Genomic DNA, 137,500 nt, shown 5'->3' with positions numbered 1-137,500 from the left:
CCTGATCAAATTATCAAAGCTCAAAATACTGTACTTCTCCAGTATACTACAGTGGTGGTGCCGTCTAGGTTTTTTGTCTAGGATTTTCAAAGCTTGATTATGTGAAGATCTAAGAGGATTTAAAACAGTTGGTTTGGCTTGAGACCATGATGACATACAATACAATATATATATATATATATATATATATATATATATATATATATATATATATATCCAAAAAAAAAAAACCCCGACCACTCCTCCCTTATCTAGACTGGATTTGATCACCTGAAGGAAATAACAAGCCGTGCCGGTGGAGTGTTTAGATCGGAAGCCAAATTGCATGGGGTGTAACATATTTCCATAGTTAAGGTGCTCAATCAGCTTTTCGGCAACAATTTTTTCAATTACTTTAGAGACTACAGGAAGTATACTTATGGGTCTATAATTTGTAATGTCTTTTATGTTTCCTGATTTAAAAATGGGCGTAACAATTGCCATCTTACAGGAAGAAGGGAAAGCACATTCTCTAAATGATTGATTAACTATGTGCACAATTGGTTCAGCAAATACCTCTTTATATTTTTTTAATAACTGCAAATCAAATCCCCATGAGTCCTTTGCTCTCGAGATCGAGAGTGATGTAATAACTGCGTTGACCTTGCCTTCATTTACACATTCGAAGTCCAGTACTTCCACGACGGTGGATTGTGATCCTCCTGTGGTACCACCAGCCGTGGCCCCAACAATGGCTGCATGGGGCGTTAAAAGCAGCTCAGAGGGGTTACTTAATTCCAGTATTGAGGAAATGAAGTAATCATTAAACATATTGGCAACCATTAAGCTGTCATTTACAGTGACTTGCGTTTCAGGTGTAAGTGTTTCATTATTGTCAATGTTTATGTAAAGTTCGATCGGTCCTCTTTTAATCTGCTCTTTCCCTGAAAGATTATTAATACACTTCCAAATCATTTTACTATTCCCTTTAGCCTGGTTAATTATATCTAAAAAGAAGTCTGCTTTAGCTCTTCTGAGCTGTCCTATGACTTTATTTCTCAGATTTTTAAAAATCAACTGGTCAGTCCCCAACCTAGACTTGAGATACTTTTTTAAGGAAGCATCTCTTTCTTTCATTAAAAGCCATAACCTCTCACTAAGCCATGGTAAGGTTTTTTTACTTTTAAATTTTCGCGGCTTCCTTTTTGTGTATTTAGAGAGAATTTGGGTAATTGCATTTTTAAGAGTGCTAGAGGCCTGCTCATAGTCCTGACCACCGACTAAACCATTTCGAACAGTAGTATTTATTTCAGTATCCAAGAGCTCCATGTCACGCTTAGGAATAAGTGAGATATAGGTCTTTTCTCTATTTTGATTTCTATAATGGGTTTTGGGGAGTTTTCTTGAGACCAGTGTTAGATTATGGTCTGATAAACCGGTTATTAAATTATAGATTTTATTGACACAATCTGACTTATTAGTAAATATCAGATCTAGTAGTGTTTTAGTGGAGCTAGTTATTCTAGTTGGATTCCTTATCATTTGAGTCAGATTAAACTGTTTAGCCAGGTGCCTTAATCTATTAGAACGCGTTTTATCCAACCAATTTAAGTTAAAATCACCCATGAAAATAGTTTCCTTGTTGTTACAGACTTTAAATACATCTTTTAACATATCAAAAAAAGTATCCTTCTCACTATTTAGCAGAGCCACCGTCACTGCGTCCGGAGCTCAGCTCCGCCCCCAAGACGATTGTGATTGGTTTAAAGTCCTCATATTATGCTTATTTTCAGGTTCATAACTGTATTTAGAGGTTATATCAGAATAGGTTTACGTGGTTTAATTTTCAAAAAACACCATATTTTTGTCGTACTGCACATTGCTGCAGCTCCTCTTTTCGCCCTGTGTGTTGAGCTCTCTGTTTTAGCTACAGAGTGAGACATCTCACTTCTGCTCCATCTTTATTGGGAGTCGCACATGCTCAGTAGCTAGGTAAGGACTACTAGCCAGTCAGGAGCAGAGTATGAGGGCGTGCCCTGACAGTACCTAGGTAAGGACTACTAGCCAGTCAGAAGCAGAGTATGAGGGCGTGCCCTGACAGTACCTAGGTAAGGACTACTAGCCAGTCAGGAGCAGAGTATGAGGGTGTGCCCTGACAGTACCTAGGTAAGGACTACTAGCCAGTCAGGAGCAGAGTATGAGGGCGTGCCCTGACAGTAGCTAGGTAAGGACTACTAGCCAGTCAGAAGCAGAGTATGAGGGTGTGCCCTGACAGTAGCTAGGTAAGGACTACTAGCCAGTCAGGAGCAGAGTATGAGGGCGTGCCCTGACAGTACCTAGGTAAGGACTACTAGCCAGTCAGAAGCAGAGTATGAGGGTGTACCATGCTAGCAGCTAGGTGAGCATTATAACGTGTGTTCCAAAGTGACCACGTTGGTCTCTGAAGTAAAGGCTGGACTACAATAGAGCTGTTTGGAGCAGTTTGTGGACAGTGTTTTCTGTTGGAGATGGTAAGTCCCTTTGGGGGGGGACTTTGGGCTTTTTCACTTTATAAACCTATAACATGCACAAAAAAGATATATAACACAAAAAAGGAAAGGAGAAAAAGCCAAAAAGCGTGATATGAGCACTTGAAATAAATGCAACAGATATACAGTATAGATAGATAGATAGATAGATAGATAGATAGATAGATAGATAGATAGATAGATAGATAGATAGATAGATAGATAGATAGATAGATAGATAGATAGATAGAGCTGGCAATGCGAGATGAGCAACCAATTGTGTTCTTTTATTTTTATTTGCATAATTGTATTTACCTCAAACAGTCGGAGGATGTTGGCCACCATGATGGACACGGAGCTGGCCGACGCGCCGATCACTCCCACCACCCTCTCTGGTTTTCGGATGATGGGCGGCTCCCCGTTGGAGCAGCGGATGTCGGACGTGTCTTTCTGGATCACCGCCTGGACGAAGGTGAGCGACTGCTCCAGGGCGTATGTGTCCCGCGAGCAGGTGTCCAGGATGCGGGCGCCCAGCGTGATGTTGGGCAGCAGCTCCGGGTCGCTGTTGATCTGGTCCAGAGCGTACAGCATGGCCTCCATGCGGTGCACGCCCTTCTCCTTCTTCAGCTCGCCGCAGGGAAGGCCGTGGGGGCCGCGCGAGTGGATGGGGAACAGCCCCCCCAGGGTGATGTCACCGACCAGCTTTATGGAGTGGGGGTGGAAGTGCTGGTGGGAGGCGGCGCTCACCTGGACCGGCGGTCCTCCAATCCAGAGCCAGAGAGACAGCAGGAGGCGGGGCCACAGGGAGGACGGACCAATCCAGAACGAGACGTGATGATGACAGCGGTGGGGGGAGGGAGGAGGAGGAGGAGGAGGGGCCTGATGATGTCATGCTGAGGGGACGTTTAGGGGAGACTGTTCATCCTGCCGCGGACACCTGGGGAGACATTAATCAATCAATCAATCAATTAATTAATCAATCAATCAATCAATCAACCAATCAATAAATTAATCAACCAATCAATAAATTAATCAACCAATCAACCAATCAGCTAATCAGTCAATTAATCAACCAATCGGTCAACCAATCAATCAATGAATCAATTAATCAACCAATCAGTCAACCAATCAACCAATCAATTAATCAATCAACCAATGGCTTCAGGAGAGGAACAGATTCTTTGAATTGGATTTAGTTTTTAAACATATATAGATAAGATTAAAAAGGTTTCTTCTGATTAATATATCAGTTTTCTTTCTTATATATATATATATATATACACAAAACATTCCCTGACATTGGACCTGAAAAATAAAAACTAAATAAATAAAAATAGATATTTTGAAAACAAAATAGAGAAAATTACAATAAGAAATGTGAAATATACAACATGACATGCATACTCAGTTATAAAAAGGCACATTAAATTAATTTAAATTTAGCAATACAATTTAGAATACACCCAAAAGTTGGCCTTGGCAGTGGAGCAGATTCATAAGAAACATGTGACCTTTTCCGTGAATTTCATAATTTAATTTGTTACAATACAACATTGCATCTTATTAGACACCCACATATTGTGTGACACATGTCCATCTTTGCTTGGAACAGGAGAAAGAGAGAGCAGATGGTTCTTTCTCATAGTTTGGGTGTTTTTAGTTACAATGTGGGAGTACATATTAATTTTGAAAAGACAAAAAAAGGGCATACTGCATAATATGTGACCTTATGGTGTGTTTATCTGCTCACTTCTTTATTTAATCAAATGTCTATTTATTCAAAAATGCTGGAAAAAGACAATATCACACACATTATACATGTCTTATAATCTAACAATACACATAATTATGATGTTATTATTAACAGTTATGTAGTCTTATTAACACATAATTAGACAGACAGACATAGACAGACAGACAGACAGACAGACAGAGCGAGAGAGAGAGAGAGAGAGAGATAGACAGACAGACAGACAGACAGACAGACAGACAGACAGATAGATAGATAGATAGATAGATAGATAGATAGATAGATAGATAGATAGATAGATAGATAGATAGATAGATAGATAGATAGATAATTTGGATTTTTGACACATTTCCTGCTTAAATAAAAGTTGTATTGAAAGAATAACCAATAATAAGTTGAGTGATTATTGAAAAATCCTAAATTTTGGAACAGCTGCATCAGTTTTCTGTCCCGGCTGCTCTCGTTATAAAGTCACAGTGCGTCTGACTGACTAAATCAAATATAGGACTTTAAAACAGCCTATAGAGCTGCAACTATACTGACTATTTTCACTATTGATTAATCTGCAGGTTATTTTATCGGTTGATCAATTCATTACGTGACCTATAAAACATGTTATAATAATGAAAAATGCCGAAAGTGACACGTGTCTTTTGTTTTCTCTGACCCACTGCAGACATGCAGCAGAGGATGGAGGATATTATTTTAGTGATTAATAAATCTAAACACAGTTGAGGTGATTTAAGGTGATTCATTTCAAAATTAATTCCAGCAAAGAAAATAGCCTAATCATAAATAAGAAAATACCTACTTAACCCTTGTGTTGTCCTCGAGTCAAATATGACCCGTTTTCAAAGTATTTTCTTTTTTATATATCAGAAATATGGCTTTTCTTACAACCTAAATAACTTGGGTGCACCATGCTTTGCAGGTAAAATGAATGATTACTTTCATAGAACTTTTGTTCTATGAAAATGTTGAAATGGTTTTAAAACAGTATTTTTAGTAAACTTGGACATATAGCCACCAGTCTGTGCTTCACTCAGCATCCTCTGATCTTAACTATTAGTCGAAATCATTCATAATTTCAGCTTTTTTTCAAACTCAAAAATTAGGTATAATGTCGACAAAAAAATAAAGCGACAAAAACGACAGAAAAAGCACCAAAAAAAGTTCATTTTCAATTTTTACAACAAGGTAGCTTAATGGTCGGCGGGAAGACAGCACACGGGTTGCTGTCTAAAATCCTATAATTGTTCAATATGTGGGCCTAATTAATCCTCAGGAATAAATGTCACGTTAACTATTTCTGTCAGATTGAACGTCACCGGTTTGACTCACTGGTTGAGTTGGGATCGCCGGACTGGTTGAACTGGTTTCATCCTCTGGTTTTTATTTCATCACCTGGTTTGCTTCAGAGAGAATCAGAGGGGAACTCACTGGAGCGGATTCCCGTCTCCTCCCGGTCTGATGTCAGTTCGGATCCCGCTCAAACTCCTCGAACCCGCCGGTCTGCTCCGGTAAACTCACCGCCGCTCCCGGTGTGTCCCTCGGATGTGAAACTGCGGTTCGGCTCCTCCAGTCAGTCAGTGAAAGACTGACCTGTCTGTCTGCCTGTCTGACTGCCTGTCTATCTGTCTGTCTGTCTGTCTCTCTCTCTGTGTAATTAAAACATGCACATGGACACGACACACACTCTCAGCTCTCTGTCGGGGATTTAAGTTCTGCGGATTTCAGTCGGAGTGGATCATCTGTGTCAGAGAACATCTCCGACCGTCGATTAATAGCTTTAGTCGACAGTGACCTCTGCTGCTCGGTATATCTAAATGTTAACTTTGAGTGAATTTATAGGAGAACTCTATACAGACACAAATAGTCAAACAGACGTCAAAACTAAAATACAAAAAAAAATGTCATCCCCTCTGCAATAACCACTCTGAACATCAAATAGACATCGGACTGCTCCGAATGTCTGTCACTGCTTGGGACAGACAATCTATCTATCTATCTATCTATCTATCTATCTATCTATCTATCTATCTATCTATCTATCTATCTATCTATCTATCTATCTATCTGTCTGTCTGTCTGTCTATCTATCTATCTATCTATCTATCTGTCTGTCTGTCTGTCTATCTATCTATCTGTCTGTCTGTCTATCTATCTATCTGTCTATCTGTCTATCTAAAATACATGTTTTCTGACATGTTATGGAAATGAACAGCCCCATATCTATAAAGTAAATGCTGTTTTTGCCTGTATTGTCTCCCACTGTCTCACTCACTGTTTACCTGCAGGCGTCAGACAGGTGTTCACTGTTTACCTCCTGCTGTTTAAATTCACTTTGATCTTCGCACACACACACACACACACACACACACACACACACACACACACACACACACACACACACACACACACAGGAACAGAGGCATGTAAATATTTACTTACATGTTTCTACAAAGACGAAAAGAAAACTTAACAGTTAAGAATTGAAATCAGTTTTTGAGTCAACAAGTCAGAGGCATAGACTGAATTTATTTTGTGTTGTGGTCTATTTGTTGTGTGTTGTGGTCTATTTGTTGTGTGTTGTGGTCTATTTGTAGCGTGTTGTGGTCTATTTCTTGCGTGTTGTGGTCTATTTGTGTGTGTTGTGGTCTATTTGTTGTGTTTTGTGGTCTATTTGTGTGCGTTGTGGTCTATTTGTTGCGTGTTGTGGTCTATTTGTTGCGTGTTGTGGTCTATTTGTTGTGTTTTGTGGTCTATTTGTGTGCGTTGTGACATATTTGTGTGCATTGTGGTCTATTTGTTGTGTGTTGTGGTCTATTTGTTGCGTGTTGTGGTCTATTTGTTGTGTTTTGTGGTCTATTTGTGTGCGTTGTGGTCTATTTGTTGCGTGTTGTGGTTTATTTGTTGCGTGTTGTGGTCAATTTGTTGCGTGTTGTTGTTGCGTGTTGTGGTCTATTTGTTGTGTGTTGTGGTGTATTTGTTGCGTGTTGTGGTCTATTTGTTGTGTGTTGTGGTGTATTTGTTGCGTGTTGTGGTCTATTTGTGTGCATTGTGAAATATTTGTGTGCATTGTGGTCTATTTGTTGTGTGTTGTGGTCTATTTGTTGCGTGTTGTGGTCTATTTGTTGTGTGTTGTGGTCTATTTGTTGTGTTTTGTGGTGTATTTGTTGTGTTGTGGTCTATTTGTTGTGTGTTGTGGTCTATTTGTGTGCGTTGTGGTCTATTTGTTGCGTGTTGTGGTTTATTTGTTGCGTGTTGTGGTCAATTTGTTGCGTGTTGTTGTTGCGTGTTGTGGTCTATTTGTTGTGTGTTGTGGTGTATTTGTTGTGTGTTGTGGTCTATTTGTGTGCGTTGTGGTCTATTTGTTGTGTTTTGTGGTCTATTTGTGTGCGTTGTGGTCTATTTGTTGCATGTTGTGGTTTATTTGTTGCGTTGTGGTCAATTTGTTGCGCGTGTTGTTGCGTGTTGTGGTCTATTTGTTGTGTGTTGTGGTGTATTTGTTGCGTGTTGTGGTCTATTTGTTGTGTGTTGTGGTGTATTTGTTGTGTGTTGTGGTCTATTTGTGTGCGTTGTGGTCTATTTGTTGCGTGTTGTGGTTTATTTGTGTACGTTGTGGTCTATTTGTGTGCGTTGTGGTCTATTTGTTGCGTGTTGTGGTCAATTTGTTGCGTGTTGTTGTTGCGTGTTGTGATCTATTTGTTGCGTGTTGTGGTCTATTTGTAGCGTGTTGTGGTCTATTTCTTGCGTGTTGTGGTCTATTTGTGTGTGTTGTGGTCTATTTGTTGCGTGTTGTGGTCTATTTGTAGCGTGTTGTGGTCTATTTCTTGCGTGTTGTGGTCTATTTGTGTGTGTTGTGGTCTATTTGTTGTGTTTTGTGGTCTATTTGTGTGCGTTGTGGTCTATTTGTTGTGTGTTGTGGTCTATTTGTAGTGTGTTGTGGTCTATTTCTTGCGTGTTGTGGTCTATTTGTGTGTGTTGTGGTCTATTTGTTGTGTTTTGTGGTCTATTTGTGTGCGTTGTGGTCTATTTGTTGCGTGTTGTGGTCTATTTGTTGCGTGTTGTGGTCTATTTGTTGTGTTTTGTGGTCTATTTGTGTGCGTTGTGACATATTTGTGTGCATTGTGGTCTATTTGTTGTGTGTTGTGGTCTATTTGTTGCGTGTTGTGGTCTATTTGTTGTGTTTTGTGGTCTATTTGTGTGCGTTGTGGTCTATTTGTTGCGTGTTGTGGTTTATTTGTTGCGTGTTGTGGTCAATTTGTTGCGTGTTGTTGTTGCGTGTTGTGGTCTATTTGTTGTGTGTTGTGGTGTATTTGTTGCGTGTTGTGGTCTATTTGTTGTGTGTTGTGGTGTATTTGTTGCGTGTTGTGGTCTATTTGTGTGCATTGTGAAATATTTGTGTGCATTGTGGTCTATTTGTTGTGTGTTGTGGTCTATTTGTTGCGTGTTGTGGTCTATTTGTTGTGTGTTGTGGTCTATTTGTTGTGTTTTGTGGTGTATTTGTTGCGTGTTGTGGTCTATTTGTTATGTGTTGTGGTCTATTTGTGTGCGTTGTGGTCTATTTGTTGCGTGTTGTGGTTTATTTGTTGCGTGTTGTGGTCAATTTGTTGCGTGTTGTTGTTGCGTGTTGTGGTCTATTTGTTGTGTGTTGTGGTGTATTTGTTGTGTGTTGTGGTCTATTTGTGTGCGTTGTGGTCTATTTGTTGTGTTTTGTGGTCTATTTGTGTGCGTTGTGGTCTATTTGTTGCATGTTGTGGTTTATTTGTTGCGTGTTGTGGTCAATTTGTTGCGTGTTGTTGCGTGTTGTGGTCTATTTGTTGTGTGTTGTGGTGTATTTGTTGCGTGTTGTGGTCTATTTGTTGTGTGTTGTGGTGTATTTGTTGTGTGTTGTGGTCTATTTGTGTGCGTTGTGGTCTATTTGTTGCGTGTTGTGGTTTATTTGTGTACGTTGTGGTCTATTTGTGTGCGTTGTGGTCTATTTGTTGCGTGTTGTGGTCAATTTGTTGCGTGTTGTTGTTGCGTGTTGTGGTCTATTTGTTGCGTGTTGTGGTCTATTTGTAGCGTGTTGTGGTCTATTTCTTGCGTGTTGTGGTCTATTTGTGTGTGTTGTGGTCTATTTGTTGCGTGTTGTGGTCTATTTGTTGCGTGTTGTGGTCTATTTGTTGTGTTTTGTGGTGTATTTGTTGCGTGTTGTGGTCTATTTGTTGTGTGTTGTGGTCTATTTGTGTGCGTTGTGGTCTATTTGTTGCGTGTTGTGGTTTATTTGTTGCGTGTTGTGGTCTATTTGTTGCGTGTTGTGGTCTATTTGTTGCGTGTTGTGGTCTATTTGTTGCGTTTTGTGGTGTATTTGTTGCGTGTTGTGGTCTATTTGTTGTGTGTTGTGGTCTATTTGTGTGCGTTGTGGTCTATTTGTTGCGTGTTGTGGTTTATTTGTTGCGTGTTGTGGTCAATTTGTTGCGTGTTGTTGTTGCGTGTTGTGGTCTATTTGTTGCGTGTTGTGGTCTATTTGTAGCGTGTTGTGGTCTATTTCTTGCGTGTTGTGGTCTATTTGTTGCGTGTTGTGGTCTATTTGTGTGCGTTGCGACATATTTGTGTGCATTGTGGTCTATTTGTTGTGTGTTGTGGTCTATTTGTTGCGTGTTGTGGTCTATTTGTTGTGTTTTGTGGTGTATTTGTTGCGTGTTGTGGTCTATTTGTTGTGCGTTGTGGTCTATTTGTTGCGTGTTGTGGTTTATTTGTTGCGTGTTGTGGTCAATTTGTTGCGTGTTGTTGTTGCGTGTTGTGGTCTATTTGTTGTGTGTTGTGGTGTATTTGTTGCGTGTTGTGGTCTATTTGTTGTGTGTTGTGGTGTATTTGTTGTGTGTTGTGGTCTATTTGTGTGCGTTGTGGTCTATTTGTTGCGTGTTGTGGTTTATTTGTGTACGTTGTGGTCTATTTGTGTGCGTTGTGGTCTATTTGTTGCGTGTTGTGGTCAATTTGTTGCGTGTTGTTGTTGCGTGTTGTGGTCTATTTGTTGCGTGTTGTGGTCTATTTGTTGCGTGTTGTGGTCTATTTTTGCGCGTTGTGGTCTATTTGTTGCGTGTTGTGGTCTATTTGTGTGCGTGTTGTGGTCTATTTTTGCGCGTTGTGGTCTATTTGTTGCGCGTTGTGGTCTATTTGTTGCGTGTTGTGGTCTATTTGTTGCGTGTTGTGGTCTATTTGTTGTGCGTTGTGGTCTATTTGTTGCGTGTTGTGGTCTATTTGTTGCGTGTTGTGGTCTATTTGTTGTGCGTTGTGGTCTATTTGTTGCGTGTTGTGGTCTATTTGTGTGCGTTTTCTTAATGTTGGGTGTTGTGGCCTCTCAGGGCCACCATATATTACCATCTCAAACACCATCAATGTTTCTATCAAGCACTACATTTGCGCCCCACAGCCCTATGTGATGAGGAGCGATTTGATTTTTCTGTCAAGGAAAAAAGGAAATATATGTATGTATGAATTAACACAGTAAAATAATGTGTCTTCTTTGCTGACATGAACAAGCATCACACACAACTACAATAGTCTTGTCAGCAAAGCCAAAGAGATACTCAAAGATGTAGATGAACAAGGTGGGAGTGAACTGTTGGTCAACTTAAGTTCTAAGTGAGTGTAGGTTTCTAACTCCAACTTGATCTGCTTTATGACAGTGGAACACGACTTTATGACATCATGTTCTACAATGCTTTATGACACACGACACAGGCACTGAGTTCCATCAAATATGTCTAACAGAACACAGACAATTACGCATGAGAATAAGACAATTACTACTGTTATTAAATAAAGGTCTTGAACAGTAAACCAAGCTGTATCTGAAAAAAATAGAAAGTCAGCCTAGTGCAGACATTTTAAATCTATGCTCATTTGGGTATATTTGTCTTTTGTTAGCTCCTGTGAAAATGTCCCTACCCCACACGTACCCTATGGTATGACGTTTATTATATTTTTCAGCATAAACTCAGTCTAACTTTTTTGCTTTATTGTCAATTTCACACAGTGTAAAGCTTCCAGGAAGCCAACACACAATCAAAATGACACACAGCTTTAACAATATACAAATAATAATTTGAATAATATTCATGACTCAAAACCATAAAACGGTACAGGAGCTGTCAAAGAAACACAATAGGTGATCAGGGAGGAAAAAATACAAGTGCAAGAAGTAAGCTGGAGATAGACAGAGAATAGCCGAAGTTTTGACATACCTTACCATTTCTGCTCAGGTTTTAGATCAGGTCTGTCGGACTTTTTTCATACCAGGGAGTAAAAATCTTTGGACATTATGTCATTTAATATAAGTGCAGTCAGTCCGCTTGCAGTGTATGCTCAAATCCTTATATTTCCGATAAATATTCCATATTGGGGATACCTTTTTCAATGCTACAACAGACAAGGCCCCACACTTGTTGGACAAGTTATTCATCTTAACTGTGTAGGCATACAGACTTTCTAAACTGCGTTATGAACACTCTATTTACTGATGACACAAACCTCTACAGATGCACGTGTTGACAATAAGGCTGCTTTTGTACAAGGTCTGTCTTCTTATTTGTGACTCATTGGTGTGCATCGTGTGATGAGCATTGTTGTGCATCGTAGGCAGAGGCATAGACTGTCAATATCAACAGTTTATGGGCAGAGGTCGAGTCAGGTTGATCTGGCCAGTATCAGAGACCTGGAGTCTCATTTATAAACGTGGCGTACGCACAAAACGGGACTGAAAATGTGCGTACGCCACTTCCCACGCAAAGGTTGTGATTTATAAATAATAAACTTGACGGGAGAATGTGCGGTCCTCCACGCAAACCTCCAACTCAAATCTTCAATAAAAATGTGTTTTTAATGTTTAATCGCCGCTGTCTCGCCGTCACATTGTCCGCCACGGAGCGCAGGAGGAGGAGATGGCCGGTTCCATGGAATACAGGATAGCATCAAATACCCTAGCATTAGATAACTGCAGAACAATAAATAAATAACTGTCTTTTCTTTTTGTGCATATCTCATCAAATGTCAAAGTCTGGAAATCCAGCCGTTAAGCTCTCTCTCGCGCAATCGTTACACTTACTGTCCTCGTAATCGGTCCGAACTTTAATACTGTTCCTGACAAAACCTGCATGAAGGAAAGTGTTTGTGTAACAGAGTTAAAAATCTAATTTATCTAAATGAAACAGCTTTGTTAGTTGTGAATGGGAGCCACCCTTGGCCATGTGGTGTACTGCAGATCTGCTGCATGTGGTCTCGCGGTTTTCTAAAGGTAAATTGATGTTTAAGTTGATAACTTTGATGTATCTCATGTGTTATATTATTTCCATACACTGTACTGCGTTTTGCATGTTCTGACAGAAAGTTGTCAATGTTTTCCTTTTGACCGTGACTTTCTGCATACTAAGGGGTCACGTGGCTAGTTGTAAACTCCGCTAGTCACCTCCATGCATTGGAAGTAATATTACTCTGTGTCAATCATGTGTGTACTGTACGTTTAATCTCAGTATAGCTTCGATATATGCATGAGACAACAGCGTATGTTAATTAAAGGGCTGATAGAATGATTATATAGGGTATTTCACAATGTTTATTAAGGTCTCCTAAAAGGGTATGTAACATTGGTTGGGCTAAAAATGTCCTAGGTGCTATTTTTTTGGCCCTTATGCATCTCTGTGTAATGGCTCTATTTAGAACAACCTTTTCTTCCAAATATGGTATGCTCATGAATATTTAGATGAGCTGCGCGCTGACTGGTTGAGGAACGACATACACATACATTGGAGACGATACAGCAAGTCTCATATTTCTCACACACACACACACACACACACACACACACACACACACACACACACACACACACACACACACACACACACACACACACACACACACACACACACACACACACACACACACACACACACACACACACACACACACACACACACACACACACACACACACACACACACACACCACACACACACGCCTTCTGTCCTGGCAGATTGTGGAGCTCTTGAAGTCCGAAAATGTCTTACCAAATTTGCACTTAGCTATCAATTTTCGTAAAACAGCCCATATTTGAGCTTTACATAGTGGATTTCTCGCATCAAAAAGTCATTAAGTGCTCTCAAACTGTAACTACGGAGTTATTTCTACACATTTGACATGTTGCAAAGCTGTCTGTCATCGCGTGGACTTCCTGTTTGTGCTCACATGGCTCTGTTTGGGTGAAGGAAGAAAGGGGACACAGAGGTAAAAGAGGTTGGTTTGAAGGACAGGTGGAGACACAAAAGCAGGTTATGGAGTTATATAACTTCTGTTACATGAATTTAGATTTATTTACAACATTTTATACAGAGAGATATAAAAGGTGTGGTGACAGAATAACCACCTGATGATCAGTAGATGATAAATCCACAGAGTTGAAAAGGTAAAACAAGAGACTTAATAAGCTCGTTAAGTGGGGTACAGAAGACTTCACGAGTAGGGGTGTCACAATTCTCCAAAACCACGATTCGATTTTCGGGTCACGATCCGATTCAAGTCTCGATTTAAACTTTCTTTTCAGCAGTGACGGCAATGGCACAAATAAAGCCACTAGATGGCACAAAGGTTCTTTACAACAACAGTTTGAGTTCCTCAGAGTTTAAAGGTGCAGTAGGTAAGACTTATAAAATATACTTTCTGTCATTTTAGCTGAAACTGACCCAATGTTCCAGTAGAACTACATGAAGCAGGTCATTTAAAATAAATCCAGCTCCTCTGGCTCCACCTACAGCCTGTAATGAGATTTGCAAAAATCCACTTCTCCCTGTTCAGATGCACCAATCAGGGCCAGGGGGTGGTGTCTAACTGCGTGTCAATCACTGCTCATGCACACGCATTCATTCTCCCTCGTGTGGGGAGGGGCTTAGGAGACCGTTTTGGAGGGGAGGGACTGAGAAGTTGTTGATGTTCAAATTTTTTGGCTAAATCCTGGATCTTCGCAATCCTACCTACAGCACCTTTAAGATGCGCAACTAAATGCACCATTAGTTTAACAAGGTGCACATGAACGCATCATGGAGTCCCGTCGGAGCCCACATGCTTTACCTTCGTTGTTCGTTTATAACTCTCTCACGGGGAAAGCTAAATGTTGCCATGCGGTGACTTCAGGGAAGTGGGAGGATTTTACAGTTCTGCTGTTTCTCCGTCATCTCTGACTCCGGCAGTGGCCACGGAGATTGGAAACGATTAAAGGTAAAAAGGTAAAGGTACTTTATTTGTCACATACAAATTAAGCTAAGGTTACCCTGTGTCTTTAGCTGCAGGCTACCTCTAACATAACGTTACCCTGTGTCTTTGGCTGTAGACTACCAGCTGGTAAATTAACATTACCCCTGTGTCTTTAGCTGTATGCTACCAGCAGCTAAGCTAAGGTTGTCCCGTGTCTTTAGCTGCATGCTACCAGCCACTAAGCTAAGATTACCCCGTATCTTTAGCTGCATGTTATTGACCGGTTTTTTTCCTTCGCATGTGCACAAGTAGGCGAGGCTGGAGAGAGAGAGAGAGAGAGAGAGAGAAAATACTGGGGTGATCGCCGACATTACTTTTGATTTAGATAGTCAAAATCGAAAGCTCATTTTGAAAGATTTTCGATTTAATATCGAAATCGTGACACCCGATAACGATTTTGTCAAGGCAGGAACAGAAAACTTAAGCTCGTTGAGTGGGTTACAGAAGACTTAATGCGGCAAAAACAAAACACCAGAATTTGAAGTAAAGTGGCCAGAGTCTCCCGTCAAAGGACAGTTTATCTAAAGACTAAAAACAGAGCCAAGAGGAGGTGCAGAAGTGTAGTTTTCTCTCAGAACACTTCAATTACAAGATGCTGAAAAGTTATTATTGAATTATTGCGGAACAACTGCAAAAACGAACTGCCTACCACGGCTTTAACGAGCTTGTTAAGGCTGGAATAGAAGACTAAACTAACTCAAATGGAGAATCAAAATTCTGATGGCTCCGCCCCCTGCTCAGACTGGCCTGTGATTGGTTGGTAAAGGGTTATAGCATGTCTGCACCAGTTCATCACAATCTGCTCCCTGTTTCCATCGAAACCATCGTGTCCAACAGCCAATCGGCTGTCTCTCTGCTGTCACTCTGATTGTTTGGAGTTGAAAATCTTGGCAAGCAGCGAGACGTTTGATTGGCTCTTCTGCTGAATGAGGCGGGCCTTGCTCAGGTGCTTCTGGGTAACGGAGTCTCTCTTCTTCTTTTTCTTCGTCTGGATCTCCTCCTCTGTCTGACGCTGCGTGAAGTCCCACGTCCGCTCGTCCACCTGACGACCACAAATAAAGTTTAAGAACAAACACGAGACTCAACCCAGAGTAACCTACCGCCGCGCCTCTTTAGGAGACTAGCGGGACGTCCTGAGTGTGTTGATCCCAATGGGAGAAGTGAACGTGAACACAGATTATGAGCGATTCTTTCCCCCCCGTAGTCACCAAAGTAAATATTGGAGCCATTCTTCAACAAGCCACGTATCTCCAGAACATTCAGACACTAAAATGTTATGTTTCAGACGGACACATCAGGAGAAAATTTACTTTGTTTGAGACCCGTTTCTGTCTCAGGAACCGAACTCTCGCGAGATCTGGCGACACAGAGAAGCTAACGTCAGCTAACGTTCACCCAAGGGGGGGGGTAAGCGTCGCTTCAGAACTCGAACCTCCTACGGCGCCATTTTGATGCTACCTAGCTCTCACCCGCCGTTAGCATCCCATTGACTCCCATTCATGTTGACGTCACTTTGACAGCGAATAACTTCACATCTGAAGCGTTTAAAGACTCTATTTGTCTGTTGTTTATTTCTAAAGAAACACGACAATGTATAAAAGGCTCCATCACCTTGTAGCTCACGTTATGGCTCCGTAGCAGACACTTTTATAAAAAATAGGCTAACGATTGGGTCATAACCACGAGACTTACTGTCACACAGTAGAGGAATTACCGTATAGTACAGGAGAAGCTCACAGGCAGTTTGGACTTCCAATGTCTGTTTAGGTTTAATTACTAATGTTAACTAGCATGTTAGTGATCAGTAATTAGCCTGTGTCTATGTTATCTCCTTACATATACCTCCACTCTCCGTCTCTGTGAGATTGTGAATGATTGAGATTTCTCTCGGCACAGCTACCAGAAGACTTCACACTTTCAGACACGTTGCTCACTTCACATCTACGTCTTCAAGCTCAGTTGGAGGCTGCTCAGTAACACTCAGCCAGCACCGGGAAAGAGACTTCTGATATCCTCCACTGGTCTCAGACCAGAGACACGGGGGCTTCTGGTCCAGATCCCGTGTATATATATACTAATAGTATATATACTGTCTATGCGTTCACCAAAATCCTAACATAGATAATCTCCATGATGCTAAATGTCTTTTAGCTTTGTGAATATCTAATGTTAGCAAAAGAAAATAACAATAAATTACACAAATAAAACTTTTCATCCACCCACACAACGTTCACTACGCTTTCAAACGGGGACACGTCCGTTTAAGAGACAGGAAGTGAAGACCACTTCACAGTGTTGGTGGGCTTCCTCTGGCTATAGAGGACCTTTGACCGTGTATAGTTCAAAGTTCACCTGTTGTCCGTCTCTCTGTCTCTTCCTCCTCACATTGTCCATGTGAGCGCTCTTGTCCACGTTGTTGAGGTAGAAGTTGGTCTCTCTCTTGGCCTGAGACACTTCGGTCCTGAGTCTCTGCTGCAGGACTGTCTGCTCGTAGGCCAAGCGCTCGCTCAGGTGAGTCCACTGGAACCTGTGCAGGTACTACAGACAGACAGGTAGAGAGACAGACAGACAGACAGACAGACAGACAGGCAGACAGATAGATAGAGAGACAGACAGACAGGTGAGCCCCAGGACAGCTTGTTCTGGCATGTTGCTGTCACTTCACAATAATCCACAATTATTTTTATTGTTCCTATAATTAGCTTGTACGCTAGTATTCGGGGCACAGGGAAAGTAATAACAAATCGCTATTTCTATACCATTAAAAAGGCTCAAAATATCACCACACTTCAACAGTAGTACAATTAGGGTCCCTTACGTGTGAACCGAAGCATTTAGAACTTTGTAAGTGTATAGACAGTTTATTAAAAAGATAGTTTATAAAGACAGTAGCTCCCAAGACGGCGCTTGCTTGTGTACGAGAATGTGTCTTTCTAATCTAACTTTTTAATAAACTGTCTGTACACTTACAAAGTTTACAGGTTTACACGTAGGGACCCTCATTATGCTACCGTAGAAGTGTGGTGATATTTTGAGCCTTTTTAGTGGTATAAATAGCGATCTGTTTTTACTTTCCCTGTGCCCTGAATACTAGCGTTGTAAGCTAATCAGCGGTCCGCGCTAGCTTCTTTCAAGCTACAAACACATTCAATTAGCATGAAAACATGTCCCAGAGAACGGCAGAGTGGGTACACACATCTGTTATTAACCCCTAGGGTCGTTTTGCGCCGGAACTGTCCTTTAACTAAACTGTGCCTCTTCTCTGGTCGTGTCTGCCCCTCCCTCTGATGACATCATATGGATGTAGTTAAGGCTGGGATGTCAACGTGTCCCTGTGATGTCAACGTGTCCCTGTGATGTCAACGTGTCCCTGTGATGTCAGCGTGTGCCTGTGATATCAGCGTGTCCCTGTGATATCAGCGTGTGCCTGTGATGTCAGAGTGTCCCTGTAATGTCAGAGTGTCCCCTGTGATGTCAGCGTGTCCCCTGTGATGTCAGCGTGTCCCTGTGATGTCAGCGTGTGCCTGTGATGTCAGCGTGTGCCTGTGTTGTCAGCGTGTGCCTGTGATGTCAGCGTGTGCCTGTGATGTCAGCGTGTGCCTGTCATGTCAGCGTGTGCCTGTCATGTCAGCGTGTGCCTGTCATGTCAGCGTGTCCCTGTGATGTCAGCGTGTCCCTGTGATGTCAGCGTGTCCCTGTGATGTCAGCGTGTGCCTGTGATGTCAGCGTGTCCCTGTGTTGTCAGCGTGTGCCTGTGTTGTCAGCGTGTGCCTGTGATGTCAGCGTGTCCCTGTGTTGTCAGCGTGTGCCTGTGATGTCAGCGTGTGCCTGTCATGTCAGCGTGTCCCTGTGTTGTCAGCGTGTGCCTGTGATGTCAGCGTGTCCCTGTGATGTCAGCGTGTGCCTGTGATGTCAGCGTGTGCCTGTGATGTCAGCGTGTGCCTGTGATGTCAGCGTGTGCCTGTCATGTCAGCGTGTCCCTGTGATGTCAGCGTGTCCCTGTGATGTCAGCGTGTCCCTGTGATGTCAGCGTGTCCCTGTGATGTCAGCGTGTCCCTGTGATGTCAGCGTGTGCCTGTGATGTCAGCGTGTCCCTGTGTTGTCAGCGTGTGCCTGTGTTGTCAGCGTGTGCCTGTGATGTCAGCGTGTCCCTGTGATGTCAGCGTGTGCCTGTGATGTCAGCGTGTGCCTGTGATGTCAGCGTGTGCCTGTCATGTCAGCGTGTCCCTGTGATGTCAGCGTGTCCCTGTGATGTCAGCGTGTCCCTGTAATGTCAGAGTGTCCCCTGTGATGTCAGCGTGTCCCTGTGATGTCAGCGTGTCCCTGTGATGTCAGCGTGTGCCTGTGATGTCAGCGTGTGCCTGTGTTGTCAGCGTGTGCCTGTGATGTCAGCGTGTGCCTGTGATGTCAGCGTGTGCCTGTGATGTCAGCGTGTGCCTGTGATGTCAGCGTGTCCCTGTGATGTCAGCGTGTCTGTGATATTAGAGTGTCCCTGTGATGTCAGCGTGTCCCTCTGATGTCAGCGTGTCCCTCTGATGTCAGCGTGTCCCTCTGATGTCAGTGTCCCTGTGATGTCAGCGTGTCCCTGTGATGTCAGTGTCCCTGTGATGTCAGCGTGTCCCTGTGATGTCAGCATGTCCCTGTGATGTCAGCGTGTCTGTGATATTAGAGTGTCCCTCTGATGTTAGCGTGTCCCTCTGATGTCAGTGTCCCTGTGATGTCAGCGTGTCCCTGTAATATCAGAGTGTCCCTGTGATGTCAGCGTGTCCCTGTGATGTCAGCGTGTCCCTGTGATGTCAGCATGTCCCTGTGATGTCAGCGTGTGCCTGTGATGTCAGCGTGTGCCTGTCATGTCAGCGTGTCCCTGTGATGTCAGCGTGTCCCTGTGATGTCAGCGTGTCCCTGTAATGTCAGAGTGTCCCCTGTGATGTCAGCGTGTCCCTGTGATGTCAGCGTGTCCCTGTGATGTCAGCGTGTGCCTGTGATGTCAGCGTGTGCCTGTGTTGTCAGCGTGTGCCTGTGATGTCAGCGTGTGCCTGTGATGTCAGCGTGTGCCTGTGATGTCAGCGTGTGCCTGTGATGTCAGCGTGTCCCTGTGATGTCAGCGTGTCTGTGATATTAGAGTGTCCCTGTGATGTCAGCGTGTCCCTCTGATGTCAGCGTGTCCCTCTGATGTCAGCGTGTCCCTCTGATGTCAGTGTCCCTGTGATGTCAGCGTGTCCCTGTGATGTCAGTGTCCCTGTGATGTCAGCGTGTCCCTGTGATGTCAGCATGTCCCTGTGATGTCAGCGTGTCTGTGATATTAGAGTGTCCCTCTGATGTTAGCGTGTCCCTCTGATGTCAGTGTCCCTGTGATGTCAGCGTGTCCCTGTAATATCAGAGTGTCCCTGTGATGTCAGCGTGTCCCTGTGATGTCAGCGTGTCCCTGTGATGTCAGCATGTCCCTGTGATGTCAGCGTGTCCCTGTGATGTCAGCGTGGCCCTGTAATATCAGCGTGTCCCTGTGATGTCAGCGTGTCCCTGTGATGTCAGTGTCCCTGTGATGTCAGCGTGTCCCTGTGATGTCAGCATGTCCCTGTGATGTCAGCGTGTCTGTGATATCAGAGTGTCCCTGTGATGTCAGCGTGGCCCTGTAATATCAGCGTGTCCCTGTGATGTCAGCGTGTCCCTCTGATGTCAGTGTCCCTGTGATGTCAGCGTGTCTCCTGTGATATCAGAGTGTCCCTGTAATATCAGCTTGTCCCTGTGATGTCAGCGTGTCTCCTGTAATATCAGCTTGTCCCTGTGATGTCAGCGTGTCTCCTGTAATATCAGCTTGTCCCTGTGATGTCAGCCGTTACCTTGATGGACCAGAGGTCGGAGGAGAAGCGCTGCCGTTTCCTGGTTCCAATCGGCGTGTTGTTCAGAGACGCCGCCACTCTCTTCGCCACTCGTTTATCTCTGAACTCTACCCATCCTTCGGTGAAGTCACACCTCCTCAACCCCGACTTCTTCTTCCTCCGCCTCACCAGACCGTCTGAGGACAGAGGAGACGAGGAGTCAAGGAGACGAGAGAGGAAGCCGTGGTCAGAAAACACACGGACAATAAATAAATCATAAGCTGTGTTGGAAACAGTGTGTTTGCTGCTTTGTAGTGGTGTTCAGTTACTCACCGGTTGATTTCATTCACTATATAGTCCACTATCAAATACCCACAATGCACAGCTAATTTGAGAAAACATAAGAGCCACGTTCAGCCCCGACAAAACAAAGCAGCAATTTAAAAACAAACTGAAACGGGGGTGTGTTGAATATCCTGTTGTGTGGGGTACTTTCCATTAAAATCATCTCTCAATTAAAAATCAAACCAGCTATTAGGCTAATTGAAATAAAACCCTGCCAATCTCTAGGTATGGTGAAGGGTATGTGATGATGTGGGGGTATGGTGAAGGGTATGTGATGATGTGGGGGTATGGTGAAGGGTATGTGATGATGTGGGGGTATGGTGAAGGGTGTGTGATGATGTGGGGGTATGGTGAAGGGTATGTGATGATGTTGGGGGTATGGTGAAGGGTATGTGATGATGTGGGGGTATGGTGAAGGATATGTGATGATGTGGGGGTATGGTGAAGGGTATGTGATGATGTGGGGGTATGGTGAAGGGTGTGTGATGATGTGGGGGGTATGGTGAAGGGTATGTGATGATGTGGGGGTATGGTGAAGGATATGTGATGATGTGGGGGTATGGTGAAGGGTATGTGATGATGTGGGGGTATGGTGAAGGGTATGTGATGATGTGGGGGTATGGTGAAGGGTATGTGATGATGTTGGGGGTATGGTGAAGGGTATGTGATGATGTGGGGGTATGGTGAAGGGTATGGGATGATGTGGGGGTATGGTGAAGGGTATGTGGTGATGTTGGGGGTATGGTGAAGGGTATGTGATGATGTGGGGGTATGGTGAAGGGTATGTGATGATGTGGGGGTATGGTGAAGGGTATGTGATGATGGGGGGTATGGTGAAGGGTATGTGATGATGTGGGGGTATGGTGAAGGGTATGTGATGATGTGGGGGTATGGTGAAGGGTATGTGATGATGTGGGGGGTATGGTGAAGGGTATGTGATGATGTTGGGGGTATGGTGAAGGGTATGTGATGATGTGGGGGTATGGTGAAGGGTATGTGATGATGTTGGGGGTATGGTGAAGGGTATGTGATGATGTGGGGGGTATGGTGAAGGGTATGGGATGATGTGGGGGTATGGTGAAGGGTATGTGGTGATGTTGGGGGTATGGTGAAGGGTATGTGATGATGTGGGGGTATGGTGAAGGGTATGTGGTGATGTGGGGGTATGGTGAAGGGTATGTAATGATGTGGGGGTATGGTGAAGGGTATGTGATGATGTTGGGGGTATGGTGAAGGGTATGTGATGATGTGGGGGGTATGGTGAAGGGTATGGGATGATGTGGGGGTATGGTGAAGGGTATGTGGTGATATGGGGGTATGGTGAAGGGTATGTGATGATGTGGGGGTATGGTGAAGGGTATGTGATGATGTTGGGGGTATGGTGAAGGGTATGTGATGATGTGGGGGTATGGTGAAGGGTATGTGATGATGTTGGGGGTATGGTGAAGGGTATGTGATGATGTGGGGGGTATGGTGAAGGGTATGGGATGATGTGGGGGTATGGTGAAGGGTATGTGGTGATGTTGGGGGTATGGTGAAGGGTATGTGATGATGTGGGGGTATGGTGAAGGGTATGTGGTGATGTGGGGGTATGGTGAAGGGTATGTAATGATGTGGGGGTATGGTGAAGGGTATGTGATGATGTTGGGGGTATGGTGAAGGGTATGTGATGATGGGGGGTATGGTGAAGGGTATGGGATGATGTGGGGGTATGGTGAAGGGTATGTGGTGATATGGGGGGGTATGGTGAAGGGTATGTGATGATGTTGGGGGTATGGTGAAGGGTATGTGATGATGTGGGGGTATGGTGAAGGGTGTGATGATGTGGGGGTATGGTGAAGGGTATGGGATGATGTGGGGGTATGGTGAAGGGTATGTGATGATGTGGGGGGTATGGTGAAGGGTATGTGATGATGTGGGGGTATGGTGAAGGGTGTGTGATGATGTGGGGGTATGGTGAAGGGTATGTGATGATGTGGGGGTATGGTGAAGGATATGTGATGATGTGGGGTATGGTGAAGGGTATGTGATGATGTGGGGGTATGGTGAAGGATATGTGATGATGTGGGGGTATGGTGAAGGGTATGTGATGATGTGGGGGTATGGTGAAGGATATGTGATGATGTGGGGGTATGGTGAAGGGTATGTGATGATGTGGGGGGCCAAGGGAACTCTATCAGGATGCATAGTATCCTGATCCATGTAATAACTGGCCTTTAAAAACAAACATCTGCCTCTATGGGAATCTAACATAGGGGTGGACTGACTTATGCCCCCTGTATTTTAAGGAAGAACATTTATTTATTTACGATAAATTATTCATTCACAAAGAAAATTGGTGTCCTTAAAGGTTGGATTCTTCCTACTTTTTTAAATTAAGGCATTAAGATCAATTTAAAAAAAGATGGGTTTTTTTATTCCTCCTTTTAGTCAACTTTAGCATGGGTTCATAAATTTATGAGCACCACAGTGTGTGTGTGTGTGTGTGTCTGTCTGTCTGTGTGTGTGTGTGTGCGTGCGTCTGTGTGTGTGCGTGTGTGTATCTGTCTGTCTGTCTGTGTGGGTGTGTGTGTCTGTCTGTTCCTGTGTGTGTGTGTGTGTGTATCTGTCTGTCTGTCTGTGTGTGTGTATACTGTATATGTGTATTCATGTGTGTATCTGTCCGTGTATATATGTATCCGTCTGTATGTGTGTATCTGTCTGTGTGTGTGTGTGTCTGTGTCTGTGTCTGTGTGTGTGTGTGTGTGTGTGTGTGTGTGTGTGCGCGTGCGTGCATGCATGTGTGTGTGTGTCTGTCTGTCTGTCTGTGTGTCTGTGTGTGTGTGTGTGTGTGTGTGTGTGTGTGTGTGTGTGTGTGTGTGTGTGTGTGTCTGTGTGTGTGTGTGCGTGCGTCTGTGTGTGTGCGTGTGTGTATCTGTCTGTCTGTCTGTGTGTGTGTGTGTGTGTGTGTGTGTGTGTGTGTATTCCTGTGTGTATTATCTGTGTATGTGTGTGTGTGTGTGTGTGTGTGTATCTGTCTGTGTGTGTGTGTATTGTCTGTGTGTATATACTGTATATGTGTATTCCTGTGTGTATAGTGTCTGTGTATGTGTGTGTGTGTATATACTGTATACGTGTATTCCTGTGTGTGTACTGTATGTGTGTGTCTGTGTGTATATACTGTATATGTGTATTCCTTTGTGTGTACTGTCTGTGTATGTGTGTGTGTGTATACTGTATATATGTATTCCTGTGTGTATAGTGTCTGTGTATGTGTGTTTCTGTGTGTATATACTGTATAAGTGTATTCCTGTGTGTATAGTGTCTGTGTATGTGTGTGTCTGTGTATATATACTGTATATGTGTATTCCTGTGTGTATAGTGTCTGTGTATGTGTGTGTCTGTGTGTATATACTGTATAAGTGTATTCCTGTGTGTATAGTGTCTGTGTATGTGTGTGTCTGTGTGTATATACTGTATATGTGTATTCCTGTGTTTATACTGTCTGTGTGTTTGTGTGTGTCTGTGTGTATATACTGTATATGTGTATTCCTGTGTGTATACTGTCTGTGTGTGTGTGTGTGTCTGTGTGTATATACTGTAAATGTGTATTCCTGTGTGTATACTGTCTGTGTGTGTGTGTGTGTGTCTGTGTGTATATACTGTAAATGTGTATTCCTGTGTGTATACTGTCTGTGTGTATAAACTGTATATGTGTATTCCTGTGTTTATACTGTCTGTGTGTTTGTGTGTGTCTGTGTGTATATACTGTATATGTGTATTCCTGTGTGTATAGCGTCTGTTTATGTGTGTCTGTGTGTATATACTGTAAATGTGTATTCCTGTGTATAGTGTGTGTATATGTGTGTCTGTGTGTATATACTGTATAAGTGTATTCCTGTGTGTATAGTGTCTGTGTATGTGTGTGTCTGTGTGTATAAACTGTATATGTGTATTCCTGTGTGTATAGTGTCTGTGTGTGTGTCTGTGTGTATGTACTGTATATGTGTATTCCTGTGTTTATACTGTCTGTGTGTTTGTGTGTGTCTGTGTGTATATACTGTATATGTGTATTCCTGTGTGTATACTGTCTGTGTGTGTGTGTGTCTGTGTGTATATACTGTAAATGTGTATTCCTGTGTGTATACTGTCTGTGTGTATAAACTGTATATGTGTATTCCTGTGTGTATAGTGTCTGTGTGTGTGTCTGTGTGTATATACTGTATATGTGTATTCCTGTGTTTATACTGTCTGTGTGTTTGTGTGTGTCTGTGTGTATATACTGTATATGTGTATTCCTGTGTGTATACTGTCTGTGTGTGTGTGTGTCTGTGTGTATATACTGTAAATGTGTATTCCTGTGTGTATACTGTCTGTGTGTATAAACTGTATATGTGTATTCCTGTGTGTATAGTGTCTGTGTGTCTGTGTGTATATACTGTAAATGTGTATTCCTGTGTGTATACTGTCTGTGTGTGTGTGTGTGTCTGTGTGTATATACTGTATATGTGTATTCCTGTGTGTATACTGTCTGTGTGTCTGTGTGTCTGTGTGTATATACTGTAAATGTGTATTCCTGTGTGTATACTGTCTGTGTGTGTGTGTGTGTCTGTGTGTATATACTGTATATGTGTATTCCTGTGTGTATACTGTCTGGGTGTGTGTGTGTCTGTGTGTATATACTGTAAATGTGTATTCCTGTGTGTACTGTGTGTGTATAAAGTACCTTCAGGCTGGAGGAAGATGCGTCCGATCTCTCCGTACGCTGACAGAAGGTTCCTCAGGTGTTTGGGCCGGAACCTCGGAGGAACGTGACCCAGGTACAGGATACCTGGAACACACTTCCTGTCTGCACAGGAAGCCACTCCAACGGCTTTCCGTTTGGCCTTCTTCTCCTTCATCACTGCAGCATCTTGGTAACCATCATCCTCCTCCTCCTCATCCTCCTCCTCCTCCTCCTCCTCCTCCTCCTCCTCCTCATCTCCTCCTCTCTCTGCAGCAGATCCTTCTTCTTCTTCTTCTTCTTCTTCTTCCTCCTCCTTTTCTTCACCTCCCTCTTCCTCTATCACAGCTGTAATCTCCCCCTCCTCTTCCTCTCTTCCCTCCATCTCTCTGCAGACCGACTAAAAACACAGACATCTCTTTTCAGAATCATCAGATTAAGTTTCAACTTTATTTCATTTATTTAGCCCTTTAAAAGTCACAAAGACATTAACATCTGTAAGTACCATCAGGAAAATGTAATCACTACAGTGAGTAACTAAAGTAACTATAACTAAAGTAACTAGTAACTAAAGCTGTAACAGATGAATGTAGCGGAGTAACTAAAGTAACTAGTAACTAAAGCCGTAACAGATGAATGTAGCGGAGTAACTAAAGTAACTAGTAACTAAAGCCGTAACAGATGAATGTAGTGAAGTAACTAAAGTAACTAGTAACTAAAGCTGTAACAGATGAATGTAGTGGAGTAACTAAAGTAACTAGTAACTAAAGCTGTAACAGATGGATGTAGTGGAGTAACTAAAGTAACTAGTAACTAAAGCTGTAACAGATGAATGTGAAGTAACTAAAGTAACTAGTAACTAAAGCTGTAACAAATGAATGTAGCGGAGTAACTAAGGTAACTAGTAACTAAAGTAACTAGTAACTAAAGCTGTAACAGATGAACGTAGCAGAGTAACTAAAGTAACTAGTAACTAAAGCTGAAACAGATGAATGTAGCGGAGTAACTAAAGTAACTAGTAACTAAAGCTGTAACAGATGAATGTAGAGGAGTAACTAAAGTAACTAGTAACTAAAGCTGTAACAAATGTAGCGGAGTAACTAAAGTAACTAGTAACTAAATCTGGAACAGACGAATGTAGCGGAGTAACTAAAGTAACTAGTAACTAAAGCTGTAACAGATGAATGTAGAGGAGTAACTAAAGTAACTAGTAACTAAAGCTGTAACAAATGTAGCGGAGTAACTAAAGTAACTAGTAACTAAATCTGGAACAGACGAATGTAGCGGAGTAACTAAAGTAACTAGTAACTAAAGCTGGAACAGATGAATGTAGCGGAGTAACTAAAGTAACTAGTAACTAAAGCAGGAACAGATGAATGTAGAGGAGTAACTAAAGTAACTAGTAACTAAAGCTGGAACAGATGAATGTAGCGGAGTAACTAAAGTAACTAGTAACTAAAGCTGGAACAGATGAATGTAGCGGAGTAACTAAAGTAACTAGTAACTAAAGCTGGAACAGATGAATGTAACTAAAGTAACTAGTAACTAAAGCTGGAACAGATGAATGTAGCAGAGTAACTAAAGTAACTAGTAACTAAAGCTGGAACAGATGAATGTAGAGGAGTAACTAAAGTAACTAGTAACTAAAGCTGTAAGAGATGAATGTAGCGGAGTAACTAAAGTAACTAGTAACTAAAGCTGGAACAGATGAATGTAGAGGAGTAACTAAAGTAACTAGTAACTAAAGCTGGAACAGATGAATGTAGCGGAGTAACTAAAGTAACTAGTAACTAAAGCTGTAAGAGATGAATGTAGCGGAGTAACTAAAGTAACTAGTAACTAAAGCTGTAACAGATGAATGTAGAGGAGTAACTAAAGTAACTAGTAACTAAAGCTGGAACAGATGAATGTAGAGGAGTAACTAAAGTAACTAGTAACTAAAGCTGTAACAAATGTAGCGGAGTAACTAAAGTAAGTAGTAACTAAAGCTGGAACAGATGAATGTAGCGGAGTAACTAAAGTAACTAGTAACTAAAGCTGGAACAGGTGAATGTAGTGGAGTAACTAAAGTAACTAGTAACTAAAGCTGTAACAAATGTAGCGGAGTAACTAAAGTAACTAGTAACTAAAGCTGGAACAGATGAATGTAGCGGAGTAACTAAAGTAACTAGTAACTAAAGCTGTAACAGATGAATGTAGCGGAGTAACTAAAGTAACTAGTAACTAAAGCTGTAACAGATGAATGTAGCGGAGTAACTAAAGTAACTAGTAACTAAAGCTGTAACAGATGAATGTAGCGGAGTAACTAAAGTAACTAGTAACTAAAGCTGTAACAGATGAATATAGCGGAGTAACTAAAGTAACTAGTAACTAAAACTGTAACAGATGAATGTAGTGAACTAAAGTAACTAGTAACTAAAGCTGCAACAGATGAATGTAGCGGAGTAACTAAAGTAACTAGTAACTAAAGCTGGAACAGATGAATGTAGCGGAGTAACTAAAGTAACTAGTAACTAAAGCTGGAACAGATGAATGTAGCGGAGTAACTAAAGTAACTAGTAACTAAAGCTGGAACAGATGAATGTAGCGGAGTAACTAAAGTAACTAGTAACTAAAGCTGTGACAGATGAATGTAGCGGAGTAACTAAAGTAACTAGTAACTAAAGCTGGAACAGATGAATGTAGCGGAGTAACTAAAGTAACTAGTAACTAAAGCTGTAACAGATGAATGTAGCAGAGTAACTAAAGTAACTAGTAACTAAAGCTGTAACAGATGAATGTAGCGGAGTAACTAAAGTAACTAGTAACTAAAGCTGTAACAGATGAATATAGCGGAGTAACTAAAGTAACTAGTAACTAAAACTGTAACAGATGAATGTAGTGAACTAAAGTAACTAGTAACTAAAGCTGCAACAGATGAATGTAGCGGAGTAACTAAAGTAACTAGTAACTAAAGCTGGAACAGATGAATGTAGCGGAGTAACTAAAGTAACTAGTAACTAAAGCTGGAACAGATGAATGTAGCGGAGTAACTAAAGTAACTAGTAACTAAAGCTGGGACAGATGAATGTAGCGGAGTAACTAAAGTAACTAGTGACTAAAGCTGTAACAGATGAATGTAGCGGAGTAACTAAAGTAACTAGTAACTAAAGCTGTAACAGATGAATGTAGCGGAGTAACTAAAGTAACTAGTAACTAAAGCTGTAACAGATGAATGTAGCGGAGTAACTAAAGTAACTAGTAACTAAAGCTGTAACAAATGTAGCGGAGTAACTAAAGTAACTAGTAACTAAAGCTGTAACATAAATGTAGCGGAGTAACTAAAGTAACTAGTAACTAAAGTAACTAGTAACTAAAGCTGGAACATGTGAATATAGTGGATTAACTAAAGTAACTAGTAACTAAAGCTGTAACAGATGAATATAGCGGAGTAACTAAAGTAACTAGTAACTAAAGCTGCAACAGATGAATGTAGCGGAGTAACTAAAGTAACTAGTAACTAAAGCTGGAACAGATGAATGTAGCGGAGTAACTAAAGTAACTAGTAACTAAAGCTGGGACAGATGAATGTAGCGGAGTAACTAAAGTAACTAGTGACTAAAGCTGTAACAAATGTAGCGGAGTAACTAAAGTAACTAGTAACTAAAGCTGTAACATAAATGTAGCGGAGTAACTAAAGTAACTAGTAACTAAAGTAAGTAGTAACTAAAGCTGGAACATGTGAATATAGTGGATTAACTAAAGTAACTAGTAACTAAAGCTGTAACAGATGAATATAGCGGAGTAACTAAAGTAACTAGTAACTAAAGCTATAACAGATGAATGTAGTGAACTAAAGTAACTAGTAACTAAAGCTGCAACAGATGAATGTAGCGGAGTAACTAAAGTAACTAGTAACTAAAGCTGGAACAGATGAATGTAGCGGAGTAACTAAAGTAACTAGTAACTAAAGCTGGAACAGATGAATGTAGCGGAGTAACTAAAGTAACTAGTAACTAAAGCTGGGACAGATGAATGTAGCGGAGTAACTAAAGTAACTAGTAACTAAAGCTGTGACAGATGAATGTAGCGGAGTAACTAAAGTAACTAGTAACTAAAGCTGTAACAGATGAATGTAGCGGAGTAACTAAAGTAACTAGTAACTAAAGCTGGAACAGATGAATGTAGCGGAGTAACTAAAGTAACTAGTAACTAAAGCTGTAACAGATGAATGTAGCGGAGTAACTAAAGTAACTAGTAACTAAAGCTGTAACAAATGTAGCGGAGTAACTAAAGTAACTAGTAACTAAAGCTGTAACATAAATGTAGCGGAGTAACTAAAGTAACTAGTAACTAAAGTAACTAGTAACTAAAGCTGTAACAGATGAATGTAGCGGAGTAACTAAAGTAACTAGTAACTAAAGTAACTAGTAACTAAAGCTGCAACAGATGAATGTAGCGGAGTAACTAAAGTAACTAGTAACTAAAGCTGTAAGTACTGGAGTAAATGTACTTAGTTACTTTCCACCACTGTGAACGAGTGAGTGACGTCAGCCTGACTTTACTGATATGTTCAATATGTATTTATGATCGATAACTACGTCACTACGTGGCCCAAAGTCTACAACCTGTCCTGTTAAAGCCGATGACGTGATAATTATTGAATAAACTGCAGAGAGCAGACTGCATTAATACCATCAGCTGTTTGTTTATCGAGCCGAATCACTTCCGGATTCTCGTCCTTTCACATTAAAACGTTGGAACGTAACAAACGTCCCTGTGTTAACGTGTTTTTATGAATTAATATTAATAATCTCACCTTCAGTTTGATTTCAGGATCTTCATCAACACACAGCGGTGCTCGCTCTCACGTGCGGAACCTCTGTCGCGTCTTAATGACGACACCGGAGCAGTCAAATGAACGAAGTCAGCGGATTTACAACTTCCGGTTATGCCTTCAAAATAACACGCTTTTTAAAAATGTATTTCAATTTTATTTCTTAAAAATAAATACTGTTTTTTTCAAGACTTTTTTTATTCTTCAAAATAAGACATTTTCTTATTTAAATTATTTTTTTTTGTTAAAAGCCAAAATTCTGGGAGTTATTAAAGTTTATTTGTGTTCTGTTTATCAGCAGCTTCACCGAAGAATTTCTCTGAAAAACAACACCTTAATTCTACACAAATACATATTAATTATGAATGTATGATTGGAAATAGTCTGTAGTCTCTCTCTCTAAAAGGTATTCGGGACCTCTTAAAAAAAAAAAAGCACCACTTGTTTATATTACTGCTCTTTGAACACATTTACATTGTTATCTGTTTGAGTCTTATCAAAACCTCTTCTGTTGTGAATTATAAAATGTTGAGAGGTATAGTCCAGATCCGGGATACATAATAAAAAAAGAAGACAGAGATATATTGTGTTATATGTGTATATGTATGCATGCATGCATGTATGTATGTATGTGTATGTATGTATGTATGTATATTAGGGCTGTCAAAATTAACGTGTTAATTTTTTTATATTTAACTCGTTAAAAAAATTAACGAAATTAACGCAGCTGTGTTTGTTTACTTCATGTGGCGGCTGACAAACGTAATACGTCTCCATAACAGCAGGCGTCGCTACTCTGTATTGTTGCCCCGGTAATGAAAACCGGCAGCTGATTGGACGAACGCGTCACATGGGTTTGTTTTCTCCGGATATTGAGAGCCAGACTGTCATGGCGGCCGTTCAGAATACGATCTCATATTGTACTAAAATAGTTCACTGAAACATGTTTCTGAAAACATTTTAAGCGAGAAATAGGCCGTGATGACGTTGCTGAATCTGTCTTCATTTCAGCTCAACAAAGAGATTTTGAGAGACTAGTCACGTCACCTCATCCTGCTCGCCATTTCCGGGTGAGTCCCGACTGCCCTGCCGGCGACTGAACTCTCGGCTCGTTGGAGATGAACTGAACTCTCGGCTCGTTGGAGATGAACTGAACTCTCGGCTCGTTGGAGATGAACTGAACTCTCGGCTCGTTGGAGATGAACTCCTTCATTTAAATATCCATTATTATAAGCTTCAGTCTCAATTTAAAAAAGCGATTAATCGCGATTAATTACAGCAAATTGTGCAATTAGTTAATTTTTTTTAATCGATTGACAGCCCTAATATATATATATATATATATATATATATATATGTTAAAAAAATCCCCCCCCCAAAAAATCATAAAAGTTTTTCTTAGTTAGAAAAGTTTAAAAGTTGTAGTTTAGGGCAAACACACACACACAAATAAACACCCAACACTCATACTAAATAGAGTTTTAATGTATATTTATATACTGTAAATATATCCAGAAAACATGTAGTAAAGATAATTGTACACAACAACAGGATATACTTTATGTCCCATACTTTATTTCAAGTATGAAGATTAGTTATAGCGTCGGATACGTCGCAGTGCTTTCCTGGCAGATGGAAGAATATTTCAAAGAATAAAACAGCATAGAAGTTATCTGGAAGATTCCCATCATGCAGTGCAGTATATTATATATATATATATATATATATATATATATATATATATATATATATATATATATTGCAGATAACTTTGGTGGTGTCGAGTAAAAACAAAGCGTGTTAGCTCATTTTTTGCTAAAGCAGAGATAACAGCATCTGGATCAACGATGAGAGATTAGAGTTTGATTTCCTCTAAACCAGACAAATATCGGACCGTCTTTTACAAATCTAAACTTAGTGAAGGATTCACATATAATATACTGTATATATATATATAATTAGGCTACAGCCCTGGGTGGAGAGCTCAACCCCCCTCCCCCATGTTGAACCCAAAGTTACGCCTTCGAGTTCATTCGATAATTTAACCCCCCCAAAACTGAAACACATTACATTAGTCCCTAACTTCAAACTTTCAAAGATAGAAAACCATCTTAAATTGTAATTACCATCTCTTAATTAAAAAAAATAAAAAATAAAAATGGGGTGCCAGGGTAGCTCATCTGGTAGAGCGGGCGCCCATATGTAGAGGTTAACTCCTCGACGTACCGGCCGCTGGTTCGACTCCGACCTGCGGCCCTTTGCTGCATGTCCTTCCCCCCCCCCTCTCTCCCTCTCTAAGCTGCCCTATATAATAAAAGGCCTAAAATGCCCCCACCAAAAAATCTTAATAACCAGTTTCATATATTATTCTAATCGCTCTCTTCTGAAGTTTAATTATACAATCTATATTTGTTTTATATGCATATCATAGTGTGTGTGTGTGTGTGTGTTGGGGGGTCTGGGTGTCCTCCCCCAGGGAAGTTTTGAGCATTGACGACTTCATTTCCTGTATTCTGATACACTTTTACGCACCAATTCACCTTTATTTAGCCTATATGTGAAGAAGGAAAACACAGATGACAATTTAAAATATATCAAAATATCAAAAATATAATGGAAGCTGGTTGAAGGAATAAGAGAGGGACGCTGTGTTCACACGGTCCAACAAGTCCGACACCGCTGGTAAACTTTGAATAAAACGTATTTTGCGCGGTGACATGTAAATGGGGAATATTAACTTTCATTAGCCATGGAAACAGCTTAGTAAGGATATCGTCTTTTTCGTAATAAGGGCTAAATCGGAACACTATGTACATGTAAACGTAGTCAGTGATCAGGTTTACGTCAGTTTGAATCTTTGTGCAGATTACGGCCGTGCAATTAGTCAAAATTTTAAATCGCTATTAGGATTTCGGCTCCTAATTTCTTAAATTCAATAAATGCAATCTCTTTCCAAAAGTCAAAAAGTAATCGTGTTAAATAAGCGAGGTTTCATTTAGATAATTAATGATTTTATGATCTTGATATTACGCGCCGCAACTTAATAAAACGCACGCAAATAGACAAAACACGAGCAAATTAAGACCACATCTTCATTAATTTGACACCACATGAGCAGCATTTAGCAAACGCGCCGCAAATACACACAACACAACCAAATACACAAACGCGCTGCAAATACACAAACGATGCAAAAAGAAAAGCACACAATCCCCGAGAACAAATGCAAAAAAAAAAAAAAAAACCCCGCTGCATCCAGAATACACAACAGAAGTTCTCCAGGCCTCTAGGGGGAGCAGCTACGTGGAACAGCTGGTTTTATGACCCCACGCAGAGAGAGAGAACTCTGGCTTTTTATTACCACGAGTTTACAGACACGTCTCTGCAGATTGGGTAACACCTGGGACCTGAGCCAGGTATATATATATATATATATATATATATATATATATATATATATATATATATATATATATATATATATATATATATATATTTAAGATTAATTAATTAAGACTTTAATGCAATTAATTACAAAAAAAATAACATGTTAAACATTTTTTACGCATTTTAATCACACTTATTTTTGCACCGCGGGACGTTTCTCACCGGATGAGTTTCGGCGGACCGATTATACTGGAGCACCAACTAGCGTTCATGACTTCAGACCTTTTATATATGTCAATGCTTCAGACCTTTTATATATGTCAATGCTTCAGACAACAACAAACCACAGTGAACATGAACGAAGAAGCTGACGAGATCGCTTTGGTTGGCCCCGCGGATGGGAAATTTTGTTATAAAAAACGAATGGATGGAAGCGTCGATTAGAGCATGGTTGTGTGCAAGCTATGCAACAAGGAATTCGCATATCACCGCAGCACATCGAGCCTCAAGTATCACCTCAACGCAAAACATTTAGCAGCTAGCGTGGACGATAGCCCGACTCCGAGTACAAGGACCCACACTCCACCTGATGACTGGTTTAAGGACCAGGGTAACTAAGTCTGAATGTACTTGAAAGTATTGTGTTTTACTTAAAAAAATAGTTTACAGAAGGTCTACCTACCTATAGGCTACCTGAATTTCTGAAATTTACTATATTTCTAAATATGCTATTGCTACACTTAATGGCAAAAATTGCACTGGTCTGCTGGACTTGGTTGAACAAAAATAAACTATTTTGTTGCTTAAGCTTATGTATTCAGTCATTATTCAATGGTCATTATTCTCTCTCTGTCTCTCTCTCTCTCTCTGTCTCTCTCTCTCTCTCTCTCTCTCTCTCTGTCTCTCTTGGTCTCTCTCTCTGTCTGTCTGTCTCTCTCTCTCTTGGTCTCTCTCTGTCTGTCTGTCTCTCTCTCTCTGTCTCTCTCTCTGTCTGTCTCTCTTTGTCTCTGTCTCTCTCTCTCTCTCTTGGTCTCTCTCTCTCTCTCTCTCTCTGTCTCTCTCTTGGTCTCTCTCTCTCTGTCTGTCTCTCTCTCTCTCTCTGTCTCTCTTGGTCTCTCTCTGTCTCTCTTGGTCTCTCTCTCTCTCTCTCTCTCTGTCTCTCTTGGTCTCTCTCTGTCTCTCGTGGTCTCTCTTGGTCTCTCTCTGTCTCCTCTCTCTCTCTCTCTCTCTCTCTCTCTCTCTCTCTCTCTCTCTCTGTCTGTCTCTCTCTCTCTGTCTGTCTCTCTCCCTCTGTCTTTCCTTCAGTGGAGTTGAAAATCAAGCCGTTTTTCAATGCCGCGCACGTGTTGTCAAACACGTGCGCGGCATTGAAATTAAGAGGAGTTCTTAATTTGCTTGTGTTTTGTCTATTTGCGTTCCATTAAGTTGCGGTGCGCTTGGCCCTGTAGGCCACCGTATGATAGGCTATTGCCGGCGGTCCGTTACCTAAATTAACACTGACGTTCAAAAAGAAGTTACAATCAGACTCAACGTGAACAGTAATCAGCTGTTGGTGTTTCTCAGGGATGAGCGGAGGTGAGAGTCTCTTTTTCGCGTTTGATAATTCAACTCAGATGCACTTTGACTTTAAAGTTTCTTTTCCAACGAGAATAAAAAAAAAAAAAGTCAAATAAACGATTTCCGCCACAGCTGCCTCTATAAACTGAAGATGTCCCACTGTGGACATTTGTTAGTATCACATTAACGGCTTTTTAAAACTCTTAGTGTCTCTGCACAGTTTGACGATCAGAAACCAGAGAGCTTCGTCTTCACGTAGGACCGAATGAAATCTGTGCTTAGCTAAGTTTCTGTATCTGGTTTTCTTTCAACCAAATTGATTCAACAAAAACATAACGTGGATGGTTCCATACAACCATTACTCTTTACAAGTAAAATAAATGATCCGTTCACTTCTTTCATTGAATTTGGGTGCGTTATTCAATTTTATAGCGTTTTGAAAAAAAAAAGAAGAGCAAAGAACGTTGGAAAAAACAACAAACCAACAAGAACATCGCCAATAACATCAGAAATTTGTGATAAAAAAAAAGTGACCAAAAAGTCGAAAAAGTGACAAGAACATTGGGGGAAAACATCAGAATTAAGTGACGAATTTCTTTTGAAAAAAGTGACAAACGATAGTCTGGCTATCACCAGACTAATGTTCAATCTTTTAAGATTGAACATTAGTCTGGGGATTCTGCTCCGTATTTTATACTGCACAAGAGGCGGGATCAACGGGCATAGTTCAAATGACTCTGTACGCAATTGGATAGTCCTTCAACCAATCAGAGCAAAGATCTGGGTGGCATCAACGGGGTTGCTGTGCTTAGGTGGCCGCCATGTTGAATGTAAACAAGAAGCTGCTCGGTCGCTTCTCTGTCGTCATCGTGTTAAACCAGCCAATAGCGCGCCAGGTGGATTAGCCAGTTTGTGATTGGTTCCCGAAAAAATTGTAACGGAAGCAGGATAGATAAACGTACAGGTTTCCAGCCTGAGCTGCAGGGAGGAATCAAATCCCCGGCAGATCGGGCCGGGGTTACCGAGTCTAGACAAAAACGGCACCAAAAGAATTTTTTAAATTGGAATTTTGACCCAAAAATTTGGGAATTTGGGAAGACAACACATGGGTTAAATTCTCAAATTCATGCACCGCACCCTCTGTAAAAAAATATTCTTTTTGTGGGGGGAACCCCAGGGCGCCCAGAATGTGTGATTGTTCCGGTCGTGGCTTTTGTAATAAAACATCTTAAAGAGCAAAGAGCCAATCAGCAGGGTTCATATGTATTTTAACCCAATACCATTCCATGACTTTTTGGCAAATTTCCATGACTATGTATTCCTGAAAATGTCAGTCGACATTATACAATAAGAATACAAATCTGTGTTAAAGTTCACCCTCAATGTATGTGGTTCATAGTGGGATTCATAAATTAAACGCATATTATTATGCTGTGTTAAAAATTCCATGACTTTTCCAAAACTTTCTGGGTATTTGTATTTTTCCAAAACCTTTCCAGGCCCGTTATGGAATTTGCATTTTTCAAATTCCATAACTTTTCCAGGTTTTTTCAAAATGTATGAACCCTGAATCAGATGGGGGACCCTGGGACGAAATCTTATAAAACTGGAGGTTTAATTCGTGTCAGTTTAGGGTCCTTGGACGTGAAAACGTTTGGGAACCATTGTGCTATGAAACAGGGTTTAACAGAGCCGGGCTTTTTCTGCGTTAGCTGGTAGGGCTGCAAGTAACAATTAGTTTAATCTGTAGATTATTTTCTGAATGAATGGATTAGTTGTTTGGTCTCTAAAATGTCAGAAAAATGGTAAAAAAAAATGTGGATCAGAGTTTCCCAAAAAGCCCAAGAGGACATCTTCACGTCTTGATTTGTCCACAACTCAAAGATATTCAGTTTACGGTCACAGAGGAGAGAAGAAACTAGAACAATATTCACATTTTACAAGCTGGAATCAAAGAAATTTTGACTCAAACCTATTAAAATCGGTTATCAAAACAGTCTGTGATTAATTCAACAGTTGACTACTTCTTGAATAATCTTTCCAGCTCTAGTTTAACAGCAGCTGAGGAACACGACACTGCAGATTAAATCTGTAATAATCAATAACTCTGTACACATTATTGCTGTAAACTACCGCCCACATCAACAGTTTGTAGTTACATTCATCAGCATTAACTCAGCGCTAACGTGGCTAACTTGAAGCTTCACTTTGACTCCGCCCCCGCTGTGACATCACTTCATTCAACAACACGTTTCCGTGGCGGTGGCTTTAAAAGGGAAAAAGCTACGGCGTTTAACTTCGGTTTCACTCACCACTGAGTACGACTTGAAGGACAATTTCGGCACAAAATGAACCTATGGGGTTAATAACGCACTGCTTGAGCTAGATTACTGGTTGCACGGTGTTCGTGGTTCGACTGGTCATGACTGTTTTCCCATATACGTGAACTCAGTCGGTACACGATCCGTTCTGCACATGCGCAAGATATTACTGTTTACGACCTGCACGATCTGTTCCACGCTAGCCTATGGCTAGCCTCCACCAGGAAGCTAACGTTAGTTTAGCTAACAGCTAATTCGGCTAACCGCTAGCTGACAGCTAGATTCAGTCTAAAATGACGTTAAGTCAAACTTAATGGGAGGGGCAGGCTATAGTTACATTAAGACTTTACAGTAATAACAATAAAGACAAGTATTGAGTGATTGTATTTTAAATGAGCACAAGTAGTAAAGTAGAACTAATTTTACAGCTGTTTTATACAGTACAGGCAAAAAGTGTGGACACACCTTCTCATTCAATGTGTTTCCTTTTTATTTTCATGACTATTTAAATTGTAGATTCTCACTGAAGGCATCAAAACTATGAATGAACACATATGGAATTATGTACTTAACAAAAAAGTGTGAAATAACTGAAAACATGTCTTATATTTTAGATTCTTCAAAGTAGCCACCCTTTGCTTTTTTATTAATAAGAGAAATAATTCCACTAATTAACCCTGACAAAGCACACCTGTGAAGGTAAAACCATTTCAGGTGACTACCTCATGAAGCTCATTGAGAGAACACCAAGGGTTTGCAGAGTTATCAAAAAAAGCAAAGGGTGGCTACTTTGAAGAATCTAAAATATAAGACATGTTTTCAGTTATTTCACACTTTTTTGTTAAGTACATAATTCCATATGTGTTCATTCATAGTTTTTATGCCTTCAGTGATAATCTACAATGTAAATAGTCATGAAAATAAAAAGGAAACACATTGAATGAGAAGGTGTGTCCAAACTTTTGGCCTGTACTGTATGTTAACGTTTATTTTTACGTTTTCTTTTGAGGGTTTTTTAAAGTTATTACATGCTGTCTCAGCTAGCGGTTAGCCAAATTAGCGGTTAGCTAAACTAACGTTAGCTTGCCTGTGGAGGCTGTCGACCGGAAGCGTGGAACAGATCACGCAGTGTTGTGAATCCTCGTACAGCAGCGCATGCGCAGAACATTTTGCGCATTTGCAGAACGGATCGCGCAGGCAGAACGGATCGTGTACCGACAAACGCTTCGGCCTTTATAATCTATCTTTTTAATAAACTGTCTGTACACTTACGAAGTTCTCAGGGCTTCTGTTTACATGCAGGGACCCTCATTATGCTACCGTGGAAGTGTGGTGATATTTTGAGCCTTGTTAGTGGTGTAGAAATAGAGATTTTCCCTCTGACCCAACGACTAGCGTTAGCAGCTAATCACCAATTTGCGCTAGGTTGTTTCAAGCTAGAGACGCATTTGATTAGCATGAAAACACATCCCAGAGAACGGTCAACTCGGTACACAAACATTATTAACCCCTAGGTTCATTTTGCGCTACAACACTATCTGACTCTCTGTCACTGAGTTCGGTACCCAACCCTAGTTTTCTGGGTGAAAGTATTACTATTAAATTATTACATTATATTATATTTCGGGTAACTTCCGGCCGTAGCTGTATCCCTTCTAGCCACAACCGCGTTAAACTCACAGAAAAGTATTCTCTGATTTACAGCCTTAAAAGAGGAGAAGTCCCTTTGAGTGTCAGCGGATGGACTCAAGCTGTGCAACAGAAACATATTTTAAAAGTCACACATTACTTAAATATATTTTAAACACTAAATAATTGATTGCAGAGATTTTCACGCTGTTACATTTCCCTTTTGTATTCTTGCTCTCTCTGATTGGTTATTTAAACTGGACACACATTTGGGGCTAAAAAACACTTCTGGAATCAATTATTTAGTATTTTCAGTTTGACATTAAAGAGCTCTGCCGATCAGCAACAAATTAATCCACTTGTAATCACTTAAACACGGAGGAAGTGCATTGTTTGTGTGCGTGCTGTAGATTTCTAACCGGTCACAGAGTTGTACATGTGTCATTTTTACAGCAGCTTAAAGACTTGTTATTCACACTGATCAATCATTATTGTCTTATGATCAATATTTCTCTATTGCTAATATTTCTTCACAGCTAAAAATATAAATTCACATCAACAACACCATCAAACAAAATGTTTAAAAAATAGTAAGGCTCCTAAACCTGAAAACAAATCCTAAAAAAAGAAATCCAAAGAAATCACTTTGTCTGAAGGGACGAGAATCTCAAGACAAACTATCAGAAAGTGACAAACTGCAGGCAAAGCTCCACCCCTGCATCATATAAGCCACGCCCCCTGTATAATATAAGCCCCGCCCCTAGATGTTTCAGATAAGCTCCGCCCACTGACACCAGGACTCTTCATGAAGTTCTCAATCTGTTCAGAATTCTCTATGTTGGCTGGTTGTCAGCTGACTGTCGACTGACACATGGCCGAGGTTCGACAGTCAGCCAAGTGTCGGCAGACTGGCGGCCTAATTTCAGCAGTTTGTCTACCTACTGTCAGCAGATTGTTGGCAGACTCTAGACCGACAGACTGTGTAGTGTCGGCATATTGTCAGCAGATTTTCTGGCCTACAGTCGGCTAAGTGTCGGCATATTGTCAGCAGATTTTCTGGCCTACAGTCGGCTAAGTGTCGGCATATTGTCAGCAGATTTTCTGGCCTACAGTCGGCTAAGTGTCGGCATATTGTCAGCAGATTTTCTGGCCTACAGTCGGCTAAGTGTCGGCATATTGTCAGCAGATTTTCTGGCCTACAGTCGGTTAAATGTCGGCATATTGTCAGCAGATTTTCTGGCCTACAGTCGGCTAAGTGTCGGCATATTGTCAGCAGATTTTCTGGCCTACAGTCGGCTAAATGTCGGCATATTGTCAGCAGATTTTCTGGCCTACAGTCGGCTAAATGTCGGCATATTATCAGCAGATTTTCTGGCCTACAGTCGGCTAAGTGTCGGCATATTATCAGCAGATTTTCTGGCCTACAGTCGGCTAAATGTCGGCATATTGTCAGCAGATTTTCTGGCCTACAGTCGGCTAAGTGTCGGCATATTGTCAGCAGATTTTCTGGCCTACAGTCGGCTAAATGTCGGCATATTGTCAGCAGATTTTCTGGCCTACAGTGTCGGCATATTGTCAGCAGATTTTCTGGCCTACAGTCGGCTAAATGTCGGCATATTGTCAGCAGATTTTCCGGCCTACAGTCGGCTAAGTGTCGGCAGACCGTAAGTCAACTGCAGGCCGAATCAGAAAATTCTAGAGAGATTCAGACGATGTGTCTCAAACCGCCTACTGTCACACTTCAAACACTTAGTTTTAAGCATATAGCGGAGACAACGAAAAAGTCAGAGCACTGAAAGTACCAGGATGACCCCCTAAAAACGGTCAAAAAGTTCAGTGTAGAACGATGGACCCTAACGCGCACTAAACGGGCACCATCTTGACTACGCAGCGCAAAGGGGAGGGGCCAGGGACGTGGACCGGCAGCTGATTGGACGAACGCGTCACGTGGGTCTGGCTTCTCCCGGATTTCACAACAGAGCATAACGGGCGGCTCGTGTTTCTGAAAACATTTTAAGCGAGAAATAGGCCGTGCTGTTGCTGAATCTGTCTTCATCTCAGATCAACAAAAGGTCAGTTTAAGAGATTTTTGTCTGATTTTCAGAGGCGGCGGGGCGAGCCGAGCGCTCGTCATTTCCGGTAAGAGTTTTAACGTAAGTGGTCCGTTTGGGACGACACTAACCATCGAAAGTGGGCACTACGGCAGGAAGTGGTCGGTGCACATTAGCAGTATACTGACAGAAGTGTGTGGTTTGAGACACAGCCAGAGTCTCATGAAGAATTGTTAACCCTTGGCTGAGCCAATCAGAGCCTTCTACCGTCCTCTGACATGTCATGCAGTTTAGGAAGGAGGGGGGGGCGGCGATGTCACTGAGGCTGTGGTGACATCACTTCGTCCTCTCCGGGTTGCCGAAAAATAAAAAAATAAAAACAACTTACTGTCCTCCAGTAAAAACCAAAACAATAAATCCTGTTTAAATAAAATTCTCTGTGATAAACTGCTCACGGCTGTTTACTGCCGACTTACAAGTAGAATTCTATATATTTACAGTATCACTCTACTTTTTACAGTGTTAGTATATATATTACAGTAAACAGTCTTGAGTGTACGACACACACACACACACACACACACACACACACACACGCAGAACAGCAGAAACCAGTTACACACTTTCAAAATAAAACAGTCAGTTTCTTTTCTTTCTGCAGATTTCAGTTTGAACAAACATGGCTTCTCCTGCAGCTGTTTGAGAGTTTCAGTCTGTTTTTATAATAAATAACATCGACGTGTAAATGTAATACTGTTCAATACTTCCAACAGATTAGAAAGACCTTTAAACTTTAAAAATGACGTTCTTCATCAGCTCTCTTCAGTCACCTTCAGTTTATATTCAAGAGTATAAAACAGGTGGTTTTCTGCAGCACTTCCTGTCTGAACTGATGACGAACGTTCACATCTTTCAGCCGTTTTAAATCGAAACTTCAGTGGACGTAGTTTACAGGATCCCGTTAAAAGTCTTACGTGTTTAATCTGAAAATGGAAGACAGAATTCACTCCAACATATGTTCCGTTAAATAAGCTTTAACCCAATCGTCCCTTCTGATTGATCGGATGGCTGCTGTGATTCATTATTGCATCGGTCTGTCCATTTTCTTCTCTCCTTGTCTTGATAAAGCAATCACTTAAGATTTCTCCCTTTGTTTTACTTCCTGTTCCCGTTTAAAAAAAAAAAAAAAGAAAAAAATCATCATCATCACCTTCTTTTCTTTCATATTCCCTTTGTTTGGCAGACTCCCCTTCCCTGTAGGTGTCCGAAAAGCTGACCTCGCCTCCACCAAGATGTCCAAAAAGCAGACTCAGCCTCCACTATGATAACAGAAGAGCAGACTCCGCCTCTACGGTGATGTCAGAAGAGCAGGCTCCGCCTCTACGGTGATGTCAGAAGAGCAGGCTCCGCCTCTACGGTGATGTCAGAAGAGCAGACTCCGCCTCTTGGCCGGACTGTTTGCTGGACGGAGAAAAAAAAAGCTTTTATTTTAAACTAAAGAAATGATTTTAACTAAACAAACAACTCATATGTTTGTGACTTGTATTTTTCCCACCTTTCCTGCTGTGTTGAGAAATTCTATGTACAAATGTGCTTAACTTATTTAAACAATTTAATTATAATGGCTTTAACTGAGCCCACACAGAGTGATACCAGGTACACTTCTCGCTTTTGGAAACATAGGAACAAATGTCTGAATGTGTTTTAATCACTTTGATCTCATGAAATTCAATTTATATAACTTTTTTTGTCTTGTGTTGCTGTGTTTTACTAGACTGGGTAAACCCAGCCCGACCTGCTGGCGATTTGATTTTACCCTGCAGCTTAGGCTGGGAACCTGTACGTAGAGCTGGGCAATATATGGATATTATATCGATATCGTGATAGGAGACTAGATATCGTCTTAGATTTTGGATATTGTGATATGGCATGAGTGTCTTTTCCTGGTTTTAAAGGCTGCATTACAGTAAAGTGATGTCATTTTCTGAACTTACCAGACTAGTAGCTGTTCTATTATTTTCCTTTACCCCACTTAGTTATGATATCAACATTACTGATAATTATTTATAAAAAATCTCATTGTGTAAAGATTTTGTGAAAGCACCAATAGTCAACACTACAATATCGTTAGCGGTATCGATATCAAGGTATTTGGTCAAACATATCGTGATCTTTGATTTTCTCCACATTGCCCAGCCCTAACTGTACGTTTATCTATCCTGCTTCCGTTAAAAATATGTGGGAACCAATCAAACACTGGCTTGTCCACCTGGCACGCTATTGGCGGGTTTAACACGATGGCGATAGAGAAGAAACCAAGCAGCTTTTTCTTTACATTCAACGTGGCGGCCACCGAAGTACCGCATCCCGTTGATGCCGCTGTCGCGGTTACGTCACCCTGATCGTTGCTCTGATTGGTTGAAGGACTATCCAATTGTGTACAGAGTCATTTGAACTATGCCCGTTGATCACGCCTCTTGTGCAGTAGAAAATACAGCGCAGACTCCCCAGACCAAGATTGAGCTTGGTCTGGTGATAGCCAGACAAGTGTTTTACATATTTTTATACTACTATGGACTAGGGGTGGGCGATATATCGATATTATATCGATATTGTGATATGAGACTAGATATCGTCTTAGATTTTGGATATCGTAATATCGTGATATGACATAAATGTCTTCTCCTGGTTTTAAAGGCTGCATTACAGTGAAGTGATGTACTTTTCTGAACTTACCAGACTGTTCTAGCTGTTCTATTATTAATGATTATTTATCTAAAATCTAAAAAGTGTGAAGATATTTTGCGAGAGCACCAACTGTCAACTCTAGAATATATCGCCGCAATATCGATATCGAGGTATTTGGTCAAGAATATCCTGATATCTGATTTTCTCTATATGGCCCAGCCCTATATTAGAAAATATGGGACGTAGAAATAAGCGCTGAAAATGTGTAGAAGAAAAATGTAACAATTTAAAACGATGGAAAAAACTAAAACAAACCTTATGGAGCTTTGATTTCATAAAAGGTACTCCTGTTATTATACAGTATTTATGTTCACATTTTATTGTTATTTGAACAGCTGAGCATTGAACCAGGTGAAGAAACCTGTTTATTATTTATTCATTTGATTTTGCAACTGTTCACTGAAATAGCCGGATTCTATGAAACTACTTGTGACAATGTCATATTTGGCTTTGATTGAACATTTGCTCTCACTTTGCGGAAAAAATATCTGGATATATATCGTATATCGATATTCAGCCAAAATATATCGGGATATGACTTTTGGTCCATATCGCCCAGCCCTACTATGGACCTGTGTGTGTCTGAAATAAAAAGTTTAATTGAAACAGCTTTGTTTTCAGATTGAAACTTTTGTTGCAACAGAACAATCTCACTGTAAGAGCCACGTCGTTGTTGTCTTGGAGCTGTAGACAAAAGCTCCAGAGAGCTACTAAAGTAGTCGAAGCACCAGACTAAATGTTTGGGAGCTCATGTTTTATTTGCTCTGCATACGTCTGGTCCCCCCTCCCGTTTAGTTCAATACTTTATTGCCATGTCAACACAGTTGATTGGAATTTGACTTGGTGCCAATCCGGTTAAAAAAGACAATACATACGTAGGAACATACAGCACATAAAAGATAATCACATAGCCAATCATTCAAACCAGTACAAAGCTGTAAAGACCTTGTGCTATTGCAACTTCCCATAAAAAAGTATTGAGCAGTCTATAAAGTGCATTTGAATAAGGTGCAATTAGTACAAGTTTACTCTGCAAGGTGCCTGAGCACTAAGGAGCCTAATAGTGACAGGGTAAGTACTGTTACTGAGCATTAAGGAGCCTAATAGTGACAGGGTAAGTACTGTTACTGAGCATTAAGGAGCCTAATAGTGACAGGGTAAGTACTGTTACTGAGCATTAAGGAGCCTAATAGTGACAGGGTAAGTACTGTTACTGAGCATTGACAGGGTAAGTAATGTTACTGACAGGGCCTAAGTGACAGGGTTACTGTTACTGATTAAGGAGCCTAATAGTGACAGGGTAAGTACTGTTACTGAGCATTAAGGAGCCTAATAGTGACAGGGTAAGTACTGTTACTGAGTATTAAGGAGCCTAATAGTGACAGGGTAAGTACTGTTACTGAGCATTAAGGAGCCTAATAGTGACAGGGTAAGTACTGTTACTGAGCATTAAGGAGCCTAATAGTGACAGGGTAAGTACTGTTACTGAGTATTAAGGAGCCTAATAGTGACAGGGTAAGTACTGTTACTGAGCATTAAGGAGCCTAATAGTGACAGGGTAAGTACTGTTACTGAGTATTAAGGAGCCTAATAGTGACAGGGTAAGTACTGTTATTGAGCATTAAGGAGCCTAATAGTGACAGGGTAAGTACTGTTACTGAGCATTAAGGAGCCTAATAGTGACAGGGTAAGTACTGTTACTGAGTATTAAGGAGCCTAATAGTGACAGGGTAAGTACTGTTACTGAGCATTAAGGAGCCTAATAGTGACAGGGTAAGTACTGTTATTGAGCATTAAGGACCCTAATAGTGACAGGGTAAGTACTGTTACTGAGCATTAAGGAGCCTAATAGTGACAGGGTAAGTACTGTTACTGAGCATTAAGGAGCCTAATAGTGGCAGGGTAAGTACTGTTACTGAGCATTAAGGAGCCTAATAGTGACAGGGTAAGTACTGTTATTGAGCATTAAGGACCCTAATAGTGACAGGGTAAGTATTGTTACTGAGCATTAAGGAGCCTAATAGTGACAGGGTAAGTACTGTTATTGAGCATTAAGGAGCCTAATAGTGGCAGGGTAAGTACTGTTATTGAGCATTAAGGAGCCTAATAGTGGCAGGGTAAGTACTGTTACTGAGCATTAAGGAGCCTAATAGTGACAGGGTAAGTACTGTTATTGAGCATTAAGGAGCCTAATAGTGACAGGGTAAGTACTGTTACTGAGTATTAAGGAGCCTAATAGTGGCAGGGTAAGTACTGTTATTGAGCATTAAGGAGCCTAATAGTGACAGGGTAAGTACTGTTATTGAGCATTAAGGACCCTAATAGTGACAGGGTAAGTATTGTTACTGAGCATTAAGGAGCCTAATAGTGGCAGGGTAAGTACTGTTACAAAAGCGGGATTTTTTTTGCCCCTGAGACTTTGAACTCTCTTTCCAGAGGGCAGTAGTTGGAAGACGGACCTGGCAAGCTGGGAGGGGTCGTCTAGCACTTTCTGTGCTTTATGGCTGGTCCACGTGGCGTAGATAGAGGCTACAGACCGTAAAACTGTAACATATAGTATTTAAACTGAGTCTGCGGAGTTTGGCGATAGCGATTTTTTTTTTTTTTTCATGTTAAACAAAAAGGATCTTTTTCTTTTAACTAAAAAGGTCTATCTCTGTTTGGATCCTCTCCATTATTTTGTCACTTAGAATAATCACCTGAGCCTGACAGCAACAAAAACAGCACTTTTAAACTTTAAAACTAGCGAGCTACATGCTGAAAATGTCAAGTTTTGAAGAAAATTTGGATGGTGCAACAAGGCAGGACTGCTCGGTTAATTTGAGGAATGATTGTAAAGATTTACAAAGAATATGTTTAGGTCATTTCCTCTCTAAGAGGTTTTGGGACCGATGGGTGGGATTGCTGTGGACGAAGTAAACACGGAGATACACTGGGAAGACGCCCAAGACGAATGTGATTGAGCCTCTTTTCCTCCTTTCTCCACAGCGCTGTGGATATGCTGTAGGTCTGGGAATGCAAGACTGTGTGTGTGTGTGTGTGTGTGTGTGTGTGTGTGTGTGTGTGTGTGTGCCTGTTTTACTATATTTGTGGGGTCCAAAAACCGGAGAATACAGTATCCTTGTGGGGTCTGCACAGCCTTGTGGGGACCAAAATGCTGGACCCCACAAGGTTAAAGGGCTGTTTGATGGTTAAGATTTGGTTTTAGGATTAGGGTTAGAATTAGGTTATGGTGAGGGTAAGGGTTAAGGTTAGGCATTTAGTTGTGATGGTTAAGGTTAGGGTGAGGGTTAAGGTTAGGCATTTAGTTGTGATGGTTAAGGTGAGGGTAAGGGTTAAGGTTAGGCATTTAGTGGTGATGGTTAAGGTTATGGTAAGGGGCTCGGGAATGCATTATGTCAATGGCAAGACCCCACAAAGATAGTGATACAGACTTGTGTGTGTGTGTGTGTGTGTGTGTGTGTGTGTGTGTGTGTTACCTGGATCAGGTGTGACTGCTGGTCTGATCGTTTCTTTTTCCAGTTGAATCTCCGGCAGACTGAAGATGGACGTGGCTGAAACAACATGCGGGGTGACTTTGTGATGTACGCGGCACACAGTGACATCACAGATTAAAAACATGGGTCAAAAAGGTCGAGGTGTTTGAACTCACTGTCAGCTAGCGAGGTCACTTTGTTTCCAAGGTTACTGAAGTAACGATGATTCATCGACTCGGCTGCTGAGATCCTCTTCTTCCCTTCAAACTAAAGTTTGAAATCAAAACGTTATCGGATGCCAGAACGTGATGTCACATCCTGTCCCGATCCCCACAGTCTGACATCGGAGTTCAGCTCGTGAACATTAAATCATTATCTCAGTTCAAAATCTCTGAATACAAACAGTTAATTGGATTAAAAAGACATTCACAGAGTGCTTCACATGAGAAAAATGGTAAAAAAATGGAGACCCAACAACTGTAAAAATTAACAAGCAAAAAGATAAAATCTTAGGATATGTTTAGACGGAAACTATCTGAATAAAATAAAAAAGCAAAAGTGGCGTTCGTTGCGTTCTCACTTTTTATTCCCCTTTAGACGAGCGTTATGGGGGGGGAAATCTGCGTGCATATGGTGACGCAAACGTGTGTGAAATGCGATCCACAAAAAAAAAAAAACAGTGAGATGTTTACTGACCTGCAGGAACTTTGACAACAGGTCCACTCCTTCACTGCTGAGTCTGAAAACACACACACACACACACACACACATACAAACACTTTGTTTTACTATCTTTGTGGGGACCCATCATTGACATAATGCATTCCCTAGCCCCTTACCCATCACAACTAAATGCCTAACCTTAACCATAACCTATTCTAACCCTAATCCTAAAACCAAGTCTTAACCCTCAAACAGCCCTTTAACCTTGTGGGGTCCAGCATTTGGTCCCCACAAGGCTGTGCAGACCCCACAAGGATACTATATTCTCCGGTTTTTCGACCCCACAAATATAGTAAAAGACACACACACACACACACACACACACACACACACACACACACACACACACACACACACACACACACACACACACACACACACACACACACACACACACACACACACACACACACACACACACACACACACACACACACACACACACACACACACACACGCTTCAGTTTCTGCTTCTGGGAGTTTTTTTACACGGACTCATGTCAATGTGTGAAACTAACAACAAGGACTTTACGGTGTGTAGTACGGTTGTGTACTGTGTGTGGTACGGTTGTGTACTCTGTGTGTGGTACGGTTGTGTACTGTGTGTGTGGTACGGTTGTGTACCTGGGAGTGTGGTTACTCAGTCTCTCTGCTCTGTACTGAGGATAGTTGTATGCCACAAATTCGTCATTAGAGCTGACCCCGGGCCAGCTCTGCTCTGTGGGAGTCCCTGCAACACAATCACACACAAAATACATCAAAGACAAAATACATCAAAGACAAAATACATCAAAGACACAGGGCTGTGTCTCAAACCGCCTACTTGCACACTTCAAGCACTTAGTTTTAAAGGAACACGCCGACTTATTGGGACTTTAGCTTATTCACCGTAACCCCCAGAGTAAGACAAGTCAATACATACCCTTCTCATCTCCGTGCGTGGACCAGCAGCTGATTGGACGAACGCGTCACGTGGGTCTGGCTTCTCCCGGATTTTACAACAGAGCATAACGCGCGGCTCGTTCAGAATATACGATCTCGTTTTTTACGAAAACAGTTCACCGAAACGTGTTTCTGAAAACATTTTAAGCGAGAAATAGGCCGCGCTGTTGCTGAATCTGTCTTCATCTCAGATCAACAAAGGTCAGTTTAAGAGATTTTCGTCAGATTTTCAGAGGCGGCGTGGCGAGCCGATCGCTCGTCATTTCCGGTAAGAGTTTTAACGTAAGTGGTCCGTTTGGGACGACACTAACCATCGAAAGTGGGCACTACGGCAGGAAGTGGTCGGTGCACATTAGCAGTATACTGAAGTGTGAGGTTTGAGACACAGCAACAGTTTATTAGTAATAAAAATAACAGAAGCTGATTGGTTCTCACCCAGGAGTTTAAAGATGAAGTGAAGCTCCTCCTCCACCGTGGAACCAGGAAACAAAGGCCGACCTGTCGCCATCTCATAGAAGATACACCCAACACCCCTACAGACAGACAGACAGGTAGAGACGGAGTGACAGACAGACAGACAGGCAGGCAGGCAAACAGACAGGGAAAGACAGACAGGGAGAGAAAGACAGACAGACAGACAGAGAGACAGACAGACAGACAGACAGGCAGAAAGACAGGGAGAGACAGACAGACAGGCAGTCAGACAGGCAGGCAGGCAGAAACAGACATACAGGCACACAGACAGAGAAAGGCAGGCAGGCAGACAGGAAGAAAGAGACAGATTATGATGGAGGATTTGCACCATAATATTTTTATTTGTAATCTTCTGCATGTGTGTGTGTGTGTGTGTGTTGCTGTGTGTCCCTGTGTGTGTAACAAGCATAGTGTACACGCGCTGTGCACGAGCCAATAGGAGCATTTTACTAATGCTCTGTTAAAATAACAATGAAATGCTGCTTTATTGACTTTAGACCAGGTTGTTGTTGGTCAATGGAGCGATCACTTCCCGCTGCCTCAAGATAGCAATACGCCCAGAATGCACCTGAACACACCTCCCTGTAAGACCAGCACGCCCAGAATGCACCTAAACACACCTCCCTGTAAGACCAGCACGCCCAGAATGCACCTGAACACACCTCCCTGTAAGACCAGCACGCCCAGAATGCACCTGAACACACCTCCCTGTAAGACCAGCACGCCCAGAATGCACCTGAACACACCTCCCTGTAAGACCAGCACGCCCAGAATGCACCTGAACACACCTCCCTGTAAGACCAGAACACCCAGAATGCACCTGAACACACCTCCCTGTAAGACCAGCACGCCCCAGAATGCACCTGAACACACCTCCCTGTAAGACCAGCACGCCCAGAATGCACCTGAACACACCTCCCTGTAAGACCAGCACGCCCAGAATGCACCTGAACACACCTCCCTGTAAGACCAGCACGCCCAGAATGCACCTGAACACACCTCCCTGTAAGACCAGCACGCCCAGAATGCACCTGAACACACCTCCCTGTAAGACCAGAACACCCAGAATGCACCTGAACACACCTCCTTGTAAGACCAGCACGCCCAGAATGCACCTGAACACACCTCCCTGTAAGACCAGCACGCCCAGAATGCACCTGAACACACCTCCCTGTAAGACCAGCACGCCCAGAATGCACCTGAACACACCTCCTTGTAAGACCAGCACGCCCAGAATGCACTTGAACACACCTCCCTGTAAGACCAGCACGGCCATGGGCCACAGATGCGCGCAGGTGCTTTTGTTATTTAAACGATGTGGATGCTGGATAGGAAATTGATAACTGCGTCGGTCTTAAACTAGCTAAGACACTTGCGTCGGGGCTTTGCGCTGCGCCAGGTGCAAGATAGGGCCTCACGTCTTCAAGGTGGTCTCGGTACGTTTGTTTGGTCCATTTTTGTTGCGCATCCGAGTGCGACTGCCACGTTTACACCTGCCCAAACGAACTGCACCAAGAGGGGAAAACAAACTCTAGTGCGATTCAAACGAACTAAATGAGGCAGGTGTAAAAGCCCCCGTAAGATTCAGTTCATATCTAACACAGACAAAGAATGTTTGTTGTTTTGACAACAAGGTTTTCTCAGCTGGTCACAGAGTCAACAACTTGTAGTAGTACTACGGTTTACTACAACTAGGGATGCACCGAATCCAGATTTTTGGAGTTTGGCCGAATACCGAATCCACTGCTTAAGATTCTGTCGAATCCGAAAACGAATCCTCCTCCCATCCTCAGTCCATTAACACAGTAAACATATTAATGAAGTAAACAACGTCCACAGCAGTGTAATAAGCTGGTAATGGTTGTCTGGTTAACACCAGTTTTTAGCAGTGACTGTCCTTCCTTTGCTGTACCTGAAGTTGCTGCATTCTGTCTGCTGTCTGGAGATTCCTTCGTGCACAACCCGTATTCTTCCAGATGTTTCAGACCAGATGTTGTAACATCGGCCATGTTGTGTATAGTTTAGGGTCCTCGCCACCACCGGACCAATCAGCATTGAACAGATTGAACATGTAGCTGACTTGAATGGTCTTCTTTTGACTGAAGGTTCTGCCAGACCATGTCCACTTTCTCACCGCCTGCTGCATTGAACGCTCCACCTACGTAAACACCTTCCCGTAACCAACGGCGCCGTCGTTATGGCGACCAGCGTAGCGCGCCGAGTGCATAGCGTAGGTTTCGGTTCGCTGGGAAGAAATTCTAAGGTTCGGCAGAAACCGAATCCCGTCAAAAAGCCCAAAATTCAGCCGAATCTGAAGCCAAATCCTGGATTCGGTGCATCCCTAACTACAACAGGACAGTACTGACCACATGTCGATGTGAGTGGAGTAGTCAGTGCTGCCCAGCAGGATGTCCGGCGGTCGGTACCACAGCGTCACCACCTCATTAGAGTACGTCTTTGTCGGGATTGACTTCGCTCGAGCCAAACCTGAAAAACACACACACACACACACACACACACACACACACACACCAACATTACATCCAAAGCAATTTACAATAAGTCAATTCATCCTCCACAGGAACAAATATAGATGTCTCAAAAACCTGAAGTGCATCTGTCTTAAAGGGTAATTTTTTAATTTTTTTTAACATGGACCCTATTTTCCCATGCATTGGTGTCTAAGTGACTTAATGTGAACAAAAAAAAAATTTGCAATTGGCTGTAATCAGCAGTCGTGAACGGGGCTGCAATGCAATCATACAGGGCAAATGTGGATTGTCAATTTCTGTCCACTAAAAGTTCTGTTTTTGCAGCTGACAGGCTCAGATTATTATTCTAAATGTCTGACAACATTATGGAAAGGATCCCTACAGAGATAGACCTTTTAGTTAAAGAGTAAGATCCTTTTTGTTTAACATGAAACCCCCGAAAATCGCCATCAACACACTCACCAGACCCCATGTAAATAATGAGGGCTTTTAGCGTGTATAGAGCCAGCATATTTCCACATGTAAATGGGTGAATTAAAGGCATTTTTCAACCAAACCACAGTGGTGATTGTTGGAACAGTGGAAATACGACCCAAGACAGCTTTTGATAGTTTTATTTTGTTTCCGTTGACTTTGAATAAAGTGTGTTTAATGATGATAAAATCCCTGTTTATTTACATGGAGTCTGGTGGGTTTGGTGATTGTGATTTCATGTTAAACTAAAAGGATCTTACTCTTTAACTAAAAGGTCCTTTCCATAATGTTGTCAGACACTTAGAACGATCATCTGAGCCTGACAGCGGCAAAAACAGATCTTTAAGTGGACAGAAATTGAAGGTGCGCAATTGTCCCATAGGGTTACATTGCAGCGTTTCCGGTCTTGCTTAATACTGGAACAATTTCAAAGATTGTTGTTACCATCAGTCACTTAGACACAAAATCATATAAAAATAGGGTTGAGAAAAACTACTCTTAGATAAACCACTAAAAGTGTTTTTAGAGTCGTGAGCAGGTCTGTGGAATTTATTGTCATCAATCAAATCGTGAATTAAATCTGACAGCAATTCATCCAAAACCTTTCAATATATTTCACTCCGTCTTGTTCTGAACCACACCGCCCCAAATAACAGTACAGGGAGCCTGTTATAATGGAGTTGAGACCATTATTCACTCTGCAGAGAAACTTTAATGTTTGCATGTACACTAGGGCTGTTAGAACAAATACCGAAATTTGAACAGTAAAAAAAATCAATACTATTCGAATGCTGAAATTACTATTCGAATGTGACTTTTTTTTTATAAATATGTTGGCAAACGTTAGCTAATCTCCCTCTTCTCGCCTTGGCCTACCCGCATGTGTCACTCATGTCACGTCCTATGAACAATAACTTAGCGGGAGTGAGAAACACAAGGCATTGTGAGGTCTAAGCTAACGTTACGTACCATATGTTAGTACATTACGGAGCTAACCGTACATACCGAGTTAACTTAGTACAAGGGGGAAATCGTAACGAAGGATGGGAAATAGTTTTAACATGACTTTAAAATCGACTTCCACCGATCCAAAGAGCTTATGTTATCATTAGTTAGCTCGTTCGTGAGGTATAGTAACATTAGCTTAGCTGGGAGCTTCATGGAGACAGCTTAAGTTAATGTTAGCTGCCCTACAGCTGTCAGAGTTAGCATCAACTTCAAAGATTACCTTCTAACAGCTGGTTCTCAGTAACGTGACAATCTGCAAGAAACCGGTTGCTTATAAATCACTAGTCACACACACACACACACACACACACACACACACACACACACACACACACACACACACACACACACACACACACACACACACACACACACACACACACACACACACACACACACACACACACACACACACACACACACACACACACACACACACACACACACACACACACACGCAGTGAACTCACCAAAGTCTGCCAGTTTGAGCTCCCCCCGCTCGTTGATCAGCAGGTTTTGGGGTTTAAGGTCTCTGTGGAGAACTTTCCTCTGATGACAGTATGACAAACCTCGCAGCAACTGGAAGAGAAAGAGCTGAGGAGACGAGAAAACAGCAGAAAGACTCACAGGTAAATTAATTTGAATGATTTCAGATTAAATAAATCCAGGTCAGAGAGCTGCTGTCTCGTTAAAATAAAACCGACAAATATGTTAAAGCCTGCGGGGGTTTCGATTTTTGATTTTACGTTAAAAGTTTTCTCACTTTGACGTTGTGAACATGGATGATGTTTCCACAGTCGTCCAGATACTGTTTCAGATCTTTGTCCTGAAACACACAACAAACATGATTAAAGGCTCAATACACCAAATAATGACATGAAGTGTGTGTGTGTGTGTGTGTGTGTGTGTGTGTGTGTGTGTGTGTCTCACCAGATACTCAAACACCAGCGTGAGAGACTTCTGTGTGTGGATGATGTCATGAAGCGTGACAATGTTGGCGTGTTTCAGATCCTTCAACAGGGACACTGAGGGAGAACACAGTCAGTCAGTCAGTCACACACAGTCACACACAGTCACACACAGACACACACAGACACACACAGACACACACAGACACACACAGACACACACGGACACACACGGACACATATGACTTATATGGGCGTAATTTACAGTGGGGCAAAAAAGTATTAAGTCAGTCACCAATTGTGCAAGTTCTCCCACTTAAAAAGATGAGAGGCCTGTAATTTTCATCATTGGTAAACTTCAACTATGAGAGACAAAATGAGAAAAACAAAGGATTTTTAATGAATTCATTTGTAAATTCCTCGGTAAAATAATTATTTGGTCACCTACAAACAAGCAAGATTTCTGTCTCTCACAGACCTGTCACTTCTTCTTTAAGAGGCTCCTCTGTCCTGCACTCGTTACCTGTATTAATGGCACCTGTTTGAACTTGTTATCAGTATAAAAGACACCTGTCCACAACTTAAAACAGTCACACTCCAAACTCCACTATGGCCAAGACCAAAGAGCTGTCAAAGGACACCAGAAACAAAATTGTAGACCTGCACCAGGCTGGGAAGACTGAATCTGCAATAGGTAAGCAGCTTGGTGTGAAGAAATCAACTGTGGGAGCAATTATTAGACAATGGAAGACATACAAGACCACTGATAATCTCCCTCGATCTGGGGCTAAACGCAAGATCTCACCCCGTGGGGTCAAAATGATCACAAGAACAGTGAGCAAATATCCCAGAATCACACGGGGGGACCTAGTGAATGACCTGCAGAGAGCTGGGACACAAGGAACAAAGGCTATCATCAGTAACACACTACGCCACCAGGGACTCAAATCCTGCAGTGCCAGACGTGTCCCCCTGCTTAAGCCAGTACATGTTCAGGCGGAACCATCATGCTTTGGGGCTGTTTTTCTGCAAAGGGACCAGGACGACTGATCCGTGTAAAGGAAAGAATGAATGGGGCCATGTATCGTGAGATTTTGAGTGAAAACCTCCTTCCATCAGCAAGGGCATTGAAGATGAAACGTGGCTGGGTCTTTCAGCATGACAATGATCCCAAATACACTGCCCTGGCAACGAAGGAGTGGCTTCGTAAGAAGCATTTCAAGGTCCTGGAGCCAGTCTCCAGATCTCAACCCCATAGAAAATCTTTGGAGGGAGTTGAAAGTCTGTGTTGCCCAGCGACAGCCCCAAAACATCATTGCTCTAGAGGAGATCTGCATGGAGTAATGGGCCAAAATACCAGCAACAGTGTGTGAAAACCTTGTGAAGACTTATAGAAAACGTTTGACCTCTGTCATTGCCAACAAAGGGTATATAACAAAGTATTGAGATGAACTTTTGTAATTGACCAAATACTTATTTTCCACCATAGTTTGCAAATAAATTCATTAAAAATCCTACAATGTGATATTCTGGATTTCTTTTTCTCATTTTGTCTCTCATAGTTGAAGTGTAACTATGATGAAAATTACAGGCCTCTCATCTTTTTAAGTGGGAGAACTTGCACAACTGGTGGCTGACTAAATACTTTTATGGAGGTGTTTTTTGGAGAAAATAATTTCTGGAGGTTTTTTTCCCTTAGTTTTTGTTGCTTCTTTTAGAATTTTTGTCGCCTTTTTTGAGGGTTTTTGGCCCTTTTTCCAACGTTTTTTTTGGTGGGCCTTTTTTACAGTTTTTTTCCCCGACAATTTTTCACAATAAAATAATAAATTGAATTTTCACGAACTCAAAGTCGCTCAAAATGAAACATAATAAATAAAAGACATAAGAAAAAACACAGTTGCATAAAATCAGACAGCCAATAAAAAACCATCGTCTAACTAAAAGACTGTTTGAATAACATATTACTCATGTTGGTCTCGAAAAAGTTCAGGAACCAGTATCGAATTCATGGAATCGGTACAAGTAAAACTTCTGATTGATACCCAGCCCTACTGTTGTATTAGTACTGCGGTACCTTCTCTGATGGCAGTACACGGAGCTCCTTCTTCATGCTCCAGGCGAATTTCTTTCAGAGCCACCAGGTTATCAGTCAGTTTACTGCGACCTTTATACACTGTAGCGTAGGTCCCCTGCAGAGAGACAGGCAAAGAGAGAGAGAGAGAGAGAGAGACAGGCAGAGAGGGAGACGGGCAGAGAGGGTTTGATTCCAACTGTTTGGTCTGTTCAAATCAACAAAGTTACAATCAGGCGAGTCCTCACCTCTCCCAGTTTGTCCAGTTTGATGTACGTCTCCAGTTTCCCAAAACCAATCTCTGACTGCAGAGACACAGACAGAGAGACAGACAGACAGAGAGAGAAACAGACAGACAGAGAGAGGGAGATAGACAGACAGACAGAGAGACAGACAGACAGAGAGACAGAGGGAGAAACAGAGAGAGGGACAGACAGACAGACAGTCAGACAGAGAGAGACAGAAACACAGGGAGGGAGAGAGACAGACAGAGAGACAGAGAAACAGAGAGAGGGAGAGACAGAAAAAACAGAGAGGGAGGTAGACAGACAGAGGGAGAGAGACAGACAGACCGAGAGAGGGAGATAGACAGACAGACAGAGAGAGGGACAGACAGACAGACAGAGAGGGAGAGAGACAGACAGAGGGAGAGAGACAGAGGGAGAGAGAGAGACAGAAAAAGACAGAAAGACAGACAGAGAGAACACAGAGACAGACAGATGAGAAGGTTAATATAATCTGTATTAATTAAAACACCTAATAACACAATAGAAACAGGTAGAGTAGAAGAAGGTAGGCGCACCAGAGACACTCTGCGCAGCCGTCTGCTGATTGGCTGTTCGAACAACGCTGGACCAATCATATTAAACTTCTCCAGGTAACCATCCGGAAGACGAATGTCGGCCGGTAACGAGAGACGTTTGTTAATGTCCTGATACACAACAGAGAAACAGAGAGAAAGAGAGGAAACAAACAGTAAGATCATAATTAGATCATAAGAATTATCATCAATCTCCATCAGGAGGTAAGCAGCTAATCTCACAAACTACTCGTTACATTTTAACCCTTTGACCTCCGCAATAGGAACAGGCCACCAGAGCCTACGCTGGGATTTTTACTTCTTGTGATGTCATTTCTTGCAGTATATTCAAGTTCTTATTATATAATGTGAGCCAATAAACCATAACAATTAGTAAAAGTATGGAAATTGTGTCATAAATAAAAAAATAAAAGGACGTTTTATAACATTGTATGTGTGTGTGTGTGTTATAATTGTGTGTTGCTGTGTGTGTGTTGCTGTGTGTGTGTTGCTATGTGCGTGCGTTGCTGTGTGTGTGTGTTGCTGTGTGTTTGTTATAATTGTGTGTTGCTGTGTGTGTGTTATAATTTTGTGATGCTGTGTGTGTGCGTGTGTGTGTGTTGCTGTGTGTGTGTGTGGGTTGCTGTGTGTGTGTGTGTGTGTGTGTTGCTGTGTGCTTTGCTGTGTGTGTGTGTGTTGCTGTGTGCATTGCTGTGTGTGTGTGTGTGTGTGTGCGTTGCTGTGTGTGTGTTTGTTGCTGCGTGTGTGTGTGTGTGTGTGTGTGTGTGTGTGTGTGTGTGTGTGTATGTGTATATATGTATATATGTACCTCAGTTGAGATCTTCTTGTTTCTCAGTCTCACTTTAACTGGACTCTGAACGCCGTCTGAAGAAGAAGCCAGATCACTTTCTCCGTCTGAACTCATCTTCACATCCTCATGGACGATCTCTGAACACACACACACACACACACACACACACACACACACACACATATAAAATAGTGCCATGTCAGTTATATAGTGTGGCACTGATTGAGCTCATTTGGCCTGTTCAGCAACGTTTTTACTTGATTGGCAAACTGTTTTCTTTGTTCATCAATACAAACTTGTCAAAAAATGTGTCTTTTCTTTGTGTTTAATTTGACACATAAGCTGACTTGGCTCAACAAGTCTTTATTTTTTTTGTTTTTTTTTAACAGTTTTAATTTTAAAATGACTTGATAGCAGAGGGCCCCATGATGAAGCTCCGCCCCCACTGTGCTCGGAGTCTAGCTCCGCCCCTGCAAGTTAGGGTTCATGCGTTTACGTGTTCACGTGTCATGACCATGTCATGTGTTCATGACATGTAGATACCTTCAAGTAAAGTGTAGATACCTTCAAGTAAAGTGTTACTAAACAATGTAATAGAGAAAAAACAATGTAATAGAGAAAAACTATTATTTTTGCACAGTTTGTCTCGTGTTCTGAAGGGGAATTGAAAAAGTTCAACGGGTAAAGTATTAAGGGAAATGTCACAGTGCAAGGTGTTTTCACTGTTGATGTGATAAATGCAACATCTTTCCAAAAGTCAATAAGTAAATAATCATGCTTTCAATATTTAACATAATAACTGTGATTTATGATTTTTTGCACTGATTGACATTTTTTACCATTTTATGACATTTTATAGACCAAACAACTAATCCATTAATCGTGAAAGTAATGGACAGATTAATGGACAGTGAATGTGCAGTTTCAGTACCCAGTCGAGCGGTGTGGTTGAGGTAGGAGCTCAGGCTGCGTCCGAGGCCGCGAGGTTTCCTCAGCGAGCTGCTGTACGACTGAAGGAGAGACTGAACGGAGGAAGAGGAACCTCGGACCTTCAAACTTCCAGAAGAACCACGAAGAGACATCACCTCTGATGGGGGGGATTAGGGAGGGATGATGGAGGGATGAGGGAGAGAAGATGGAGGGAAGATGGAGGGATGATGGGATGAGGGAGGTATGATGGAGAGAAGATGGAGGGATGATGGAGAGATGATGTAGGGATGATGGGGTGATAGAGAGATGATGGAGAGATGATGTAGGGATGAAGGAGGGATGAGGGAGAGATGATGGAAGGATGAGGGAGAGATGATGGAGAGATGGTGGAGGAATGATGGAGGGATGAGGAAGAGATGATGAGAGAAGATGGAGAGATGAGGGAGGGATGAGGGAGAGATGATGAGAGAAGATGGAGAGATGATGGAGAGAATATGAGGGAGAGATGATGAAGAGATGATGGAGGGATGATGGGGAGATGATGGAGGGATGAAGGAGAGAAGATGGAGAGATGATGGAGGGATGATGGAGAGAAGATGGAGAGAAGATGGAGGGATGATGGGGGATGAGGGCGAGATGATGGAGGAATGAGGGAGAGATGATGGAGGGATGAGGGAGAGATGATGGAGGGATGAGGGAGAGATGATGGAGGAATGAGGAAGAGATGATAGAGGGATGAGGGAGAGATAATGGAGGAATGAGGGAGAGATGATGGAGAGATGGAGGAATGACAGAGAGATGATGGAGGGATGAGGGAGAGATGAGGGAGAGATTATGAGAGATGATGGAGGGATGATGGGGAGATGAGGGAGAGATGGAGGGATTATGGAGAGGTGATGGAGGGATGATGGAGAGAAGATGGGGAGATGAGGGCGAGATGATGGAGGAATGAGGGAGAGATGATGGAGGGATGAGGGAGAGATGAGGGAGAGAAGATGAGGGAGAGATGATGGAGGGATGATGGGGAGATGAAGGAGAAAAGATGGAGGAATGATGGAGAGATGAGGGAGAGATGATGTGGGAGAGATGATGGAGGGATGATGGTGAGATGAAGGAGAGAAGATGGAGGAATGATGGACAGATGAGGGAGAGATGAGGGAGAGACGATGGAGGGATGAGGAGAGATGATGGAGGAATGAGGGAGAGATGATGAAGAGATGATGGAGAGATGATGAGAGATGATGAGAGATGGAGGGAGAGAAGATGATGGAGAGAAGATGAGGGAGAGAAGATGAGGGAGAGATGGAGAGATGATGAAGAGAGGATGATGGAGAGAAGATGATGGAGGGATGATGGAGGGATGAGGGAGAGATGATGGAAGGATGATGGAGGGATGAAGGAGGAATGAGAGAGAGATGATGAGAGATGATGGAGAGATGATGGAGGGATGAGGGGAGATGATGGAGGAATGAAGGAGAGATGAGGGAGAGATGATGGAGAGATGAGGGAGAGATGATGGAGAGATGATGGAGGGATGAGGGAGGAATGATGAGAGATGGAGGGAGAGATGATGAGAGAAGATGGAGAGACGATGGAGAGAAGATGAGGGAGAGATGATGGAGAGATGAGGGAGAGATGATGAGAGAAGATGGAGAGATGATGAGAGAAGATGAGGGAGAGATGATGGAGAGATGATGGAGGGTGAGGGAGAGATGATGGAGGGAGGGAAGGAGAGATGATAGAGAGATGATAAACAGATGAGGGAGAGATGGAGAAAAGATGGAGGGATGAGATAGAGACAATGGAGAGAAGATGGAGGAATGATGGAGGATGTTGATTGGTTGATTTTGTGGAAAAAGGAGTAGAAAGAAAATAAAAATAAACAGGTGCCATCAGATCAGAGCAGCAGATTGATTCACTGATTGATACTTCCAACAGACAACCAATCAAAATCATAAATCCAACCAACCAATCAAAATCAGAAGGAGGAGTCCCTTTAACTGATTTTCCTAATACCAAGTTCTTGCATACTTGGAAGTTCGGACAAGGGGCTGATGCATGCAAGTGAAGCCAAAACATCTGGATACATTTTAGGTAGCTCTGATCATGCTGATGTGTGTTCAAGTGTTCGTTTTTGTGATCAGTTTGGTTTTTATTAGTCATTTCATGGTATGAAATAACGGGGTGAAACGTCATGATTGACAGCTGGTCTCACGATTGGTCGGGCGGTGTGTATGTGGGCGGGACTTTCAAACCGCGACTCCACTGCCCGATCACTACTGCGCAGACTCTGGCTCCAACGTTACCAGATGGCAGTGCCAATATTCAGGAGATTTGGGATTCACTTAAGGCTGGGCGATATGGCCTAAGAAAACAATCCCAGATTTTTTTCACCAAAAATCCGATTTAGGATTTAAATACGATTCCCCCTACTTAAAATCAATCTGCAGAGGACAAAGAAATTGTTCAAAACAAGTTTTAACTTTATTTTGTTTCGACTCATACACGCACGCACACACGGGGCACGGCACGTCCATACCATTGTGATTATTCAAGCCAATTTCGGGGAAAAATAACCAAAAAAACGGATGCGCGAGATAAAGCTGTTTTCACACATACAGGTAATTCACTTCAAATCATTTTGACTTTAGTTGCGCAACCTTGCCCCTATTTTCACCTGCTGCTGAGTAACGTACAGTACAGGCCAAAAGTTTGGACACACCTTCTCATTCAATGCGTTTCCTTTTTATTTTCATGACTATTTACATTGTAGATTCTCACTGAAGGCATCAAAACTATGAATGAACACATATGGAATTATGTACTTAACAAAAAAGTGTGAAATAAATGAAAACCTAATTATATTTATATATAATTATAATATAATTATATTTTAGATTCTTCAAAGTAGCCACCCTTTGCTTTTTTTGATAACTCTGCAAACCCTTGGTGTTCTCTCAATGAGCTTCATGAGGTAGTCACCTGAAATGGTTTTACCTTCACAGGTGTGCTTTGTCAGGGTTAATTAGTGGAATTATTTCCCTTATTAATAAAAAAGCAAGGTGAAGAATCTAAAATATAAGACATGTTTTCAGTTATTTCACACTTTTTTGTTAAGTACATCATTCCATATGTGTTCATTCATAGTTTTGATGCCTTCAGTGAGAATCTACAATGTAAATAGTCATGAAAATAAAAGGAAACACATTGAATGAGAAGGTGTGTCCAAACCTTTGGCCTGTACTGTACATTAACATCTCATGGTCTCTTGAATGTAGCACACATGTAGTAAGCTCCATCGTCGTAACTAGGGGAGGGCTGAGCCAGTTCGGAGCTACGGGAGCCCAGAGGGGAGCGTTGGCAGATGTTAAGGAGAAAACCAATTTTCATTTAAACAAAATCGACGTTAACTACACATTCGAGTTAATTGATAAAATTGATTCATTGGCCAGCCCTAGTCTGTTTTACACTATAATCCTACGGAGTAAACCGTGCTATCAAAAAAGTTGTGGGTGCTTTTTTAAACGCCACCGTTTACTTCTTTTCTGCAGCTCAGAGCGTCTTTTTGAAGTTGAACTTTTTTGAAAAATAAATAAATAAAGAAAAATAAAATTTATTGACAATGGAATTAAATAGCACACCCGCCACATCATCACATACCCTTCACCATACCCCCACATCATCACATACCCTTCACCATACCCCCACATCATCACATACCCTTCACCATACCCCCACATCATCACATACCCTTCACCATACCCCCACATCATCACATACCCTTCACCATACCCCCCACATCATAACATACCCTTCACCATACCCCACATCATAACATACCCTTCACCATACCCCCACATCATCACATACCCTTCACCATACCCCCACATCATCACATACCCTTCACCATACCCCCCACATCATAACATACCCTTCACCATACCCCCACATCATAACATACCCTTCACCATACCCCCACATCATCACATACCCTTCACCATACCCCCACATCATCACATACCCTTCACCATACCCCCACATCATCACATACCCTTCACCATACCCCCACATCATCACATACCCTTCACCATACCCCCACATCATAACATACCCTTCACCATACCCCCATCATCATAACATACCCTTCACCATACCCCCACATCATCACATACCCTTCACCATACCCCCACATCATCACATACCCTTCACCATACCCCCCCACATCATAACATACCCTTCACCATACCCCACATCATAACATACCCTTCACCATACCCCCACATCATCACATACCCTTCACCATACCCCCACATCATCACATACCCTTCACCATACCCCCACATCATAACATACCCTTCACCATACCCCCACATCATAACATACCCTTCACCATACCCCCACATCATCACATACCCTTCACCATACCCCCACATCATCACATACCCTTCACCATACCCCCACATCATCACATACCCTTCACCATACCCCCACATCATCACACACCCTTCACCATACCCCCACATCATCACATACCCTTCACCATACCCCCACATCATCACATACCCTCCACCATACCCCCACATCATAACATACCCTTCACCATACCCCCACATCATAACATACCCTTCACCATACCCCCACATCATCACATACCCTTCACCATACCCCCACATCATCACATACCCTTCACCATACCCCCACATCATAACATACCCTTCACCATACCCCCACATCATAACATACCCTTCACCATACCCCCACATCATCACATACCCTTCACCATACCCCCACATCATCACATACCCTTCACCATACCCCCACATCATCACATACCCTTCACCATACCCCCACATCATCACATACCCTTCACCATACCCCCACATCATAACATACCCTTCACCATACCCCACATCATAACATACCCTTCACCATACCCCCACATCATCACATACCCTTCACCATACCCCCACATCATCACATACCCTTCACCATACCCCCACATCATAACATACCCTTCACCATACCCCCACATCATAACATACCCTTCACCATACCCCCACATCATCACATACCCTTCACCATACCCCCACATCATCACATACCCTTCACCATACCCCCAGAGATCAGAGATGATCTTATGGAAAGTACCCCATGCCAATCTCTCTCTCTCTGTTCTTTCTCTAGCTCACTCCACCTCTTTGTTTATCTAACGTTAGCACCTCTCTCTAGCTCGCTCCACCACTTTGTTTATCCAACGTTAGCACCGCTCCACATAGCGCTCTTGGATACTGTAGCGGTAGCTGTTGTTATAGCAACAAAAGACTCTCTCGTCTGCTTTTTGGAACCAAAAAAGCCGCCAGCTATTCTTCTTCGGTACAAAAGCGCTTTAGTCAACTTTTTCTTGTCAAAAAAAGACACCAAGTGTGAACATAAAAATCACAAAATGTGTTCATTATTATAGTGTAGAATTATTTTAGGAATTATGCATGAATTTTATTTTTTAAACAAACATTTAAAAAAAAAAAATCGTATGTATCCCCTGCAATACTCCAAAGTAACCCTAGGGGTACGCGTACCCCCATTTCAGAAACAGTGCTCTAAATGCACCTGACAATATGGTTAGACATTTATTGAAAAACCCTAGTTGAGGATCAACAGGGTTCATAAGCATTTTAACCAATACTTTTCCATGACTTGGCAAAATGTCCATGGCTATGTGTTCCTGAAAATGTCAGTCGACATTATACAATAAGAATACTAATCTGTGTTAAAGTTGTACCCTCAGAGGTTTAACTATAAAATGAATGACAATGTATGTGGTTCATAGTGGGATTCGTAATATCGCTCCCCGAATAGAACGCTAAGGGTAAAGACGACATGAAATACATTTTTTATTAAACATTTTTTCATTAATAAATAAATAAATAAAATTATTATGCTGTGTTAATAAAAATTCCATTAAGTGCCAAAACTTTGTGTCTTTTTATTTTTCCAAAACCTTGCCAGGCCTGTTATGGAATTTGCATTTTTCAAATTCCATAACTTTTCCAGTTTCTTTTTCAAAACGTATGAACCCTTGATCAATGATCACATTCACCTACCTGCTGACAGCACCTGTGGGAGCTTACAGGCTACTGAGTGCGTGTGCGTGTTACCTGAGTCACTGTGTGATGTCGCTTCCTGGTTGATCGAGTCACTTAGCGTCCGGTCCCCTCCCCCGGCCCCACCCCTCCCCAGAGTGAGCGACAGCTGCCGTTTGATCTTCCTCATCCTCTCCATGAGAGGGGGCCGAGGGGGCAGGGGAGGGCGTGACTCTAAAGGGGGCGGGGCCGCCAGCCTGGAGACCACAGCTGGACAGGTAAACACAGGAAAGGAAGATTACGGTGCGTTCTTTTTGTCCACTGAAGTCGATCTACGAGTCGTTTTCCGGAGTTACGAACCGGAAGTTGTAAAAAGAGCCCACCCGAGGTCGTATATATACGACTCGTCAAGTCGTCTGAACTCAGAGGACCCCGAGTTCACTTTCAAAGATGGCTACGTTGTGCATCACACGTAGTAAACATTGTGGTTTTCTACAATTTTAAGCATTTTTGTCGTTGTTGTAACCAAATGAAGTTTTCTACAATTTTAAGACATTTTCTACAGTCTTATTAGGAGTTAAACATAGTGCTGTATACTGCTAAATGAATGTCTCTACAGTCTTATTAGGAGTTAAACATAGTGCTGTATACTGCTACCTATAGACATGTCTCTACAGTCTTATTAGGAGTTAAACATAGTGCTGTATACTGCTACCTATAGACATGTCTCTACAGTCTTATTAGGAGTTAAACATAGTGCTGTATACTGCTACCTATAGACATGTCTCTACAGTCTCATTAGGAGTTAAATACCACCTGATTAGTTATTTTGGAGCTTGTGCAGCTGAAATTGGCTAGAGACACTCGGTTGCTATATGACAACAATGGCTTTAAGCCGAGTTGTTAACGTTAATCAAAACGTAATTTTCATGTATCAAACTGTGAAATATATTTGTGTAATATGTCAATAACTGGGTGAATAGAATCCTAAATGTTACTAAAAATGTTACAAAAATCCATCTTTTCTCCGACTCGTAGTATCGTGTGACAAAAAGAACGCAACAACCCCGCAGGTTATTCGTTTTTTGACACGGATGCGATGTCACATTCGAGCTACTAGTCGCGATTACAAGACAAAAAGAACGCACCATAAGATTAGGGTTCATACGCATTTTAACCAATACTTTTCCATGACTTTTTCGGCAAATTTCCATGACTGTGTGTTCCTGAAAATGTCAGTCGACATTATACAATAAGAATACAAATCTGTGTTAAAGTTTACCCGCAGAGGTTTAACTATAAAATGAATGATAATTTATGTGGTTCATAGTGGGATTTGTAATATCGCTCCCCGAATACAACGTTGAGGTTAAGACGACGGGAAAATACATTTATTAATCACATATTATTTTGCGGTGTTAAAAAATATTCCATGACTTTTCCAAAACTTTCTGGGTCTTTTTATCTTTTCCAAAACCTTTCCAGGCCCGTTATGGAATTTGTAAAAATGCAAATTCCATAACTTTTCCAGGTTTTTTCAAAACGTATGAATCCTGTTAGATTCAACTTTATTGTCACTGTGCAGAGTATAAGTGCAAAATACAGCGAAATGCAGTTTGCGTCCAACCATTAGTGCAAAAAGAGCAGAAAAGTGCAATGTGATATACAAAGTATAGACAGGTGGTGCAAAGACAGGACAAGAAATCTAGTGCAGTGTAGACAGTAGTGTGCAGTTGGTTTACAGAAGGTGGTTTAGAGTAATATAAATTAAATATAAGGCTGACACCTGACGAAAGGCTAACTTATGGTTGTACGTAGGGCTGAAACGATTCCTCGAATAACTCAAATAATTTGATTAGAAATAAAATCCTCGAAGCAAAATTCTTTGCATCGAAGCTTCGTTAAATCAATGTAATTAAGGTTGTACAGCTCACTGTGTTTCCGCACGGAGTTTTGGGAGCGGTTTTAAATCATCTAAGTGGCCTACGCCTTTTTGCGTCGTTCTAGCGTATCTCTTTAAGAGAATAGCATAGGGTATGGTATGGTGTGTGTGTGTGTGTGTGTGCTGTCAATCTTCCTCAATAATACCATTCAAATGCCATTTGATTTTCTTTTAAATATTCAAATATTTGAATATTTAATGCTCAAATGCAGCCTATTAAATAATATGTACTAAACTACTCATGCGTATGCATTGTTAATGCAACTACATACTATAAGCATGTGGTTGTGGTTGTGTGTGTGTGTGTGTGTGTGTGTGTGTGTGTGTGTGTGTGTGTGTGTGTGTGTGTGTGGTAGAGCAAGTAAGAGAGTGACGGGGATTAGCTCTGGATTACCGACACTGGCGGTGGAGACAGAGCAACAAAGTATCTCCGCTGTGCTTTCTGACCACGGTTGGAAATCTTATGCAGGCAAAGTTCACTCTCTTCTCGATTTCATGTTGTTCACGGAGAACCCAGAAATGAGTAGAGGGAAATGGGACGCTACCAAACCCAGCCAGCGTGTAGTTACATTTTCTGGGGAGATTGCACATCAGGCTACGGTGTAGGGTCTGGATCTACACGTACCTATGTGTGTACCTATAGTGTAGATTAGATTAGACTTTATTGTCCACCTTAGTGGAAATTTGTCTTTAGCTTCTCCAAAACATTAAAATACAACAATGACACCAAACATTAAATGTAAAAACACACTAAACCCTACACACCATTAAACATAAAACTATTTGGCAATTGTAGATTCAACGCAGAGCCATAAATCAAGCTTTACTGACAGGTTGTCCACCTTGCAGCTAACATGCTAACACCTGGCTGACTGACAGGTTATCTACCTGACAGCTAACATGCTAACACCTGGCTGACAGGTTAGCTACCTGGCAGCTAACATGTTAACACCTGGCTGACAGGTTATCTACCTGACAGCTAACATGCTAACACCTGGCTGACTGACAGGTTATCTACCTGACAGCTAACATGCTAACACCTGGCTGACTGACAGGTTATCTACCTGGCAGCTAACATGCTAACACCTGGCTGACAGGTTATCAACCTGGCAGCTAACATGCTAACACCTGGCTGACAGGTTAGCTACCTGGCAACTAACATGCTAACACCTGGCTGACTGACAGGTTATCTACCTGGCAGCTAACATGCTAACACAAGACTGACTGACAGGTTATCTACCTGACAGCTACCATGCTAACACAAGACTGAATGACAGGTTATCTACCTGGCAGCTAACATGCTAACACAAGACTGAATGACAGATTATTTACCTGACAGCTAACATGCTTACTGACAGGTTATCTACCTGACAGCTAACATGCTAACACAAGACTAACGGACAGGTTTTCTACCTGTAACGTTAGCATCATGTTGTAACGTCGCAGTGCACCAGTTACACAGATTTCACTGAACATAAATAATTCAAGCTAACTACATGTCCCCAGCTAGCAGCTAATATTTACGTTTTTCTCTGTGATGCAGTCTACGTGCTGTGTGTTTTCTCTCTACGCTTCCATATCAGTGTCGAGAGGACGGGACCCGTCTATGTCCTGTGTGTTTTCTCTCTACACGTATCTGTATCAGTATGTCGGGTGGACGGGACCCGTCTATGTACTGCAGTAAATGTCATCAGTGTGTTATAAATAGCAGCGGAGGCGGAGCGGGGTTTAGCTCTGAAGCTGCTGCGCCGTCAAACAGCTCGGCCAGATGGTAATAAAACGGTTTCCCCGGTAACACACGACGCTCGGCGGTGTGTATTACTCACCAGGAGAGTTTGTCCCGGTCGGTCCCGGGTTGTCTTCGGCTCGGTTCAGTCTGACAGAGTCTCGGGTCCTTCTGGCTCCCAGTAATCTGCAGCCATGTTGCTGCTCCGCTCGGCTCCTCCGGTGCGTCGGTCCTGACCGACGGAGACACTCACCGCACCGTGAGTGACGTCACAGATGGCCGTGTCCCCGTCCTCCTCCGGTACTTTATATTTTTTAATAATTTCATTTTACAAACACATATAGAAACAAGCGTTGTTGTTGTAGTCTATTTTATGGAAGCCCATTTCTGCCAATGTGATGAAAAAAAGATCATGTAAAGGTATTTTACTGATACATATGCCTAGTATTTTTTAAATAATGACGTACTGTAGTATCACAAAATGAGTTAGTATTTCAAAAATAATGAGCTTTCTCAAATTATACGGACTGTTAATTTCAGATAGGCTACTAACTCAGTATTTTGAGAACATATTTATAAAAGTTATTTTGATAAAGGTTGTCATAATTTTGAGATACTAAGTCATTATTTAGATACAATTTCTCATTATTTTGATAGTCTCTGATTATTTTGATAGTTTCTCATTAATTTGAAAAGTTTCTCATTATTTTGATAAAGGTTCTCATTATTTTGATAGTTTCTCATTATTTAATTAAGTTTCTCATTATTTTGAGAAAGTAATTTATTATTTTGAGATACAAAGTAATTATTTTGAGAAAGTCATTATTTGAAGTAAGGAAAGTCTGGGGACTTGTTATTATCGTTAACAACAGATGGTGGTCTAGGGGAGGGGGGGAAAAATTGATACAGGATAATATTGCGATTGTAAAAGCCAATTAGGAACTAATCTTTGGTTCATCGGGTGCAACCCACATACAGCACATACAGTTTTTAACCACACGCACACAAACTCCACAACACTACACAGGCATACACACAAGCAGCAATTTGTCTGGAAACCCAACTAAGATCCCATGGAAATAAACGGAACCAAAGGTTTTAACTGTAGATATAAGTTTGGACTTTCATTGATCAAAAAGGTAAAAAGTGCGTCAATTACTCTTCCCGTGGAACAGCACCTCAAGGGCTTAAAGCTTGGGCTTAGCCTCTACAGCGATATTTATAATTAATAAGATAGAATTGATTTTAAGGTAATGTTACTTGGTTTTAAGGCATTACATGGATTGGTCCCTTTATATATTGCTGATCTCCCTACCTTACACCACTCCTCCAGGAACCTAAGATGGTCTAATCAGTTTCTTTTAGCTCTTCCACAGTCTCAGATGAAAACAAAGGGTGATCTTCTCCGTTGTGGCCCCGAGACTCTGGAACAAACTTCCCATTCATATAAGGTCCTCCCCTACTGCCGAGATCTTTAAGTTTCGTCTTACAACACATTTTTATTCTTTGGTGTAGGATTTAGTTTAGCGACATTTGTATAGAAGCGTGTTGTTTGTATGATGTTCATTGTGTCTATATTGTTATTGTCTTCCTTTGTTTTTATAAGATAATATAACTTAGGGCAGCACTTTGTTCAGCCTGGGTTGGTTTTAAATTTGCTCTATAAATAAAGGGACTTGACTATTTTCCGTGGCAATACTGTATCGATACACAGAGTAACAATCTTTTAGTATATAAATTACATAGCCTATGAGAATTTAACTTCGTGGTACTAGAATAATAAAAGAAATAATACAATTGAAGTGAAATGAACAGAGAAATATTTCTTTTTAGATTAAACAGATGTTGACAAAGTTTTCCTTTGGAGACATAATTTGAAGTTGGAAAAAAAGTTGTGTGTATATATATATATATATATATATATATATATATATATATATATATAGTACATACATACACACACACACATATATATATATATATATATACACATACATACATATATATTTACATATATATATACATACACATATATATATATATATATATATATATATATATATATATATATATACATACAGTGAGGAAAATAAGTATTTGAACACCCTGCTATTTTGCAAGTTCTCCCACTTGGAAATCATGGAGGGGTCTGAAATTGTCATCGTAGGTGCATGTCCACTGTGAGAGACATAATCTAAAAAATAAAATACAGAAATCACAATGTATGATTATCTAACTATTTATTTGTATGATACAGCTGCAAAAAGTATTTGAACACCTGAGAAAATCAATGTTAATATTTGGTACCGTAGCCTTTGTTTGCAAGTACAGAGGTCAACCGTTTCCTTTAGTTTTTCACCAGGTTTGCACACACTGCAGGAGGGATTTTGGCCCACTCCTCCACACAGATCTTCTCTAGATCAGTCAGGTTTCTGGGCTGTCGCTGAGAAACACGGAGTTTGAGCTCCCTCCAAAGATTCTCTATTGGGTTTAGGTCTGGAGACTGGCTAGGCCACGCCAGAACCTTGATATGCTTCTTACAGAGCCACTCCTTGGTTATCCTGGCTGTGTGCTTCGGCTCATTGTCATGTTGGAAGACCCAGCCTCGACCCATCTTCAATGCTCTAACTGAGGGAAGGAGGTTGTTCCCCAAAATCTCGCAATACATGGCCCCGGTCATCCTCTCCTTAATACAGTGCAGTCGCCCTTCCCCATGTGCAGAAAAACACCCCCAAAGCATGATGCTACCACCCCCATGCTCCACAGTAGGGATGGCGTTCTTGGGATGGTACTCATCATTCTTCTTCCTCCAAACACGGTTAATGGAATTATGACCAAAAAGTTCTAGGGCGTTTCTCAATACCAAGAATGCAAACTACGGACTTGTGTTCTTGGGGAGAACGTTCTTGCTGGTTGTTCTTGGAAGAATTAACTCGCAAACTCTCCAAAATAACAGCTAGATATAAAAACCACAACAATATAACCACTTTGTATTAAAACAATCTCCGGACAAGAAAACCCCATAATGCTACAACTATTGCAATAATATTGAAAAATAAAACTAATTGAGCTTTAATTCAATTGTTTATGGTTTAGCTCAAACACCCTTTACTTATTCAAAAGAGTGGAATGCGATCCCTATTATTAGTGTATAAGTTTAAGTCAGTTTAAATAAAAAAAATTTAAAATAGGCATATGCACTGGTGTGTCCTATGTGTTCCTATTAGTATTATGTGTAATTACCATTTCTATATTATTGTAGTGCACTGTATATGCCCAGGGAGATGGAAATTAGAAGGTTGGTGTCTCCCCTTTAGTCTACATAACATGTCATAGCATGTTACCACTTTATGTACAACTGTACATTTATCATACAGACAGAAACTCAATTTCTTATGAATCAGAAAACAAATACACCAAAAATATGAACTAAATACAAAATATAATGTAGGCTATAGCCTATGGCATAATTTAAACAAGTCTCCCGAAAAGAAACTGGTATATCTCATATAATATACAGTCTATGGTATATCTCTCCTCTGCTTGCTGCGGTGTGTGTGTGTGTGTGTGTGTGTGTGTGTGTGTGTGTGTGCGTACTGAGAGCCAGCAGAAATGTTATGTTGTGATTTTAAACGTGTGTATATATATGTATATATATGTATATACAGTATGTATATGTGTATATGTGTATATATATATGTATATATATGTATATATGTATATGTGTATATATATATATGTATATGTGTATATGTGTATATATATATGTATATATATATATATATATATATATATATATATATGTCTATGTACTGGAAATCCAACCATCATTGAATGCCAAAATGAATGTTGGGATACAGGTGCTGCGAAGTTCATACAAGTTACCAACCGATGTATCCTCGGTAAATGGGCGTGTCAAGAATACATCCGGGAATTTCAACTCTTCTTGGCGAAATGGGAACTTGTGTATTGGGACAGTACTTTGGCAACACGAGATGACGTTTCACAAGAACACAAGTCAATAGAAGAACACATATTGGGAAACGCCCCTATTTTGGTCTCATCTGACCACATGACTTTCTCCCATGACTCCTCTGGATCATCCAAATGGTCATTGGCAAACTTAAGACGGGCCTGGACATGTGCTGGTTTAAGCAGGGGAACCTTCCGTGCCATGCATGATTTCAAACCATGACGTCTTAGTGTATTACCAACAGTAACCTTGGAAACGGTGGTCCCAGCTCTTTTCAGGTCGTTGACCAGCTCCTCCCGTGTAGTTCTGGGCTGATTTCTCACTTTTCTTAGGATCGAGACCCCACGAGGTGAGATCTTGCATGGAGCCCCAGTCCGAGGGAGATTAACAGTCATGTTTAGCTTCTTACATTTTCTAATGATTGCTCCAACAGTGGACCTTTTTTCACCAAGCTGCTTGGCAATTTCCCCGTAGCCCTTTCCAGCCTTGTGGAGGTCTACAATTTTGTCTCTAGTGTCTTTGGACAGCTCGTTGGTCTTGGCCATGTTAGTAGTTGGATTCTTACTGATTGTATGGGGTGGACAGGTGTCTTTCCTAATGACCTCAAACAGGTGCATCTAATTTAGGATAATAAATGGAGTGGAGGTGGACATTTTAAAGGCAGACTAACAGGTCTTTGAGGGTCAGAATTCTAGCTGATAGACAGGTGTTCAAATACTTATTGGCAGCTGTATCATACCAATAAATAGTTAAAAAATCATATATTGTGATTTCTGGATTTTGTTTTTTAGATTTTGTCTCTCACAGTGGACATGCACCTACGATGACAATTTCAGACCCCTCCATGATTTCCAAGTGGGAGAACTTGCAAAATAGCAGGGTGTTCAAATACTTATTTTCCTCACTGTATGTATGTATGTATGTATGTATGTATATATATACACACACACGTTTAAAATCACAACATAACATTTCTGCTGGCTCTCAGTACGTACACATGTACACACACACACACACACACACACACACACACACACACACACACACACACACACACACACACACACACACACACACACACACACACACACACACACACACACACACACACACACACACACACACACACACACACACACACACACACACACACACACACACACACACACACACACACACACACACACACACACACACACACACACAACTTAACTTTATTCACAGACGTAAATATTACAGAACTTTATTTTTTTTTTTTAGGGATGGACCAAATCCCAACATTCGGCCAAATATTGGGCTTTTTGACGGGGTTTGAAAAAAATAATTTTTTCCCAGCGAGCCGAACCCTACGCTTGCACTCGGTGCGCTACGCTGGTCACCGTAGTAACGGTGCCGTTGATTTCGGGAAGGTGTTTACGTAGGTGGAGCGTTCAATGCAGCAGGCTGTGAGGAAGTGGACATGGATCTGGTGAGCAGAACAAGTTGTTGTCTGGCAGAACTTTCAGTCAAAAGAAGGCCATTCAAGTCCAGCTACATGTTCAATCTGTTCAATGCTGATTGGTCCGGTGGTGGCGAGGACCCTAAACTATACACAACATGGCCGCTCTTACAACTTCTGGTCTGAAACATCCGAAAGAATACGAGTTGTGCACGAAGGAATCTCCAGACAGCAGCCAGAATGCAGCAACTTCAGGTACAGCAAAGGAAGGACAGTCACTGCTAAAAACTGGGAGGAGGATTCGGTTTTTGATTTCAGCAGAATCTTAACCAATGGATTTGGTATTCGGCCGAACCCAAAAAATCTGGATTCGGTGCATCCCTAGTTTTTTTTTTCCTTTCAAGGAACTCATCTGAAGAACATTCAGAGTTTTTCTGAATGTTTTCTGACTTTTAACAGAGCTTCATTCTCGATCCTGGAAATAGTCCAACATAAAGACGTAGGACACGTTCAACCCCGACAAACGGTTATTTAAACTGAAACGGTGGTGCATGAACACCCCGAGCTTACATACAAGTCTCTGCTGATTGGGTGACGCCTTTGGTAAGGCATGGATGCCCGAACCGAGCCCGACAGGTCCCGACGGTACCCGAACGGGCCGGGCCGGGTTCGGACGGATATTTAGAAATTATGGTCTGGTTCGGGTCAGGCTCGGTCACATCAGCACGATAAGGCATTTGTTGTAAAATGATGCTGCGGCTCCTTTAAGAGAGCTCAGTGTGTGTGTGTGTGTGTGTGTGTGTGTGTGTGTGTGTGTGTGTGTGTGTGTGTGTGTGTGTGTGTGTGTGTGGTAAGTGGGCAGAAGAGAGAGAGAGAAAGAGGAAGCAGACGTGTTGTATGCAACTAGAGCAGAGTTGGTGGAATAAGTGTAAGTTTTGTACTAGGACTGTGCTCGATTGAAGAAATTCTTAGTCGACTAACACTCAATCAACTGTATCGATTAGTTGATTTAATCGACAGATCTGTAAATCTGAGTTTCTCCACAAAGAGTCGTGCTAAAAGCACCACTTTAATTCTTGTGTTTACCAGAGATGTGCTCGTACGTTTCTCGGAAATAAGTCATTCAGCATGAAAAAAAGCATCAAACACGACTAATGGACTAAAGAGATCTAAGTTGACTAAGACAAAAATGACCGATTAGTCGACTAATCGACTAAAAGGGAGCGGACCTATTTTGTACCCAGTGTGTGTGTGTGTGTGTGTGTGTGTGTGGTGTCAAACTGAAAGCCAAGTTCAGTCATTGTCTGACCAGAAACGGGATTTTAACCCCGACGTTATTCATGTTATACCGAGGGCCCTGGAGGTAACCAGTCTCCGCTGGTTCTCGGACCACGGTCGGAACCGAAGCGAACAGGAGACGTTAAAACGTTGAACTTTATAACGGCTGATTAACGTGCGCTTGTTACCCCGTGTGAGCTGATGACCTCATCTGTTGACATTCCCGAATGCCTTCCTACAGCTGCTTAATAAAAGCTTTCCACACAAACACACGTGCACGTGTCATTAGTATGAGGAAACAATGAGATTTTTAGGGCTGCCACCTCTTAGTCGATTAGTCGACTAATCGGTCGTTTTGGTCTTAGTCGACTAAGATTTCTTTAGTCGATTAGTCATTTTTTATGCTTATTCATGCTTAATTATTTATTTCCAAGAAACTTCTGAGCACATTTATGGTAAACACAAGATCTAAAGTGGTGCTTTTGCAGGATTAATTGTGGAGAAACTCAGTTTTACAGATTAGTTAATTAACTACATTTATATTGTGCTTTTCTAGTCTTAACCACCTCTCAAAGCTCACAGCTCTGTCAATTAAATCAACTAATCGATTAGTCGACAAAATCCTATAAGTGTTAGTCGACTAAGAATTTCTTTAGTTGTGGACAGCCCTAGAGATTTTAACTGTGTCGGGCTCGGAGAGAAAAATGCGGCCCGATCCGGACTCTAGCCTCTGGCACACCCGCCAGAGAAAACTCATCAAAGTCAGTTTCACAGACGTTCATCAGTCTCTGACCAATCAGCAGCTGGCGTCTCTCTGGTTGCCAGCTGACTCCACGCTTTGTGTCCGGGGTCGTTTGTTCGGGGGCTGCTCCGATTGGCCGACGTCTCTGAATCCCTCGGAGGTGATCTGGTATTGGACGGTGGCGCCCCTGTGATCTGGAGATTTAAAGATGGCCGCCATCCGGCGCGAGCCCGCCCAGTGTAGGAGAAGCCGGATGGTGGGGGCGTGGCCCCAGCTCTCCCCGAGGGCGGGGACCAGCTGCGATTGGCCGCCGCTTACCGGGTGGTCATTTGGTTGGTCATCGCCACGGCGATGCCGTGACCGGTTGCCATGGCGATGAGCTGCTGGGCGAGCCCGTTGAGGAGGCGCGTCCTCTGCGACAGATCGTCAAAGTGCTGCCGGAACGGGAACGCCACGCTGTCGATCACCAGGAGGCGGACCCTCGGGTGCTCGGACAGGAAGTCGGGCAGCAGGTGGACCTCTGCGAGCAGCTCCACGTAGTCGTGGCAACGCACCTGAATGAGGCGAGACAGAAGGCCAATCAGAAACACAGTCTAGCCAATGCTTTGGTCACATAAGGGCTCCTGCACGCTCGCTGCATGGCGACAGCGTTTTTATTTCGGCTCCCATGTAGGGCTGGGTGCCAATTTCAATACCGGTTCCTAACGATACTTTTTTCGATACCATATGTTTTAAAATCCATTTCAACATCAACAAAAATACATTAAACACAAAGCTTTTATTTTCCACCTTAATTTTGAATCAAAACTTATCAAAATGTAAAATATTCTCATAAAACTGCTGACTCAGAGTAACATTAATAAAGTTGCCTTACGAGCTCAGCCTGTCAGTCAGTCATCAGGGCAGAGAAACCTCCGCTGTGCCTGCTTGTCTAACAGGAAGTGTAACGTCAACAGCACCGTGACCTCTTTCAGCTCGCCGCTAATATCACCTCACCATTAATATCACCTCACCATTAATATCACCTCGCCACTAATATCACCTCACCACTAATATCACCTCGCCGCTAATATCACCTCGCCATTAATATCACCTCGCCGCTAATATCACCTCGCCGCTAATATCACCTCGCCGCTAATATCACCTCGCCGCTAATATCACTCCGTCCGCACCTCTGTGTGTGTGTGTGTGTGTGTGTGTGTGTGTGTGTGTGTGTGTGTGTGTGTGTGTGTCGGTCGGAGCTCCCCTCTGTGTCAATATGCGGAGAGGACAGATAAGCTTGCGCTTACGCGCTCAGACGCTTTTGGAACCGAAATTTGGCACCAAAAGATAAAGAATTTTTCGATACCATAAAAGTATCGACGTTCGGTACCCAGCCCTACTCCCACGGTAACGGGTCAGAGCTTACACTCTGCCTGCGTGACGCGCACGTCTCGAAAAACGCATGTACGCTAGAAATAGGACCGATGCCTATTTTTCACGCGACACGCAAGCGTGTTGGAAGCGTTTCCGGGCAAAATAGAATGTGAAAATATGTTTATTAGTCCATGAGCCAGGGCCCCAAATTTGGGCCATCGGTATCATTTTAGGGGGACAAAGTCTCAAAGTGATTTTTGGCAAGGTATACTAGAAAAATCACGATAGCAGTGCAGGGGTGGTAGCGAAATCACTTTTTTTTCCAAGTCATGAAGCTGCTAACCCCCTAAGATAAATTAGATATATAAGATAGATAAAAAAGAAAAGGCTCATGGTAGGGATATTGTCAACAATCTATAATATGGTGCTTGGTATCGTTGGAAAGGGGACCTTTTAGGCTTTCATTTAAGCCCAGTACTGAATCTGTCTGGCACACACAGAGGTCACATGACTTCTTTAAACCAGAAATAACACACATTTTCTCATGATTTCCACCTAAACTGTATCCTTTCTTTTATCCCTCCTTAGGATGGGCCATTTCTGTGTCTGTAGCTATTGAGGAGGAGAGAGAGGGGGGGGCAAGGTGGAGGGTGGGGGTGTGGTCTTGACCAACTGCCACTTTGCTCGTTTGAAAGCCATGATGTCTCTCTCTCTCATGGGTGGGCCAAATTCTCTGGGTGGGCAAAGCAGAGAAAGAGGAGGTAACCTTTCCCCTTATGACCTCATAAGGAGAAGATTCCCGATTGGCCCATCTGAGCTTTCATTTTCTCAAAGGCAGAGCAGGATACCCAGGACTCTGTTTACACCTATCACCATTTCTAGCCACTGGGGGGACCATAGGCAGGCTGGGGGAACGCATATTAATGTTAAAACAATCCTCATAAAGTGACATCATCACGCCATGGGACCTTTAATTCTTCATTGTTTTTGAATGTTTGTATTACTGTGCTGGGTGTAATGAGTGCCGTCAATTAAAAATGTTCTACCAGGAACATGTTGGAGAGGATGGTTTCCACGGTGAAGGTCTCCATGGCGACTCGTTGCTCGTCGTCTTCGACCAGCAGGGAGCAGTGTTGGACGGCAGCGTCTGCGATGTCGACCACTCTCTGCAGCAGGAAGCTGCCCTCGGTGTCCACGTAGACCGCCTGGCCACCGACGCCCCCGAAACACTGAGGGACCTGCACGTCCACCGCCAGCTGCAGGCTGACAGGATGAGGTCATCAGTGACATCAGCGTGACATCACAGAGATTGTTTTACGTAAAGAGAGAAGCTAGCAGGCTGGAACAACTCCACATAAATACACATCATTAACAAACATTTACATGGACACAACGTTTCCACGGCTTCTCTGGTCTTATTTCATAAAAGTTATGTTACAGATTATACCTTATACCACCTGTAACCTGGATACATCTATCGGGGGTGTGTGTGTGTGTTCATGTGTGTGTGTGTCAGTGTGTGTGTGTGTGTGTGTGTGTGTGTGTGTGTATAGTGTGTGCGTGTAAGTTTTGTGTGTGTGGGTGTAGTGTGTGTGTGTCTATGTGTGTGCCTGACTTTGTGTTTGCGCGTATGTGTGTGTCTGTAGTATGCGTCTGTGTGTGTGTGTGTGTCCGTGTAGTGCGTGTGCGTCCGTGTAGTGCGTGAGTGTGTTTGTGTGTCTGTGTAATATGTGTGTGTGTGTGTGTGTGTGTGTGTGTGCGTGTAGTGTGTGCGTGTGTTTGTGTGTCTGTGTAGTATGTGTGTGTGTGTGTGTGTGTGCGTCCGTGTAGTGCGTGCGCGTCCGTGTAGTGCGTGAGTGTGTTTGTGTGTCTGTGTAATATGTGTGTGTGTGTGTGTGTAATGTGTGTGTGCGTGTAGTGTGTGCGTGTGTTTGTGTGTCTGTGTAGTATGTGTGCGTGTGTGTGCGTGTGTGCGTGTGTGTGCGTGCGTGTGTGTGCGTGTAGTGTGCGTGTGTGTGTGTATAATGTGTGTGTGTGTGTGTGTATAATGTGTGTGTGTGTGTGTGTGTGTGTGTGGTGTGTGTGTGTGTGTGTGTGTGTGTGTGTGTGTGTGTGTGTGTGTGTGTGTGTGTGTGGTGTGCGTGTGTGTGTGTGTAGTGTCTGTGTAGTATGTGTGTGTGTGTGTGTGTGTGTGTGTGTGTGTGTGTGTGTGCATGTAGTGTGTGTGTGTGTGTGTGTGTGTGTGTAGTGTGTCTGACCACAGTTGTGTCTTTCCGACTCCCGGAGCTCCACAGATTTCGGTGGTTTTCCCGACAGGAAGCCCTCCTCCGAGAGCAGCATCCAACTGAGAGGAAAAGGTCACGATGCTCTTCAGCTCCTCCTCCTTCTGCAGGAGCTCCAGAGCTGTCAGAGAGGCTCCTCCTCCTCCTTCTCCTCTTCCTCCTCCTTCATCACCTCCTCCTCCCTCTCTCCTCACAGTCTGCAGCACCTCCAGCGCCTCCTGCTGGGTCAGACTGGCCTCTGCAGCGCAACACAAAACATCACATCTCAGTGTGTTCCCTCGATTTGACTTAGGTCCGCATATTTAGCGGAGGGGTTTAGGAGTCCTCTCTCAAGAAAATGTGATGTTTTTTCAATTTGACATAATTTTGAACCGTTATTATCACCATATCTGTGTCTAAAACGTTGGAAAAGCTAGAGCAGATAAATAAAAAAAAACACACAAAAGAGTTACCCCTTGTGTTGTCCTGCCGGGTCAAAATTAACACTCTTTTAGACACTATTTTCTACATTTTTTGTCGCTTATTTCAACATTTTTAGCACTTTTATTCCATTAACTTCAGTATAATCACCACTAGACCTATTTATTTGCGCTAGTCTTACACTTGTTTTTGGAATTCAAGGTCAATAAACCTCATTTGTATGACATTTCTGTGTAAGAAAAAAACAGAAATTATGAATGATTTGGACTAAAGGTTAAGATCAGAGGAATGAAAGTAATGGATGATCACAGATCTGTCAAAGTTTAGTCAGGATAATGCCATAAAATTTAATACAGCACCCACAATTCTATGAAAATAGAGATCTGATCCTTACTTTCCTTTGCGAAGAGTGTCTCATGGAACCATCCGTGTTATTTTGGGCTAATTTGGTTAAAAGAAATCTAAATTTATGCTATAGAAACTTTGAAAACGGGTCAAATTTGACCCGAGGACAACATGATGGTTAAGGATAAAACCAAGGTGGCTACAGGTATAAACAAGTTAAATTTAAGACTTTTTAAGACCACTTCTAAATGAAATTTAAGACTTGAATGCAATGTGTTTGTAATTATGTTCAACGAGACACTGAACCAGAAAACCAAAAGCAAACAACTGGACTTGCATGTGTGTTATTGGTTAAATGACCACGTCCGGTCAAGATTATATGGAGCAGTTCATGGGCCACGCAACTGCCCAGGATCTACTTCAGCATTTCTAAGTAAGTGTGCCATAAATATATTTATTAACTAACCTCTTGTATGTTGTGTATCATATAGTTAAGCTTTACTGATTTGTCAAGTGAATAACAACTATGGATAGGGCACTACACGTTAATTAAGACAAATTAAAATGAATGAATTAAAAACAGCCAAATTGAGTTTTAGAATGGTATTAGAGTCTGCTGTTTACCTGCCAATATGTATAAATAGTATACAGTGCTGCTCATAAAAATAGCCCCATATCATCACATACCCTTCACCATACCTAGAGATTGGCATGATTTTATGTCAGTTAGCCTAATAGCTGGTTTGATTTACATTGAGAGATGATTTTATTGAATGTGCCCCATCTCTAGTTATGGTGAAGGGTATGTGATGATGTGGGGGGGCTATTTTAATTCCAAAGGCCAAGGGAACTATATCAGGATGCAGAGTATCCTGATCCATGAAATAACTGGCCTTTAAAAATAAACATATGCCTGCCTCTATGGGAATTTAACATAGGGGTGGACTGACTTATGCCCCCAGTATTTTAAGGAAGGGCATTCATTTATCTACGATACATTATTTATTCACAAAGAAAATTGGTGTCCTTAAAGGTTGGACTTTTCCTACTTTTTTTAATTAAGGAATTAAGATCAATTTCCAAAAGATGATTTGTGTATTCCTCTTTTTAGTCAACTTATCATGGGTTCATAAACTTATGAGCACCACTTGTCATTTAACCAATAACGCACATGCAAGTCCAGTTGTTTGCTTTTGGTTGTCTGGTTCAGTGTCTTGTCGAACATAATTAGAAAAACGCACCGCATTTTTGGACTTAAGTGATGAGTTATTTTTTGATATATGGCGCCAGTCCAAATTTAGCGTAACGTATCTGGTCTTGTCCTTTCCACAGGTAAATGACTGTACAAGCCCCGAATCTGGAAACATTGCTTTGAACACTTCTTCAATCCCGTCATTAGACCTGTAGGAATTGTGGCTTATCACAGTCCTCAGCACCCAAATCACCTCTGCTCCGAGTGTTGGCATAGAGCCACAAATTGCTCGGAGGTCAGCTGGCATTGTTGGCTGTGGATTTCCCATCCTAACATCCAGCGTTGTAGCGTTGACATTATTGCTAGCGGTAGAAATGGTGTAGCAGAAACTAGCAATTACGGGCTGCTGGCGAGCCTTTACGTAGTACGTAGTTCAACAAGTTTGAAATTCTTCCGACGCATAGCGCAGTTCGCTTCATAACATTCCCAGGCACCGACCTTAACCAATAATACTCGTTCTTTTCAAGCAATTTGTAATTGAACTTCCATTTCCCCATGTTTCTAGGTGGCTATCAACCATTGCTGTGTTACCTGTATGTATGCGGCAAAATTGCAAATCCCACTGACTATGGCCACGCCAAGACCCGCCCATGAAGCAGCTCGATTGGTAGGGGTTAGGCATTTGACCTCGGTTAAGGTTAGGATAGCCGATTGGTCAGGGGATAGGTCATGTACAAATGGGGTTGCGTTACCTTGCGTAAAAAATATTCGACCTGGCTGGCAGAACAGATTGCCTGCATTTTCGCGGTGACATGACACAAACATATTTAAGACTTATCCAATCTGAATTTAAGACAATTTACTTACTTTTACTTATTTTTAGGAAAAGTTATTTAAGACTTTTTAAGGACCCGCGGCCACCCTGAAAACTCACTAAATAAGTTCAAATAAAATCATTAGATCTGAGAAAACTCTTTTAGTAGTTTGATCCTTTTTTGAGGCCATTTTCTGCGATAAAAATAAGTATATTATAGGCCTATATAAATGATTAAAGGTCCCATGACATAGTGCTCTTTGGATGCTTTTGTATAGTGGTCCCCTAATACTGTATCTGAAGTCTCTTTTATATAGACCTTAGTGGTCCCCTAATACTGTATCTGAAGTCTCTTTTATATAGACCTTAGTGGTCCCCTAATACTGTATCTGAAGTCTCTTTTATATAGACCTTAGTGGTCCCCTAATACTGTATCTGAAGTCTCTTTTATATAGACCTTAGTGGTCCCCTAATACTGTATCTGAAGTCTCTTTTATATAGACCTTAGTGGTCCCCTAATACTGTATCTGAAGTCTCTTTTATATAGACCTTAGTGGTCCCCTAATACTGTATCTGAAGTCTCTTTTATATAGACCTTAGTGGTCCCCTAATACTGTATCTGAAGTCTCTTTTATATAGAACTTAGTGGTCCCCTAATACTGTATCTGAAGTCTCTTTTATAGAGACCTTAATGGCCTTGACCACCTGCCACTTTGCTCGTTTGAAAGCCATCCTTATGACCTCATAAGGAGAAGATTCCTGATTGGTCCATCTGAGCTTTCCTTTTCTCAAAGGCAGAGCAGGATACCCAGGGCTCGGTTTACACCTATCACCATTTCTAGCCAATGGGGGACAATAGGCAGACTGGGGGAACTCATATTAATGTTAAAAAAAACTCATAAAGTGAAATTTCCATGCCATGGGACCAGACATCCAAAGTGTTTGTGTGTATCCAAGGATAACCCATGAAGCTTAAATTTAGCGACTCTAAACGGGAGTTCTGTGCGGCGTACGATGCATTTAAAATATAAAACAGCTTTGTGTTTTACTTAAATGACCAAGTAATTAAGAAGAATAAGGATTCACAGCAATTCATCAACTGTCTGTTGTTTGTTTATGTTAGCCCATAAACCAGCATATTAAAATCTTGATATTGTGAACGGAGTTTCTGGACTGAAGGAATTTAAAAATGCAAATGCTCCGTTTTTTATGTCTACGTGTCAAATTTAAAAGGGGACAAAATAATGAATATAAGACTGTGTGTTTATAATTTCAGAGATTTACAATTGCTTTATGTTGCCAGGCAATCAGAAAGCTAAAAAAACAGAGGTATTTTTAACGGAGTTCTGCGATCATCCCACTGCCATCACTCTGCTGAAGTGCGAATAAGTGGGGTCATCTCCACTTTGGCCACGACTCGCCCACTTCTCTACACATTACTTATTCTAATATGCATCGTGCACATTACTTTGCACTATTACTTTTTGCACTTTACATCCCACTCCATGTGTACCTGTCTTGATATGTCTTATTTGTATATTATGTTGATATGTGTTTATTCTTGTCTCTACTGTACTGTGTCTACTGAATGTTTACTGCTAGCCTACATGTCTATTAGTTGAATGTATAGAGAGTAGGGCTGCTCGATTATGGAAAAAATATATAATCACGATTATTTTGGTCAATATTGAAATCACGATAATTTACCACGATTACTCGTTGACTTCTGGAAACATATTGCGTTAGTGAACTTAAAAAAAACAATGGGAAAAGTTACATAAATCAACAGTAAAAAAAAACACAACTGGGAAATTTACCTTGATACTTTTCCTATTTAAAGTTTATTTTTTCATTACAAGAGAAAATATGAGTTAACTTATAACTAATAATTGTTTTTCTCGATTATTCTGTTTTTGTGGTCATTGGGAGCCGAAATCATAATCACGATTAAATTTCGATTAATTGCACAGCCCTAATAGAGAGTTAACACCTACCGAAGTCAATTTCCTTGAGTATGCAAGTATACCTGGCCAATAAAACTGATTCTGACATATGCTGCGTTCCAGACACAGTTTTTAGCCCGTAAGTTACGACTTGGTAGCGTTCCAGGCAAAGTCATCACAAACCATTCTAGCTAGCGGCTACCAAACGTTGACGTTAGCTATCTGGGTTACTTTACGTTGCCTATTTATGTCTATTTATTTCTACTTATCACTGTTGATAACCGGCGTCTGTACATCAACGGGGGTCGCCATTGTTGTTTATGTGTGTGTGGTACCAGTTCACGAGTAGGAAGTTTCGGGTTTGAAGGCCGTCCCAGGACACTTTCACAGGGAGAGGGTTGTGAAAACACGAGTTACGGGTTGCCTGGAACGCAGCATTAGATTCGGGTCCTGGACGCTGAACTCGTGGTTATTTTGGCCGGAGTTTGGTGACAGAGAGACGGTTACCTTTGCTGAGTTGTAGCGGTTTGAGGTGCAGCAGGTCCGCGGTGAACTGGAAACCAGCGTTGACCAGTTTCATCTTCACACTGGGACTCAGAGACAAACTGGACACCGACCTCTGCATCTTCACTGACAACTGTTCTGACGTTAGCTAACAATAACCCTTATTAGAAATTCTTTGCTTCCACTTTCAAAACCACCCGCCATGACAGGTTCCCCGGCACGCTACACGCCTTTCAAGTCAACAGCGTCACACCAGAAACTTCCGGTTTGACTTTTCAAAGTAATTTATTTTATTTTACCTTTATTTAATCAGGAAGAGATTCATTGAGATTAAAAATCTCTTTTTCAAGAGTGTCCTGGCCAAGACAGGCAGCAGTACAACCACACATATACAGTACATACAACCACAAAATACGCAAAAACCTCCAGAAACATAAAACTACTGACACAGCAAATCTTTCAAAGTCGACCACAATCCTAAACAGGCAAAACATCTGCAGCCAGATGTGGCTGACTCCAAGTCAATCAACATCCTCTTCAAAGCGACCAATGAGAGCAGCTCAGTAAGTTTTTAATGGATTTCTGTAACTTGTTCCAGGCAGAGGGAGCAGCAAACTTAAAGGTCTTTTTCCCCAGCTCAGTTCTAACCTTTGGAACAGACAGAAGGAAAAGATCCTGGGAACGAAGATTGTAAGTCCCGGTACTATTTACACTGACATAGCTCAGAAGGTAAGTAAGAATTGTTCGAGCTGATTAAAAACTGACATTCATAACATAACGTGTTCATTTTCCTGTGAGAGTTTTAGCTGTTTTTAGTTTCCGACAACTGTAACAACTCTAAGACATCCTTCCACCAACGTCTCTGCAATCTTGCAATTATTAGTCATATTTTATTTATTTAATTTACTGTTTAATACACTTTCAGTAGACTATATTTTATTTTCCTACATCACTCTTTATCACATCTAGCTCCCCTTTTGCGAAAAAACAATATCGGCCTAGCAGTAAATTAACTTAAAGTGGACACTATGGTCGCTCAGATATTCAAATTTCAGTAATGTTTTAAATAGTCTTGCATTGCCAGCCCTATCTCCACAGCGATGTGGATTAAGGTCTGGCAGTAAATGAGGTCAGGCCTAGCCTACGCGCATAAACTTTGCTCCTCTCATCTACACGGATGCAGCAGTTCCCATTTTTGCAAACCATACATAATTACAAGGAAAATATTTCTATATTACTGAAAATGCGCTTCAGGTGTTTGGATTGGTCAGGAGGCACTTTACAGTACAGTCCTCAAAAAGTCCCAGCATCCTTTGTGGCTTGTTGTGTTTTACACAACATTTCCATGAATCATGGATGTGTTGATGACAGAGATGAGGAAATATTAGAGGACTTAATAGTGCGTTCTTTTTGTCCACCGAAGTCGATCTACGAGTCGTTTTCCGGAAGTTGCAAAAAGAGCGCCCCCCGAGGTCGTATATACGACTCGTCAAGTCGTCTGAACTCAGAGGGCCCGTCGTTCACTTTCAAAACATGTGGTTTTCTACAATTTTAAGCATTTTGTCTTTGTTGTAAACATTGTAGGTTTTCTACAATTTTAAGTCTTTTGTTAAACATTTGTTGTAACCAAATGAAGTCTTGGTTAAACATAGTGCTGTATACTGCTACCTATAGACATGTCTCTACAGTCTTATTAGGAGTTAAACATAGTGCTGTATACTGCTACCTATAGACATGTCTCTACAGTCTTATTAGGAGTTAAACATAGTGCTGTATACTACTACCTATAGACATGTCTCTACAGTCTTATTAGGAGTTAAACATAGTGCTGTATACTGCTACCTATAGACATGTCTCTACAGTCTTATTAGGAGTTAAACATAGTGCTGTATACTGCTACCTATAGACATGTCTCTACAGTCTTATTAGGAGTTAAATACCGCCTGATTAGTTATTTTGGAGCTTGTGCAGCTGAAATTGGCTAGAGACGCTCGGTTGCTATATGGCAACAATGGCTTTAAGCCGAGTCTTGAGCAGAAAGCAGAGCAGTAGCCTAACGTTAACGTTAATCAAAACGTAATTTCCATTTATCAAACTGTGAGATATATTTGTGTAATATGTCAATAACTGGGTGAATAGAATCCGAAATGTTACTAAAAATGTTAAAAAAATCCATCTTTTCTCCGACTCGTAAAGAACGCAACAACCCCGCGGGTTATTCGTTTTTTCGACACGGATGTGACGTCACACTCGAGCTACTAGTCGCGATTACAAGGCAAAAAGAACGCGCCATAAGGAGACGTGATGTTGAACTACGGTGAGATTGGACACTCGATGCGCTCCTGGTGGAGCGGGTGGACGGAGATGGAGTGGGGGGGAGGAGGAAGGGGCACAACAGGAGCAGGTGGTGCATCTGGAGGCCCACGCTCCATGGCTGCAGCAATCCTCTCCATACTGTAGAGATGCGCCTGAGAGGTCCAGACGGGCATTTATTACTTTGCCGCATCCCGGACAGCTCCCGCTGGCGTGCGCCAGGCAAATCCGCCGTCATAATAGCAATCCACCATGGAACAAGCGCACCTGCTCTTAAAGGGAATGTGAGATGATGCTCTGATTGGTTTATTGCACGTTACACCAAAACCACACCTAGCTACTTCAGACCAACACATTTTTTGGTTTGCATCAGGTGCAAGAGTCATTTATCCCGCCGGTATCATAGCAACAGCGCCCGAGAGCCGCCCACAAAGCTACTTCACGTTTCACGTTTGATACTTGCGTTACAGATCGTTAAAATAGGGCCCTAAGGCTTTTCAGTTTGAAGTGACACTTGTCAATTCAAATGAGGAGGCGTGGCCTGTAAGAAATAAAAATAATCAGTCAAGCTGGCTATGCTTTATGAGGATACAAATTATAGTTGAATAGTATTGTGTGTTTAGTGGAAGAGCACTAACAGCTTAGTCATGCAAAATGAGAAAAGGATACTGTTGTACGTGCAGAAAGCAGCACTGTATGACGGTGGTCAGAGAGCAACAAGAGTGCAGCAACGAAGTTAATATCAGTTTGATATCAGTTTGACCATGAAAGTAAGTTACTCCTCAACCTGTGACAGGCAACAGCGGTGCATTGTTCTCTCTGACCATCAGCATAGCTAAAGTCTGCCTAACAGCTGATGAAGAGGGCGTGTGCCAAAAGACTGGGACCAGTCTGTGCACCAACCAGGGGAGGCTAAGTCTAAACCACGGTACTCCTCCAACTTTTAATAAACAAATCAAAATGCTCTTAGAGACTGATATATGAATTTATGTATAAGCCAGAAAATTCAGTCTGATGAGAGAAGCCTGTGTGCCTGCTCAACTCGGACCTGTGTACATGTTTATGCTCTTATGATTTTACTTAAATAAATACTTGTTAAACTTTTTAATCCTCTCCTTGCCTACTTAGTGGATTTTGAAATGCACAGGCCCAACGGGAGGGTTGAGAGACTTCCAGCTGACAGCGGGGTCTCTGAGCTTTACTGGCCGACTGGCGAGTAGGCAATGCCGGCTGCAACCAGCTGGCTTGTCACGTTAGGCTGGAGGTTCTGAAGTTTGACAATTTTTGTTCGCTATTTCACCACTAAATTCACTTCTAAGACTTTTTTTATGCGGGAAATCAACTATGTAGAGTTTGAAAATGGGCAGTTTTACAAAAATTGATGGCCAATTTTACACATTTGCTCCTTCAGCCTTGATTTAAAAGAGCTGAGAGTTGCAGCGGACTTACATTTATATAGGGTTGCAAATTGACTTGATATGGGCAGAAAAACCACATGCCTCCAACTGCCAGCGCTCTCTATAGGCTTAATGCAATCAGCAGGCTGTTAGGAGGTCTCATGACATAAAATGGGCATGTCCACTCAGTCACAACACTTTTGGTCTTATATATTGTTTACGTGATAAGCTGCAATAAAGTGATGATTACAAACTAATTTACTTGTATTATGGAGTACATTTTTATTGATTAAACAATGGGTTAAACAATTGGTTGAACATAACATTTGGATGTATCGACACATAAAGAGATTACAGTGTTCTACATAAAGGATCAAACTCATTTATTTGTATTCATTTTTGTTTTGGTATTTAGCTTGTGCCAAATTTCTGACAGTAGTGCTGCACAGTGTCAGTCCACCGGTCTTTGGTTTGCAGAGCTGCATCCGTTTGGAAAAGCCAAAATCCGTTAGATGAGGGTCCTGAATGGTATGTTGACATCATTCATTTGCTTTTCATAATCTTCATCAAACATCTTTGATTGTTCGGGTGTAAAATGGTTTCTCCAATCCCCTACTTCACCTGTAAAGAGAGAAAATGAGAACATAAGAGAGAATACAACAATGTTAGATATATAAATCAAGTTCTTTAATTATTTCCCCTAAAAGCATCTATTGTTGAACATGAAGGCTGCAACTATGGATTATTTTCCTTATTGATTAATCAAGTCACAAACAAAGTAATTTTTTTTCTTGATGGTTTGGTTTATGAAATATCAGAAAACAGTGGAAAATGTCCCGAGCTGACATCTTCGGATGGTCCAAAATTCAATAGTCAAACCAGAATTGCGAGCAGTTATGATGGGGTCCAAGCCTCCCGACGCGAGTCGCCGCCGAAAACCCGGGAAGCGTGCAAAAGCGGGACCCAAAACGAGACCCGAAACGTAACTGTGGGGAGGCAAATGTCGGGAGATATCGAGAGGTGTGAGCCGCAAGCTCTGCGGTACATTGCCATTGCAAATATCTCTGAGCACTAGAGAATTTTTGACAACCTCTGGTCGGTCTGGTTGTATTTTCTGTAAAAGCTGGTAAAACATCAACCCTGTTGTCCATAGTCAATCTATAAACATAATTTATTTTCAAGAAATACTGGGCTATTAGAATATTTGTGCTGCAGTGAGGTCACTTGAATGTTAAAAAGGTTGTAGGACCATAAATAAATAAAACGGAACATGACTCTCACAGATATATATTGATATCACACACATAGCAATGCCACACAAGCAGTTGTGTCGTCTAAAACAGTTCTACATATCATCCAGTCATCCAGTGCAAAAATAAACATATCATATACATTGTAACTCATATAAAGGACAAACTATTTACATTTCTTACATACAGTGTACACTGTAAGAAATTATTCTGTGGTCATGTAGATTTAAATTAATGTGTAAAGGTAAAATATATTCAATATTATTGTGTTTTTGATTTTGAGGCACATATTTAATTCAATTTCAAATAAAAATGTTTGGAATAAAATCCACCCATTGTAGTTAAATAAAACATATAGTCCATGAGCCAGGGGGGTTGATCGGTATCATCGGGGGGACAAAGGCTCATAGTGATTTTTGGCAAGGTATACACCCCTAGTACTAGAAAACTCATGATAGCAGTTCAGGGGTGGTAGTGAATCCCTTTTTTTCAGCTCATGAAGTTACTAACCCCCTAAGATAAATTCCGTTTTTGAAATCTGGTGTATACTGTATCTGGTTTAGCCTCATGGTACGGATATTGTCAATATTCTATAATATGGTGCTTGGTATCGTTGGAAAGGGGAGCTTTTAGGCTTTCATTTAAGCCCAATACTAAATCTGTCTGTCATTCACAGAGGTCACATGACTTCTTTAAACCAGAAATAACACACATTTTCTCCCAATTTCCGCCTAAACTGTGTGCTTTCTTTTATCCCTGGGGCATGACAGAACACCAGGGACACAAAACTCAACAATTTCAATACTCAAGGCACTCTGATGATTCAGAAAATGTACAATATACCCATACTATTTATATGTGAGAGCCTTAAATTAGACTTATGCAGCCAGCACAAGTCTTCAAAATAGAATGGAGCCAATAGAATGGACAAATAGAATACCCTATTAGTCCAGGGCCAAATGGCCTCTTTATTCATGTACAGTTGTAATAAAAAGTAATTGTTTCAATAGTGTTGTCAACATAACACTTGTAAGTGGTTTAACAAAATGCTTCATGTATTTTGATATTCAATGGTTTAGCTTAATTCAATGGTTTAGCTCCTATTTGGCAAATAGGAGCTTTTCTGTTATGATTGGTGACTGCTCCTTGTCAACTGCTCCTCTCTCTTGTGGGGTACCCCAGGGTTCAGTTCTTGGCCCAATCCTGTTTTCTTTATATATATTGCCGTTAGGGGCTATAATAGGAAAGCACAACTTATCTTTTCACTGTTATGCAGATGATTTGCAAATTTATTTGCCTATCAAACCGAATGACAGTGTCACATTAGACTCCCTGCTTAGTTGTATCAATGATATTAAGTTGTGGCTGCCACAAAACTTTCTTAACTTGAACAAAGATAAAACGGAGTGTATCATCTTCAGTACTTCAGGCAGGACAAACGGTCCATCTTTGAGTTTGGGAGCACTGGCTTCATATTTTAAGCCAGCTGTCAGAAATTTGGTGGTTACTTTTGAATGCAGCATGAAATTTGACAAACAAATCAGCAATGTTGTTAGAATGAGCTTTTTCCAGCTCCATCTACTAGCTAAAGTAAAGCCATTCCTTAACAGGCATGATCTAGAAAAAGCGATCCATGCTTTTATTAGTTAAAGGTTGGATTACTCTAATGCCCTCTATGTTGGTTTGATTCAAACCTCCATCTCACGTCTTCAACTTGTGCAAAATGCTGCCGCTAGCTTTTTAACAAATACATCTAGACGTGCACACATCACTCCCGTTCTTTACACCCTACATTGGCTCCCTGTGCGTTTTAGAATAGATTTTAAGAATTTATTTTTTGTTTTTAAGGCCCTTAACGGCCTAGCCCCAGAGTACCTATCCAAGATTTTAACCCTGCGTGAGCACAGCCGGTCTTTGCGGTCTTCTAACCAACTGGTTTTAGGAGTGCCGAGGTCAAGGTACAAACAATGGGGTGATCAGGCTTTTGCGGTTGCTGCCCCGAGACTCTGGAACAAGTTACCCCCTGATATTCGCACAACTACAGATGTCGCTCTTTTCAGGTCTAAACTCAAAACCTACCTGTTTAGAATGGCTTTTAATACGCAGTAGTGGTGTGACAATTTCCTCTTCCTGTTTCTGTGTAACCTTTTATGATTTTTATGTTTTCTATGTTTCATTCTTCTTATTGCAAGATATGTTGTCTATTCTTAGTTCCAGATGTGAAGCACTTTGGATACCTGCTGGTTGTTGTAAAGCGCTATACAAATACATTTTGATTGATTGATTTGATTCAGCCACTTTCAGTTAGAATGTCAGAAAGTAGCTCATGCACGTAATGATGGATTTTGACAGTTTGACAAGGTTTTGTCAGTTTTGTGAAAAGATCATTGGTTCAGTTGACTGGTTATAACAACACTACCAACTATGCCATCTTCAATCAACTTCCAATGAGTTCCAGGGGTATTAAATGTAAGTACAAAATACTTTTTCTCTTGTGCTTGTGAATTGATGGGGAATAGACAGAGGGAGATTATACCTATAGTAGGGGTGGGCGATATATATCGTCTACGATAATATTGTCGTTGTTGTGTTAACGATGTGCAAATTGACATTATCGAGTATTTAAATTACTTAGAAAATAACACTTCAAAACACGCATTGGAACGCTACACATTCACTAATGTCAACAAAGATGGCGGCGCGCGATTGTGCAGCGGCTGCTAGCTCTCCTGTCGGTGTATATTTATACAAGTACAGCCACTACTAGCTACCGGGCTAGTAGCTACCGAGCTAGCTACCGGTAGCCTGGTTGACACCAGACCCTTCTCAGTTGTAACTGAGAGTGGGTCTGGGAAAGGTTCACTGACAGTTCATTTCCAAAGGGACGCCGCTCAAATGACTCTGGGCGCCATTGGATCAGATCCCATGTGATCTGATGCATGCTGGGATCAGGAGTAGTTGGATGTGATCTGACTGATGCATGCTGGGATCAGGAGTAGTTGATGTGATCTGACTGATGCATGCTGGGATCAGGAGTAGTTGGATGTGATCTGACTGATTCATGCTGGGATCAGGAGTAGTTGGATGTGATCTGACTGATTCATGCTGGGATCAGGAGTAGTTGGATGTGATCTGATGCATGCTGGGATCAGGAGTAGTTGGATGTGATCTGACTGATGCATGCTGGGATCAGGAGTAGTTGGATGTGATCTGACTGATGCATGCTGGGATCAGGAGTAGTTGGATGTGATCTGACTGGCCCAGGTGAGGTAGAGGAGCAGTTCTGTATGCTTTCTTGATGTTAGAATATACATGATCTAGTGTGTTCTTCCCTCTAGTAACACAATCTACATGCTGGAAAAAGCTGGTGAGTACAGACTTTAAGGACACCCCTGCTACAACAATGTATCCACTCCAGGTGATCGCGCTGCAGTTTGTTCACTATGGTTAGCAGTGAGCCAAACTTGTGCTAACGTTTGCATCGGGGGCTGCGTAGACGGCGGTGTGCTGTTTTCGTGGTAAATAAAATGGCCTGTATATTACCAACAGGGCTTCCAGGTCAGGTGAGCAGTGCTGGGCAACGATCCTGCGGTCGGTACTCCATTCATTCTGCACAAAAAATGCAGTCCTCCTCCTCTGGTCTTGCCAGAGTTCTTGTCTCGATCCTGCTGGTAGCTAGCTCAGCGTGCTAGATGCCGACAACAATTCACGGAGCGTCCGGTCTGGCTAGGTCCTCCGGGACGTTATGAGCCGCCTGGAAGGCTCCTGTAACGGCTGTGTTGTATCGTCAGGGCTCCACACTAACTTTTTGCCTTACTTTTTTTATTTAGGTGCACCAGCACAAAATTTAGGTGGACCCAAATTTTTCCTCGCATCGCCGTAACGCTGAATGGCGATACACGATATATAGCTCCGTATTTTTTTACAAAGTGGGTTAAATGTTCAGTTTTAAGTCAAAGCCACTTTTCACAAGCTCTTTTATTAAAACAGATTGTGATTAAAATAAAATGCAGACAGGGTTTCCTTTACCAGTTTGAAAATATACAGCTGCAACACATGTAAATGAAAGTTATCTAAAATAAATAGCCTAGGATATATAAAAAATATATATATATATATATATATATATATATATATATATATCTGAGAAAGCTCCTTCATAAGCTTTCAACAACAATAACAGACTGATTAAAAGAGAAAGAGGAAGCCCGAATAGCTCAGTTGGTAAATATAGAGGTTTGACTCCGACCTGCGGCCCTTTCCTGCATGTCATCCCCCCCCCCCCGCCCTCCCTCTCTCTCTCTCCCCTTTCATGTCTTCAGCTTTCCTATCAAAATAAAGGCCGAAATCTTTAGAAAAAAAAAAAAAAAAAAAACGACCGAAAGACCGAGGGAGTGCGATGGACTGAAGCGTATGCTAGGCTACTCAGAGAGTGCCGGCTGCAAAATTACGAATCCCACTATGGCCACGCCAAGACCCGCCCTACGAAGCAGCTTGATTGGTTGGGTTTAGGCATTTCACCTCGAGTGGTTAAGGTTAGGGTTAGGGGATTGGTCAGGGGATAGGACCTGTACATGTAAGCATGGACGCCTGGCCAATAGTAGTGTGTGAATGCTATTGAAGGGCGGGTCTTGGCGTGGCCATAGTGGGATTCGTAATATCGCGTGCCGGCTGACTCATCAGCGGCGTTACACCCGTCTTGTGTAGGCTATGAAATGTCTGTATCGTCACTGCGCGGCATTTTTATGAACTCTGATCCAGCAGGCTCCGTCTTACACGCTATTACTCAACGCATTTGCGACCAAATTGGTCGCACTCTCAAGCCCTGATCGTAGTCCTGTATTGATTAGGTCAGTGTGGCTGTACTTGTATAAATATACACCGACGGGAGAGCTAGCAGCCGCTGCACAATCGCGCGCCGCCATCTTTGTTGACATTAGTGAATGTGTAGCGTTCCAATGCGTGTTTTGAAGTGTTATTTTCTTAGTAATTTAAATACTCGATAATGTCAATTTGCACATCGTTAACACAACAACGACAATATTATCGGAGACAATATATATCGCCCACCCCTAATATAGGTATAATCTCCCTCTGTCTATTCCCCATCAATTCACAAGCACAAGAGAAAAAGTATTTTGTACTTACATTTAATACCCCTGGAACTGATTGGAAGTTGATTGAAGATGGCATAGTTGGTAGTGTTGTTATAACCAGTCAACTGAACCAATGATCTTTTCACAAAACTGACAAAACCTTGTCAAACTGTCAAAATCCATCATTACGTGCATGAGCTACTTTCTGACATTCTAACTGAAAGTGGCTGAATATCAAAATACATGATGGAAGCATTTTGTTAAACCACTTACAAGTGTTATGTTGACAACACTATTGAAACAGTTACTTTGTATTACAACTGTACATGAATAAAGAGGCCATTTGGCCCTGGACTAATAGGGTATTCTATTTGTCCATTCTATTGGCTCCATTCTATTTTGAAGACTTGTCCTGGCTGCATAAGTCTAATTTAAGGCTCTCACATATAAATAGTATGGGTATATTGTACATTTTCTGAATCATCAGAGTGCCTTGAGTATTGAAGTTGTTGAGTTTTGTGTCCCTGGTGTTCTGTCATGCCCCAGGGATAAAATAAAGCACACAGTTTAGGCGGAAATTGGGAGAAAATGTGTGTTATTTCTGGTTTAAAGAAGTCATGTGACCTCTGTGATTGACAGACAGATTCAGTACTGGGCTTAAATGAAAGCCTAAAAGCTCCCCTTTCCAACGATACCAAGCACCATATTATAGAATATTGACAATATCCGTACCATGAGCCTAAACCAGATATACACCAGATTTCAAAAACGGAATTTATCTTAGGGGGTTAGTAACTTCATGAGCTGAAAAAAAGGGATTCACTACCACCCCTGCACTGCTATCGTGATTATTCTTGTACTAGGGGTGTATAGCTTGCCAAAATCACTATGAGCCTTTGTCCCCCCAAATGATACCGATGGCCCAAATTTGGGGCCTTGGCTCATGGACTAATAAGCATTATATTTATCTAATCCCAAACAGAGAGAATATTGAGTTAATTCAAATTAATGTAATCAGGCAAATTTTAATTGAAAAGCACTTCCTGTCAACCTAGCTAGCTAGCTATCAGCTATAATGTTACCCAGCATGCCGTTCGGCTGTGTACATTTTTGAATGTAAAATTATTTGTGTTAGAAATTGTTAAAGTCACAAATAGTTGTGTGCTATGGTGTTTTATCCTGTTAAAGATAGTTAGTTGTGGGTTATTAATTATATATATATATATATATATATATATATATATATATATATATATATATATATATACAAAGTTACAACCATGAGTGAGAAGGGTACGAAGTTAACAGGGATCCCGTTCTGAAGTCATTTGCAGATTAATTCGGCTGTAGTGTTCCCTGTGGCAATGCACTGGTATTACAGTATGTGAAAAATTCATATCACACAGGAAATTAACACCGTTATGGTACAAACCAGTATACTGCCCAGCAGTTATACCGGTTATGTACTTTCTGGGCCATAGACTAGTTATTCCTAAGAAAGAATATTTAGATTAAATTAATTGAATTGATTAAATTCAAATTGATGTGCAGATTAATGTAGATGATTATTACTCAATTATATATCATTGATATGTAGAATTAAATTAATTTGTATTAGTACCATTTACACATAAGGGAGTTTATCTTTTTCAAATCAACTCAAAACTTTTGTTTAGGTTATAATTAATTCTGTAATGTTTTCTGTTTGAATCTACTCATATTAAATGGATAACTATTAAGGGTTTCATTTAATTAATATTTACTCAATACCAAACCATGTGAAATTTAATTTATAATATTGCTTGTAATATGTTGCCTCATTTTTATTGAGTAGATATGGTGTATTTTGTCTTACAGTGTATCAATCTTGGCTGTAACAGTATGGATTAATTGACCGTTCGCAAAAGCCACGCCCCCTAGTTACTGTTACTACGCCCGTCAAACAATTGAGAACCAGACACACAGCCATGGCTGGGTTGAGCTCCATACCTGTTGGTATAAGTGATTAGTTTTGAAGTAATGCAGCAGACATATCCTGCAGGGCACGACAGAAAGGGCTGCAATATGCAGTGGAGGGATGTGTTCAATGACCTCAACCTCTTGCTAAATTATCTGTGTCGATAGCAACATGTGCTTGACAGGCTAACAGCTATCAGGCTGCCTGAATTTCCTACGGAATAATAAAGTATCTAATGTTCTAACTTTACTACTTTCAATAATAACGCTATTTAGAACCACAACTGTTAACTTAAGTACAGTTTTACAGATCGTAACTGTTATATTAGCTACTTAAACTACTTATTGATAATTGATATAAGTTAGCTCGCTAGCTTTACTTACCGTGGAGCAGACATATGTAGCTATGCTTATTAATCTTCGAGGCATTTAGCTATGAGTGAGGTCTCCCACACCGCTCAATCCATTGTCGGCATCTTCCACTTGGGTCTTGGGCTTTGGAAAGGCGAAAAAAACAACCCCTCCCTCTAAACTTTTGGGGTACCTGGTGTCAGACTTGCAGGTGCCATAGGCGCATCGTTTCACCATCTTGCTGAAATCGCAACGTTTGACGGGAGTCCATCTCCTTATTTACAGTTGCTGAGCTAGGATTGGACGAGGACCGTTTGAGAGCGGGGTTTTGCGAACGGTCAATTGCACAAAAACCCCGAAAAACTCTCGACTTCTCGGCTGGATACAAAACCTTCTGTAAGGGCTAGGAAGACATCAAAGACATCAGCAGAACAGAGCGACTAAAAAGGCCCAAACTGGTCTACGTTGACCATAGCACCCCCTAATGGCCGATCTTTACCACTTCAGTACATAGCATCATAGTGGGATGTTGAACAATGATCTCAAGTTTGTTGCATTTAATTTGGTTGAGATGTGATATGATATGTGTGTGTTCATATCTTTGGGCATCAAATGCGCATACTTTAACATAGCAAAATTCTTTGCTATGTACCAGGTTTCATGCAGATCGGTCGCACAGCCTAGGACGAGTTCAAAAAAGTTGGTTTTGCGCATTGCGCAATATTGCTTGGTTCAAGGAACACATGGATGTAAGGTTTTCTCTGTGCAATGCACAATGTAATTGTGGGAGTTACAGGTAAAAACACATCTGACGTCATTATAGCGCCACCTAGTGGTCGACATGTGTAATTTTTGGTAAGTGAGGTCAATTACCCATTGTACATCTACCCTTTAAATTTAAAGTTGTGTACTTTAGTGTATGTGGTGAATTTAAACATGGGTCCCATAGGCCACGCCTACTTTGACCAATCAGTACCCCACTGTAGGGGGGGGGGGCCTAAGGAGTGGCACTAGATGGTACCCATCAAATTTTGTAAAAATCGGATGAGCCGTTCATGAGGTATAAACTTTTTGTACTTGTAAATTATCCAATCCAAAATGAAAAAAAACAAGATCACCTCACCAGGGAATCAAACTCCAGACTCCCAGACCAAAGCTCAACGTTCTAACCCCTCACCCATAGACAGTATATAAGAATGGACCAACAGATCCCGTGTCTCTGGACGGAGACCAGTGAAGGCTATTAGAAGCGCTAGGGTTACTGAGTAGCCTCCAACTGAGAGAGACAACGTAGATGTGACGTGAGCAACCTGTCTGAAAGTGTGAAGTCTTCTGGTAGCTGTGCCGAGAGAAATCTCAATCATTCCCAATCTTACAGAGACGGAGAGTGTAGGTATATGTAAGGAGATAACATAGACACAGGCTAATTACTGATCACTAAAATGCTAGTTAACATTAGTAATTAAACCTAAACAGATAATGGAAGTCCAAACTGCCTGTGAGCTTCTCCTGTACTATACGGTAATTCCTCTACTGTGTGACAGTAAGTCTCGTGGTTATGACCCAATCGTAAGCCTATTTTTATAAAAGCGTCTGCTACGGAGCCATAACGTGAGCTACAAGGTAATGGAGCCTTTTATACATTGTCGTGTTTCTTTAGAAATAAACAACGGACAAATAGAGTCTTTAAAAGCTTCACATGTCACTTTGACAGCAAATATGCTGTCAAAGTGACATCAAAATGAATGGGAGTCAATGAAATGCTAACAGGAGGTGATCGCTGCATCAAAATGGCGCCATAGGAGGTTCGAGTTCTGAAGCGAAGCTTACCACCCCTTGCAAACAGCTAGCAGTTCTTACAGAATGTTTTGCAGCTGTTTACCACTTGGTGTCTCGGTTAACCATACTGTATACAAAAAATAGGTACTAACTAACAAACTAACGGTTGTATGCTTTCACTGAAGACAGAAAGTGCAACTGTAGTATCCATTGTCTTCTATTCAATTGTTATAAACTTTAGAGACAAAAATTTCGTAATATGCCAGTTTCTGCTACAGGGAGAGGACAAAATATGAAACAATCCAATAACAGAGTAGTGTGTTGTGTCTTTGTGAGGCATATGCTGTTGATTTAACTGCATCACATTATAAGGTATTAATAGGAGTGAGACAATGTGTTTACCCACTGCAGATCACTCACCCTAAGTTTGAAACCTGGACCTTTGGAATTGGTACATGCCCTGCCCTGCTCATTTTATTTTATTATTTTTATCAATATCTTTCTTCTGGACAAAACTAGGAGCAGATTGATGCACCTTTTCTCATGAAGGGGGAGATTGACTGATCAAAGACAACAGCTGGGATCCAGGAGTAGTTGGCCATCGGGTTCTCCTTCATGTTCTTAAAGGACGTGAGCTCCACAATTTGGCTGATGATCTCATCAGAGACCGACAAGTCCAGGTACCTCATGATGCGCTCCACTTCACGCTGAGGATTCTGGGGATTAAATATGATGGTAAGAGCAAATACAACATGCTTTGGTAATACTGAGTCCATATGTTATCTGTACCCCTTTCATGTCCTCATAGAAGAGGTAAAGGATATTCTTCTTCTCTCTCTTCATCCAGTAACCTTTCACATGGTCATACCAGGAGCCCCATGCCACTGTGGAAACACAACTCATTGAGCATCTTTCATGGTAACACTACTCCTAGTCCAGTAAATAGTTTGTGTCAACTTTTTAAGGGTTTATACGTTGTATAGTTTTAATAATGTTAATAATGTATGTTAAACTGCATTTTCTATGTTCTGTACAGCACTTTGACTTGAAAGCGCTTTATAAATAAATGTATTATAATAAATGCACTTTTCTTTATAGATCAATTATAAGTCATTGACTTTTGACATTTGGACTTTTATTCGTTGAGAAGAATCACCGATGAACAGTTAATCCATTTACCTTCTGGGACAGGGCTGCAGGGATCCGGAATTTATTCTTCTAAGATGTCACCAACCACTTTTACATTTAAATTTGTTACATAAGAAGAAAATACATAAGAACTTCTGGCTGGTGGAGTGGGTGAATGGACCTGTGTGGTGGTCTTTCTCAGTTTGGTTGGAAGCTTTGTGCAAACGGGAACAACCAGTTTGAATTAAGGTAAAACAATGAGATTTAATGTACTTACACTCTCCTCGCATGAACTTAGGTATGTAGCCTTCCCAGGGTCCTGGGTCAGGCTGGGTCATGTTCATACAATCAAAATGGTAGTAGCTCACTAGGTTGTCTTTAGCATTGCGTGCCACGTAGATAGCCTTTACACACATATAAAACATATAAAAATGGATATACAGCAAAAATGCAGGCAATGGGTAACCCAATTGTATGGCATTGTATTGTAACCTCCCATCTCATTTATGAGCATTGCTATCATTAAGCTTTTACCCAGTCAACATGCATTTATTGTTTTAGTGTTAAGCAAGAAAATTCACTGGAGGATTTTGCTCTCAGTTGAATCTGACAGTTCGAGCCTTACCTTGCACTTGTTCTCCCAAAATCCAGGAGGCACCAACTGAAAAGGAAGATGTGTTTTGATGATTCTTGGAGGATCCATTTCCTTCAGAAGATCAAGACCTGAAACATAAGTTCAGGGAAAAGGATATGTGCATATCAAAGAGTTGAACAATTTTTTCCATACTATCTCAGATTCCATGCTCTACTAATGTAAATCCCACTGTAATGCACAATGACTGACTTAAAAGTAGCACCATTTAAGCTATTTAGCATTTTAACTTAGAACAAATATCTGGGATGTCATAAAATAAAGTGTTCAAACAAAAGAAGGGTGTTTTCTTCAGCAACATTCTTGGTAAAGGATATTCGTAGTGTAATAGTAGCAATTATTAATAATTAATGAATAACCAAACTATATAGCGTTAACTAAAAACTCAAAATGATTCATCATAAACACATTCATTTGTCCTGCAGACGAAGGAGGGTAATAGCATTCAACTTCAGCTATCAGAGACAATTAGTGTATCTTAAATAACAGCATGTGATCACATTACATCAGATGCTGTTCTGAGGAACTATACACAATGCATTATATGCCTATGCCTTATTGACCCCGATTAAGACAGAAGAAACATTCCTCCAGGAATTGAATTTGCAAGGTCTGATATGACACAGTAAGAACTAGTTGGAGGATGTATTTGGTAATAATATCTTATGTTATAACAAAAACTTGTAGTAACAAAGTGCACTTGAAGACAGACTTAATTAAAACTGGTAAATACAATCAGACACATACAAACATAACCGCCTGAATACCCACCTGAGGGTACAGGTGGCGGGTTGAAGCTCTCTAGGAAAGGACTGCGGAGGGGTGTTGGGACTCGTTTGCAGGCCTCGGCATCTCCGTTGTGAAAAAGAAGGTCAATTATCTCCTGGGTCCATGTGGTCCCTTATGTGCCAAAAACACAAATGAACACTGACATGATCCTGCACCCACACCAAAATAACCAAAACAGTTACTCAAGTCCTAGAATTGTATATTTCTTCATCTATGGGACAATGTTACACATTGAAAGAAGGACAAACTTGAGGATTTAGGGAATTTGGTCCCCCTTTATTAAACATATCAATTTGAATGTTAGCCCTCACTCTTCAAGAGGATTGGTCTAGAGCTTTACTTGAATTTGTGTCGTTTATGTACTTTTTCATTGATATTCTTTTTTACTGGTATTCACATGAAATAAAACAATAAAACATTGAGACCATTCAACAAAGCACACTGGGTAATAACAAAGTCAACACATTAACTGGTTGCTATGGACTTGTCACTAGGCTAAAGGTAAAGCTGCCGAAGCTGAACATTATCCAAAACTCCATTTCTCAGACGAGCGTCAATTTGTGAGCTTGCATGCTACCACTTCTTCCTTCTCAAATGCCTTGAAAAGGCTGTCGTTTGCACAATTTCAAATCACTGGGACAGAAAGGATCTAGAATCTTTGGTAGTGCCCTCTAGAGGACCCTCAGTCTCTCCACTCCAAAAGCCAAAGCGCAAGGCCTTTATTTTACTCCCCCTACCCTGCAAGAAAGAAATGAGGGATTAACGTGGTGTACATTATTAATGTGACTATTATCACCACTGTTCATCATATCCCCAACCGGCCCGTCAGACACCGCCTACCAAGAGCCTGGGTCTGTCCGAGGTTTCTTCCCAAGAGGGAGTTTTTCCTCGCCACTGTCGCACTGCTTGCTCTTGAGGGAATTACTGTAATTGTTGGAATTGTTGGGGCTTTGTAAATTATAGAGTGTGGTCTAGACCTACTCTATCTGTAAAGTGTCTCGAGATAACTCTTGTTATGATTTGATACTATAAATAAAATTGAATTGAATTGAATTGCAGAGGGGTAGATGCCTGAAGTGTGAAGAATGCGAGGATTACGAGCTCTCAGCACAGGGCAATGCCTGCAGCTACTTCGGATGGACACCAGTACACCACCTGCAAGTCCCAGAGACCGAGTTGGGTCAGACAATTGAATGTTGCCAGAAATTCGACCAGGTATTAATGTTATGTTACTTACATTTGACATGGTTTATGTTCCTAGTGTTTCTGCTGTTGGTTTGAAGCTTTAAACAAATATTTAGTTGCTAGGTAATGTGAAACCTAGCTAGTCAGCTTCATTATATTACAGCTTTGTGTCAGCAAAGCCCATCTACGGAAAGCTTTTTCACTCCCTATTTAGGCCCCATTGTACCGAATTTGGTTGTAGTTCCACCAGAGCGACACTGGGGGTGATCGCAGGCGAATGCAAAATGAATGGGACTCTTATGGAGCTAGACGGCTAAATGAATGGGAGTCTAAGGAGCTAGACAGCTAAATTTGTCTCTTTTGCCTGATTGCCGTTGAGAAATCTCAGATTTGATTGTAGTTTTTGCAAGTTCAACATGGATTATAGGTCGAAAGTTGAATGAACGAGTACTTATGTCCTTTTGATTTCTTACAGGTTGAGTCATTGTTGCCCAAAACACGCTAGCATTCTGTCTAGCATTCTTCTGACCAATCAGCATTCTCTACTGAATGCTGATTGGTCAGTGAAGGACTGATTACGAGCAGAAATCCAGCTTGATGGCATCTGAAGCGGAACCAGAATGTCAGAGTGCGGCTATACGATGTGTATGACGTCATTAACATTTTAAAAGGCTTTTTAGAACAAAAAAGCGAATTTAAGAACATCTTACACCCAGCACTGTGTATTTTCTTAGCCTCTCCTTTCGAATGCAACATTCAAATAGACAAAAAATTATATCCTGAGAAAAGTGGATTTTGAGAAGCCGGAAGTATGGAGAGAGTAGAACTTCTTCCCTTATTAGAAATTCTTTGATGTTAGTGGTGATACTTTGGCAACAGGTGGCGCAGTGAGCTAAAGGTTTTTTTTGTTGGGTCAGACCCATCTGCTAGCGAAGGGGGACCACTTTGAAATTTTGCTGTTTTCATGAATACAAAAGTTGGGTGACAGCCCCCCACAGACTAAAACATATTGGGTGACCCTCCCCTCAACAAAAAATAAAAAAGACATGACCCTCCCCTATTTTCCTCCAGTGGTCCATTCCATAAATACGAACGGTCCCTACGCTACTGAATTTGTTTCCAAGTGTGCATATATGTGGGTGTTCTGTTTAATTTAAAGGCAATTATTTTGAATTGAGCTTGTATTTGTAGATGGGGACAGCCACCGTCACTCAACGTACTTTTGCCCAGGCTGTGCAAAAGTGGCTGCGCTATGCGCCAGACCGGGCAGGAGGCTCTGGACGATAAACCAGTCAGACGTCAGACGACCAAGTACTGTAAATAGGCTAAAGAGAATAAATAATGAAAAAAGAAGCTAAAAAAATTAATTTGTTTTGACCTTAAATAGTGTGGTGTGGTGTGGTCGGGGTTTTAGGCTAGGCCACTTGGGTCAAACTCAAGGCCCGCGGGACAAATCCGGCCCCTCACAAATTTTGTTCTGGCCCGCATTTCAATTTATGTTACTTTTTCTTTGACTTTTGCCCAAAAATCATATTCAAAGTTTTTTTTTTTATTAATATTCGTTATTCGAATATAATTTGAATATTTATTAGATGTTTATTTCAGAAAAAACACACTGCCACGACCCTGGATTAAACACAAACAGTATGCTTTCGACAGGAAGTTCGGAGCTTTCACCGTAGCCTACATAAGTGGTCTGATGTTAATACTTTTGCGCTGGTGTGTGCGTCGAGCTGGCGTGCGTGTGTGTGAAATTGAAAACGTTTACAAGCAAACACATTTACAAAAAATAATGCCCATTACAGGTTTGAATATTAAGGGCGGCCTAACATTCGTTCTAAATTTTGATTTATATTTATTTTTTTTAAATATTCAAATTATATTTGAATAACGAAGTTCGAAGTCAAAGCCATAATTTATGTTCATAATAGATGGTTCACAAACCAAAAAGACGGGAAACTGTTTCACAGACTGCAGAATTTGCCATATTTGCTGACTTTGAGGCTCAGAGATTGCCATAGAACCAGAGAGTTTAAATATTCAGGCTGTGAAACAGGTTGTTGTAAAAAAAAAATAATCTTTGATTTGCTAAACTCTATAATGGCTAAGGAACTTTTTTGCTGACTTTTTAGAGCTTTATGTCGACCAAACTGTTAGTGAGAAGCTATATGAGACACAAATAATACAGTCAAAGGTATTATTCAACTTTTCGGTTGAATAACATCGTCTGGCCCTTTATGGGATTCTCATTTTCCAGTGTGGACCTTAGTGAAGTTGAGTTCGACACCACTGGGCTAGACTATAGGCATACAAGCTTTCAAATGTTCCATCACTTTTAAACAACCTGGCTGTAGATTAAGCAGTATATTCATTATAGGCTATTTAATTTAGGGCATTACATTTCCATATGCCTAGCATTAGCAATCATTTCTATGGCTTAATAACAATTGAAATTCCATTGAATCACGTTGATCCTAGTTTAGTTGAAATTTCAACATTGTTTCAATATTCCTGATAATTGAAATACCATTGATCTATGGACAGGATTTCAACGAATGCAAAATGATGTAGAATCAATGTCAGATTTCGATGTTGATTTCAATGACTTAATGTTGACAACGGAATGTTGATTTAACATTCAATTTTCAATGAGTGTTTGCTGTCTGGGAAGATCCTTTACTTTAAGGTGCTGTAGGTAGGATTGCGAAGATCCAGGACTTAGCTAAAAAATGTGAACATCGACAACTTCTCAGTCCCTCCCCCCTTTCTGTTAAAACCCCAAACGGTCTCCTAAGCCCCTCCCCCCACAAGGGAGAATGAATGCGTTTGCATGAGCAGTGATTGACACACAGTTAGACACCCCCTCTGGCCCTGATTGGTGCATCTGGACAGGGAGCGGTGGATTTTTGCAAATCGTACTACAGGCTGTAGGTGGAGCCAGAGGAGCCGGATTCTTTTTTTATTATTACCTGCTTCATGTAGTTCTACTGGAACATAGGGTCAGTCTCAGGAAATATCAAAGAACGCTAGTTTTAAAAGTCTTACTTACTGCACCTTTAAGTAAAAGTAGCAATGCCACACTGTGAAAATACTCCAGTGCTAGTTGAAGTCATTGAAAAAACTCATAATCCAAAAAAAAATTCTCATGTGAGTGTTTTCAAATATACATTATATAATTTGGAATATTATAAATGTTGCATAATGTGTAAGCAGCATTTTACTTGTTAAGTATTTTATTTAGTTATTTGTTAAGATGGAGCTAATTCTAACTATTTTAGTTTTATCGATAACAATGCATAATATGTTATAAGATTATCGTATGCTTTGTATGCAAACTCTTAATCTTTAAAAGGTAACTAAGCTGTCAAATAAATGTAGTGGAGTACAAAGTACAATATTTTCCTATGATATATGGATGAGTTTAAAGTAGCTGAAAATGTAAAGGAATAGACCTACTCAAATTTGCACTAGTAGACTACTTAGTTACATTTCACCACTGGCACCAACTATGTGAACACTAACAGAACTTCTATAAAAATGCAAATGACAAAAAAGAAAAAAAAGGTCCTGTCCAAAACTGATTAGGTACCTGCTTTGGGGTAGGTGGCGATGAGGAGGTCTGAGGGCTCCGGACGGAAAGCCCAGATGGAGTCCCAGTTTTGGGCGATGAGGCTCATGAGAGGAATTCCTCTGACGGGGAAGAGAGGGAAGCGAGATACGGACGCGTACGCCTTCTTAATGGCTTCGCTGTAGGACAGTTTTTCTTCCTCCGACATGACTGATACTGTCACAAGTTTAGCTGAGGAAACCAAAAACCAGACACCAAAATGTGACTAAAAGGGTTCAGTCGAGGCCATTCCTGAGCTCGTGTCTTCAGCAGCTCCTCTTTCAGCTGGCTTTTGGTCCTTTGTCAAACGTGCACACTTGATTTGCATTTGTACACAGTGCGGCGTGACCGTAGTGCTCGTGCACATGTGCCAGCCCAGGTCAGACAGATTTAGGGCGACCACCCGTTCCGCGTAGCGCGTGCGCGCACAGCGTTTGAAGCCCAATTCATGCGTCCCGCAAATTGAGACCGTGTCGCGCGTAATCAATGCTTGCTCCAAAAAAAACGTTGGTCGCTCTATATCCTCGAGCCCCAGGCAGCCAAACGAACATCACTTGACAGTTCAGCACGCTACTGTTGCCACACCCACCCCTCAGTTGAACTGCTGACTGGGTTGTTGTCAACTTTTTTGTTTTTTGTCATGACAGCGCACGCAGCCACGCACGTGCATACCAGACACACTGGGGAGGAACTTTTAGATGTGCGCTTTCCAATTCGAAAAATGGAGAAAGAGACTGAGTCTGACTCTGAGGCACCGCCATCAATTAAAAAGAGAAGGTGTGGGTACAAGAAAGACTGGGGAAATGAATATTTGTGGCTGAAAGGTGTTGAGGGCAGAGGTTAAATTGGGCCGGAGCGCACCGGAGCGCAGCTCCCCCTCCTCAGGTCCACAACACACCCTGCCGGAGCTCAGCTCCGTCTCCTTCAGCATCAAACATTTGCCGGGGTTTCAGCCCCGAAGGTTTTGATTGTAACCTCGAATGTATTTTGAAAAGTTGACTGACAAATATGAAACCGGACGTCGCTGAGTGTCCACTCTCGCTGTAAAAAGCTGCGCAGCTTCAGGTTTACGGATGCGCTCTGCTGTGGACATGCCAATATTTTCAAACATGTTCAATTTCATACATTTTCCAAGGGTGAAACCCGTTGCCTGCCTGTTAACATTAGCCTATAAAAGGTTAAAAAATAATAATAATAAAGTAAGTGAATTGTGAAGTATTTCTCTTTGTTTGAATAACTAAATCAACCCTACGTTACACATGAATACTGGAAAAAGAGCCCATTTGGTGTAAAAACACATTAAGTCATTTTACGGCACCATTTGGAATGTTGACCATTCTCCGTAAATAAGGGCTCCCCCTCCCTACAAAAGCCAATTTAACCACTGCTGGAGCCTATTTTGCCGTCAATACTGCCGACGTTGCCTTTGCTGTAATCAAATCAGTATCAGACATAGAAAACACCACGCAAGAGTTTAATTTGCTAAATAAATACATTTTACACTGACAACAAATATTGGAAAAATTGCCCAAAAATTGTGTGCAGACTTTCATGTTCCACAGAGGATGAAACCTACCGACACCTGCAGGTTTACATCTTTACATCTTGAAATTCTATTTTCATCGAGTTATAACAAGGTTGAAAAGAACAATGCAATCCTTCTCAGAGGACTCACGACTCTTGTGTGAAGGCAAAGTGTAGTAAAATCCTGGGATTTGAAAAGTGGGGGCAGCGTTCCTCAAATGTTCGTTGAATTCAGAGTTCCAGTCCTAACTTTGGTATTGTTAGCAACGTCTGTTAACACAGATGATCAAATCCCTGCAGCCAGGTTCATCACTTACTGTAGTCAATTGTAATGTAAACTTTATTATGCAATGTTTTGTGACCTGCGTGATTTTAGCCCATGGGACTACGGATGGAAATTAGCCCTTGGCTACAATCTGGCATGTTTACATGCATGTATTCCATGTTTGTTTATTAACATGCACTGTCCCAATCAAATAAATAAATGATATCATCTGGAGGAAATCCCAAAACGTGGAGACTGTTATACGATAGCAGTAAAGAGGGGGCAGCGTCATCACATATGGTATAAAGTCTCGGTGTAGTTACTTCTACGGTCTTTTTTTGATTTTTTTAATCGCTGTTTTTGAAGTTTGTCACCTTTTTTTGAAGGTTTTGTCGTTTGTTTTGACCTGTTCTTGCCTTTCTTCTTTACTTTTCTCTACTGTCTTTTTGGTCTTCAAAGTTTTTGTCACTTTTTTCGAAATATGTCGCTTATTTGAATTTTTTGTCGCTCTAGTGTTGCCTTCCTTCTTTCTATTGTGTTTTTTTTTTTTAAGTTTTTAGTACTGTTTTCGGTTTTGTCTGGGTTTTTTAAAAAGATTTTGTCTCCTTTTTTCCATCATTTTCTAAATGTTTTCCAGGTCCAAGGCTGTAGTTTAGTAAATCTATTTCTGACAGCGCTGTAGTCTTCCTCTTTATAGACTTTATTTCTACCAAAAATGATTTGTCAGGGGGTACATGGCTTAAAAAAAAATTGTTCAGAGGGGGAACATTACTGAAGAAAGCTTGAGAACCAGTGGTCTCGTTTATGTACTGTAACTGATGCCTTTTCATAACCGATGGGCTCTGGACGTTACATTACATTACATTACATGTCATTTAGCTGATGCTTTTATCCAAAGCGACTTCCAGTTAAGTGCTTTCAACCCTGAAGGTGCAAACTCCAGACAACAAGTAGTATTTATCTATAATATAGGCCTATATAGGATATAGGCTACTTATTTTATGGCATCTTTTCATGTGACTATCATTAGAAGACTCTTTTGTGTTAAATTAAGATGTCAAAGCCAGAACTAAATTGAGACAAAAGAACTGATGATCTGAACGGCGTCTCCTGTCAGATAAGGTGCAGGTTTGAACTCGTCGGCGTCTTCTTTGATCCAACACCTCTGCATGTTTAATTAAGATGATTTTGTTTAACTTTTAACATCCTGGTTGAAAATGGGGAGATGGTCATCATGAGTAAACAGGCCAGCAGCAGTGTTGTAGGTTATTTAACATTAGATCAACTTCTATTTTTCACTTGCTAGAGAAAAGAGCATGGGTACCCCTGTCCACATAGTAGGCCTATATCACATCACTATTTTAAAACTAAAAACACAGCCACAAATCGTTGTTCATAACTGGACTAAATAGAAGAAACCATTTAACTATGTAGACTACTTACTTCCATGATAGAAACACAAATATCCAGGGAAAAATGCTCAAAATCTGAGAGACAACAACTGAAAGTTGTAAGTCTTCTGGTAGCTGTGCCGAGAGAAATCTCAATCATTCCCAATCTCACAGAGACGGAGAGTGTAGGTATATGTAAGGAGATAACATAGACACAGGCTAATTACTGATCACTAACATGATAGTTAACATTAGTAATTAAACCTAAACAGCTAATGGAAGTCCAAACTGCCTGTGAGCTTCTCCTGTACTATACGGTAATTCCTCTACTGTGTGACAGTAAGTCTCGTGGTTATGACCCAATCGTTAGCCTATTTTTATAAAGCGTCTGCTACGGAGCCATAACGTGAGCTACAAGGTAATGGAGCCTTTTATACATTGTCGTGTTTCTTTAGAAATAAACAACGGACAAATAGAGTCTTTAAACGCTTCAGATGTGAAGTTATTCTCTGTCAAAGTGGCGTCAGAATGAATGGGAGTCAATGGGATGCTAACGGGAGGTGATGGCCAGGTAGCATCAAAATGGCGCCGTAGGAGGTTCAAGTTCTGAAGCGAAGCTTACCCCCTTGGTTATAACAGCAAAACATTGTGTTTGGTGGCCAGACTCCGACCTCATCACCCCCCCTGCCCCCCCCGCAGTATGGGATTACATGAGATGTTGGGGAGTGATGATAAAGTAGCTTCCCCCTGGCCGGAGCCTGCAGGCAGCAGCATTGACAAGGCAGAGATGGGGAAATGGGGAAATTGTGCAGCTCTAACAGACCAAATTGAGGGGATGTGTTTGGTAAATGATACGGGGAGTGAGCCATGTCACGGGTGTGTATTCAGTGCAGCTCGAGTTGACCGAACTAGCTGAACTAGCTAGCAGGCGTCGCCCCATTTCTTACAGTGATCAGTAGCAGAAGTCATTCTATGTCAGTCTTTATATGAGAGACATTTCAGCTTCACAATTACCTGCAATGCTAAGCTTTTGATGGAATCCCAAACTTTATTGGTTTTAAAAAAGCGTAAATTACCAATTAAACCCTTGCTGACTTTTCTGTTGGTACACAGAAGACCACCTAAACTATTGAACTATATAAATAAAATGTTGAAAAATGCTAACCATAGGCACTCCTCAAATTGATCTGAAAGATCCACATTCCCATGAAAAACCCTCGCAGAAAAAAAAAAATCTTCTTCATTCACCTCTATTATTGCCATGAAAGGGATTGCAGAGGTGAATTTCATTTAAGAATTTCCGTTTTGTCTCCTACAAGCAAACGGGTCAGGATGTTAACACATGAATTTAACACTGCACGGGCAGTTCAGTAACATCCCTGCAGTTGTGGTCTTGAAATAAAATCCTGAATCCTCTTATTATCTGTGACCCGAGACAAGACTAAGTAAAAATTCCAAGACGAGACCTTCAAAAAGTGGTCTCGAGACCAAGAGCGATCTCAGGTTCTACAGCACTGGTTCACGTAGAAATGTTAGGAATTCAACACCAGCATTCTCTGTCACATTATCACTTTGGGCCCTATTTTAATGATCTGGTGCAGGTGTGTGTTAGGGAGTGTTTTTTCCATCGTTTTAAATTGTTACATTTTTCTTCTACACATTTTCAGCGCTTATTTCTACGTCCCATATTTTCTAATATAGGGCTGGGCGATATGGACCAAAAGTCATATCCCGATATACTTTGGCTGAATATCGATATACGATATATATCCAGATATTTTTTCCGCAAAGTGAGAGCAAATGTTCAGTCAAAGCCAAATATGACATTGTCACATGTAGTTTCATAGAAACCGGCTATTTCAGTGAACTCTCATATGGTATCAAATGAATAAATAATAAACAGGTTTCTTCACCTGGTTCAATGCTCAGCTGTTCAAATAACAATAAAATGTGAACATAAATACTGTATAATAACAGGAGTACCTTTTTTGAAATCAAAGCTCCATAAGGTTTGTTTTAGTTTTTTCCATCGTTTTAAATTGTTACATTTTTCTTCTACACATTTTCAGCGCTTATTTCTACGTCCCATATTTTCTAATATAGGGCTGGGCCATATAGAGAAAATCTGATATCATGATATTCTTGACCAAATACCTCGATATCGATATATTCTAGAGTTGACAGTTGGAGCTCTCGCAAAATATCTGCACACTTTTTAGATTTTAGATAAATAATCATTAATAATAGAACAGCTAGAACAGTCTGGTAAGTTCAGAAAAGTTCATCACTTCACTGTAATGCAGCCTTTAAAACCAGGAGAAGACACTTATGTCATATCACGATATTACGATATCCAAAATCTAAGACGATATCTAGTCTCATATCACGATATCGATATAATATCGATATATCGCCCAGCCCTAGGGCGTGTACGAATCCACTTTTGCTAGTTTGACGGCAGTAAAAAGGGTCTGTGTGACGGGCGCCTGGTCCTAAAGAGTTGTCCTTAGTGTCTTCATTAATCAGAGGTGTGTTTTGGGTGTAACATGCAATCAACCAATCAGAGATCATCTCCCATTCCCTTTAAAAGCCAGGCGCGTTTGGACCTTGGAGCATATGATGGAGTTATGATGGAGGATTTGCTGAGCAGGAAGGAGAGAAGAAATTGATCTGCTCGTGCGTGAAGTAGATCATATATGGCACTCTTATGCAATGAAAGGCTTAAACTTTAGTTAAAGTCTTAAGTAAGTAAGTAAAATTTATTTTAAGCTTAACCTTCCAATGCGTCAGAGACATTTCCTTGAACCACTTCCTCAATGACTGCACACATCAAATACTTTTTTTGAAAAAGACGAGCCAGTGACAGAGGATGAGTCAGTAGTCATGTCCATTTACTGTCATTGCATACACGTTGATACAGAGAAACGAAAACAACACAAAACTGGGGCTGATCGGAGAGAAAGACAAAAAGATACAAACCGCAAAATTCTCTTTCCTTCCCCAGAGTTGTTCCACAAACACAAATAAAAGCTTCTAAATCAAACAAGCAGCTGCGCTTTTCTCAAACATTAGATACAATTATTAGCTTCACACACCCAGCCGCACTTTAGCAGTTCCTTTAGTTGGCACATCGAGACATAACGAAATCAGTACGAGGTCCTGCTTCTGCTTCGTCACACTCAAATTATATCATTCTCACAATCACAGACGACTTCGACAGCGTAAAAACTAAGAGGAGAAACCTTTAAAGCCACCAAAATGAGCTCAGAGTTCATGTTTAGTTCGATTTGACTCAATTTTACGTTTTGAATGGTACATTGCTTCAACCTTGACTTGCTGTAAGTTAAAGACATTGTTTTTTTATCCACAGGCTGACTGACACTTTCTCCTTAAATATTTAAAAAAAAAACAAAAAAAAAAACGAAAGGATGGAGGAAGTGATATTCTATATTTTTCTTATTGTACACAAATCCCGTAAAAAGAGCCAAACCAACAATGAGGGCTTGTAGCTAACAAACAGAAAGTCAGAAAGTATTTAGAGTGTAAAGTCAGACTTCTAGACCCATTCTCCATGGGACCTGCAGCGGGTTTGGGGCGTTTAGAAGAGTCTCCCGAGCTACAAGATGCTGAACACACGTTCCCAGTTTCCACAAGAGCCCAATCACGTCTCTGCAACTCAAATCAAAAAAAAAAAAAAAAAAAAAAAAAAAAAAAAAAAAAAAAAGAACAAACAAGCGTGCAGACCCACTAACAGACATACCCAACACATCCTATGTTAAACATTCGCTGGAATAAAAATTACACAAAACTACATGTTTTTTTTTTTTTAGAAAATTACAATTCAGAAATGAAAACTAGTAGAAATATTGAGCGTTCTCAGATTTAGTTAATTATCAGTGTACAGAACAGTACTATGGCAGCGATTTGGGGGAGACAACTTGTTGTACAACTACAGGGGCAGATACAGGCAGCACTTCACGTTACTTTTATTCCAGTGTGGAAACGCTTCGACTTTAACCACCGGAAAGCTATCGTACTGACACAAAACTCACAGTACTGTATCCTTTTACTGAGCAGTTAAGTAGCAGGTATTGCGGTGTAATTTTGACTAAACGCTAGGATTAGGGGGGTCACGATTCCACTTTCGAATTTTAAGGTCACACACAATTCAATATAAACCTTTTTTTTTCTAAACAGGTATGGCAATTGTGCAATAAGAGCCACTAGATGGCAGAAGGGTACTATGCAACAACACTTTGAGTGTCTCAGAGTTTACACGGTGCAATTGAATGCACTATTAGTTTAATGAGGTGCACATGAATGCACCACGGAGTCCCGTTGAAACCCACATGCTTTACCTTTTATTGTTTACCGTCACTGCCCGATGTGAGTCTAGAGCAGATGTGAGTCGCACATGCGTCACTTTGCGACACGTAGCCTCCAAGATGCTAATGGCGTTTGAGCCAACGTTAGCAATCAAGTAGCTACTAGATGCTAAAGGCGTTTTGAGCCAACGTTAGCAATCAAACAATCAGCTAGCTAAAACGTTCTTGAAATGACTGCTAGTTACAAAGGCTCTCACTTGAATGGCGTTTTGAGCTAACGTTAGCAATCTAACAATCATAGATAGCTACAACGTTTTTGAAATGATTTCCATCTTCTGTTATTGTGTAAAGAGAAAAGTTTATTATTTTACAGATTTCACAAATTTCAGTAAGACACGTTATGCCGTAAACCATTTGAATCCGAGCACGCGCGACTCACATCGGCACTCGAATCACATCGGGCAGTGACATTTGATTCCATAACTCTCTCACGGGGAAGGCTCAATGTTGCCACGCGGCGACGTCAGGGTAGTAGTTCTTCCAGGCTACCGCTAAGCTAACACTACCCTGGTTGTGTCTCAAACCGCCTACTTGCACACTTCAAACACTTAGTTTTAAGCATATAGTGGAGATAACGAAAAAGTCAGAGCACTGAAAGTACCAGGATGACCCCCTAAAAACGGTCAAAAAGTTAAGTGTAGAACGATGGACACTACGCGCACTAAACGGGCGCCATCTTGACTACGCAGCGGAAAGGGGAGGGGCCAGGAACGTGGACCGGCAGCTGATTGGACCAACGCGTCACGTGGGTCTGGCTTCTCCCGGATTTCACAACAGAGCATAACGGGCGGCTCGTTCAGAATACGATCTCATTTTTTACGAAAATAGTTCACCGAAACGTGTTTCTGAAAACATTTTAAGCGAGAAATAGGCCGTGCTGTTGCTGAATCTGTCTTCATCTCAGATCAACAAAGGTCAGTTTAAGAGATTTTCGTCAGATTTTCAGAGGCGGCGGGGGCGAGCCGAGCGCTCGTCATTTCCGGTAAGAGTTTTAACGTAAGTGGTCCGTTTGGGACGACACTAACCATCCAAAGTGGGCACTACGGCAGGAAGTGGTCGGTGCACATTAGCAGTATACTGACAGAAGTGGACGGTTTGAGACACAGCTCCTGTGTGTCTTTAGCTGCATGCTACCAGCCGGTAAGCTAACGTTACCCTGCGTTTTTAGCTGCAGGCTACCAGCCGGTCTGTTGTTTTCTTTGGATGTGCGCAAGTAGGCGAGGCTGGTGAGAGAAAAAAAAATAAAAATACTGCAGGAACTGTTGATCCTGCTTTAGATTTTGAAATTGAGAGCAAAATCGTGACCCCCCCTAATTAGGATAAAACCAAAAGGAAGTGTTACCCTGTTCTACCTCTTCCACACAGTTGGACTGCAAGACGGTCTTTCCCAAAAACAACCTCTGGCTTCTCGCTCTCATACACGCCAATGCCTTGTTTTGTTTTTATTAAAACAGCAGCAACTCTGTCAGCTTCTGGAAAACATTCAAACCAAACGACTGATGTTATTATTCATTCCTACACTTTGTTTGTTGCTGTTAAAGTGTTTACTACGTCTGCCAGTAACCAGACAGATGTTCCAGACAGCGAGGGTCATTTTTAGATACAGGCTCTGCTGCACACCGGTCGTACTCATCAGGAGCTAAAGGTTGTTTGTTGGGCCAAGACCAAGTTCTTTGTGTCTCTCCTCCGCCTCTTCTTCCTCCTCTCCCCCCTGGTTGTGTTTGTGGCCGCCGGCGCGCGGCTGCAGTCCGAGCCTCCTCCCCTGCGAGGCGCCACGGAGGCCGTCACACGCCAACGCAGCATCGGTTCTGGAAGAGATGCTCGACCACCGAGGAGTCGGCCAGCGTGGAGATGTCGCCCAGGTCCCGTTCGTCACAGGCGATTTTGCGGAGCACCCGTCGCATGATCTTGCCTGCGGAGAGCGGAGGACATTGGTGATGAGGCTGCGTTTGTGTTTGTTGTAGGGCCGTGCAAATAATCAAAATTTAAAATCGCGATTATGATTTCGGCTCCCAACGATCACAAAAACAGAATAATCGAGAAAAACAATTATTTAGCTCATTACGTTTTGCAAGTAAAGTCTTATTTTCTCGTGTTTTCTGAATGAAAAAAATAAAGTTTCAATAGGAAAAGTACTGAGGCAAAGTTCACAGTTGTATGTGTTTTTTTACCGTTGATTTATTTAACTTTTTCCACTGTTTAAGTACAATAATTGAAACATCTTTCCAGAAGTCAACGAGTAATCGTGTTAAATTATCGTGATTTCAATATTGACTGAAATAATCGTTATTATATTTTTTCCCATAATCGAGCAGCCCTAGTTTGTTGACATAGTTAGACTAACGCTTTGGCTGCAGTGAACGTGCAACGTAAGAGCAGACTGATCTCATAAAGTGGTGTATGTATGACACACCAATTCGTATGCCGTTTTCCCCGACAAAAAAACCCTGCTAAAAACCTTCGGGGAAATTGGCAAATCATATGTATGTTTACGCGAAGTCATGTTGTCACGTTGAAAAAATTCGGAAAAAGTATAGAAAAAAACGGCAGAAATTTGTTTTGAAAAAAAAAAAAACCTTTAAAAAAACAGTCTAATGACGGAAACGACATTAAAGGTAAAAAAAATAATTAATTAATAGTATGAAAGGACGTAAGTCTGCGGAGGGATGTTGGTTGGTTGGGGGGGCGGGGGGGGGTGGATGAGTCAAACGCGGGACTTTCACCCAGAAGAGCCGGGATCGCATCCCGCGTGTGGTGATTTTCAACCGTTTTTGTTAAGCCTTCCCCAATGTTTCTTTCCTAAACCCAACCGTTTATTGTTTTCATATAAGCGTGTAACGTTGGTCACCGTTGTGTTTTTTGTAAAAAAAATTTTACACGCGTGTGACGTTTTTCTCGCGATAGTACGGTATGTTCTCGCAATAAGACACCACGTGGTGTGGTTTGTACGTTTATATCCACTGTAAAAAAGATACTTTCAGTTAAAAGATGCTTTCCTCCACGAAGTCCTCTTAGCAACGTGGCATCATGACTTTGCGAAAAAAAAAACACACCATTTTCCTAAAATGCCAAATGGCGTGTTATCTGTACGCAGCCCAAAATGCTTACAGATAACACGCCATTTGGCATTTTAGGAAAATGGTGTGTTTTTTTCGCAAATTCATGATGCCACGTTGGTAAGAGGACTTCGTGGAGGAAAGTATCTTTTAACTGAAAGTATATTTTTTAAAAGCTCCACCTGCTTCACACACACGGCATAGGACTGGGTGACTCACAGGCGAGACGGAGAGCTTTTGCTTTGGGATTGTTGTCGTTTTTCAGTTTTTTGGACCCGGCACAGCTCTGTGAAAACGTCACTTTTATTGTCAGCTGTTATCAAATGACGTAGGTGAGATTTAACACTATTTTAGAGAAAACTTCTTCAATTAAGAAATAGTCTTTACTCAGACAACCAAGGGAACAATGTAACCAAGCATTTCATGGCAGCATCAAACAAGGAAGTATTCTGCTCTTGTCTAAAAGTAAAGTTAGGTGTGGAATCGGACCGGATTAGAACGCAAAATTTCGGTTCCTCTTCATGTGTTGACTGAAATATTTTCCCTCTGTCCCTCCAAAACGGACGTAAAAATGAGTTGACTTAGGTTTACTTATTGTATATTTAAGTACTTTAAAACGTTAATATATTGTTAAATTTAAATAATTTTCAATAAAAAAAAACTCTATAAAAGGCAAGGCTATTTTATTTATCTAGCACATTTCAGCACAAGGCAACTCAAATTTTACACAAAACATCAAACACTAAAAAGCAAAGAGCAAAATAGAGATTAAAAATAAAAATATTAACAAATTCAAATTTAATACCATATAAGATACATAAATAAAGAAATAGTATAACAATAGTTCAGTATAACAATTAACACGAGATCAAATACAAGAATAAAATTCACCCTGTTTATAAAAGAGCCTTTCTTTGATGTCATTTTTCAGTTTTTCAAGAATCGGTTTAGGAATCGGAATCGTTTTAAAAGTACCGGTTCGGCATCTATTGGTAGTTTAATTTAAAAGAAATATGGACACTGTATGATCCAATTCTGTGTAAAAGCCTTGCGTGAAAAATATAAATAGAAGACGGCGGTGCGTACGCTCCACTTACGCTCCACTTACGCTGCTCTTGTGACCGGTGTCGCCAGTTTTATTGATTATAGAGGGAGCGCAGTGTTGGAACAGCCGCTCTGCGTACATTATGCGTGCTATGTAGCCGGCCCGTAAAAGTGGAAGTTTAAAGGCCGATTTAATAACAACAGTTTGGAGCAGGAAAAAGCTGAATCAGCTTCGTCCGATATAAAGTAATTTGAAAGAACTGTATGGAGTCATTGGGGTGCAATAAAAAGGAATAAATATGTAAAAAGAATAAGAAAAATAAATGTGGAAATATAAAGAGAAATAAAAAATAAATAAATGAGTGAATAAAAAATGGGGATAATATTAAGAAAAAAAAAAAAATAGAGATTAATTATAAGCATTATCATTTATTTGATCAGTTGTAAATTTACCAGATCTGGTCTTGGGGAGTCCTGGAGCATTCTGGATGAAGTCTGGTGTAGCGATGGCACCGATCTTCTCCCGCACTGTGAACACCACAAAACAACAAAATCAACCCACAATCTGACTTCTGTGAGAAGACGATTTTGCTCTCAATTTCAAAATCTAAAGCAGGATCAGCAGTTCCTGCAGTATTTTACTTTTTTTTTCTCTCACCAGCCTCGCCCACTTGCCACTTGCCTAAGAAAACCACAGACCAGCTGGTAGCATGCAGCTAAAAACGCAGGGTAACGTTAGCTTACCGGCTGGTGGCATGCAGCTAAAGACACACAGGGTAGTGTTAGCTTAGCGGTAGCCTGGAAGAACTGCTTCCCTGACGTCACCGCGTGGCAACATTTAGCCTTCCCCGTAAGAGAGTTATGGAATCAGTCACTGAAAACCAGGTATTACTATAGAAATAAAAATAATTGGTCGTCGCCGCATAACACTCACTTTTTCTTGCCCAAACTTAAAAGGTACAATATGTAACATTTCTGCTTGAAAATGTCTAAAAATGACCATTCCTATGTTATATATTTTTATGAGTTGTGTTCTTACACTATCCCAAATGTTTCCACCAAATGTCAAACCCAGAGAAATGTTATTTTATTTTCAGACACGGCACGTTTCCTTTAGTCGCCCGTCAGTGGCGTCATATAACCTTTCACCCTCCAGTTACTCTAACTTCCGTCATAACACTGGCACCAAGATGATACGTTCAGGAGTAATTGTAAATCATACAATGTCACAAAAAAAAAATACTTTTAACCGTAACACTGCTTTTTTTGCGATACAGCATCATTTTGTGATTAATTACATCCCACTTTTTATTACAGTAATACAACAGAGACCTTATCTATTTTGAAAGTTCAATATCGATACCAGCTTAACCTTACTACAATGTGCTAACGTTGATGCTAATGTTTTGTGGGTAACATTATGAGGTTACAACATCGTTCAACACGCTAATAAAGTTATTTTTAGTATGACTGTTTCGACCACAGCTAACAGGACTGAGCTAACCCACGAATAACTTCACTAGTAACGTTAACATTAGCTGTATAGATAGACGATTAATCTAATGCTAATTTTGCCAGCTAGCACACCCCGGTCTGTCTGCCTCACTCCCCCGGCGCAGAGAGACTCAGTCGGGATGACAACTGACAACAGCCCCGGTAGCTAGCTAGTTACCATTAGCCCCCAGTCAGCTATCAGCCAGCTACTTTCATTACAGCACAGAACTTATCTCTTACGACGCTAACGGCAGTTTAATTAAACGTCGGGAAACCGACTATATCAGACCCAGCACCGAGTCACAACAGCGGCCATCCATAGCGGTAGCTAGCTACATCTCCGTAGCGCTACCGGTGTATGTGCCGAAAATCTCCTCCCTGCCGAATTTCTCCCCCCTTCGCGTTTAGCTGTCTTTACGCCGTTAGCTAAATTTACCCGACAAAAGGTGGGTTAAGCACCAAAACGAAAAGTTAAGATTACTGAAAAGTGAAGGGGAGATAATTCGGGGCAGCTGGGAGATGTTCTGCTGCTGCACAACAGGCATCGATCGTCCTGGCTCGCTATCGCGGAGATTTCCCCGACAATCCCCACCCACACCCGTCTCTCAGCCTCGTTTAGTAGCTAGCTAGCGTTACAACAAACTCTGTCCGCCCCGGTGTTGAAACCATCCAAAAGGTGACATTGATATGTGAAATATTTTGGGTTTTAGCTGCTGGCTACTGTTAGCTTGCTGGCTCACTAGCTAACTGGTCAGCTACAAATAAAAATCTAATCAAGAAAAACGTAATTATGTTGGGGAAACTGCAGCTATTTTATTACAATAACATGAATAAACGTTAATAAACGTAACGTGAATAAACTTGAATGGGTAAACTTGTCCGTGAACTGATGCATTCTAACCGGCAGCGAAGAAAAACCTCCCATGATTCCACGCAACTTCCAAACGTCATCAAAAGTCCAGTTTTACCGTGCATTCTCGTTTGGCTCTCTGTGAAGGCGGTCGCATTTTCTCCCTCTCCTCCCGTTGCCTACCCTGCTTTGCTCTCTCGTCTAGTCTTTGTCTCTGTGTACTTCTAGAGTCTCTCTCTCAGCACTGCTCCTAAACTACGGATTATGGATTTGATCGTGTGTCTGGCGGTTCTTTCCGTGGAGGACATTGAAGATATCTACCTATTCGCAACCATGATAACAGGTCTTTTGCTGATTGGCTCAGGCACTGCCCTGGTTTATCGAGAAATTAAGAAGAAGACGGGAACCGAGCAAAATACCAGGCTGCCCGTCACGGTTGAAGCTGTGGGCGGAGCTGTCGGAACTCAGATTGTGACTTTGACCACTATGAGCCACAAATTGGATACTATGATCACCATGGGCCACAAATTGGATACTATGATCACCATGAGCCACAAATTGGATACTATGATCACCATGAGCCACAAATTGGATACTATGATCACCATGGGCCACAAATTGGATACTATGATCACCATGGGCCACAAATTGGATACTATGATCACCATGGGCCACAAATTGGATACTATGATCACCATGGGCCACAAATTGGATACTATGATCACCATGGGCCACAAATTGGATACTATGATCACCATGGGCCACAAATTGGATACTATGCTCACCATGGGATACCATCTTGGAGAGACTGTCAGCTCTGGATAGTCTGGACAACATCTTGGGGAAACTCACGGTTTTGGCAAGGAAATTTGATCGATACGGAGAGCAGAGGGGACATTTCAGAGAAGTCGAGAGTGACTAACTGCGGCTCCTGGCCCTAAGACAAAACAAATTCCAATCTTATCTTTTTCGGCTCCCTGAACCAGCGCTGGCCTTGGCCAAGGCCGGTGTTGAATAATCACCCCCCCTGGAGCACTGCAGCGAGGCACACTCTTGCGTTCCCGATTCCCACAGACACGTGTTGATTGTTGACTCGGACTGGGTCCTGTTTCAAGGCTGACTCCATGGCAACCGGCTGTGTATCGCAATGACAATCGTGCGGACTGAGAGAACCAGATTACGGGGGCCAGACGTAGCTTGACTACTCAGGCCTACATACACACAAACTCTTGCATATATACAGATATGCAATCACCCCCCACCCCCAATCCAGCGCCTTCACTGCTTCTACCCCCAGTGAGGCGGGCGGGTCTGTGACCAGCGCCTTTGTTTGGCTGCAGGACCAGATGTCTGCTTGCCTGTGCTGGACTACCTGCACCCCAACACCCCCCCTCCCCAATGCCCCCCAAGACTCCACTCACCCATTGCGTGTCTTGTGTGCCCTTGTATTGGTTATGTGCTTATATTATGTTGCTGAGGTGTTTTTTTTCCAGTTCCCACACTGTGCTCCTAGTGGGGGCATAGTCTGGGAGTTGCCTTTTTCTCCTCCTCTCTCCTCATGTCATGCTGTATTTTCTTTACCCAATGTATGTTTGTATGTACCTTGTAAAGCGCTTTGTTGGTTTCTTATCTGTGAAATGCGCTCTATAAATAAAATTGGATTGGATTGTTTTGGTTGAGAGACCCCTAGCGGCAGAAAGTAACATATTGTACGTTTAACAGCAATGCCCACCAAAATGACCGGTAGTGCTCTGTGGCCGGCTCACAGTCACCTATTTTGGGTAACTGAACCGTCAACTTCCGTTGACGTGCTGGGCGATATATGGAGAAAATCAGATATCGCGATAATCTTGTCCTAATACCTCGATGTCGATATTGTGGCGATATTCTAGGGTTTACAATTGGTGCTTTAACAAAATATCTTCACAATGAGAATTAAGATATGAAATCTCCAGTAATGTGGACGTAATGTCTGGGTAAAAAAAATAATAGAACAGCTAGAGCAGTCTGGTAACACAGAAAATGACATCACTTTACTGTAATGCAGCCTTTAAAACCAGGAAAAGACAATGATGCCATTTACGATATTACTATTTCCAAAATCCAAGACGATATCTAGTCTCATATCACGATGTCGATATAATATTGATATATTGCCCAGCCCTACGGAGCACCATGCGGAGCTCCGGAGCTGGGACGGAGGTCTGTAGCGGTTTAAACAACTAGCAACCGCCGGAGCTCCTCTTCGACATTTATTCTTTTTACTACTCTTTTTACTAAGTTACTACGAACTAGAACCAGACCGATAAAGGATTTTTAAAGCCGATATCGATACAAACATTTGGTGATATAAAAATCCAGAAACGTATTTCCCTAACATTAGTTATTTAGGAGTCCAGACTAAAATAATATGATAAAGTGTTTAAAAATAAACTTGTTTTGTTTTATTGTCACAGCAGAACATCAAAATATATCAAAGTTCTGATGAATAAAATGCATAAAATACAAACTTAAGATATGAAACTTAAAGTCCTTTCAACAAAAACCCAATAACAACAACAAATAAATCAGAGAGCTGCCAACAGGGCCGTTGTAGAGCGCCCTCTGGTGGACAGACTATTCACCGCCAACACTCAGAGTTTCCTTGGAAACAGATATGATGAAGTCGCCGTCAGCTGTACTTTTTATTAAATTTGGGGGAATTTATTCCATTTTATAGCATATGGAGAAATTCTTTTTTTTTTAAAAAGAATGTCGAAAAAAACAACAAAAACGTTGATAGAATCGCAGCAATTTCTTTTTTTAAAACATCGGGAAAAGTGACAAAAAATTTGGAAAAAAGTGACACAAACATTGGAAAAAGCAAAAAAATAAAAAAAATAAAAAAATGTCATTTAAAATTTTGACCCAGAAAAACAAAAAGGTTGCATGTCGAAGGGAAGACAACACGAGGGTTAATTATTTGACATTATATTATTATTATAATTAAAGGTTAATCGTATAAATCGTCTTTACCTTTAATGTATTGGCGTTTCAGTGGAGACAAAAACACAATTATAAAAACACATTTTAATGCACATTTCCCTAACAAAGCCGTCTCTACCAACCTTGTTTCTTGAGCTCTGCCTCCAGCGTGCGGCTGTACGTCACTCCATCGGTGAGCGTTACGAAGCAGTAGAGGCTTTCTCCTTTGACAGGATGAGGTCTGCCCACCACGGCGGCCTCGGCGACCGCCTCGTGCTCCGCCAGAGCCGACTCCACCTCCGCTGTGCTCAGTAAGTGGCCTGGAAGGGACGAGAGAGCCACAACCAGATTTTGAAATGGTCCAGTATGTTGACTGGGGAACCACTACTGAACCAAGCTTCGCTGTATACTAGGCAGGTACAACGCATGGGTATTTCAATCCAGAGGGACCAGCTTCATCCGCTGCATTATGAGGTCCAGTATCTGCCGTCCAATCGACGGCTTAGAGTACTGCGGTGTACAACAAAACAATATAAAAAAAAACAAATAGCAATAAGATGGGGAAATTGCCTAACGCCGCCTTCACACTGGCAGTTGAAATCAGCTCCGATACGGCTTCGAAACGGCCGGAAGTCATCCATTTCCTGTGGAGATTCGCAGACCTTAATGCGAACACTTTAACTCTTGCGAAAGGCTACGGACGGTTCCTATCCGACGGAAGTTAGCATTGCTATGCTAGTGGTAAACAAACCTGCTAATGCTAATTGGTTAGCTAGCAACAGACCCGGAACTATTGACATTATACCGCTATATATCACCTTTCTGTTTCTATCTGTATAAGAGAGGTCAGAGAGAATCGGACATTCAGACACTTATCAGTCCTTCTAGTCTCTTTGCCATTTTTGTGAGTCGCTTACGAAGTTTTCCAACGGTGTAGTACGGCGTCCGCTGGGGGCTTATTGCGTATTACGGAGCTGATTTCAACTGCCAGTGTGAAGGCGGGTTAGTGTAATTTTAGTGTTTTGTTCTGTGTGTATGGTGTTTGTTGTTTATATGTTTGAGAAATAGCCTGAACTTGTTCGCTGGAACTTAATTTAACTACGGGTACAAATAAATGAACCTGAAGCTGAACCTGAGCGGGAGGGTGGGTAACAGATCTTAGAATGGACAATTTATCTCGGACAAAAAGTAACTTCTAGGGATGCACCGAATCCAGATTTTTGGGGTTTGGCCGACTACCGAATCCACTGGTTAAGATTATGCAGAATCCAAAACCGAATACCAGAGATGTTCACAAGTCATTTCAAGTCCAAGTCAAGTCTTAAGTCGTTGATGGGAAAGGTCAAGTCAAGTCCAAGCCAAGTCTCTGGCCATCTGATCTGTCCCTAACACTGTATTGTTAAATCTTATGAATTCAAAGCATGTCCTGTAGCTACCATCTATACAGTACAGTATGGATAACTTTATGGGGTCTACTTAACACATCTAGCCCTCGGACCTGGTGAAATACTAACCTCTCTGTCACATCATATGGATACAACTATAAAGATACAATGTGCCTGTACCCAGCATTAGCACAACACTTTGCAATGGTTAGCTTGTTACCTGTGATGATATATGCTAAATGTAACGTCTCTTTCATTAAAAAAATGTCTTATGTCGAAGTGAAAATCAAGAGAAAAGTGGCAGTGCCACACCAGTTACAGAACAACATCATCTCAGTGTCAGTCCAAATTACGCACAGTAAGCAGTTTGAAGTCACTGATGTAACGCCATTTATTTTCTAACTGTTATAACGCTCAGTGACACTGAGTCCAGCGCGAGGGAGACCCGACTCAGAGGAGGAGAGGTTAGTGAGGCCAGCGTCCCCACGGCAGGGGACGGATCCGCCACGCATGGATGAAATAATGAAATAGTAAATACAGTAACAGAAATATGTGCAGAATTAAGACAGTCAAGACAGTTTTTGGTGGACCGGCTACACATTGTTCACTTAATAGCCTACAAATCATCCACGGGATCAATTACGCATCACATGAGTTTGCCCACCCGACACAGCGTTTGTTCCTGGGGAGATGGATCTGTGCGTCCCACCTCCTCTGCGCCATGGATTTCTTAGCTTTACCGACTACTAACTATAAGATACTATTTGTCTTTCTCCAGCATTAGCACAACACTTTGCGATGGTTAGCTTGTTAACTGTGACGATATATGCTTAATGTAACATCTCTTTCACATTAGCGTGTGAGTGACTGACCTATTTAGGTGCGTTTGGAGATGCCTGATGAAGTCCGACGTTGTTGATCCGGCATCATTTATCTTGGTGCCACACACTTTGCATGCAGCTGTTGGCTTACTGCCGCGGTTTACAAAGTTGAAAGCAAAACTAATGACAAAAGGCACAACTCCGGGAGGACTTGGTGTTGCCATCGGCAATGCATTTTTTTTTTTATATGTGAGTGTGCGCACAAAGGCGGATGCATTACGTTGCACATTATGGCAAAGGGCAGGGGACATACAGCTTGTCATACATTTCCCCGTATATGCGGCAATAAAAGAAAATAGAAATACATGAATACATTTAGATTTAAAAAGCAATAATTGCATGAAAACAGGTTGTTGACGAGTCTCGAAGCTCGAGTCTGAGTAAAGTCTGAAATCTTTTGGGTCGAGTCCGAGTCAAGTCTGGGGTCAGCTGTTTGTGCGACTTAAGTGCGACTCGAGTCCGAGTCTCAGACTAGAGTTCCCATCTCTGCCGAATACCAAATCCTACTGCCATCATCAGGGCTGGGTATTGAATTCCACACTTTTTAGGCACCAACCAAATTGCCTCTAAAGTATCAAGGATCGAAAAATGCCTCGTCATTCAATACCAAATTGCAATACTTTAGGAGTAAATCTCATCAGCGTCAGTGAGTCAATGAGCACGCAGCACGCTCCTACCGAGAGCTAATAATGCCGTAGGCGGGCAAGAAAAAAAATCAAAAGACTTTTGCCTTAATGTTGTAAACATTTTTTGTTAAAATGGATTTTATAATAGGATGGGAAGTGACATGCTGTTTTAACTATGCTTTGTTCACTTTTGCCTATGTTGTATATCATTTATTGTTAAAAAAAAAAAGTATCATTTAGGAACCGGTATCCAAGTCAGAGTATTGGTATCAGTACCGGTATCAAATTTATTTGAACGATACCCAGCCCTCGCCATCCTCAGTCCATTAACACAGTTAAAAGCTGGTAATGGTCATCTGGTTTTAGCAGTGACTGTCCTTCCTTTGCTGTACCTGAAGTTGCTGCATTCTGGCTGCTGTCTGGAGATTCCTTCGTGCACAACTCGTATTCTTTCAGATGTTTCAGACCAGATGTTGTAACAGCGGCCATGTTGTGTGTAGTTTAGGGTCATCGCCACCACGAGACCAATCAGCATTGAACAGATTGAACATGTAGCTGGACTTGAATGGCCTTCTTTTGACTGAAAGTTCTGCCAAACTACAACTTGTTCTGCTCACCAGATCCATGTCCACTTTCTCACAGCCTGCTGCATTGAACGCTCCACCTACGTAAACACCTTCCCGTAATCAACGGCGTCGTCGCTACGGTGACCATCGTAGCGCGCCGAGTGCAAGCGTAGCGTTCGGTTCGCTGGGAAAAAATTCTAAGGTTTGGCAAAAACCAAAACCACCGTCAAAAAGCCCAAAATTCAGCTGAATCCAAAGCCAAATCCTGGATTCGGTGCATCCCTGGTAATTTCATCAGTTTAGTTTATTTCAATCACATAGATACACATCATTACATGCATAACGTAAAAAGTAAAAAACAAAGAGTCACATTAATTCATACCGTGTCTCGTTTATAACCAATACTGACCTTAAAAAGTTGAAGCATTTGCTTATTACACAGACACTTTTTACAGTCTATTTTATTTCTATTTTGTTCTTAGGTCCCTCAGAATCTTATCACTTATTCAATGTATTATTAATAATTTCTGTATGTTCTACACATATTACATATTAGCACACAAATTACAAATTACGTGCAGAAGATATGAAACAATATCAAACGCATTCCCATTCATATACACATTGCTATTCCTGCCTCACTTTTATTTCACAGTCTGAAACCATCTTATTTTTGACTTTATACATTATTTGCATTGTTCAGGAATATAGGAGCCACACGTTTCCCCTGTATGTGTATGTTTATGGTCTCGTTTATATTATTCATTGATTACTATATTGTGCACTGATATTGTAGGTGGTGGGTGTGTTCACCGGTGGGGGGTAAGTGATGATAGTCTGTTTGTTTGCTTCGCTTGTTCATCTGATTTTGGGCTTTGACAGAGAGGGGGTGAGACTGGGAATTTGAATATAATTTGAATATTTAAAAAAAAATTATGATATTTGAACGAATATTAGGCAGCCCTTAATATTCGTACCTGTCATGGGCATTACTTTATGTCAATGTGTTTGCTTGTAAATGTTTTCAATTCAGATTCCGAGGCTTTTTCACGCATTTCAAAATGTAACTTGCATTCTCCCCCCCGACTCCTTTCCTGGTTCTCCTTCTCCATCAACAACATGAGATCAAGGAGAGGGTTAACTTCTCCTGCTCCAGATCTCCCACCGTGGTCAGAAAGCACAGGGGAGACTCTTTGGTTCTCTCACTAAGACTCTAGAGTCACTACTCGCTCTGAAGATAATCGCTGTCATTCTCTCACTGTAACACACACTCCCTCCTGTTTGTGTTTAATCCAGGGTCTCTTCGTGGAATTTTGTTTTTCTTCTGATTGCCTGCCTATTGACACTGACTGATACACTGCCCTCTGGTGGACAGTACATATACAACTTAAGTTTGAGACCAATATAGGTCTTACTCAAGGCATTTAATGGTCAAAATATGATTTATTAATATTAATAAACAAACTAACTTCGAATATGAGTTTTGGGCAAAAGTCGAAGCCCTATTGACCCCACTCACGCATTTATTCGCATCACAGAGTCACTTTACATTTGGTAACTGCAGTACTAGTTGTATTGTACGTGTGGAGGTATAAATGATTGAAACTGGATCTTGAGAGCGTCACAGCGTGTTTTTCATCTCTCAGTGTTTAATCCCTCGCGGCTGCACCTTTTCTTGGACTGCTTACAGCCTCAACATGGAACAGAAGAGGACGGAATATATATCGCTATAGTCCGACTCGAAGCTGAGGCATTGTAACCCCGATTCTCCACCGGGAAACGCCTCAGAAGCGGAGCGTCTTGCTGCCCGACTCGCAGATTATATTGTCTCTACGTTGTACTTCACAGAACAATCCCGTGTTTATTAAGATAGTATCTAGCACATGGAATACCATACCCACAGAACTAAGCAACATCACATCTATCAAATCCATCTCCAATTACATAAAACAATATGGTTATTGACTAATCAAATATGCTGCCATAATCCCAAATAATGTGTTTTTTTTACTTTATATCGCTATAGTAGTGTCTCTGTGTGTGCTTATGAGTTGTTGATGCGTCCCAATGTGTGTCTATGTACTTTCACCTGTGTCTACTGTGTATGATACTTGTGTTGTTTTTCCTCATGCCATTAACCTGCCAGTAGTCCTGATATGGAATAGTGGTTGTGTCATTTTTACTTGTCTATGTCTATCTAGTTTGTTGTATTGTTGTAGCGTATCTATTGTTTTAAGCCATCAACCTGCTATAGGGACTGCAGATGAAAATTACCCGTGATTGGCTAAATCTGGCACATTTACTGTACATGTTGGACATTGTACTCATGTTGATTAATGTGCGTTGTTCTTTTTAAACTACATTGTGTTAGAATTTCTCCCATCTAGTGGTGAAATTGTATATGACAACCAACTGAATATTACTTTCTAGCCCCCTCCCATTCTGAGCGCGTTTCAAGTCCTAGGATGGCCGAACCCTAAATGATCTCTTAGTATCTCCATTGTTTACATGCAGCTGTTCTAGCCACTCCAATATTAACTTTGGTCTTGTTGCGTTGTGTTGTCGTTTTAATTCTCTTTTTCGCTTCCGTGGCGAGTAATCTCCCCCTGGCATTCGTCGCGGTGCCACTAGGTGTAAGAGGGCGAAAGATGGAGGTATGTCCCTCTTTGGCTAATGTATTATAAAGATGGAGGTATGTCCCTCTTTGGCTAATTTATTATAAAGATGGAGGTATGTCCCTCTTTGGCTAATGTATTATAAAGATGGAGGTATGTCCCTCTTTGGCTAATGTATTTTAAAGATGGAGGTATGTCCCTCTTTGGCTGATGTATTTTAAAGATGGAGGTATGTCCCTCTTTGGCTAATGTATTTTAAAGATGGAGGTATGTCCCTCTTTGGCTAATGTATTATAAAGATGGAGGTATGTCCCTCTTTGGCTAATGTATTTTAAAGATGGAGGTATGTCCCTCTTTGGCTAATGTATTTTAAAAGATGGAGGTATGTCCCTCTTTGGCTAATGTATTATAAAGATGGAGGTATGTCTCTCTTTGGCTAATGTATTATAAAGATGGAGGTATGTCCCTCTTTGGCTAATGTATTTTAAAGATGGAGGTATGTCCCTCTTTGGCTAATGTATTATAAAGATGGAGGTATGTCCCTCTTTGGCTAATGTATTATAAAGATGGAGGTATGTCCCTCTTTGGCTAATGTATTATAAAGATGGAGGTATGTCCCTCTTTGGCTAATGTATTATAAAGATGGAGGTATTTCCCTCTTTGGCTAATGTATTTTAAAGATGGAGGTATGTCCCTCTTTGGCTAATGTATTTTAAAGATGGAGGTATGTCCCTCTTTGGCTAATGTATTATAAAGATGGAGGTATGTCCCTCTTTGGCTAATGTATTTTAAAGATGGAGGTATGTCCCTCTTTGGCTAATGTATTTTAAAAGATCGAGGTATGTCCCTCTTTGGCTAATGTATTTTAACGATGGAGGTATGTCCCTCTTTGGCTAATGTATTATAAAGATGGAGGTATGTCCCTCTTTGGCTAATGAATTTTAAAGATGGAGGCGCTACATAGCTGCAGTCACTCGAGCGACTCGCCCGTATGTATTCTGAATGATTTACGCTTACAAGAATACTTTGATTAGTTGGTGGAAGTAATTACACATGAATGAGCACATCTTTGTGAAAGAACAAAAGGGTTTTTGCTAAGAATCAACTCAAAAAAATTACACAATGGAGGTTTAAATAAAGAAATCTAAAATCTATCGACCTTCCACTCCAGCAGTTAAACTCTTTTTTGGCGTTGTCTTTATAAAAAAAAAAAAGACAGATTACCAACAGACACACACCAAAGCAAAGCTTTATCCTAATTTAGGTGATCAAAATCAGATCGCCGAGGCTCGGCGGTCGGTCTTACCGGAGACGTTGAGCATGTCGTCTATCCTCCCTGTTATCCAATAGTAGCCATCCTTGTCTCTACGGCAACCTAAACATAAAAGAAGTAAAGTTCAGACAAGTGACCGTAGTTTCACTGGGAGGTGATGGGATTTCTTTCAAACTTAAAATAAAGAATAATAGACCATAAATTGTGTGTACACACATTCAAAGAAAGTCAACAATAATATTCGATATTATGAGATAATTTGATGATATATGAATTAACGTGACACATGTACAACAAGCAGTCTAAAGATGTTGGAAACCGATAAAGATTTAAAGGTCCAATGTGTGGGGATTTCTCCCATCTAGCGTTGAGATCATATATCGCAATCAACTCTCTCGCACCACGCAGTTTGAAGTAGGTATTACAGCTACGGTAGCCTTCACGCTTAGCAGCAGCTGTGAGTTTATCATGTGACAGAGAAAAGGTGAAAGGTGGAGCAGTATGTCCTGTATGTCCCTTACACACACACACACACACACACACACACACACACACACACACACACACACACACACACACACACACACACACACACACACACACACACACACACACACACACACACACACACACACACACACACACACACACACACACACACACACACACGGAGCAGTATGTCCTGTATGTCCCTTACCGACTAACGTATTTCAAGATGGAGCATGAATATGGAGCGTCTACCCCGGTTCATGCAAACACAAATGTAAAATTTTAAGCCAATAGGAATACCTGGAATTGATGGTGGTGGTAAATATTCATGAAAAAGTTGGTGAACGGGCAACACAGATTTTGATAATGAACAACTAAACACATTAGACACTGGTAGGGATGTGCTCAATTGAAGAAATTCTTAGTCGACTAACACTCATTCAATTGTATCAACTAATCCATTAGTTGATTTAATCGACAGATCTGTAAATCTGAGTTTCTCCGCAAAGAGTTATGCAAAAGCACCACTTTAATTCTTGTGTTTACCAGAAATGTGCTCGTACGTTTCTTGGAAATAAGTCATTCAGCATGAAAAAAAGCATCAAACATGACTAATGGACTAAAGAGATCTAAGTTGACTAAGACCCAAAATGACCGATTAGTCGACTAATCGACTAAGAGGGAGCAGCACTACACACTGGACCTTTAAAGTAATAAATACAACAAATAGAAGTTGAAGGAAACAAAGAACATAACAAAAGGAGATGGGGGTCTCTCTCACCGTCTCCCGTGACGTAGTAGCCAGGGAACTTCTTGAAGTAGGTGGTTTCAAACCTCTGCTGGTTTCCGTACACGGTCCTCATCACGCCGGGCCACGGCTGTTTGAACACCTGTCAGAACGCAAAAGATGCAGAAAGAGATCAAAATGCAAGTAGGTTCTGGGTTCGAACCCGGGTCGTCCCAGACCTTTCTGTGTGGAGTTTGCATATTCTCCCCGTGTCTGCGTGGGTTTGCTCCTGTTTCTTCCCACCATAAAGACATGCATGCAACTAGGACTACAGTTGAAAATTAGCCGACTGGCAAACAGTGGCGCATTTACAGAAATGTTGATTAATGTGCATCGTCCTAATCAAATAAAATACAGTACAGGCCGAAAGTTTGGACACACCTTCTCAGTCAATGCGTTTCTTTATTTTCATGACTATTTACATTGTAGATTCTCACTGAAGGCATCAAAACTATAAATGAACACATATGGAATTATGTACTTAACAAAAAAGTGTGAAATAACTGAAAACATATTATTATATTATATATTATATTATATTTTAGATTCTTCAAAGTAGCCACCCTTTGCTTTTTTTGATAACTCTGCAAACCCTTGGTGTTCTCTCAATGAGCTTCATGAGGTAGTCACCTGAAATGGTTTTACCTTCACAGGTGTGCTTTGTCAGGGTTCATTAGTGGAATTATTTCCCTTATTAATAAAAAAGCAAAGGGTGGCTACTTTGAGGAATCTAAAATATAAGACATGTTTTCAGTTATTTCACACTTTTTTGTTAAGTACATCATTCCATATGTGTTCATTCATAGTTTTGATGCCTTCAGTGAGAATCTACAATGTAAATAGTCATGAAAATAAAAAGGAAACGCAGAGATGATGAGAAGGTGTGTCCAAACTTTTGGCCTGTACTGTAAATCTATTAGTGGAGTTCAAGCCGCTCCCTCGCTGGTCGTAGATACACAGACATCCTAACGTCGGAACCAACCAAGCAAAAAACTCACTCGTTCCTCATGACAATAACCCATTAAATAAGATGTGGGTGAGGGGTATGACTGGAGGACGAATATGTGTGAAGTACTGTGCAGTAGTTTCACTTATTTATGACATCAGGCCTTTTAGGGAAGTGCAACATACTCCTTTTTACTGTATTGTAGTTATTGATGTGTTTATGTTATGTGTTAGATAAATAGTGCTGGAGATGTCTGGTTCAATGCTTGTGTTGTGGATTATGTGTCAATATGCCTGTAATGTGCAAAAAATTGCCTCTCGGGGACATTAAAGTTTTCTAAGTCTAAGGGTTTCTGCGGGTTTCAGCAAGTCTAATTTAAGAATTTTTAAGACCTTTATGAATGAAATGTACAACAAAATGCAGAGTCACAAACATACTTGCAAATTAAATAAATGCATTCAAATTGAATAAAAGCGACAGAGTAATAATGATCTTTACATATACAGAAAATTATATTTGGCAGAGCGAAAGAAAGAAAGGCCTATTACAACACCACGGAATTAAAAAAAACTTTACGTGAGCATTAGAGCGTTACAGCGTTACACGGACGTAGGGAAATTAAGACCTGTTTAAAGTTATTTAAGACCTAGAACACCATACTTCAGCGGATTTAAGTCTGCAACTTGAGGCTTTTTTAGACTTTTTAAGACCCCGCGCAAAACCTGATATATGATAAATGATTTTCTTTCATTTGTTTGGAATTCAACAAGCAGTTTCTTGTATTTTAGCAAAATACTGAAAGCAGCAGAACTGAGTTCCGTTTAATATCTCTTTAATCATCGCAAGTAATACCGTTATCGCGATAATCAACAACGTTATCGCATATTTTCCTTGTATTGTGCAGCCGCTCTAGGCAGCGCGTCAGCCAAGTCACTCTGGGTTAAACCAACTCAGTAGCTAACAGTATTGGACAACAATACATAATGAGTCATCAAGAGGGAAACACAGAAATAACAGTTTGGATCACTTTTCCTTTCTAAAAGATGATTATGATCCTAACCAGGTATCCTTCACTCGCTCCCTCCAGCTCCTCCCCAGACTCATTCAAGACGGCCGGCACCACCCCGAAGAACGGGAACGTCTGGAGGACAGAGCAAAGAAAGATCACAAATGTGTCTCTTTATGAATTTTGTTCAATGAAAATTGTGTATTGTATAAACTTCCTCATGTATGACTTGTGCTATATAAATATATGCCTCGTCTTAAAATTTTAAAGAACTACCGATAAAAAAAAAAAAAAAAAAACATGGAGTATGTTTTATTTCTACATCATTTACTCACAGCTGATCCCGGTTTCATGGGTGTGGCTGCAGGTAGAGGAGTCAACACATGTCCACCCTGAACACAGAAAACATCCAGTTTGACAGGTTTTTAGCCACCATGGTGTGAGTAAACCTGCAGCCTGCAGTTAAACATAGCTAATGGAGGTTTAATGTTATGCATTTTATTTTGCCAAAACAAGTTGTAAAGATTGAAGGGAATGCTGTCCTTTCTGTAAATCTGTAACATTTATAGATATGAACTTTAAGGACTAATTTCTGGGGGATTTTTTTTCTAACTGGACCAATGGGACTTTTGTCGCATGCATTGGTGTCTAAGTGATTAATGTGAACAAAAATCTTTGAAATTGGTCCAGTGGGCGCCTGGGTAGCTCGCCTAGAGGGGCATGAGCCCATTTATAGATGTTTGCTACTTGACGCAGCGGCCGTTGGTTCAGCTCCAACCTGCGGCCCTTTGCTGCATGTCGTTCCCCCCTCTCTCTCCCCTTTCATGTCTTCAGCTGTCCTATGAAAAATATAAAAAGCCTAAAATGCCCAAAAACATTATCTTACAAAAGAAAGAAATTGGTCCAGTATAACCCCATAGGACAAATGTGCATTGTAAATTTTTTGCCGCTGACAGACTCTGATTATTCTTCTAAGTATCTGACAACATTATGTAAATGATCCCTACAGAGATAGACCTTATTGTTAAAGAGTAAGATCCTTTTAGTTTAACATGAAACAGCCCCGAAATCACCATCACCAAACTCCACCAGACTCCATGTAAATAATCAGGACTTTTAGCGTGTATAGAGCCAGCATATCTCCACCAGACTCCATGTAAATAATCAGGACTTTTAGCGAGTATAGAGCCAGCATATCTCCACCAGACTCCATGTAAATAATCAGGACTTTTAGCGTGTATAGAGCCAGCATATCTCCACCAGACTCCATGTAAATAATCAGGACTTTTAGCTAGTATAGAGCCAGCATATCTCCACCAGACTCCATGTAAATAATCAGGACTTTTAGCGTGTATAGAGCCAGCATATCTCCACCAGACTCCATGTAAATAATCAGGACTTTTAGCGTGTATAGAGCCAGCATATTTCCACCAGACCCCATGTAAATAATCAGGACTTTTAGCGTGTATAGAGCCAGCATATTTCCACCAGACCCCATGTAAATAATCAGGACTTTCAAATAATAGAGCCAGGACTCCATGTAAATAATCAGGACTTTTAGTGTGTATAGAGGCAGCATATTTCCACATATAAATGGGTGAATTAAGGGTTTATTTCAACCAAACCAGAGTGTAAATTGTTGGAACAGTGGAAAGATTAACCGAGACGGCTTTTGGTAGTTTTATTTAGTTTCTGTCCACTTTGAATGAAGTGTGTTTTATGATGATAAAAGTCCAGATTATTATCATGGAGTCTGGTGGAGATATGCTGGCTCTATACACGCCAAGTCCTGATTATTTACATGGAGTCTGGTGGAGATATGCTGGCCTAATCTTACTCTTTAAATAAAAAGTCTATCTCTGTAGGGATCCTTTCCACAATGTTGTCAGACACTTAGAATAATAATCTGAGTCTGTCAGCGGCAAAAACAGAACTTTTTGTGGATGGAAAAACTTTAACTTTAACTTCTATTGTAGCTTGGTTAATACTGGAACGAATTTCCAAGACTGTTACTTTCAACAGTCACTTAGACACAAAAACATAGAAAAATCGGGTCCAGGTTGAGAAAGAAAAAAAAACCTTTACTACAACTCAACTACAGGATACCCCTTAGAGGATTTTGGAAAACTCACAGTTTCTGTCTGCCAAAAGGTGTCGACAATCGGACATCTCTTCTCTCCCACCACACTGTAGTACCACTGCCAGGCCTCGGGGTTGATGGGCTCTCCCACTGTCCCCAAAACCTTCAGGGAATCTCGCTTATACCTGCAGAGAAGAAGGGATTTACCACAGAAAACAATTAAAAATGCCTCCCTTGCATAAAAAAACAAAAATACAACAGTAATGACTAGCTTCACTGTCTAGAAGTTGGCTCGTGATGGTGAGAGACGACTCACTTCTGCACCGGCTCTCTGCCGTACTTCATCAGCAGTCTGATGGCGGTCGGAGCGGTGTAGAACTTGGTCACGTGATATTTGTCCACAATCTCCCACATACGGCTCACATCGGGGTAGGTAGGCAGGCCCTCAAACTGACACACACACACACACACACACACACACACACACACACACAGACACAGACAGACACACACACACACACACACACACACACACACACACACACACACACACACACACACACACACACACACACACACACACACACACACACACACACACACACACACACACACACACACACACACACACACACACACACACACACAGACACACACACACACACACACACACACACACACACACACACACACACACACACACACACACACACACACACACACACACACACACACACACACACACACACACACACACAGGCATACACACACACAGACACACACAGGCATACACACACACACACAAACACACACACACACACACACACAGAGACACAGACAGACAGACAGAGACACAGACAGACACACACACACACACACACACACACACACACACACAGACACACACACACACAACACACACACACAAACACACACACACACACAGAGACACAGACAGACAGACACACACACACACACAGACAGACAGAGACACACAGAGACAGACAGACAGACAGACAGAGACACAGACAGAGACACACAGACACACACAGACAGACAGAGACACACACACAGACACAGACAGAGACACACACACACACAGACAGAGACACAGACAGACAGACACACACACACACACACACAGAAACACAGACAGACAGAGACACAGACAGAGACACACAGAGACACACACACACAGACAGACAGACAGACAGACAGACACACACACACACACACACACACACACACACACACAGTGGTGAGTGAGGGACAGACACAGAGCTGTAGCAGAGCTAAAACAATTTTTAATTAATTAACTATCGT

The 137,500-nt window shown here is 41.4% G+C and overlaps 6 protein-coding genes across 9 annotated transcripts in view; all 6 read right to left on the bottom strand.

Moving 5' to 3' along the window:
• The window catches only part of grm6a (glutamate receptor, metabotropic 6a), a 67,400-nt gene extending 55,714 nt beyond the window's left edge, over positions 1-11,686 (bottom strand). Inside the window, exons 1-2 of the mRNA XM_028582641.1 lie at positions 11,633-11,686; positions 2,802-3,365 (exon numbers count right to left, since the gene is read on the bottom strand). Coding sequence (XP_028438442.1) covers positions 2,802-3,365; positions 11,633-11,686 — 618 coding nt within the window. The remainder of the gene's footprint in view (positions 1-2,801; positions 3,366-11,632) is intronic.
• A 2,508-nt stretch (positions 11,687-14,194) lies between these two features.
• On the bottom strand, positions 14,195-25,648 carry abt1 (activator of basal transcription 1; the record flags this gene model as incomplete). Its single annotated transcript, XM_028583380.1, has 4 exons — positions 14,195-15,571; positions 16,882-17,067; positions 20,370-20,545; positions 25,399-25,648. Coding segments are annotated over 4 exons (795 nt in total), but the record flags the coding sequence as incomplete, so codon positions are not given.
• A 16,092-nt stretch (positions 25,649-41,740) lies between these two features.
• Positions 41,741-69,031, bottom strand: cdk16 (cyclin dependent kinase 16). 2 transcript variants are annotated; one of them, XM_028582367.1, is made up of 17 exons: positions 68,861-69,031; positions 65,168-65,362; positions 59,014-59,169; positions 58,101-58,219; positions 57,275-57,403; positions 56,721-56,777; positions 56,476-56,590; positions 54,424-54,518; positions 54,257-54,319; positions 53,964-54,087; positions 51,886-52,006; positions 49,481-49,578; positions 48,728-48,833; positions 48,077-48,119; positions 47,557-47,647; positions 47,384-47,458; positions 41,741-42,617 (listed from the first exon to the last, which is right to left on the bottom strand). In XM_028582367.1, the coding sequence occupies exons 2-17, from the start codon at positions 65,289-65,291 to the stop codon at positions 42,580-42,582; spliced, it is 1,554 nt and encodes a 517-aa protein (XP_028438168.1). In that variant the 5' UTR covers positions 65,292-65,362; positions 68,861-69,031; the 3' UTR covers positions 41,741-42,579. The 2 variants fall into 2 exon arrangements, with proteins under 2 accessions (XP_028438168.1, XP_028438169.1); XM_028582368.1 differs by lacking the exon at positions 68,861-69,031 and adding an exon at positions 68,559-68,629.
• A 7,086-nt stretch (positions 69,032-76,117) lies between these two features.
• Positions 76,118-85,307, bottom strand: rad51c (RAD51 paralog C). Its single transcript, XM_028583606.1, is given in 5 exon segments — positions 76,118-76,508; positions 76,511-76,745; positions 78,594-78,810; positions 79,806-80,067; positions 85,051-85,307. Coding segments are annotated over 5 exon segments (1,095 nt in total). The 5' UTR covers positions 85,169-85,307; the 3' UTR covers positions 76,118-76,245.
• Positions 85,308-89,014: 3,707 nt separating this feature from the next.
• On the bottom strand, positions 89,015-107,108 carry LOC114559405 (sulfotransferase 1C1). Of its 2 annotated transcripts, none has more exons than XM_028584018.1 (7): positions 106,533-107,108; positions 101,741-101,869; positions 100,943-101,040; positions 100,595-100,721; positions 99,979-100,073; positions 99,725-99,905; positions 89,015-89,378 (listed from the first exon to the last, which is right to left on the bottom strand). In XM_028584018.1, the coding sequence occupies exons 1-7, from the start codon at positions 106,717-106,719 to the stop codon at positions 89,266-89,268; spliced, it is 930 nt and encodes a 309-aa protein (XP_028439819.1). In that variant the 5' UTR covers positions 106,720-107,108; the 3' UTR covers positions 89,015-89,265. The 2 variants fall into 2 exon arrangements, with proteins under 2 accessions (XP_028439819.1, XP_028439820.1); XM_028584019.1 differs by having other exon boundaries at positions 101,741-101,821.
• An 8,436-nt stretch (positions 107,109-115,544) lies between these two features.
• The window catches only part of acss2 (acyl-CoA synthetase short chain family member 2), a 75,519-nt gene continuing 53,563 nt past the window's right edge, over positions 115,545-137,500 (bottom strand). For both annotated transcript variants that reach the window (XM_028583500.1, XM_028583501.1), the window contains exons 11-19: positions 136,494-136,627; positions 136,230-136,362; positions 134,433-134,489; positions 134,152-134,232; positions 132,140-132,248; positions 130,903-130,971; positions 123,667-123,843; positions 118,669-118,743; positions 115,545-116,027 (exon numbers count right to left, since the gene is read on the bottom strand). In XM_028583500.1, the coding sequence (XP_028439301.1) occupies positions 115,900-116,027; positions 118,669-118,743; positions 123,667-123,843; positions 130,903-130,971; positions 132,140-132,248; positions 134,152-134,232; positions 134,433-134,489; positions 136,230-136,362; positions 136,494-136,627 (963 nt within the window). In that variant the 3' untranslated portion in view covers positions 115,545-115,899. The remainder of the gene's footprint in view (positions 116,028-118,668; positions 118,744-123,666; positions 123,844-130,902; positions 130,972-132,139; positions 132,249-134,151; positions 134,233-134,432; positions 134,490-136,229; positions 136,363-136,493; positions 136,628-137,500) is intronic.

The sequence above is a fragment of the Perca flavescens genome, chromosome 7 (assembly GCF_004354835.1).
Source record: "Perca flavescens isolate YP-PL-M2 chromosome 7, PFLA_1.0, whole genome shotgun sequence".
NCBI lineage: Eukaryota > Metazoa > Chordata > Actinopteri > Perciformes > Percidae > Perca > Perca flavescens.
The sequence above is the reverse complement of the archived record's forward strand: the minus strand, read 5'-3'. Positions and strand labels throughout refer to the sequence as shown.

Excerpts from the sequence above, each read along its gene's own strand:
- LOC114559405 (XM_028584018.1), bottom strand. The coding sequence starts at position 106,719 with ATGTCGGAGGAAGAAAAACTGTCCTACAGCGAAGCCATTAAGAAGGCG. Across the intron at positions 100,722-100,942 it reads TTTGGGAGAACAAGTGCAAG|GCTATCTACGTGGCACGCAA; the intron begins GTAAGGCTCGAA and ends ATGTGTGTAAAG. Across the intron at positions 99,906-99,978 it reads TCTATGAGGACATGAAAGGG|AATCCTCAGCGTGAAGTGGA; the intron begins GTACAGATAACA and ends TTTAATCCCCAG.
- cdk16 (XM_028582367.1), bottom strand. The coding sequence starts at position 65,291 with ATGGAGAGGATGAGGAAGATCAAACGGCAGCTGTCGCTCACTCTGGGG. Across the intron at positions 58,220-59,013 it reads CAACCACACCGCTCGACTGG|AGATCGTCCATGAGGATGTG; the intron begins GTACTGAAACTG and ends GTGTGTGTTCAG. Across the intron at positions 54,519-56,475 it reads GTGTACTGCCATCAGAGAAG|TGTCCCTGTTGAAGGATCTG; the intron begins GTACCGCAGTAC and ends GTTCTCCCTCAG.